The sequence below is a fragment of the Oryx dammah genome, unplaced genomic scaffold, assembly GCF_014754425.2.
Source record: "Oryx dammah isolate SB20612 unplaced genomic scaffold, SCBI_Odam_1.1 HiC_scaffold_28, whole genome shotgun sequence".
Lineage (NCBI taxonomy): Eukaryota > Metazoa > Chordata > Mammalia > Artiodactyla > Bovidae > Oryx > Oryx dammah.
In genome coordinates this window covers 103,669,794-103,813,972 of record NW_024070212.1, presented here as the reverse complement: position 1 = coordinate 103,813,972, position 144,179 = coordinate 103,669,794, and the positions used below count along the sequence as shown (strand labels likewise).

The following is a 144,179-nucleotide window of genomic DNA, read 5'->3' as shown; positions in this document are numbered from 1 at the left end:
GCAAATACAGTCCATCCCACAAAGCTCAACCTCTCGTCTGTCTCTTCCACTGATCTCTTCAGTTTATTCCCTGCCCAAGCAGTTTTTAATCAAATAGTTCAAAGTAATCCGTGTAGAGAAGTACCAGCAGAGTTCTTACTTCCTTTGGATTTGGTTTTAAGAGGAACCATTTAGTATGAGACAAAGTTCTTTCAATTTAAGTCAATTCCAGATTGTTATTCTAATAAGTAGCTTCTGATGCTTATTAATATTATAATAGGAAGTGAGAGCTTGCAAAGAATACTGAAAGTTAATAAGATACATATACATTCCCTGATTAGGCAGGGAACAATGAAAACTTGGAGAAGTATCTGAACACTCATAAGTTTCAGTTCTCTTTTTTTGCAGATGAGAAATGAAGACACTTTTTATAGATTGTTAAAATTTGGTAAAGTTGCTTGCTACTAAAAAACATGATTATTGATGACCAAGATCTAGACACCCACTGATTTTTCAATAAAATTAACAGAGACTTCAAGTGACCACATATTATAATTCTATAAGTAATAGTTGTAGAACCAAGTAATGTGATTAGATCCTTAGTAATAGAAATATATCCATATATCATCAAAACTTTGTAGCTCAAACGGAAGCCTTCCATGTATCAGGATCTTATGGATCTTTAATTTTTTTTTCCCAAGCCTTTTCACTTTGTCTAGTCTTATACTCTATCTTTTTTTATCTGATGTTGTATAGTCTTTGTTAGATTCGATTTTCATTTTGCGGAAGTGTATCTATGAGTATTTTTTCACATAGAGTATATGATGTTACACATTTTGCATTCTACTTGTTTCTTATTTTGCCCTCACATTCAGCTGGCAGTTTGACTATGCACAGAATTCTGACAAAGACTCCTTGACCAAATTTTAGACAGGCTACTCTGAGTCCTCTTTTTGACTTTTCTTCATCCTTGGGCTCTTGCCTAGCCCAGTTTTAGCAAGAATCCTGCCGAGTTAGTTTAGCAAGACTTGCCCCATTCTTAGTATCTCATCACCATTGATACCTCGTGACGTTACTGATTCCCTACCCTTAATATCTAAGTCCTTGGCCTGCTCTTAGCAAAAAACCTGTTGTGGGATTTCCCTGGTGGTCCAGTGGCTAGGACTCCGAGTTCCCTTTGCAGGAGGCCTGGGTTCAATCCCTAGTCAGGGAACTAGATCCCACATGTTGTAACTAAGATCCAGCACAGCCAAATAAGTAAAACAAACAAACAAAAATTCTGTTGCATGCTATGGATGCTATGTCGCTTCAGTCATGTCCAACTCTTTGCAACCATATGGACTGTAGCCCGCCAGGCTCCTCTGTCCATGGGATTCTCCAGGCAAGAATACTGGAGCAGGTTGCCATGTCCTTCTCCAGGGGATCTCCTGATCCAGAGATTGAACTCACATCTCTTACATTACCTGCATTGGCAGGTGGGTTCTTTACCCACTGAGCCATAGAATCCTGTTACATACGTTTATCAAGAATCCTTCTACCTTTCAGGTCTCTTCCCTTAGTAACTTCCATTCACTGACCCCCTCACTCTGCTCTTCCAGCTGTCTTTGTTGTATTCAAAAATGAGTTTTAGTGAAATTTAGTTTCACTGCCATATTGAAATGGTACTAAATAAAATCTGTCTTTATACAGCCTTTAACTAGTATCTGGAGAAAGCAATGGCACCCCCCTCCAGTACTCTAGCCTGGAAAATCCCATGGATGGAGGAGCCTGGTAGGCTGCAGTCCATGGGGTCGCTAAGAGTTGGACACGACTGAGCGTCTTCACTTTCACTTTCATGCACTGGAGAAGGAAATGGCAACCCACTCCAGTGTTCTTGCCTGGAGAATCCCAGGGACAGAGGAGCCTGGTGGGCTGCCGTCTATGTGGCCGCACAGAGTCGGACATGACTGAAGCGACTTAGCAGTAGCAGTAACTAGTATGTGGCTCAATTTCTTCTTAACAATTCTAGGTTCAAACAATTATTCCCTCATAATGACATTCATTGCTAATGATGACAAGTCTCATTTGTTTATACAAGAACTTGTTTTGTTTGTTTGCTTCTATGCCTCTTTAGACACTTGGTTGCCCATGCACATTCTTATATAGGGAGCTAGCTTGAATTTCCTCTGCATGTGTGTTTTCCCAGGAGACCTATCCCTTAACTTTGGGCTCTAAGTGAACAAGAAGTGAAGATCAATCATCATGCAGTCTTCTTCGCAGGTGCCTGGGATGTAGGTGATCTCTGACTCCTCCTTCAGATCAGATCCTTGTGGTGGAGAAGGGGCTTGCATAACTCAATGAAGCTATGAACCACACCGTGCAGGGCCACTCAAGATGGGTGGGTCATAGGGAAGAGTTCTAACAAAACATGGTCCACTAGGGGAGCCAATAGCAACCACTCCAGTAATCTTGCTGCAAGAACACCATGCTCAGCATGAAAAGTCCAAAAGATATGACACCAGAAGATGAGCTCCCCCAGGTCAGAAGGTGTCCAATATGCTACTGGGGAAGAGCAGAGGGCAATTACGAATAACTCCAGAAAGAATGAAGTGGCTGCGCCAAAGTGGACATGACCTCAGTTGTGGATGTGTGTGGTGGTGACAGCCAGATGCTATAAAGAACATTATTGCACAGGAACCTGGAAAGTTAGGTGCATGAATGAAGGTAAATTGGACAAGAATTTGAGCAAACTCTGGAGACAGACAGTGAAGGACAGAGGAGCCTGGTGTGCTGCAGTCCTCGAGGTCACAAATAGTCAGACACGACCTAGAGACTGAACAGCAACAAAATAACAAAAATTACTGAATTGTTTCCAACTGAAGTTGCTTTCCCACTCCCCATCCCTTGGTTCCTTTTATACAAGATCTACGTTTTGTTGGGTAAACTATTCTCTCTAGGAGCCTGCTCCGGTCAAATCCCCACTGCCTTCAAAGAGCAGGTATACTGTGATTAGCAGACAAATCCTTGAAAGAAAGTGGTTAGGTTCTTCCTTTGATGAATGGCTGTGTCGGACTGTCTGTTGGAAATTCACCAGTGGAGTTCAGGTTACTGCCAACCAATGAGTCATTCAGATGAGATTTGGAAAGCAAACTAGAAGCGGAAGCTATATATTGTTGTTTCTTGACCAGCAGCAGGAAGACAAGAGGTTTTGCAGTAGTCTCCAAGTAGTTCCCCACGCCTCCATGCCTCTTGCAGGAGTAATCATTGCAGTTCCTAAAACTTCCGACTCATTGAAAGCTAGTGACAGGTCTGAGAACAAAGGACGACTTACTCTGAGCTTCAACCCTCCAGCTCTTCTAATGGTTTGAGAAAAAAACTATTTCCCCGAAATAAGTTCCTTCCTGCTTGAAATATCTAAAATAGTTTCTGTTTCCCTGACTGACTTCCAACTGAAACAGTGACATGACAAGGAGGGCAGAGAAGACAAATATTCTTTAAGACAAAGTTGGTTAGAGAAGGTCCCATGTGGTGAAGGCAGGAGGTGTCAGCTCTGAGAAGAGAGAAGCAAGGATTGGATGTCAGGGGCTCACAGCAAAGAACAAAGGGCCCAACAATCTTCCAGAAGAAAGCGCCTGGGGGCTTGCTTTTAAATTGTGAAGACACATTCTTGTTTACCTCTGTCTCCCTGGTGCATAGCACATGCTTGACACAGAACTAGTCTATGATAAGCATGTCTAATAAATGTATAACCTAGTAGAGAACAGTGCCTTTCGTTGTGCTTCAGTTACGATGATTTGACTGCAAATAATAGAAATCCCAACACAAACTGGCTTAACCAATAAAGTGAAGTCGCTCAGTTGTGTCCAACTCTTTGTGACCCCATAGACTGTAGCCTACCAGGCTCCTCCGTGCATGGAATTTTCCAGACAAGAACACTGGAGTGGGTTGGCATTTCCTTCTCCAAGGGATCTTCCTGACCCAGGGATCAAACCCGGGTCTCCCGCATTGCCGGCAGGCGCTTTAGGGAGGCCCTAAAGGGAATATATTCCCTTTAAGCAATATTCCTATAAGCAATAAAGGGAAATATATTATTCTACATAATTGAAAAATTTTCAGAACTGTGCTAAAACTTGGTATCAGAACTTCAGGTAATACACTAATCCAACAGCTCAACAAGGATGTAATATATTTCCATCCCTTATCTCTGCCTTCTGAAATGTTGGCATAAAAGTCAGTCGCAAAACTGACTTCTTTTTTTATGAGTTATATGTTTATTGAGTGACACAAGGAATTCATTATTCTCTTTTATAATATCATTCCAGGTGTAATAATGAGGATACAGCAAACATAAACACTTTCTTACCTTGACGTTCATTTTACTGGTGAAATATATCATTCAATGTATCTGGCTGGCATGATTATCCAGTTGCATTAAAAAATTTTTTACTGGAGTATAGTTACTTTACAATGCTGTGTTAGTTTCTGGTGTGCAGCAAAGTGAATCAGCTAAATGTATTCATATAGCCCCTCTTTTTTGGATTTCCTTCCCGTTTAGGTCACCACAGAGCACTGAGTTAAGTTCCCTGTGCCATAGAGTAGGTTCTCATTAGTTATCTATTTTATACATAATAGTGTACATATGTCAGTCCCAATCTCCCATTTCATCCCACGCTCGTTCCCCTCTTGACGCCCATGCATTTTTTTCCCTACATCTGTAATATTGACTGCTTTTGTTAACTGATCGATTCCGAAAGCTCCAGGGTTTGGCATCAGGAATCTTTAGGCTAGGGTTTCTAAAAAAGGTACGATTGGATTGAATTAGATCGTAAGTCCACCCCTGGACCTCTGACTGTGGTCACATGTGACTCTAATGAGTCAGCTTCTCCAGACAAAATGAATAATATGAAAGGAGATTTTTTTTAAAGCTTTCTATTCTTAATATCGGATCTACTCAATTTTATTGCTATTTATTGGAGGGAGTGATTCATATCTCTGTATAACTGGGACTGGGCTTGCTGTGGGAATCACTAGATCCATGGAGATTTGACAATGAGTAAGACACAACCAAATGATTCCACTTAGGGAGAGAGGATCCCATCTATCTTGATGACAAGCCCAGTCATTCTTTGGACAAGGATGCTCATTCTCCAGAACTAGTGCTGATAAAGAAGGGTCTCTACCCTAAGACCTGACCTACAAGAGGCAAGACCTGGGTCTTCAGAATTTCCTGTAGCTACTGAAATGAGTGATCTAAAACCCTAAATCCCACTTCCTCTGGCCTACTCCAGGAATTAGCTCATGAATTTATTCTGTCTCACTTTACATCATCAGAATTTCCCTGTCTACTTTATTGCTTTCATGAGCCTACCAACATGCTGTCATTTCTCCTCTCTTTCAAAGATGCCTCCCTTGAGCCTCACACCACCCTCTGGTATGACTCCATTTCCCACCTTCTCTTTACGGGAAAAAATAGATCCCTTTTAAAAGCTTTGTGTACTAGAAGTCTCTATTGCCTCTCCTCTCATTTTCTCTTAAATCCATTTTAATCAAGCTCTTGTGCTAACCTGCTCTCATCGAGGTCGCCGGTGATCACAACTTCCTTAAATGCGAGGGGTTTTTTTCAGTCCTCATCTTTCTCAGCTTCTCAGCAGCATTCAGCACAATTGATCCTTCCCTCCTCCTCCTCCTTTTTTTCCCCCTAGTATTTTAATTCATGAATTAATTGTTTTGGCTCTACGGGGTCTTCATCGCTTTCTGTGGGCTTTGGCTGTGGCGAGCGAGGGCTACTCGTTACGGTGCACAGGCTTCTCGTTGAAGTGGCGTCTCTTGTCGTGGAGCGTGGGCTCTGGAGGGGGTCTTCAGTAATTGCGGAGCATGGCGTTAGTTGCTCCACAGCATGTGGGATCTTCCTGGACCAGGGACTGAACCCGTGTCCCCTGCATTGGCAGGCGGATTCTTACCCACTGGACCCTCAAAGAAGTCCAAATCCTCCCTCCTTCTTGAAACCCATTTTTCACATTGCTTTCAAGATCCCAAATTCCCTACCCTTTCCCTCACTTGTTCCTTCTCAGCCCCCTCAAGTGGTTCCTAATCCTAATCTCTAAGGCAGAGTCGTAGATCAATTCTCTGACCTCGTCTCTATTTAGACACACTCTGTGGGTAATGTCATTTGTTTAAAAACAATCCATTATATACTGAAATATTTATGGGGAAAGCAATAAATATCCAGAATTTGTTTGAAAATGCTCCAGCCCCGGGAGGAGCAGGGGAAGATGGGACAAGACTAGCAAAATATTAGTAACTGATGAAACTAGGTGATGGGTATGTACATGATAGTTATGTTATTCTCTCTACTTTTGTATATGTTTAGAAGTTGTTTCATAATACAAATAAATAAATAACATCTATATACTGAACTCTTCTGTATTTATGCTTCTAGCTCTGACATTTTCCCCCTGGAACTTCAGATAAGTATTTTCAATTGCCTAGTCAGCATTTTTACTTGATTGTTTAACAGTCAACTTGCCTAAAATTAACTCTGGGCTACCCTTCTTCTTTACTGCAACCCTCCTTCTTTACTGCAACCCTCCCTCCACACCACCCCACCAAACCCTAATTCTCTTCCATGGTTTCCTGTCTCTGTAAGTGACACTATATTCACCCAGTTGCTCAGATCAAAACCTCTGGAGTCACCCTTCACATTTCTCTTTCTCTTATAACCCCACCCAATCCTATCAGCAAAACACATTCGGGATCTGGCAACATCTCACTACCTCTACGGCTACCATCCTTGCCTGTTATTTCTCCCCTGAGCTCCTGCAAAGGCCTTGAAACAAGTTTCCTTGCTTCCACTTTGGCCCCTACAATTTGTTCTCCACAAGCAACCAGACTGATTCTTTGAAAATGTGAATCAGATGATGCTACTCCTCAACTTTCCAGTAAGGTCCAGTCGCACTTAGAATAAAACCCAATATCCTTACGATGCCTGCAAGACCCTACGTGACCTGTCCCTAGCCTCCAGCCTCACGTCCCTGGCTGCATCTCTTTCCGCATCATCGTCATCCCTGAGCTCTAGCGCACGGGCCTTCAGCTACTCCATGAGCCCACCGAGCAGACTCTCACCTTAAGATGCCTGCTATTCCTTCTGCCTGAAATGCTCTTCCCCCAAGTATTTGCATGGCTGACAACCTCACTTCGTCCTCATCTCCATTCAGTGGTCACCTATGTAGAGAGGCAGCGGTGCTAAGTTACTTCAGTTGTGTCTGTGCAACCCTATGGACTGTAGTCTGTGAGGCTCCTCTGTCCCTGGGATTTTCCACGCAAGAATACTGGAGTGGGTTGCCATTTCCTCCTCCATGGGATCTTCCCAGGAGGGAAGGGAACCAAACCCATTTCTTTTATATCTAACTGCATCGCCAGGAAGGTTCTTTACCACTAGAGCTTTCTGGGAGTTTTCAGCAAATAATATATGTTAAATATACATATATAATTATTTCTTTCTTTCTTCCTGTTTATTTTTCCACCTGTTTTATATCCATTATTTTATGACTTGCTTTGTAATCTGCCTGAGAGCAAGAAGTTTGTCTTGTTTACTACTATATTCTTAACACACAAAATAGTTCATAGTCTACAGAGTATAAGTCGATAACCAACACTGAGTGAATGAACGATTAAATGAGTGGGTCTTAGATAAGGGTTAAAGACAGCTCTGTTTTTGAACACTCTAGAATGAGAGGTAACTCTCCCTTCCTCACTCCCAGCTTCTCCCATGCTCACTTGAACTGATAAAACTGTGTCCCTTGAACATCCAAAGGTTTGTTCTTCGAGTAGAGTCAACTAAGTCTGTTTAAGTCAGATGGAGCCTGACTCCAGAGTCTAAGCCTTCATAAAGGAGTTGTGAAAATTCTGCTTGTGATGGTCATGCCCTGAGAAATGAGGAAAGGAGTACATGGGTTAGTCTGTTCACATAGGAAAGTGGGAGAAAGTGCAGCGGCAGAGAGGATTGGAAATGCTCTAAGAGGACTGAGTGTTCAGGGAATAGGCCTCCTGCTGGGTACAACCTGCTCACTCAGATGATACCCTGGGACCACAGATAACTCAGTGGATTTCTCTTTCTGAATATATACCTTATCCTTACTTAGCACAGGAATGGTCTTGGTTTAGGAGGGCCCATGAGCAGCCCTTCCAGATACCTCTGTCTCCAGAGAGAACATGGTTGGCAGAAAGAAGAGCAATTAGGGAGAATGAGGCTGTTGGTGCCATGCTTTCTTTTCTCTCTGTTTGTACCCGATAAACAAGTACCTTTCTCCTTTCTATTAATTTGTCATTGTTGTTGAGTTGTATCTGACACTCTACGTGAGCCCCATGGATTGCAGCACACCAGGTTCCTCTGTCCTTCACAATCTCCCAGAGTATTCTCAAATTCATGTCCATTAAATTGGTGATGCTATCTAACCATTTCATCTTTTGCTGCTTCATTTTGCCTTCCATCTTTCCCAGTATCAGGGTCTTTTCCAATGAGTCAGCCTTTCACATCAGGTGGCCAAAGTATTGGATCTTCAGCTTCAGCATCAGTCTGTCCAGTGAATATTCAGGACTGATTTCCTTTAGGATTGACTGGCTTGATCTCTTTGCTGTCCAAGGGACTCTCAAGAGTCTTCTCCAGCAACAGAGTTAAAAGCATCACTTCTTTGGCATTCAGCCTTCTTTTTGGTCTAATTCTCACATCCATACATGACTACTGGAAAAGAACAAGAGGCTTTTAATCTCATGACTGCAGTCACCATACACAGTGATTTTGGAGCCCAAGGTCCACTTTCATTTTTTCCCCTTCTATTTGCCATGAAGTAATGGGACCCTATGCCATGATCTTCATTTTTTGAACGTTGAGTTTCAAGCCAGCTTTTTCACTCTCCTCTTTCACCCTTATCAAGAGGCTCTTTAGTTCCTCTTTACTTTCTCCCATTAGAGTGGTATCATTTGCATATCTGAGGTTGTTGGTATTTCTCCCAGCAATCTTGATTCCAGCTTGTGATTCATCTAGGCTGGCATTCCATAAGATGTACTCTGCATATAAGTTAAATAAGTGGTGTGACAATATACAGCTTTGTCGTACTCCTTTCCCAATTCAGAACCAGTCAGTTGTTCCCTGTGTGGATCTAAGTGTTGCTTCTTGACTTGCATACAGGCTTCTCAGGAGACAGATAAGGTGGTCTGGTATTCCCTTCTCTTTAAGAATTTTCCACAGTTTGCTGTGGCCCACACAATCAAAGGCTTTTGCATAGTCAATGAAGTAGTAGATATTTTTCTGGAATTCCTTTGCTTTTTCTATGATCCAATGAATGTTGGCAATTTGATCTCTGGTTCCTCTGTCTTTCCTAAACCCCCTTTGAACATCTGGAAATTCTTGGTTCACATACTGCTGAAGAATTTTGAGCATTACCTTGCTAGCATATGAAATGAGAGCAATTGCAAAGTACTTTGAACATTCTTTGTCATTGCCCTTCTTTGGGATTGGAATGAAAACTGACCCAAAAATGTCAGTCCTGTGGCCAGTCCTGTGCAAAACTGCTGAGTTTTCCAAATTTGCTGACATATTGAGTATAACACTTTAACAGCATCATCTTTTAGGATTTGAAATAGCTTAGCTGGAATTCCATCACCTCCACTAGCTTTGTTGGTAGTAATGCTTCCTAAGTAATGGTTTGTTGGTAAGTAATGCTTCCTAACTCCAGGATGTCTAACTCTAGATGAGTGACCCTACCATTGTGGTTATCTAGGTCATAAGACCTTTCTCGTACAGTTCTTCTCCGTGTTCTTGCCACCTCTTCTTAGTCTCGTCTACTTCTGTTAGGTCGTTTCTGTCCTTTACTGTTCCCATTTTTACATGAAATGTTCCCTTGATATCTCCAATTTTCTTGAAGAGATCTCTAGCCTTTCCCATTCTATTGTTTTCCTCTATTTCTTTGCATTGATCATTTAAGAAGGCCTTCTTATCTCTCCTTGCTATTCGTTGAAACTGTTCATTTGGGTATATCTCTGCCTTTCTATTTTTATTCATACCCTCCTATTAAGAGAGGTCCTTTCAATTGCCCCTTGTGGAGGAAGAATTGGAATTTCTTCTACTCTCAACTCTCCTAGCTCACTTGAGAACCATTCAGAACAAAAGAGAGGCCCATTTATTCATATTTTCTTTGAGGAGGTGCTCTTTTCTGCTGAGAAACAAAATAAAAGGCAGCAGTTTAGCCCTGGAAAGCACTGGGATGCTTGAAACTCAGCTTTAATGGATATTAGCCAGAAACACTAAGCCAACAGGGTAGACAGGGTCTATTCAAGCGGACATGGTCATTTATTTGCTTAAAACAAAGAAAAATTCTTTTTTTTTTTTTTTTTGACAGAATATACCTTTACTTCTGCACATGTAAGTCCTTCCCCCTCCTTTCTGGGAGAAACACATTTTCAGGGCGTGGACTGTGGAACGGCATACAATGCAAAGACAGAAAACAAAGAAGTTTGCAAATTCTTTATATTTCCAGCTGTTGAAACAATATTTCTGAGAGCTGAGGTTACCTCTAGCGGCGAAACCAGAGCCAGCTATTAAGCAGCCAAAATGCTACAGTAATGGAATACATGACCATTTCTCTTTTAGCCCGTTCTTTGTTCTCCTCTTCCAGAAGGTGTAGACGTCTATTTAGTTTGATTATCTGTCGTCTTAATGAAGCTGCATCTACAACTGTCCTGTCTTCTGCAGTTCCTTCAATCATTGCATCTATATTTGAAATGCCATACCTGACGTTGTCATGATGAGGATTAGAAGTGGCGGCAGCAGACCCACCAGGCAACACAGGTATGGAGTCAGTTTTGACCAGCTGTCCATTTTGGCGAACAGCATTTTCACTCATAGAGCGTTCTCTTTTTAGCCTGCCAACTGCACGGATTTCTTCATTTTGAGGGGTTGGAGCAGGTCTTTCTAAATCCAGAAAATCTAGCGGTCTTTCTTTCACTCAGCGTAAGCACACGAGGTGGTGTTTTTAGAGCCAGAGGCTTAAAGGGAGTTGACTGTATAAGGTCAAGATCTGCTGGTCTTGAAAATGGAATGTCTTCATTATTTCCTGCTACCACAATTCTCTCTGGAACTTGCATAATCACACTAGCGTTTGAAACTCCTTCTTGAAATCCTTGTTCCAGGTCAGCGTTTGGTGGTGCTACCTTTAATTTTTCTGGGACCCTCATTCGCTGACTAATACCTTCGGTGTATTCCATTTCATACTGAATTCGACTAATTTCCGCCATCTCAGCAGCAGTGGGAGGAGGAAAGGCCGCCCCACTCACTAAATGTGTACCAATTACTGCTTGCTCTTTGGCATTATCTGCTTCTGTGCTTCATATTAAATCCATTAACTTGCCTCAGTGTGCACGTGCTGGACTTAGAGCCACTTTTGTCCCCCTGCGCCCGCTGGAGGGTCCCCGGCGAGGGCCGCCGCCCGCCGGCTCCCCTGGTGCTCGGGTGGGCGGTCTCAGAGGCTGTTGGCGGAGCGCACGGAGGCGCCCGGGCAAATCACCGGCCGGAGACGCCCGCAGCGGGCGGGGAGAGAAAGAGAGACGCGAGAACGCCCGGCGAAAAATTCTTATCAAAGTGAAATTTTAAATGCACATATGATTATTTCATCATAAGAGCAATTACCAAAACTTGCAGACTATACAACGTTAATTGAGCTATGCAGAGATCAGCAATCCCTGACTGCTGGTTAGCCTCAGAGCTTTTTGATACCATCTATCAAAATGTGATAACTCAACTGTTAGTAATAGTTGAATGGAAACTTATAATAAATAGATAAACTGAGTTACAATGATCAATGGGCCTTAATAGAATAATATGATTGTGGCCATTAGGAAAAAATCTACAGATAAGAACGAATTGGATGAGTGCAATGAGTTTTTAATCTGGCTAGTAGAAACAGTGGCTGCCTTTATTTTTCTGGGCTCCAAAATCACTGCAGATGGTGACTGCAGCCATGAAATTAAAAGACGCTTACTCCTTGGAAGAAAAGTTATGATCAACCTAGACAGCATATTAAAAAGCAGAGACGTTAGTTTGCCAACAAAGGTCCGTCGAGTCAAGGCTACGGTTTTTTCAGTGGTCATGTATGGATGTGAGAGTTGGACTAGAAAGAAAGCTGCTGCTGCTACTGCTGCCAAGTCACTTCAGTCGTGTCCGACTCTGTGCGACCGCATAGACGGCAGCTCACCAGGCTCCCCTGTCCCTGGGATTCTCCAGGCAAGAACACTGGAGTGGGTTGCCATTTCCTTCACCAATGCAGGAAAGTGAAAAGTCAAAGTGAAGTCGCTCAGTCATGTCTGACTCTTCGCAACCCCACGGACTGCAGCCAACCAGGCTCCTCCATCCATGGGATTTTTCAGGCAAGAGTACTGGAGTGGGGTGCTATTGCCTTCTCCAAAAGAAAGCTGAGCATCAAGGAATTGATGCTTGTGAACTGTGGTGTTGGAGAAGACTCTTGAGAGTCCCTTGGACTGCAAGGAGATCCAACCAGTCCATCTTAAAGGAGATCAGTTCTGGGTGTTCATTGGAAGGACTGATGTTGAAGATGAAACTCCAATACTTTGGCCACCTGATGCGAAGAGCTGACTCATTGGAAAAGTCCCTGATGCTGGGAGGGATTGGGGGCAGGAGGAGAAGGGGACGACAGAGGATGAGATGGCTGGATGGCATCACAGACTCAATGGACTTTGATTTGGGTGGACTCCGGGAGTTGGTAATGGACAGGAGGGCCTGGCGTGCTGCGATTCATGGGGTCGGAAAGAGTCGGACATGACTGAGCGACTGAACTGAACTGAACTGATGCAGAAACACCACAGTACAGAACCTTTGGCTAATGTAGCTTGTCTTATATAGATCTTCTATTTGGAACTTGTTTTAAGGGCACCTCTGCCAGAGAATCAGCATGCCTGGATTTTACCAGAGAGCACAAGGTTCAGTTCTATGCTACCAACACCCTTTAAAGGCTATTGTAGGGACCTCTCTGGTGGTCCAGTGATGGACTCCAAACTCCCACTGTAGGGAGCCCAGGTTCGATTCCTGGTTGGAGAGCTAGATCCCACTTGCTCCAACTAAAAATCTCAAAAATGCCAATGAAAATTGAAAATTCCATGTCGTGCAACTGAGACACAGTGCAGCCAAATAAATAAATAAAAATGGATCTTTTTTCCAGAAGTCTATTATAATAAGTGCAAAAAGTATTTTTCAACTACAAAATTAACTTAAAAATTAAATTCTAACAAAAAGAACTTAAATGTATGGATGATAACATGAGGGACACACATTCATAAAATGTGTTTTTTGAATGCCTGCTGTATTCCAGGCACTAAGTTGGGTCCTGGGGAAACAGATGAGCAAAAAGGAGTAGGCCTTGCCGTCATGGGACCTGTAGTTTGGTGGGGAGGCAGATACAAATGGAATACCTGTGAAAAAATTATGACATTACACTTCTGATTAGTTCTATCAGTTCTAGAAAGGGGACTTGACCTAGACTGGGAGGTCAGTGAAAGTTTTCTTTTGGAAGTCACTCTTGGCCTGAAATATGAAAGATATGTTTACTTTTCAGAATTGGAGTTGACAATGAACAGAACATTTCAGGCAGAAGAAGGAGGCCCTGCAGTAGGAATAAGTACAGAATCTGTCCCTCATGTAGGTGCTCTTAACGCCACCTAAGGGTTGGATTAAAACCACCTGAAAGCTATGTATTTGCTTGTTAGTGTTTGTTGGTAGCCGTAACTTCCCTGGAGGCCCAGAGTAAGGACAAAGACAGATCACTATCACTGTGAAAATTAATAAATGGAAATCTCACTGAAGTGGAGTCAATAGGCCAGGAAGGGGCGCTCTCACTGCAGGAGCACTCCATGTGGCTTACACGAAGAGCTGTCAATTACAGATCTCAATGGAAGAATCCACAGGAAACAACCATCAGTTACAGGCTCCAACAGGAAAAATAGATGGGGAACAATGGAACAGTGACAGATTTTATTTTCTTGGGCTCCAAAATCACTGCAGATGGTGACTGCAGCCATGAAATTAAAAGACGCTTGCTCCTTGGAAGAAAGGTTATGACCAACATAGACAGCATGTTAAAAAGCAGAGACATTACTTTGCTGACAAAGGTCCATCTAGTCAAAGCTATGGTTTTTCCAATAGTCATATACGGATGTGAGAGTTGGACTATAAAGAAAGCTGAGCACAGAAGAACTGATGCTTTTGAACTGTGGTGTTGAAGACTCTTGAGAGTCCCTTGGACTGCAAGATCAAACCAGTCAATCCTGAAGGAAATCAGTCCTGAATATTCATTGGAAAGACTGATGCTGAAGCTGAAACTCCAATACTTTGACTACCTGATGTGAAGAACTGACTCTTTGGAAAAGACCCTGATGCTGGGAAAGATTGAAGGTGGGAGGAGAAGGGAATGAAAGAGGATGAGATGGCTGGATGGCATCACCGACTCAATGGGCTTGAGTCAGACAAGCTCCAGGAGTTGGTGATGGATGGGGAAGAATGGCATGCTGCAGTCCATGGGGTGGCAAAGAGTCAGACACGACTGAGCGACTGAACCCAACAGGGAAAGATGTGCACTGCATCTCCTACAAGAAATTGACTACACCAGCAGCTCAGTCAATGGGAAATCTTCGTCACCCTGAACTCTCACTTTTCTCCAATAGATTTTCACTGAAAACAATCCCTTCCAACTTCCTCCTTTTTCTCTATAAAGCAACATTGCTCTCATTTTGTTATTGGGTTTGCCTATAGCTTTTGCTATAGCTTGTTTGTCCAAATTGCAATTCCCCTGCTATTCCTGAATAAACCCGTTTTTGCTGGTGAAATAACTATTTTATTTTTAAGGTCAACATCACTGATATTTATTGAGCACTTACTATGAGCCATCAATTTTTTGTTTGGTTTTTCGCCTGTGCTGGGTCTTCCTTGCTGTGTGCAGATGTTCTCTAGTTGCAGAGAGCAGGTACTATTCTTCGTTGCTATGTGAGGGCTTCTCATTGTAGTGGCTTCTTTTGTTGCAGAGCCCAGGTTCTAGGGCTTGGGCTTCAGTAGTTGTGGCACACAGGCTTAGCTGGCTGTGGCTTCACGGCATGCGGAATCTTTCCGGATCAGGGATCAAACCTGTGTTCCTTGCATTGGCAGGTGGATTCTCAACCGTTGGACCAGTAGGGAAGTCCCAGGAGCTGTGAATTTTGTTAGAAGTCATAAAGAAAAATCTACACTCCTCCTGTATCTTTCTTTTTTACTCTCGCACTACTTTAACACTGCTTCTGACACCAGATGTGTGGGTTTTCCACACATCAAGTGATTCCATGACATCACCTGGATGACGTCAAGGAGTTTAAACCATCATCCTATGGTTTAAACTCAATTCTGACGCTATCTTGTCAGATCCCCAAAGTAAAGGGGCTCAGTCTCACGTGACTGGCTGCCCCCTTCAGATGCTAATCGTAAGTCCTAGGTTGTTATCTGTATTTCTGACCAACCGGGTGTAAATCTGAGTTCCCAGGACTCCCTCCTTGGGTTCAATAGCTTGCTAGAATGGCTCACAGAACACAGGGAAACACTTTTGTTTACTGGTTTATTATAAAATTTATTGTAAAGATTATAATAAAGGATATGCATGAATAGAGAGATGAAAAAATATATACGGTCAGGTCCATGGAGCTGGACTGTGCCACAATCCTGGTATGTAAATGTGTTCACTAACCCAGAAGGTCTCCAAACCCTCCACATTTGGGGTTTTTAAGGAAGCTTCATTGCATAGGCATGATTGATCTTAACTCAGTTTACAGTTCCCTTCCCAAAGGATGGAGGTAGGTGGGGTTGAAATTTCTAAGCATCTAATCATGGCTTGGTCTTTCTGGTGACCAGCCCTCCACAGGAAACCCCCAAGAGTTGTCTCGTTAAAACAAAAACACTCCTGTTGCCCTCAAAATTTCAAGGGATTTAGGAGTTCTGTGTCAGGAACCAGAGACAAAGACCAAATATTAGAGCAAAAGATGTTCCTAGTGCTCTTGTCACTTGAGAAATTACAAAGGTTTTAGGAGTTCTGGACCAGGAACTGGGGGCAGAGAACATGCATTTTTTTCTGTTTCACAGAAGTTTATGAAGATTATGTAACGAAGCCAACAACAGCCCTATGAAGTGAGCCCAATCAGCCTCAATTTTCAGATGAAGAATCCAGGACAATGAAGTTGTCAAGGTGAAGGGCAGGTAGGAAACAGAATTTGAAGCCAACAGTCTTTACTCCAGAGAACCAAGTAGCTAATCTCACTGCTACCTATGACCTGCAAATTCTTATGAGACTTCTGAACTCACAAGACACAAAGGCATCCTGGAGCCACAATTCTGAGGAGTCAACTTTTATAAAGGATTTTACGTGGTATGAGCCTGCGTGTGCTAAAAAAAAAAAAAAAAATGTTGGGTGCCTAGCTTTTTCAACTGATATGGTCCTACATTTCAATTTATAGTTTATGTGCTCTGGCTGTGAGTTGCTTCAAATATTTTTTATATAAGCTTGAACATAAATAAATCTAATAAGCCATATATTGTTGGTACAGAAACTTATCTTTTACTTATGAGAGGTGGATGTGGTATAAAGAGATCAAGAGAAGGAGTCAGATCATGCTACAACGTCTCTTACCAGAGTTTTTTCACTGATAAAACTGGGAGTGGCAACGTTATGTGCCAGCCTGGATGGGGGAGAATGGTTATATGTCTATGTATGGCTGAGTCCCTTTGCTGTTCACCTGAAACTACCACAACATTGTTAATTGGCTATACCACAATACAAAATAAAAAGTTTAAAGTTTGAAAAAAAAAACAATTGGAAGTGGGGTACAACAAGCTAAGTTATTGTTCAATCCTTTTGGTTCCAAGATTCTGGGCTTCTATGGTGTCAGATTTATCAGTAGACCTTAATAGTTTCCTACTTTTTTTTTTTTGTAAAGAGGAGAGCAAGGAATAATTATACCATATTTCAGAATGTAAAGTGGTAGGCAACAACTGCATATTTAGATACTGAAAACAAAATACTCTTAGAGCTCAAGACAATACAAATGTACCATGCTAGTTTATTAACTATGAACCATGTACTGAGCAGAGCATAGAATATAGTAACGTTAAAATATATTAAAATACTCACACTAGAGATCAATATTTAATACATCTTCTTGATTTTTGAACCCCTTTCAGGGTAACTTAAACTATAACAAAACCTAGTTTAGCATGTTTCTAAACATATTATTACTATAAAGTTCATTGTTAACTTTGTTTAAATTATATTTATGATACACAGAGATAAATTTAAACTTTTTCCAATTTAACAATTTACACACACTACTTATTTCGTCTTAATTAAGAAGATTCATAATTTATCAACATATGAATTTTAAAATTATATATTTGTTGACCAGATATATTACAAAGTGAAAAACAAGCAAAAGTTGTCTTCCTGACTAATTTTTAAGTTACTGTGGGTGAAAATGAAGAATTATTTGACTCTATGTGGTGGGGTTGTTGACTGCCAAATAAAAGCTGCCTGACTCATGGAAATAATTTGGGAGTTTTCCAAATCTTTATGAGCAAAAGTAAACTATTGCTTTTAAGGATAATTTTTCCTGTAATTTGTGTGCACATGTGTGTATGTTTATACTATAGAGTCCATGGAATTCTCCAGGCCCAAATACTAGAGTGGGTAGCTGTTCCCTTTTCCAAGGGATCTTCCCAACCCAGGTCTCCCACGTTGCAGGCAGATTCTTTACCAGCTGAGCCACCCGGGAAGCCCTTATGTTTTTACAGGGAAAGTGTTTTCTCTATTTGCAGTTATTTGGAAAATCTATGGGCAAAAAAAATGAACAGTGATTGACTTAATTTTGTTAATATGTAAATGCAGTGTATTTTCAAAATACAATGAACAGAGCTAGGGTAAACAGGCCAGTGCTTTATGAGAATGCAATTTTATCTTGAATATTCAATATGGAAGCAATGAGATTCTGGGAACCCAGTTGGTGTTTAACTGGCTACACAATTTATTTCCTGGAGACCAGCACAGATAGTTTGATAGTTTCCTAATTCAGTCCTTAGACTCTCAAAGAGAAAATCTTGTTTGCAGGTGAGAATGTATTGTTAGGTATAATTTATAATATGTAAAGTGGATTTTTAAAAAATTCTTGATTTTTAAAAGTCTTTTGGAATTTTGAAATTGGTAGTGAATAGAGAAGATGTATGTGCTTTTTCAAAAATCTATTGAAGTATAATTGATTTATAATGTGTTAATTTCCATTGTACAGCAAAATGATTTAGTTATACATACATATACATATATGTATATAAATATATATACAACATACTTTTTATTATTCTTTTTCATTATGGTTTATCACAAGATGTTGAATTCCCTGTGCTATACACAGTAGGACCTTGTTGTTTATCCATTCTATATATAATGGTTTGCATCTACTAATCTCAAACTTCCAATCCATCCCTCCCTGGCCCCTCCCCCTTGTCAACAACAAGTTTGTTCTCCATGTCTGAAATTTGTTTCTCTTTCATAGATAGGTTCATTTATGTCATATTTTAGATTCCACATATAAGTGATATCATATGGTATTTGTCTCTCTGTGACTTACTTGACTTAGTACGATAATCTCTAGGTCCATCCATCTTGCTGAAAATACCTAAATACTTTAAAAAGCTTTGGAAATTGTCAAGGTCATCCATTTAACTCATGCAATTAATATTTATTGACAGTTACTAGTGGGCTTCCCTAATGACTCAGCAGGTAAAGAATCCACCTGCAATGCCGGAGGCACAGGAGATGCGAGTTCAATCGCTGGGCTGGGAAGATCCCCTGGAGAAGGAAAGGGCAACCCACCAGTATTCTTCCCGGGAAATCCCGTGCACATTGGAGTGTGGTGGGCTACAGTCCTTAGGATCGTAAAGATATGCCAGGCAGTGTTCCTTGGACATCCCTTGTGGTTCAGCTGGTAAAGAATCAGCCTGCAATGCGGGAGACCTGGATTTAATCCCTGGGTTGGGAAGATCCCCTGGAGAAGGGAAAGGCTACCCACTCCAGTATTCTGGCCTGGAGAATTCCATGGAATGTATAGTTCATGGAGTTGCAAAGAGTTGGACATGGCTGAGCAGCTTTCACTTCACTTCAGGAAGTATTCCAGGCACTAGGGGTAGGTCAGTGAGCAAACTGCACAAAATTTCTTGTGGTGCTTATCACAGGGATAAGAGACAACAGCAATAAATACAATAAATAAGCAAAGTAAAAAAATGTTAGTAAGGGATAAGTAAAATAGAATTTTAAAAAAAAATAGAACTGAGCAAGGATTGCTAGTGCCTGTGTAGGTATTGTAATTTTATGTAACATGGTCAACATAGATCTCATTGAGAAGGGACATTTATTCCAAAACTTGTAGAAAGAGTGGGGATTGAGCTGTGTGGTTATTGGGGGAAGAGGCGCCTAACTAAAGGAACCAACATATGCAAAGCCCCCAAGGCAGAAATGTGCCAGGTGAGTCTGAGAAAGAATAGATCAGTGAGATTGATGGAGAGTGGGAGGAGCTGACAATAGAGGCAGACAGCACCAGATCAGGTGGAGCTGTATCAGCCTTGGTAAGGACCTTGCTTTTTACTCTAGATCAAGATGGCTCAGCCATGGCACTGCAGAGATTTGGGGCTGAATATTTCTCTCGTGTGGAGGACTGCCCAGTGTATTTTAGGATGCTATGCAGCATCCTTGGCTTCTCCCCACTAGGTGCCACTAGCATCCTGCAAGTGAGACAAGTCAAAATGTCCCCAACCAATGTCAAATGTCCCTTGAAACAAATCCTCTTCCCTTCTGACCCTGGTCAGGAAATTCGACTTTTCAGCGTCTTCCCCACTTTTACCTCCAGAACTTCTGTCTTCTTTATTTTTACATGATTAAGATGGGAAATGTTTACATCCAATCTTCTGTGCTGTGCTTTGTCTATAGATTGATTCTTAAAGTGGAAATCAACAGCATAGAACTTCTGTTGTTCTATGTAATTATTATTCAAAGCAAAGAGAAATAATAACTGCTAATTTATATAAATTTCTTGCGGTTTTTATACAGAAGGCAGGAGGAATAAAGCAGAGTTAAAGCTGTGCTTGGTAAAGCAGCAGCTGTTCTTGCTGTTATTCAGTCATTAAGTTGTGTCTGACTCTTTGTGTGTGTTGGACCATAAATAAGGTTGAGCGCCAAAGAACTGATGCTTTCGCATGGACTGCAGCACACCAGTCTCCTCTGTCCTTCACTGTCTCCTGGAGTTTGATCCAATTCAGGTGACTGAGTCGGTGATGCTACTAACCATCTCATTCTCTGCCACTTCCTCCTTTTGCCTTCAATCTTTCTCAGCTTCAGGGTCTTTTCCAGTGAGTTGGCTCTTCACATCATTTGGCTAAAGTTCTAGGGCTTCAGCTTCAGCATCAGTCCTTCCAATGAGTATTCAGGGTTGATTTCCTTTAGGATTGACTGGTTGGATCTCCCTGCAGTCCAAGGGACTCTCAAGAGTTTTCTCTAGCACCACAATTCAAAAGCATCAGTTCTTTGGTGCTCAATCTTCTTTATGGTCCAACACTCACATCTACACATGACTATTGGAAAACCCATAGCTTTGACTACACAGACCTTTGTCAGCAAAGTGATGTCTCTGGTTTTTAAAACACTTGTCATAGCTTTTCTCCCAAGGAGCAAATGTCTTTTAATTTCATGCCTGCAGTCACCATCCATTGTGATTTTGGAGCCCAAGAAGAGAAAATCTGTCACTGCTTCCACTTTTTCCCCTTCTATTTGCCATGAAGTGATGAGACTAGATGCCCTTACCTTAGTTTTTTAATGTTGATCTTTTTTTTTTTTTTTGGACATCCCGCTGGGGTATGAACTTAATGTTGAGTTTTAAGCCAACTTTTTCAACTCTCCTCTTTCAGCAGTGGTCACTCATATTACCCAGGGAAAGGGAATGTATTATTGTGGTTTAGACAAGCTTCTTGTTTTTGTCTGCTCAGACATGATTATGGAGTGGTCTTGTTTTGTCTGCCTCTCTCATAATCAGAATGCCCTTATCTGATGTTTGTGTCCTGTAAAATTGTTTATGTTCAACAGGGGAACTCCATGGCTGAATGGTGAGCCCCAGGCTAGCTCAGGCCCAGAAGTGAGTGCGAGGATAGTTCCAGAAAACAGTCAAGGACTGCTTTCAATTTTTAATGATATTAAGAATGTGGGACTTTCCTGGTGGCACATTGGATAAGAATTCGCCTGTCAATGTAGGGGACACTGGTTCGATCCCTGGTCTGGGAAGATTCCACATGCCACGAGACAACTAAGCCTGTGCATCACAACTACTGAGCCCGTTTGCTGCAACTACCGAAGCCCAAATGCCCTAGAGCTGCACTTCGTAACGAGAGAAGTCTCCACAATGAGAAGCCTGGGCACCACAGCGAAGAACAGCCTCAGCCTGCCACAACTAGAGAAAGCTCGTGCAAACAGCAAAGACCCAGCACAGCCAAAAACAAAAAATAACATTAAAACATTAAAAAGAGAGAGAGAGATCAGGAATGTTGGAGAGGGAGAATTGCACTGCTAAATAATTAGAATTAAAATTTCTATTTAGAATTATTATTCACATTAGAGTAAAATAAAAGTAAGGAGATTAGTGTTGAATTGAGCTCATGACTCTGAAAGGCTTCCATTCAGCCAGTGAAATGATTAATGTTTATTCTTGGCCAGTTGACACCCAACAGTCACTGAGAATGATTCAAATGTAGCTCTAATACTTAAATCCTTCAGGTTTATCCCTCACTAAAAGGAACCCAGGCTTCTTGGAAGAGAGCCAGTGCCAATTCTCCAGGCAGAGAAATGCCTAGTACATATTGTTACTGATGGGAAGCACCAGTTCTTTGGGGAGTTCATGTATACTGTTGGAGGAGGCAAACAGGACAGTTTGAGAAGAAAGTTTTCACACACAGGGACAAACTAAATATTGAAAATCAATGACTGTAATTAACTGAAACAAGCTGAATCTAGAAAATGTCTTGAATTCAGGATGATATGGGGGAAAAAGAGATATAAACATGAAGTATGGTTAAAATAAAATGGCATGTAGAGGTAAATTATTAACATATCTTTATAAACATTTGGAAATGTTATTGATTAAGCAAAATTATGAGAAGTCCAGCTTAAAGCTGTGGTCATAACTTTAAACAATCACAAATTGTTATGCTATGATGTAGCACTGTCCAGTTGAAATAATATGTGAACCACATATGTAACTATTTTTATTAAAAAAATTTTAGTGAACTTTATTTTTCAGAGCAGTTTTAAGGTCGTCTAGTCAAGGCTATAGTTTTTCCAGTAGTCATGTATGGATGTGAGAGTTGGACTGTGAAGAAAGCTGAGTGCCAAAGAACTGATGCTTTTGAACTGTGGTGTTGGAGAAGACTCTTGAGAGTCCCTTGGACTGCAAGGAGATCCAACCAGTCCATTCTGAAGGAGATCAACCCTGGGATTTCTTTGGAAGGAATGATGTTAAAGCTGAGGCTCCAGTACTTTGGCCACCTCATGCGAAGAGTTGACTCATTGGAAAAGACTCTGATGCTGGAAGGGATTGGGGGCAGGAGGAGAAGGGGATGACAGAGGCTGAGGTGGCTGAATGGCATCACCGACTTGATGGATGTGAGTTTGAGTGAACTCCGGGAGTTGGTGATGGACAGGGACCTGGCGTGCTGCGATTCATGGGGTCACAAAGAGCCGAATACGACTGAGCGACTGAACTGAACTGAAGGTCACAGCAAATTTGAGGGAAGTTACAGTGATTGCCCATATACATCTGCACAGCCTCCTCCATTATCAACATACCCCACCAGCATGAAACATTTATTACAATTGATGAATATACACTGACACATTATTATCACCTAAAATCCATAGTTTACATTAAGTTTCACTCTAGGTTTTGTTCAGTCTAATGGTTTTGATAAGTGTGTAATGACATATATTCACCATTATCAGTTCCATTCAGTCACTCAGTTGTGTCTGACTCCTTGCGACCCCAGAACCACAGCATGCCAGGGCCCCTGTCCATCATCAACTCCCGGAGTCCACCCAAACCCATGTCCATTGAGTCAGTGATGCCATCCAACCATCTCATCTTCTGTCGAACCCTTCTCCTCTTGCCTTCAATCTTTCCCATCATCAAGGTCTTTTCTAATGAGTCAGTTCATCAAATGAGGTGGCCAAAGTATTGAAGTTTCAGCTTTAACATCAGTCCTTCCAATGAATATTCAGGACTGATTTCCTTTAAGATGGACTGGCTGGATCCCCTTGCAGTCCAAGGGACTCTCAAGAGTCTTCTCCAACACCACAGTTTAAAAGCATCAATTCTTCAGTGCTCAGCTTTCTTTATAGTACAACTCTCATATCCATACATGACTACTGGAAAAACCATAGCCTTGACTAGACAGACTTTATTGACAAAGTAATGTCTCTGCTTTTTAATACACTGTCTAGGTTGGTCACAACTTTTCTTCCAAGGAGTAAGCGTCTTTCAATTTCATGGCTGCAGTCACCATCTGCAGTGATTTTGGAGCCCCCCAAAAGTAAGCCTGTCACTGTTTCCATTGTTTCCCCATCTATTTGCCATGAAGTGATGGGACCAGATGCTATGATCTTAGTTTTCTGAATGTTGAGTTTAAACCAACTTTTTCACTCTCTTCTTTCACTTTCATCAGGAGGCTCTTTCTCTTTTTCACTTTCTGCCATAAGGGTGGTGTCATCTGCATATCTGAGGTTATTGATATTTCTCCCAGAAATCTTGATTCCAGCTTGTGCTTCATCCAGCCCAGCATTTCTCATGATGTACTCTGTATATAAGTTAAATAAGTAGGGTGACAATGTACAGCGTTGACATACTCCTTGCCTGATTTGGAACGTGTCTGTGGTTCCATGTTCAGTTTTAACTGTTGCTTCTTGACCTGCATACAGATTTCTCAGGAGGCAGGTCAGGTGGTCTGGTATTCCCATCTCTTGAAGAATTGTCCACAGTTTGTTGTGATCCACACAATCAAAGGCTTTGGCATAGTCAATAAAGCAGAAATAGATGTTTTTCTGGAACTCTCTCTCTTTTTCAATGGTCCAACAGATGTTGGCAGCTTGATCTCCAGTTCCTCTTCCTTTTCTAAAACCAGCTTGAACATGTGGAAGTTCACAGTTCACATACTTTTGAAGCCTGGCTTGGAGAATTTTGAGCACTACTTTGCTAGTGAGAGGAATGCAATTGTATGGTGGTTTGAACATTCTTTGGCATTGCCTTTCTTTGGGATTGGAATGAAAACTGACCTTTTCCAGTCATATGGCTACGGCTGAGTTTTCCAAATTTGCTGACATATTGAGTGCAGCACTTTCACAGCATCACCTTTTAGGATTTTAAATAGCTCAACTGGAATTCCATCACCTCTACTAGCTTTGTTCGTAGTGATGCTTCCTAAGGCCCACTTGACTTCACATTCCAGGATGTCCGGCCCTAGGTGAGTGATCCCACCATTGTGATTATCTGGGTCATAAAGATCTCTTTTGTGCAGTTCTTATGTGTATTTTTGCCACCTCTTCTTAATATCTTCTGCTTCTGTTAGGTCCATACCATTTCTGTCCTTTATTGAGCTCATTTTTGCAAGAAATGTTCCCTTGGTATCTCTAATTTTCTTGAAGAGATCGCTAGTCTTTTCCCATTCTATTGTTTTCCTTTATTTCTTTGCACTGATTACTGAGGAAGGCTTTCTTATCTCTCTTTGTTATTCTTTGGAACTCTGCGTTCACATGGGTATATCTTTCCTTTTCTCCTTTGCCTTTTGCTTCTCTTCTTTTCACAGCTATTTGTAAGGCCTCCTCAGACAGCCATTTTGCCTTTTTTGCGTTTCTTTTTCTTGGGGATGATCTTGATCATTGCCTTCTGTACAATGTCATGAACCTCCATCCATAATTCTTCAGGCACTCTATCAGCTCTAATTCCTTGAATCTATTTGTCACTTCCACTGTATAATAGTAAGGGATTTAATTTAGGTCATACCTGATTGGTCTAGCGGTTTTCCCTGCTTTCTTCAATTTGAGTCTAAATTTGGCAATAAAGAGTCACTTCATGGCAAATAGATAGGGGTAAAGTGGAAACAGTGACAGATTTTATTTTCTTGGGCTCCAAAATCACTGCAGACGGTGATTGCAGGCATGAAATTAAAAGATGCTTGCTTCTTGGAAGAAAAGCTGACAAACCTAGAAAGCATATTGAAAAGCAGAGACATTACTTTGCTGACAAAAGGCCCTGATAGCCAAAGGTATGGTTTTTCCAGTAATCCTGTATGGATGTGAGAGTTGGAACATAAAGAAGTCTGAGTGTTGAAGAATTGATGCTTTTGATCTGTGATGCTGCAGAAGACTCTTTTGAGTCCCTTGGATACCAAGGAGATCAAACCAGTCCATCCTAAAGGAAATCAGTCCTGAATATTCATTGGAAGGACTGATCCTGAAGCTGAAGGTCCAATATTTTGGCCACCTGCTGCAAAGAGCTGACTCACTGGAGAAGACCTTGATGCTGAGAATGACTGTAGGCAAGAGAAGAAGCGGGCAACAGAGGATGAAATGGTTAGATGGCATCACTGACTCAATGGACATGAGTTTGAGCAAATTCAGGGAGATAGTGAAGGACAGGGAAGCCTGGTGTGCTGCAGTCCATGGAGTCGCAAAGAGTCGGATAGGACTTAGTGACTGAACAACAGCAATAACATACAGTCACAACATCTTTAATGACACAGTATCACCCAGAAGTATAAAATGATCTGTGATTTATTTCTTCAAACAATACATTTGAAAGCAAATCTTCAACATGACCCTCCCGTAAGACCAGAAAAAATAATAAGTAATGCATATTTTTAAAATAAGCATACAAATTGTGGATCTGCACTTACTAAATTTCTTTGTGTCTCAGATTTTTAAAAAAGGAATAATGAAAGAAATAGCATCATACGGTTGCCTGAGGATCAAATGCATTAATATATATAAACCTTGAAGAACACTTTTATATAATTGCCAATAATTATTATTACATTACTGGGTATTGGCAGATTAAAATTAATGAAATAACTCTGAAACTGAGCAGGGCTCTATGGGGCTCCCAGCATGGAGGCTTTTCTGTCCCCATTTTTGTAGGCAAGACTCCAACCTCCCTGACCTTCCTTGGGTTCCAAAGGGCAGATCAGAATAGTTGCCAAAGGCAGATTAGAATAATCAAAGGAGAAATAGGCAAGGAATCACCTGAGGCAGGGTTAAAGGGATCAGAGACTAGCAGACTCATCAAGACTAGGAGACTGATCACCTGAGATAAGTTTAAGGACAAACAAACCCTCATTTCAGTTCAGTCGCTCAGTCATGTCCGAAGCTTTGCAACTCTATGGACCACAGCACGCCAGGCCTCCCTGTCTATCACCAACTCCTGGAGTTTACTCAAACTCATGTCCATTGAATCGGTAATGCCATCCAACCATCTCATCCTCTGTCGCCCCCTTCTCCTCCTGCCCCCAATCCCTCCCTGAATCAGGGTCTTTTCCAATGAGTCAACACTTCACATGAGGTGGCCAAAGTACTGGAGTTTCAGCTTCAGCATCAGTCCTTCCAATGAACACCCAGGACTGATCTACTTTAGAATGGACTGGTTGGATCTCCTTGCAGTCCAAGGGACTCTCAAGAGTCTTCTCCAACACTACATTCAAAAGCATCAATTCTTCAGTGCTCAGCCCTCTTTATAGTCCAACTCTCACATCCATACATGACTACTGGAAAAACCATAGCCTTGACTAGACGGACCTTTGTTGACAAAGTAACGTCTCTGCTTTTGAATAGGCTATCTAGATTGGTCATAACTTTCCTTCCGAGGAGTAAGCGTCTTTTAATTTCATGGCTGCAATCACCATCTGCAGTGATTTTGGAGCCCAGAAAGATAAAGTCAGCCACTGTTTCCTCATCTATTTCCCATGAAGTATTGGAACTAGATGCCGTGATATTAGTTTTCTGAATGTTGAGATTTAAGCCAACTTTTTCACTCTCCTCTTTCACTTTCATCAAGAGGTTTTTAGTTCCTGTTTACTTTCTGCCGTAAGAGTGGTGTCATCTGCATATCTGAGGTTATTGATATTTCTCCCAGCAATCTTGATTCCAGCTTGTGCTTCATCCAGCCAAGCGTTTCTCATGATGTACTCTGCATGTAAGTTAAATAAGCAGGGTGACAATATACAGCCTTGACGTACTCCTTTTCCTATTTGGAACCAGTCTGTTGCTCCATGTCCAGTTCTAACTGTTGCTTCCTGACCTGCATATAGGTTTCCAAGAGGCAGGTCAGGTGGTCTGGTATTCCCATCTCTTGAAGAATTGTCCACAGTTTCTTGTGATCCACACAGTCAAAGGCTTTGGCATAGACAATAAAGCAGAAATAGATAGTAGCAGAAACAAGCCCTGCTCACACCCTAATATTATCAGAGACTGAATCTTTGACCCAGTGTCATAAAAATTCTCATCTAGTTCTCTGGGGCTGAGACATAGTTTTTCAAGGCAGAAATCTGGTGTGTCTCCTCCCTTTGACTGGCAAAGCAACAAAAGTATCCTTTCCTACTTCACACATAACTCTGTCTCTGGGATTTGATTTGGCACTGGTGTACAGAGAAGCCAACTTTTTGGTAATAACCCTGTGAAGCTCATTACACAGTGCCTGACACCTAGAAAGTGCTCAATAAGTGTTGGCTAGCATTATAAATAGAGATTTCTGTGATTTCCTATGAAGCTCACCCCTTTAGTTGGACATATGAAGAATAAGTTATCATAATAAGCATTGATTTTTTTTTGACATTTACCCTTCAACCAAGCAACTCATTTTTGAGGCCTTATGTCTGCATTTCCAACATGGTAGCCTATTGTCACTTAAAGGTTATTGAGCACTTGAAATGTGGGTTGTACAAAATAAAATGAGCTATAATTGTAAAATACACACAAATTTCCTAAGTCTTAGTATGAAAAAAAATGAAAATTTCATTAATAATTTTGTATTGATTACATGTTCAAATCATTATATTTTCAATGTATTGGATTAAACAAATATATCATTAAAGTTAATTTTAATTGCATCTTTTTTTTAATGTGACTACTAGAAAACACCTTAACAGACCAAAGAAAAAGAAATGTAAAAAAAGCAAAATGGCTGTCTGAGGAGGCCTTACAAACAGCTGTGAGAAGAAGAGAAGTGAAAAGCAAAGGAGAAAAGGAAAGATATACCCATTTGAATGCAGAGTTCCAAAGAACAGCAAGGAGAGATAAGAAAGCCTTCCTCAGTGATCAATGCAAAGAAATAGAGGAAAACAATAGAATGGGAAAGACGAGATCTCTTCAAGAAAATTAGAGATACCAAGGGAATATTTCATGGAAAGATAACCTCAATAAAGGACAGAAATGGTATGGACCTAACAGAAGTAGAAGATATTAAGAAGAGGTGGCAAGAATACACAGAAGAACTATACAAAAAAGATCTTCATAACCCAGATAATCATGATGGTGTGATCACTCACTTAGAGCCAGACATCCTGGAATACGAAGTCAAGTGTCCTTAGGAAGCATCACCACGAACAAAGCTAGTGGAGGTGATGGAATTCCAGTTGAGCTATTTCAAATCCTGAAAGATGATGCTGTAAAAGTGCTGCACTCAATATGTCAGCAAATTTGGAAAACTCAGCAGTGGCCACAGGATTGGAAAAAGGTCAGTTTTCATTTCAACCCCAAAGAAAGGCAACACCAAAGAATGCTCAAACTACTGCACAATTGCACTCATCTCACATGCTATTAAAGTAATGCTCAAAATTCTCCAAGCCAGGCTTCAGCAATATGTGAACCGCCAACTTCCAGATGTTCAAGCTGGATTTAGAAAAGGCAGAGGAACCAGAGATCAAATTGCCAACATCTGCTGGATTATCGAAAAAGCAAGAAAGTTCTAGAAAAACATCTATTTCTGCTTTATTGACTATGCCAAAGCCTTTGACTGTGTGGATCACAATAAACTGTAGAGAATTCTTCAAGAGATGGGAATACCAGACCACTTGACCTGCCTCTTGAGAAACCTATATAGGTCAGGAAGCAACAGTTAGAACTGGACATGGAGCAACAGACTGGTTCCAAATAGGAAAAGGAGTATGTCAAGGCTGTATATTGTCACCCTGTTTATTTAACTGCTTTGCAGAGTACATCATGAGAAACACTTGGCTGGATGAAGTACAAGCTGGAATCAAGATTGCTGGGAGAAATATCAATAACCTCAGATATGTAGATGACACCACTCTTATGGCAGAAAGTGAAAAACTAAAGAGCCTCTTGTAGAAAATGAAAGAGGAGAGTGAAAAAGTTGACTTAAAGCTCAACATCCAGAAAAAAGATCATGGCATCCAGTCCCATCACTTCATGGGAAATAGATGGGGAAACAGAGGAAACAGTGGCTGACTTTATTTTTCTAGGCTCCAAAATCACTGCAGATGGTGACTGCAGCCATGAAATTAAAAGACGCTTACTCCTTGGAAGGAAAGTTATGACCAACCTAGATAGCATATTCAAAAGTAGGGACATTACTAGGTCAACAAAGGTCCATCTAGTCAAGGCTATGATTTTTCCAGTGGTCATGTATGGATGTGAGAGTTGGACTGTGAAGAAAGGTGAGCGTCGAAGAATTGATGCTTTTGAACTGTGGTGTTGGAGAAGACTCTTGAGAGTCCCTTGGACTGCAAGGAGATCCAACCAGTCCATCCTAAATGAGATTAGTCCTGGGTGTTCATTGGAAGGACTGATGTTGAAGCTGAATTCCAATACTTTGGCCACCTGATGTGAAGAGCTGACTCATTTGAAAAGTCTCTGATGCTGGGAAAGATTGAGGGCAAGAGGATGGTTGGATAGCATCACCAACTCAATGGATATGAGTTTGATCAGGCTCCAGGAGATTGTAAAGGACAGGGAAGCCTGGCGTGCTGCAGTCCATGGGGTGACAAAGACTCAGACAAGACTGAGCAACTGAACAACAACCACTCTGCATATAAGTTAAATAAGCAGGGTGACAATATAGTTTTAAAGTACTCCTTTTCCAATTTTGAACCAGTCCGTTGTCCCTCGTCTGGGGTTCTAACTGTTGCTTGTCGTTCATATGAGTTTCTCAGAGACAGGTAAGGTGGTCTGGTATTCCCATCACTTTAAGAATTTTCCTCAGTTTGTATGGTATTTGTTGAATTTTTTTCTCCATGAATAAGGTAAAGCAATCCTATCAAAAATGTTAAACTCCACATAACTCTTAAAAAGTCTTTGGAACAAATAAGCCAAGGTCAGATAAACTCTCTTTTCTGATGCAATAACTTTGGGAAAAGAGGACCAGGAGGGTTATGGAGTCTGATCTCTTATGGGTAGAAACAAGGACTGGAGATATCATAAAATACTGTCTTAGGAGTTTTGATTCCTCTGTACAGACATTAAGGCATGTCTCCAAAGGTTCCCTAATTTCATCTCCGTGGCTAGTCACAAGCTTTCTAAGGAGAATCTTGAATTTTAAAAAAGTGTACCAAGGATTTCTCTGGAAGTTTGGTGGTTAGGACTCAGTGTGTTTACTGCTGTGGCCTGAATTCTATTTCTGGCTAGGGAACTAAGATCCCGCAAACTGTGTGGTTTGGAGGAGAAAAAAAAAAAAGTATACCATTTCTTTCCATAGAAAAATATTTCTAAAAGTTTGTATTTTTATAGAAAAAAAATCAGCCTGAAATTCATATAGTATCTCAAGGGATCTCTAACAGCAAAAATAATATTGAAAAAGGACAAAGCTGTAGTTCTCACAGTCAGTTCCTGATTTCAAGTCAGCTTAGCAACTAAATAACAGTAATGGATTAGCTACAACAGAGTACAAGTTGTGAACTATTCCCTTAATTGCCCTTGTGTGTGTGCTCAGTAGCTCAGCTGTGTTCGACTCTTTGCAACCCTATGGACTGTAGCTTGCCAGGCTCCTCTGTCCATGGGATTCTCCAGGCAAGAATACTGGATTAGGTTGCTCTCCTCCCAGGGATCTTCCTGACTCAGAGTGTGAACATGAGTCTCTTAAGTCTCCTGCATTGGCAGGCAGGTTATTTACAGCTACCTCCATCTGGGAAGCTCCTCCTGGTTTCAAAGCTTAATCCAAACATACAATAATCAAAACAGTGTGGTATTGGTGTAAAGACAGACATATAATTCAATGGGAAAGAATAGAAAGCCCAGAAAAAATAACCTTGTATCTATCTATCTATATATATGGTCAAATGATTTTTGACGAGAATGGCAAGTCCACTGGACAGGGAGAGATCAGGCTGGAGGCTCTAGGGGAGAATCTTTTATTTGTCTCTTCCAGCTTCTGGTGGCTGCTGATATTCTTGCCTTGTCGTTATACCACTCCAATCTGTCCCTCCTGCTCTGTCATCTTCCTCCATGCTCTTCTTCAGACCTTTCTTAAAAGGACAATTGTGACTGTATTTAGAGTTGACCTGGATAACCCAAGATAATTTCCCTGCCTCAAGATCCTTAATTAACTTCATCACATCTGCAAAGACCCTTTTTCATGTAGAGTAACATTTATGGGTCCCAGGATTAGAACCTGATACGGATGAGGGTCAGTATTTAGCTTACTACCTCCTCATTCTTTGACCAATTCTTTTAGTAAGGAACAAAAAACATATTTTACCACCCCAGTCATGGGATCAGCTATTTCTCCACGTATGTTTGTTCTTTTTTTAATGAAGAATGGTATTTGGAAGTCAAAATGTAGATGCTAGGTGGGCTTATGTCTATTAGAGTGTCATTCTTGTACATTCTTTCTCTAGGACTAGGAAATAGGACACCCATTGGAAAATAATGTATGATTACACACACACACACATCCACATCCACACACACACACACAAAGATACATATTATGTGCACTCTGAAGGGTTGATCTGGAATCAACTTCCAAGGGTTTGCAAAAGCCTACAATTAAATATTCTGGAATACTGTTAAACTAACGGCAGTTTGAAATCAGCTATGGTGGGAATACTTACACCATGGAAATCAGCAAACATTATAAAGCAGTTTTTGTTTTAAATAAGAAAGCCCTTTTACTAGCATATAATTACATATAACACACACATACCTTCTCTCTCTCTCTACTTATAATGGTTAATATTATACACACACACGTACACCAAGTAGGCTCACATCTCTACTTCTAATTCTAGCCCAGCATCATATAGTTTGTTCTAGTCTTTCCTGCTTCCTATATTTCTATCTTCTTCAATAGTCAGAAACCTGGCTCACATTATTCTCAATATATTGACTTATTTACTCATTTTCTTGGCTATAGGAACCATCTCATTGGCCCTGTCCTTAGTGACCCCAACCAAAAGAACTGCCTCCTAGTCCTGAACATGAAGGCTTTTTTCTGTCCTGACCTTTTGAGTTAGGCCTAAGCCACAGCTCTGCCAGCCCAGACCATCAGAGTTGTCTCCTTGGCCTGGGACCCCTAGGCCTAAACTCAACAACCAAATCTTGCCTTCAGTTCAGTTCAGTTCAGTCACTCAGTTGTGTCCAACTCTTTGTGACTCCATGAACTCCAGCATGCCAGCCCTCCCTGTCCATCACCAACTTCCAGAGTCCACCCAAACCCATGTCCATTGAATCGGTGATGCCATCCAACCATCTCATCCTCTGTCGTTCCCTTCTCCTCTGCCCTCAATCTTTCCCAGCATCAGGGTCTTTTCAAATGAGTCAGCTCTTCGCATCAGGTGGTCAAAGTATTGGAGTTTCAGCTTCAAAATCAGTCCTACCAATGAACACTCAGGACTGATGTCATTTAGGATGGACTGGTTGGATCTCCTTGCAGTCCAAGGGACTCTCAAGAGTCTTCTCCAACACCACAGTTCAAAAGCATTAATTCTTCGACACTCAGCTTTCTTCACAGTCCAACTCTCACATCCATACATGACTACTGGAAAAACCATAGCCTTGACTAGACAGAACTTTGTTGACAAAGTAATGTCTCTGCTTTTGAATATGCTATCTAGGTTGGTCATAACTTTCCTTCCAAGGAGTAAGTGTCTTTTAATTTCATGGCGGTAATCACCATCTGCACTGATTTTGGAGCCCAAAATAATAAAGTCAGCCACTGTTCCCACTGTTTCCCTATTTATTTTTGCCATGAAGTGATGGGACCAGATGCCATGATCTTAGTTTTCTGAACATTGAGCTTTAAGCCAACTTTTTCACTCTCCTCTTTCATTTTCATCAAGAGGCTCTTTAGTTCTTCTTTACTTTCTGCCATAAGCTCCTTAAGGATCATAAGCTCCTTAAGGATATTGCCTTAGCTCCCTATATTTCCTTCTTTGTATACTCTTCCCATTAATAATGCTTATTTCCCTATTTTCTTGTTTAAGTGCGTGGTGATAAATGGTCAGCTTGACTCATTTATGTAGTTTGTCATATAAAATACTGTTAAGTTTGGATCTGGGACATACTTATACTAAAACATTGTTTATCTCAACTGGAAATCTAACTGGATGCTCTGCATTTTTCTTTGCTAAATCTGGTGATCCTAGTTAGAACTACAGACAAGCTTCTTTTAATCCTAAACACCATCTACAGCTCTAGACTTCCCTGCACCTCTGGGCTTCTAGCTCTTAGGTGTGCCTCTCTCTAGGCTTACTTTCTATACCACACCATTTCTCTACCTTTGACCTTCACATACTGTTCTTGTTCCCTCCAAGCAGCTATCAGAGTTTGGGACAGTGTCACACAGTTGCACACAGTCTACCACTAGAGAGTTTATTTTACTAATCAGTTCAAGTGTTTTTATCTTGGAATACGAATAAAGAAGATGAAGCAGCCTCATCAATCCTCCAGAAACCTTTACCTAGTTAGCCAGTAATTTGTACACCCATGGAATTCTTCTCATTCCTCTACCATTATTTTTATCTTCTGTTAACCAGAATTTGAGAAACAAAGAACTGATTGAAATGAAAGGGTGTTTATTTGTGGTTTGTTAGGATTGCAGCCCAGGAAACACACATTCAAGAAGCACTTGAAGTGTGTTCCAACGGACTACAAAATGAGGGTGGCTTATAAAGGCAAAAGCTGCAAGGTTACAGTTAGTTACATGAATTGTTTATCAAGAGTTGTAATTGGAGCTGGCAAAAAGTAAGGGTGCATGCTAAGTAAGGATTTCTTGGGGTTGAAATGATTGTACAGTTACAAGGACAGAACTTGAGATCATAAAGTGGCAGGTGGCAGGTGTTCTGAATACAGCTGGTGGTGTCCTTGGGCCTGCTACAGTTCAAAGAAAGTTCCAGTTCTCAGTGGTGCAGAGAGGTGTCTGAGACCAGATCCTCCATGGCCATCTCACTCTATTTTGGTATGCCTGAACTGTGATTACCCCCATTATAATTTCAATTTGCCATCACTTCTTGTATTGAAAACTACCTATTTGATTTGTTGTGGAATTATCTCCAGAGTAGACTGTTCTGTTAAAAAACCAACAACAAGGAGAAGAACTAGAATAAAGAGAAAGTAAAGCTAATATATATAAAGCTATCATATCTATACTATATACAAACGTGTGTGTATATGAATAGAGTAATCTCTGTTTCGTGATAGTTGCTTTCAAGGAGGAGAATTATGAGACTGAGAGACAGGGAAGGGAGGGACACTTTTATTATCTATCAATAGACACTTGGTAGATAGTACAAAGGTTTAGTACAAACATTCAGTACAAATGTTTAAAAACTAAATGCATATTTTAATTATCAAAAATATTTAATTTTTTTAAAGGTGAAATTATCTTTCTCTGTGGATGTGCCCCTCCTTAGACAGTAAGCTACTGCTTGAGATCAGGGACCATGTCTATCTCGATTTATACCCCAAGAGCCCAGCACTGTGTCTAAGTTAGAGTCATAATTTTGGTTCTTTATATGTGTATAAAAATAGCATGTCCCCTACCATTTCATTTCAGTTGCTATTACTGATATTATCTAAGTTAAACTAAACTGTATTAAATTATTTAATATCAAACATAAAAATTAACAAATAATAAAAATAAATGCCAAATTCAGTTATTAAATTAATTTAAAGGGGATAACTATTAAAATAATAAGGCCTATAAAAACACTGGAATTAAAAAAAAATAGCTCTACTGAGGTACAGTATACAAACAATAAAACACCCATTTAGATTGGTTTGATGAATTTTGACACACGTATATACACATGCAATGACTGCAATCAAAAGACAATCAATTTCTGTTACTCTAAAAAGTTCTGGATGTCCCTTCTCAATCAATTTCTACCTCTACCTCTCACCCCTGGCCACTGGCAACCACAGAATAATCACACTGCCACCTATTAATGAATTTTAAATAAATTTAACTACACACATTTATTAACAGAAAGTTTATATTTTGCTATTAAATCAAAAACCAAAGACTGCCCAGTTCAGTTCAGTCCAGTCGTTCAGTCGTGTCCGACTCTTTGTGATCCCATGAATCACAGCACGCCAGGCCTCCCTGTCCATCACCATCTCCCGGAGTTCACTCAGACTCGCGTCCATCGAGTCCGTGATGCCATCCAGCCATCTCATCCTGTGTCGTCCCCATCTCCTCCTGCCCCCAATCCCTCCCAGCATCAGATTCTTTTCCGATGAGTCAACTCTTCACATGAGGTGGCCAAAGTACTAGAGCTTCAGCTTTAGCATCATTCCTTCCAAAGAAATCCCAGGGTTGATCTCTTTCAGAATGGACTGATTGGGTCTCCTTGCAGTCCAAGGGACTCTCAAGAGTCTTCTCCAACACCACAGTTCAAAAGCATCAATTCTTCGGCGCTCAGCCTTCTTCACAGTCTGACTCTCACATCCATATGTGACCACAGGAAAAACCATAGCCTTGACTAGACGGATCTTAGTCAGCAAAGTAATGTCTCTGCTTTTGAATATACTATCTAGGTTGGTCATAACTTTTCTTCCAAGGAGTAAGCGTCTTTTAATTTCATGGCTGCAGTCACCATCTGCAGTGATTTTGGAGCCCCCAAAAATGAAGTCTGACACTGTTTATACTGTTTCCCCATCTATTTCCCATGAAGTGATGGGACCGGATGCCATGATCTTCATTTTCTGAATGTTGAGCTTTAAGCCAACTTTTTCACTCTCCTCTTTCACTTTCATCAAGAGGCATTTTAGCTCCTCTTCACTTTCTGCCATAAGGGTGGTGCCATCTGCATATCTGAGGTTATTGATATTTCTCCTGGCAATCTTGATTCCAGCTTGTGTTTCTTCCAGTCCAGCGTTTCTCATGATGTACTCTGCATATAAGTTAAATAAGCAGGGTGACAATATACAGCCTTGACGTACTCCTTTTCCTATTTGGAACCAGTCTGTTGTTCCATGTCCAGTTCTAACTGTTGCTTCCTGACCTGCATACAGATTTCTCAAGAGGCAGGTTAGGTGGTCTGGTATTCTCATCTCTTTCAGAATTTTCCACAGTTTCTTGTGATCCACACAGTCAAAGGCTTTGGCATAGTCAATAAAGCAGAAAAAGAGTCCGAAATGCAGTACTTGGATGCAATCTCAAAAACGACAGAATGATCTCTGTTCGTCTCCAAGGCAAACCATTCAATATCACAGTTATCCAAGTCTATGCCCCAACCAGTAATACTGAAGAAACTGAAGTTGAACGGTTTTATGAAGACCTACAAGACCTTTTAAAACTAACACCCAAAGAAGATGTCCTTTTCACTATAGGGGACTGGAATGCAAAAGTAGGAAGTCAAGAAACACCTGGAGTAACAGGCAAATTTGGCCTTGGAATGCGGAATGAAGCAGGGCAAAGACTAATAGACTTTTGCCAAGAAAATGTACTGGTCATAGCAAACACCCTCTTCCAACAACACAAGAGAAGACTCTACACATGGACATCACCAGATGGTCAACACCGAAATCAGATTGATTCTATTCTTTGCAGCCAAAGATAGAGAAGCTCCATACAGTCAGCAAAAACAAGACCAGGAGCTGACTGTGGCTCAGATCATGAGCTCCTTATTGCCAAATTCAGATTCAAATTGAAGAAAGTAGGGAAAACCACTAGACCATTCAGGTATGACCTAAATCAAATCCCTTATGATTATACAGTGGAAGTGAGAAATAGATTTAAGGGCCTAGATCTGATAGATAGAGTGCCTGATGAACTATGGACTGAGGTTCATGACGTTGTACAGGAGACAGGGATCAAGACCATCCCCATGGAAAAGAAATGCAAAAAAGCAAAATGGCTGTCTGGGGAGGCCTTACAAATAGCTGTGAAAGGAAGAGAGGTGAAAAGCAAAGGAGAAAAGGAAAGATATAAACATCTGAATGCAGAGTTCCAAAGAATAGCAAGAAGAGATAAGAAAGCCTTCTTTAGCGATCAATGCAAAGAAATAGAGGAAAAGAACAGAATGGGAAAGACTAGAGATCTCTTCAAGAAAATCAGAGATACCAAGGGAACATTTCATGCAAAGATTGCCCCCACACCCAAAAATGCATAGTTTGATCATTTTCTTATTTCAAGTCATTAAAAAAAATTCTTTATTAGAGTAAATTTGTCAAGTAGCATAAGAAGGAAAAGTAGAAAGCTTGCCTTCTTTTCAAGAGTAGTAATAGCAGTTGCCATTTTTGAACATCTAATATCTATCTGGCACCATATTTGCACTTTACATGAATCTCTTTTCTCATTAGATTCTCACATCTACCCTGACAGCTGAAATATTCATTATTATCTTCCTTTTGCATATGGCTTAGAAGTACCCCTGACCTCAACTAACTACGGTTAACACAAATGGATCACGCATTTTAAAATACCCCACATTCCAAGCTCTAGACAACCCATGGCTACCTTCAGTTTCAGTTCAGTTGTTCAGTCATGTCTGACTCTTTGCAACCCCATGGACTGCAGCACGCCAGGCCTCCCTGTCCATCACCAACTCCTGGAGTTTACTCAAGTGAAGTGAAGTGAAGTCTCTTAGTTGTGTCCGACTCTTTGGGACCCCGTGGACTGTAGTCCACCAGGCTCCTCCGTCCATGGGATTCTCCAGGCAAGAGTACTAGAGTGGGTTGCCATTTCCTTCTCCAGGGGATCTTCCCGACCCAGGGATCGAACCCAGGTCTCTCGAATCGTAGGCAGACACTTTAACCTCTGAGCCACCAGTGAAGCTCCTTCTATTGAGTTGGTGATGCCATCCAGCCATCTCATCCTCTGTCATCCCCTTTTCCTCCTGTCTTCAATCTTTCCCATCGTCAGGGTCTTTCTAATGAGTCGGTTCTTTGCATCAGGTGGCCAAAGTAGTAGAGTTTCAGCTTCAGCATCACTCCTTCCAATGAATATTGAGGACTGATTTCCTATAGGATGGACTGGTTGGATAGTAAATCCAGTCATTCAACCAGGTCCCCTCTCTAGTTCTCAAAAACTCTGTGGCTCAGGATCGCTGATCTTATCCAAGTCTGTGCTTGGATAGAAGCAAAAGGCAAAGGAGAAAAGGAAAGATCCATTTGAATATCCATTTGAATGCAGAGTTCCAAAGAATAGCAAGCAGAGATAAGAAAGCTGTCCTCACTGATCAATGCAAAGAAATACAGGAAAACAATAGAATGGGAAAGACTAGCAATCTCTTCAAGAAACTTAGAGATACCAAGGGAATATTTCATGCAAAGATGGGCTCAATAAAGGACAGAAATGGTATGGACCTAACAGAAGCAGAAGATATTAAGAAGAGGTGGCAAGAATACAGAGAAGAACTATACAAAAAAGATCTTCACGACCCAGATAATCATGATGGTGTGATCACTCACCTAGAGCCAGACATCCTGGAATGTGAAGGCAAATGGGCCTCAGGAAGCATCACTATGAACAAAGCTAGTGGAGGTGATGGAATTCCAGTTGAGCTCTTTCAAATCCTAAAAGATGACGCTGTGAAAGTGCTGCACTCAATATGCCAGCAAATTTGGAAAACTCAGCAGCTGCCACAAGACTGGAAAAGGTCAGTTTTCATTCCAGTCCCAAAGAAAGGCAATGCCAAAGAATGCTCAAACTACAGCTGTACTCATCTCACACGCTAGCAAAGTAATGCTCAAAATTCTCCAAGCCAGTCTTCAGCAATATGTGAACTGTGAACTTCCAGATGTTCAAGCTGGATTTAGAAAAGGCAGAGGAACCAGAGATCGAATTGCCAACATTCATTGGATCATGGAGAAAGCAAGGGAATTTCAGAAAAACAGTAACTTCTGCTTCATTGACTACGCTAAAACCTTTGTGTGGATCACAACAAGCTATGGAGAATTCTTAGAGACGGGAGTGGCAGACCACCTTGGACTTCTTAAGTGGTGCTAGTGGTAGAGACCTGCCTGACAATGCAGGAGATGTAGGAGACCAGGGTTTGATCCGCGAGTCAGGAAAATCCCTTAGAGGAGGACATGGCTACCCACTCCAGTATTCTTGTCTGGAGAGTTCCATGGACAGAGAAGCCTGCAGGCTACAGTCTATTGGGTCGCAAAGCATCAGACATGACTGAAGCAACTTAGCACACACACACTAGACCACCTTACCTGTCTCCTGAGAAACCTGTATGCAGGTCACGAAGCAACAGTTAGAATCTGACATGAAACAACTGACTTGTTCCAAATTGGGAAAGGAGTGCCAAATACACAAGGCTGTATATTGTCACCCTGCTTAGCTACTATGCAGAGTAGACCATGCAAAACACCAGGTTTGATGAATGACAAGCTGGAATCAAGATCAGATATGCAGATGATACTACACCAATGGCAAAGTGTGAAGAAGAACTAAAGAACCTCTTGATGGGAGTGAAAGAGGAGCGTGGAAAAGCTAACTTGAAATGCAACATTTAAAAAACTGAGATCGTGGCATCTGGTCCCACAACTTCATGGCAAAGAGAAGGGGAAAATGTGGAAGCAGTGACAGATTTTCTTTTCTTGGACTCCAAAACCACTGCGGACAGTGACTGCAGCCATGAAATTGAAGGATGCTTGCTCGTTGGAAGGAAAGCTATGACAAATCTAAACATTAAAAAGCAGGGGTATCACTTTGCTGAGAAAGGTCTGTGTAGTCAAAGCACTCCAGGCTTCCCTGTCCTTTACTAGCTCCCAGAGTTTGCTCAAATTCATGTCCATTGAGTTGGTGATGCTATCTAACCATTTCATCCCTGACGCCTCCTACTCCTTTTGCTTTCAATCTTTCCCAGCATCCAGGTCTTTTCCAATGAGTGGTGTGGCTCTTTGCATCAGGTGGCCAAAGTATTGGAGCTGTGGCTTCAGCATCAGTCCTTCCAATGAATATTCAGCCCTTCCTTTATGACTGACTGGTTTGATCTCCTTGCAGTCCAAGGGACTCTCAAGAGTCTTTTCTAGCACCACAAATCAAAAGCGTCAATTATTTGGCGCTCAGCCTTCTTTACAGTCCAATTCTCACATTCATATGTGACTACTGGAAAAACCATAGCTTTGACTATATGAACCTTTGTTGGCAAAGTGATGTCTCTGCTTTTTAATACACTGTCTAGGTCTGTCATAGCTTTCCTTCCAAGGAGCAAGCATATTTTAATTTCATGCCTGCAGTCACCGTCTGCAGTGATTTGGGAACCCAAGGAAGTAAAATCTAGATGATACTATATCTCAATTCTATTTAGTCCAAGTGGGATGGAGTTTCAGGAAGAGGTGACAGATTGAGCAAAGGCATAGGCAGGAAAACTAATGTGTGATGGAGTGGGGACATGATTGGGGAACTACCAAACAACTGTGTTTTTAGAAGTAGCAAGCAGTTGAACTTAAAAGGCAGGTTGAGTATTTTTATTCTATTTGAAGCAAGAAAGGGCAATCATGTTTAAGCAATGGAGGTAGATTTAGAAGATACATCAGGGGGTAAGTGGTAGGATCTGGAAATAGCAATATCCCTTGAAGAGCTCCTGCAATAGCCTAAGCAAAAGAAAAGTAAGACTTGTCTATGAGTGGTTGTGCAATGAAGGAACTGATCCTTCCTTAACCCCAACAGATAAAATTCCCCAAAAGGAAGAGCAAAGAAGAGTTGTCTGTGGGGTATCTCTGGCAAAAGGGAAAAGGCTGAAGCAGTCTGTGAGGTTTTCAGAGTTTTCGCCTCCTTTGGGGGTTCTCTACCTTTGAGGCCCCTGACTCTTCATCAAGACACGACAAAAAAGCCTCCTAGCAAGGAACACCTGAGTTCCCAGGGTTTCAGGGAGCTGACCATCCCAAGTCCAAAGGTGAGGGTTTAGGAGGGAGTGGTGACAGTCATGGTGGATAATCACTCAAAAGGAGATTCTAGGGTATAAACACTGCTCCCACCCACCAAGCTCTTCTTGGACCTTTAGAGGAGATGTTGTCATGCCCCTGGGCAAGGCTAAGTGGAACTAGGTTAGAGAAGAGTTGTGTGGAAGGTGATAGGATTTGGCATCTCACCTGATTAGATTTTGAGGAAAGGAAAGAGAGAGAATGGAAAATAATTCTGAGAAGCCTGGGTGTTGGCACCAGGGTGACTTAAGACCTTCTAGCTGCCTTTCCACTGATTCTTACCCTCCCTAAGCAAACTTCTGGTGCTAATTTTGTTTGTTTCCCAAGCCATCTTTTCTATAGGGATTCCATTATATTTCTTACAATAAATTAGTAAATTGGGCTCTTGTGATTTAATTACCACCTGAGTGATATCATAGAACCAAGTTCTTGAATTTGCAAGTCAGAAATTCTAGCCTGATCAATTCCTTTAATAATCCACAGTATAGGTCTATTCTCTGATCATTTTATTACCCACAGGGTAATCATGAAAATAAACCTTTTCTACAGTCAGTATATGTGTGTGGGTCCGGAAGGTCTACAATAAGAGAAGCTAAAGCTGTTCTCTGAGACTGAACCTCATAGAAGTAATGGTAATATTTACTTAGAAATTTCTCTATGTCTGTCCTAAAGATAAACTTTGGCTACATTTTATTAGATCTTATGGCATTCCTATGAGATACAGGCTACAGTTATGCCCATCTTAAGAAACTGAGGTTCAAAGAAATTAAATGATCTAAAGGTACACTACTAACAAGCAATGGAACTGGGGTTCAAAGCCAGCAATTTGCATTTTTACATATATTTATATGAAATTATCACTACGATAGTAGGCATCCACAATGCTTTTTGAATTGGAATAGATGAATCTGCAAAAAGAAACAACCCTACTTCATCACTTGTAAATGTGTGGCTGATGGTGTATTGAAAAATACCCAGCTTTAATCAATGGGAACTGCAAGTACCCATGAAACTGGAATGTAAATTTAAAAAGTTGCAAATAAATTGTTGCTGTTGTTGTTCAGCCGCTCCATCCTGTCTGACTCTTTGTGACCCCATGGACTGCAGCACGCTAGCCTTCTCTGAACTTCATCATCTCCCGGAGCTTGCTTAAACTCATGTCCACTGAGCCGGTGATGCCATCCAACCATCTCATCCTCTATTGTCCTCTTTTCCTCCTGCCTTCAGTCTTTCCCAGCATCAGGATCTTTGCATCAGGTGGCCAAAGTATTAGAGTTTCAGCTTCCGCATTAGTCCTTCCAATGAATATTCAGGATTGATTTTCTTTAGAATTGACTGGTTTGATTTTCTTGCAGTCCAAGGGACTCTCAAGAGTCTTCCCCAACACCACAGTTCAAAAACATCAATTCTTCAACAGTCAGCCTTCTTTATGGTCCATACATGACTACTGGAAAAACCATAGCTTTGATTAGATGGATTTTGTTGGCAAAGTAATATCTCTGCTTTTGAATATGCTGTCTAGGTTTGTCATAGCTTTTCTTCCAAGGAGCAAGTGTCTTTTAATTTTATGGCTGCAGTCACCATCTGCAGTGATTTTGGAGCCCAAGAAAATAAAGTCTGTCACTGTTTCCATTGTTTCCCCATTTATTTGCCATGAAGTGATGGGACCAGATGCCATGATCTTAGTTTTTCGAATGTTGAGTTTTAAGCCAGCTTTTCCACTCTCCTGATTCACTTTCATAAAGAGGCTCTTTAGTTCCTCTTCACTTGCTGCCATAAGGGTGATGTCATCAGCATATCTGAGGTTATTGATATTTCTCCTGGCAATCTTGATTCCAGTTTGTGATTCATCCATCTCAGTGTTTCTCATGATGTGCTCTGCATATAAGTTAAATAAGCAGGGTGACAATATACAGCCTTGATGTACTCCTTTTCCTATTTGGAACCAGTCTATTGTTCCATGTCCAGTTCTAACTGTTGCTTCCTGACCCGAACACAGATCTCAGGTGGCAGGTCAGGTGGTCTGGTATTGTTGTGATCCACACAAATGCTTTGGCATATTCAATAAAGCAGAAATAGATGTTTCTCTGGAATTCTCTTGCTTTTTTGATGATCCAGCAAATGTTGGCAATTTGATCTCTGGTTCCGCTGCCCTTTCTAAAACCAGCTTGAACATCTGGAATTTCACGGTTCATGTATTGCTGAAGCCTGGCTTGGAGAATTTTGAGCATTACTTTACTAGTGTGTGAGATGAGTGCAATTATGCAGTAGTTTGAGCATTCTTTGGCATTGCCTTTCTTTGGGACTGGAATGAAAACTGACCTTTTCCAGTCTTGTGGTGGCTGCTGAGTTTTCCAAATTTGCTGACATCTTGAGTGCAGCACTTTCACAGCATCATCTTTTAGGATTTGAAATAGCTCAATGGGAATTTCATCACCTCCACTAGCTTTGTTCGTAGTGATACTTCCTAAGGCCCACTTGACTTCACATTCCAGGATGTCTGGCTCTAGGTGAGTGATCACACCATCGTGATTATCTGGGTCATGAAGATCTTTTTTGTACAGTTCTTCTGTGTATTCTTGCCACCTCTTCTTAATGTCTTCTGCTTCTGTTAGGTCTAGACCATTTCTGTCCTTTATTGAGCCCATCTTTGCATGTAATGTCCCCTTAGTATCCCTAATTTTCTTGAAGAGATCTCTAGTCTTCCCGTTTTATTGTTTTCCTCCATTTCTTTGCACTGATCACTGAGGAAGGGTTTCTTATCTCTCCTTGCTATACTTTGCAATTCTGCATTCAGATGGGTATAACTTTCCTTTTCTCCTTTTCTTTTTGCTTCTCTTCTTTTCACAGCTATTTGTAAGGCCTCCTTGGACAGCCATTTTGCTTTCATCAGGCACTCTGTCTATCAGATCTAGTCCCTTAAATCTATTTCTCACTTCCACTGTATAATTGTTAGGGATTTGATTTAGGTCATACCTGAATGGTCTAGTGGTTTTCCCTACTTTCTTCAATTTAAGTCTGAATTTGGCAATAATGAGTTCATGATCTGAGCCACAGTCAGCTCCTGGTCTTGTTTTTGCTGACTGTATACAGCTTCTCCATCTTTGGCTGCAAAAAATATAATCAATCTGATTTCGGTGCTGACCATTTGGTGATGTCCATCTGTAGAGTCTTCTCTTGTGTTGTTGGAAAAGGGTGTTTGCTATGACCAGTGTTTTCTCTTGGAAAAACTCTGTTAGCCTTTGTCCTTCTTCATTCTGTACTCCAAGACCAAATTTGCCTGTTACTCCAGGCGTTTCTTGACTTCTTACTTTTGCATTCCAGTGAAACGGACATCTTTTTTGAGAGTTAGTTTAAGGTCTTGTAAGTCTACAAAGAAGCATTCAACTTCAGCTTCTTCACAATAACTGGTTGGGGCATAGACTTGGATTGCCATAATATTGAATAGTTTGCCTTGGAAATGAACAGAAAATTACTTAGCACATATTAAATTTAGAAAATTACCTAGTACATATCAAATCTCAGTGAATATCAATGATTATTATTATTATTATTATTATTAGGAATTGCTGGCTTACAGGACATGTGCATCTTTCATTATTACACATTCTTCTTCTAATGATGTATCAATTTATACTTCTATCAGCAGCATGTAAGTTCCATTTTCCTAATTCCTAACACATGGTACTAATTTAAAACTTATGCCAATCTGATGGGTATGGAATTATGTCTCATTGCTGTTTTAATTTGTACTTTGATAGTTACAGTAAAGTGAGGTATCTTGTCATGGGTTTAATCGCCATCAGTTCCTTTTTTTTGGGGGGGGTGACCTACCTCTTAATATCTTTTCTCTACTTTTTTATTAGATTGTTTGCTTTTTTCCTTGATTTTGGTGACTTCTTGGGATATTAATCCTTTGATGGTTATATATGTAATTAATATTGTCTAGTTTTGGGTTGTCATCATGCACAACCTTTTAAAACTTGTTGCTGCAGAATTAACAGTTTTAATCTAATAATATTTTCCCTTATGGTTTGTGCTTTTTGGATCTTAAGAAATTGTTCTCTATTTTGATACCATATTTATATTTCCTTTACTCCATCCAGCGTTTATTTTTAGATATGATTTGAGGTAAAAATCCAGTTTTTTTCCTTTTGGAAAAATATGTTCCAGCGCCATTTATTGAAAAGTTCATCTTTTAGCTGCTGCTGCTGCTGCTAAGTCGCATCAGTTGTGTCCGAGTCTGTCCGACCCCATAGACGGCAGCCCACCAGGCTCCCCCGTCCCTGGGATTCTCCAGGCAAGAACACTGGAGTGGGTTGCCATTTCCTTCTTCAATGCATGAAAGTGAAAGTGAAGGCGCTCAGTCGTGTCCGACTCTTAGAGACCCCATGGACTGCAGCCTACCAGGCTCCTCTGTCCATGGGATTTTCCAGGCTAGAGTACTGGAGTGGGTTGCCATTGCCTTCTTCGCATCCTTTAGCTACTGACGTGTAGTGCCCTCTGTGTTATAAACCACGTTCCCATGGGGTAGTCTTCATTTCAACCTCACAACCTCCACAACCTTGCTTGTTATTTCCTTTAAAAAGGCTCTTCTCCTGGCTACATCTGTTTCGTTCTTCAGATCGCAGCTCAAAGTCATTCTTTCATATCTAGATTATGTCTACATGTATGTCCCATCTCAGTGACCCCGTAACTCCAAAAGTAATGGAAGGACGGCAGTGGACAGGAACTCCTGGTCAGTTGTTGCCAGGGCGGCTGTTGAGGAGGCCGCGGAGGGGAGGAGCGTCCAGAGTTCCAATGACGGAATCCAGCGGGCGCCCAAGTCGCCCCGGAGTGCGTCACCACGCGCGGTCGGCCGGGGGCGGGGCCAGGTCTGAGTCACGTGGCTTGGTTGCCTACGCGCTGCTGGGCCGTGGGAAGATGGCGGACGGAAAGGGAGACGCCGCCGCCACCGCCGGGGCTGGGGCTGAGGCTCCGGTGGGAGCCGGAGCCGGAGACGGAACCGAGACTGAGTCCATGGCTCGGGGCCATAGTCCCGCATCTCCGGCGCCGGTAGCCTCCGGATTGCGACCCTGTCTGTGGCAGCTGGAGACAGAACTGAGGGAGCAGGAGGTGTCGGAGGTCTCATCTTTGAACTACTGTCGGAGCTTCTGCCAGGTAAGGGGCGGACTGGCTGGCTGAGGGCGGCGGGGCGGGGAGGCCAGGGGAAGAGGCCCCGGATCCGTTGCTGCTGCCGGGGCTGGACTGAAAGGCGCCACCTCCGTGTCTTGCCGCGCCCCCGGGCCCGGGAAGGCCCAGTTCGAAAGCCCAACCGCTGGCCCCCCTCCGCCAAGTGCCCGACTTTGGCCACCGCCAGGGAGGGTTGCGCTGGGTCAGACTGAGAGCTGGGAGGGCGCCGGCGGCTCCCTGGAAGGGCCGTGCCCTGTCGTCGTTGCCTGTCCCCCAGCCGGGTGGTTGGAGCGCCATTGCCTCTTGAAAGATTGATTGCTCGTTTCTGCTAGGAGATCCTTTTTTGAGTGCAGATCTCCAAATTGGAATGCCTGCATTTTCCTGAATAATTCGGAGGTATTTGTTGGGGCCAGAGACTTATCTTTGGAGTCAGCGTCTTTTGGGCCCCTGAAAGGTATGACAGTTGGCTTTGAAAGGCGTCTAGGGCTTTCTGTTTAGGGATGGTGGAGCTGGTTGGTTGGTTGGTTTTGGCTGCCTTTTGGAGAGGGGGGGAGGGGGTATTAAAGCGGTTCTTTCCCTTTTTCTATGTTCTTTGGAGAATTGTGCTGCCAGAAATGAGGCTCTTAATCCTTGCAATGGTTATTCGGGTCTTTGAGTAGAAGAGGATTGGGAAAGATGTGGAGTGTGGTCTGTTTTGGCAGTTCTATGACCATTTCTGTGCCATAGTGGGTCCTAACCTATGATTATATATTTCTTGGTATGCTGAGTTTTCTTTCCATGATCACGTCGCGATTTTTCTTTGTAAATTTGAAGATGTACCATGATTATTTCTTCGTCTGCTTGTTCTAATCAGCTTTTGGAACCGCCCCTCTGCTTCTCACCTGGTGCACCTTAAAGAATGCAAAATAATCGTAGTGTGTTGGCACTTGGGCTCTTAATGAGTAGTTGAGCGTGCAGAATAAATTGCGGTGTTCCAAAGTTGTTATTTTGAGGGACAATTTGCTCTGTTGGTCCGGAGGAGGATCAAAAATTGACTTGATTGATTGCTTTTCTCCCTCCTCTCTGCTGAGCCAGAAGCGCTTCCTCTTGAATGGATTTTGTCCTTGCTAATGAATCTTTTCCATACATTGTATCACTCTAGTTTGTCGACAACCTGCAGCCTTTACCCTGAACTGTGAAGTACTAAGGTGTCCTCTGCATTTTCACTCTCAGTGAACATTCTTACTATACAAATTTACAAACTTTTACTGACTCCATAGGATGGTGCCAGACATTTTGCCAAGTGCTGAGGAAACATGAATCAGACAGCATTTACCCTTGATGAGTTTACCATTTGGAGGAGGTAGCAGAAATAACAGTATTGCCGATGCAGTTTTGGTGATGATGGAAGAGGATACCTTGTACAAAGGGGGGCGGGGCTCATGGGACATCTTATGGGAAGACAGTCAACTAGTAAAAATAAATGTAAAAGTTAACTGCAGACTGTAATACATATCAATACTTAGAAGTATCTGGGAGAGGCCAATTTAGATGGAGTGGCCTGAGAAGGCCCTGTGCCTGAAGGGTTGAAAATGAGTCTTGTTAAGTATTGGGAAAGGAGGTGGCATTGTAGTGTTAATGGTGGAGATGAGAAGGAAAACAGTGCTTTGGGAGAAGAGGGAACTAATTGGACCAGGATTAGTGAGGAGGAGAGCAGAAGAATTGTTGGTTTGGGATAAGCCTTCTAAGCTTTCGTAGTCTTCTTGGAAGGATAGCAGGAATGGATATAACCAATCAAATTGAAGCTTGTCAGAGAATAACACACACACACACACACACACACACACACACACAGAGCTTTAAGCCTAGTACTGGCGGCTTCGATTTTGACTGATTTTTAATGTATTGTCTTTGCAACACTTAAATGTGAGGGCACAGAAGAATTTTTAAAAGAAAATATTTTTGTAATTTTTTTTTTAGTGAATTATTTTTTTTTAGTCTGAAAATTTCCCAAAACAGTTTTTTACACTAATAAAATAAAAGTATCATGACAATATGTAGTAATAAAAAGCACATTGGATTGGGAGTTATTTGGGTCTTAATTGTGACTCTACCACTTACTAGCTAATAACCTTGGGCAGAATGTGACTCTGAGATTATGTTTTGTTTTCTGACCTTTATCTGCTTGTAATGCTTTATACAAATAGAGCAGAAAGTTTATCTTCAACTCTTCACAATATTTGTCACACTATTTTGGCACATTTTTCCCCATAGCCCAGTCATTAGGGTGTCCTTTCTTATCAGATACAGATTTTTTTTTTTTAATTTTATGATGAAGTAGGAATAATTTCACCATCCAAATTTGGTTGAATAGCGTTTGGTTTCACATTGGAAAGGCAGAGTCAGATTTTTTCACCTACTGACTGTGTGTGTGCCTGACATTGCACTCAGTGCAGGAAATACGGACCTGTCCTACAGGGAGTACCTGACGAATGTGTAAAGAGAAGTAGTGATGTTATATTATCATAAAGGCCTCATCTATGCTCTCGGGGATGCTTAACTGCCACAAAAGATATTTTTATCATGGGTTTAAGTTAGAGATACTGTCTTAGGGACTTAGAAATGTGCAAAGTAGAACCTCCTGCAACAGGCTGGGACCATATTCCCTCTAGCTTTTGCAGCACTTAAAAGAAATGGCTCTGTCTTTGGAATTGCACCAAGTCAAGAAATAAACTAGCATATGAAAGGATAAAGAAGCTTGTTTCATTCTGGGCATGTTTTCAATTTTCAGAAGTTTGTAAAGATGATCAAAATGAAACTTCATAAGTAATAGTTACTAAGAAAATGATCTTTAGATGAAGTCGTAGTCAGTGAAAATTTGTATTCAGTGACTATTGGATGTGGATTTTTCTTTCCCCCTTTCCCTCCATTCCTTTTCTAAAAACATTGTCTGCCAGACATTGTGGATAAAATTAACTCCAGAAAACAGTCTTTCTTTGTTCTGCTGAAAAATTGATGATATCCTCTCAGGTTCTTACTATGTTTCGGGAACCCAGATTCCTGAAGTTTTCCAACTGGTTGGTGTATTTGTAACACAGATTTTGAAGACTTTACAGTAGACTTCATTACAAAATTGACATTATTGAGTGAATGATTATACTTTGAGAGTATTGGCACAATAGCTTTATGAGTAATCCTTGTTTATGAAACACTTCCAGTTTTGGACTAAAAGTGGCTTTGTAGATTTTTACATGTTAACTCTGTGAGTATTGAATATATTTCAGTTTTCCCTAGATTAGTGATTGGGTCCAAAGGCCTAAGTCAGATTGTCATTCTATACCATCTTTATCATTTAAACTAGCTGTGTGACCTTGGGTCATGTTAATTTTCTTTAAACCGAAGTTTCTCATTTGTAAATGTGATAATAGTACTTATTGTTCTCTATGTAAATACATTGTTGTGTGGACTAGATAAAACAATCTCTGTAAAAAGCCAGTGGCTTTGAAACTGAGTTATCTGGATTTCTTGGGATGAAAAGTCATAACAGCCTTGCTCCCACCTTACTTTTTAGCTCTTAAGTAGCCAGTCCCACCACCCCAGTTCTAGTCTTATTCAGAATTACTGTACTTGGATACCATGGACCAAGTATGGGATCTTAGTTACTCTGTGGCTAAAATTGTGCCTACAAGTTTTTAGGTGCATTATTTTGGAAAGATGATCTTAATTGTCATTGGATTCATCAAGATGCAAAACACATATTAGGCTTTTAGTAAATATTTCCCAGGTGACTGATCTACAAAGGATGGCATTACTACTTTAACAAGAACACAGTTCATCAAGCATTTTTAGGTCATTCCCTTTCATTGTGCTGTGAAAAATGAAAGTAAAAGTCCCTTGATCCTTTCCAGCTCTTTGGGACCCTATGGACTATACAGTCCATGGAATTCTTCAGGCCAGAATACTGGAGTGGTTAGCCTTTCCCTTTACCAGCTGAATCACAGGGGAAGCCTAAAAATACTGGAATGGGTAGCCTATCCCTTCCCATTGGATCTTCCCAACCCAGGAATCAAACCAGTGTTTCCTGCATTGCAGGCGGTTCTTTACCAACTGAGCTATCAGGGAAGCCCCTTCATTGTGCTGTTCTATCCTTTCTCACATTTTCTGCATGGCTGACTTTCCTTCTTTAGGGCCCTGTGCAAATGTCACCTTATCTGTGACGTTTTCTTTGATTTTAATAGATTTCCTTTTAGTTGTTTGCTTTCTTTTGACACTTTGCATATACCTGTTGTTCAGTCGCTCAGTTGTGTCCAACTTTTTGCAACCCCGCAGACTGCAGCACACCAGGCTTCCCTGTCCTTCACCATCTCCTGGAGTTTGCTCAGACTCAGGTCCATTAAGTCAGTGATGCCATCCAACCATCTTGTCCTCTGTCGTTCCCTTCTCCTCCTCCCTTCTATCTTTCCCAGCATCCAGGTCTTTTCTAATGAGTTGGCTCTTTGCATCAGGTGGCCAAAGTATTGGAGCTGCAGCTTCAGCATCAGTCCTTCCAATGAATATTCACGGTTGATTTCCTTTAGAATTGACTGGTTTGACCTCCTTGCAGTCCAAGGGACTCTCAGGAGTCTTCCCCAACACCACAGTTTGAAAGCATCAGTTCTGTGCTGAGCCTTCTTTATGGTCTAGCTCTCACATCCATATATGACTACTGGAAAAACCATAGCTTTGACTAGACAGATTTTTGTCAGCAAAGTAATGTCTCTGCTTTTTAATGTGCTATCTAGGTTTGTCATAGCTTTTCTTCCAAGGAGCAAGTGTCTTTATTTCGTGGCTGCAGTTACCATCTGCAGTGATTTTGGAGCCCAAGAAAATAAAGTCTGTCACTGTTTCCTTTGTTTCCCCATCTACTTCCCATGAAGTGATGGGACCAGATGCCATATTCTTAGTTTTTTGAATGTTGAGTTTTAAGCCAGCTTTTCCACTCTCTTCTTTTACCTTCATCAATAAGCTCTTTAATTCCTCTTCACTTTCTACCATAAGGGTGGTGTCGTCAGCATATCTGAGGTTATTGATATTTCTCCCAGCAATCTTGATTCTGGCTTGCATATACCTATTTGGTTTTAACTCTTTTTCTTGCATATACCTATTTGGTTTTAACTCTTTTTCAGGCTTCATAATGTCCTTTTGCAGCTCTTCACTAATCTTCCTTGCCTTCCAAGTGACCTTATCTACAGTCCATTTTGGTGTTCCTTCTAAATTATAAACATGATCTTGTTGGTCACTTTATTCACTAAAATTCTTCCTTTTTTTTTTTTTGCCCCAAAGGGAAGATAAAATTCACACTTATTAACCTGGCAAGGAAAGCTTTTTAGGATCTGGACTGTTCCACCCCTTACACCCAACTCTCTCTCTTTTTTTTTGTCTATCATCACCCCAGTGTTCATCTCTCCGTCTGCTTGATTAATCCCAGGGTTCTCCCTTAACTCATCTGCTTATCTGTCCTTGAATACCTGGCTTGAGTAAGAAGCTTTTTCAAACAGTTTCTGATTTCATTAGATAGAATGAGGTGACTCTTCCACGTAGAATATGTACTCCAGTAGCATCTTGTACATCAGCATGGTACCTGAATTTTTTTTTTCCATGTTTATTTCTTGTATTGACTAGTAAGCCAACAAGTCTTTGTTTTATTCTTAGTACCTAGAAATTAATACAGTGCTTGGCCCACAGAACTAATATGTTGAACAAATTTTGTAGGAACACCTAATGTAAAATTTGGTATGTTAAAAGGCAGTTTTACCACAGGAAATTACTGTGAAGAAACAGGATAGGCGATTTTGGTCATTTCTTAGAGACATTACTTGTCAATTTGGCTTACATTCATATTAAGGTACACATTTACATGTGTGAAATGAGGGCTAGAGTTGATGGAGAGGGGCAAATAGGAGACGTTATGTAGTACTGAGAAAGATGCTACGGCTTCCCAGATGGCTCAGTGGTAAAGTATCTGCCCACCAATGCAGAAGACTCAGGAGACTCGGGAGACTCGGGTTCGATCCCTGGGTTAGGAAGATCCCTTGAATTATGAAACGGCAACACATTCTGGTATTCTTGCCTGGAAAATCCCATGGACAGAGGAGCTTGGCGGGCTGCAGTCCATGGGGTCGCAGAGAGTCAGACAGGACTGAGCGTACATGACTTGGAGATGCCGAGATAGCAAGGATCAGTCTTCCAAACTCCTTGGGGTTGGTGGCCATGAAGACTCGTGAGCAATATCTTTTTATTTTTTTTAAATGCATTAGCTTTCCTTCTTGTGCTGCCTTCTCTTGGGAGAAATCTATATAGGAACTAGAGAACAGTTAATTATAATCACAAAAGCTAGTTTTTCAGTGCATATAACCAAAACATTATTGTAAATGTGATCTGTGAAGCAGTGGGAGCTTTGGGTGCTGTCATTTACTGTAGCCTCTAGTGACTTCTGTGCCTACCAGTGGATCATGCTCTTCTGAACCACGTTGGTAAAAAATCTAAATAGAAAACGTCACTTATTTCAAGACCGCAGAGGCATTCGCAGACCAAAAAAAATACTTGTTTTCATTCTGTTCTAGACACCTGACACGTGTCCCCGAGGTCTCCCTTGACTGTCTTATCTGAAGCAGCTCATCCCCATCTTTTTTTGACTCCTTAACACTCTTTTATAGTTCTTTTAATCACTGACTACTGTTTGATATGTCTCTTTGTCTGTATGCCCACCTGGAATGTAAGCAGTATGAGGGTGTTGATTGTTTTGTTTACCCCTACCTATATTAGTCCCTGGCTTTTAATAGCTACTCAGTCAGTATTTGTTGATCCTTTGTCTCCTTCCTTCCATAAATCCTTGACTAGACGTCTTGAGAATAACAAGTGAGTTTTAACCTATCTTAATCAAGAAATAAGAACTTTATTTGTCAAGAAGGTCATGCTGCTTCCAGTAGGGACCAGGTCTTACTGTTCTTGTATTTTGATTAACTAAAAGTAGATTCTCGTTTTAATTTTATTTACATTTTCTAAGAACTTCCCCTGGTGTCTTATATTCCACAAACATTTAAAGTAATGAATTTTTCAGCAAGGTTTATTTAGATTGAAGTATTTATTTTGGATATGATTGACACCATATTAGAAAACCCGAACATAGATTGCAAATTGATATAAAAAAATAGATTCCTGAAACTTTCATTGCTGACATAAGCCAACATGGAAACCATGTGAAAAAATAGATATTTAATTTATTGAGCATCTTTTTGTGTGCCAGGCACTTGGGTAAGTGGTGGTATTTTCCTTTTACAGATAGAAAACTGAGACTCAGGGAAATTATGTAACTTTCCCAAGATCACACAGCTGTGGTGAAGTCTGGCTCCAGAGCCTATGCTGTTTTTTTTTTTTAATCAGCATTTCCTAAATTATGTTTGCTCCATGAAATACATGTATTCATAAACACTTCTTGAAATAAGGATTCTGTATTCATGTAAGTTGGGATGATGTTTGGAGAAATGCTTTTTTTAAAAAAATATAAGACACATTGTGACTCCTAGAAAGACATTTAAGTTTTGTATAACATTTGCTAAGATAAGAGTGTCTATAAAACATTTTGCCATGTTCTAAACCTTGTATCAGCCCCCAAATCCCATGTTTTGCTTTCATTATAGTAAAGCAAATCACTGTGGTGAATAGTTGATTGCTTTATGTTTCTGCACACCACTGAGTTTTGATTTCTTGGGTTCAGCCTAAACGACTGTGAGCTTTTTATAAAAAAATTTCCCTCCAAAGTTTTTGCAGTTTTTAGATTATACTTATTGTCCCAAATGAACAATATTTTAATGTATTATAACTTTTTGGAAATTGAGAATGAATTGCATTTCAGACATATTTTGACTTCAGGTTTATTCATCTAGGTTTTCCTGTATTTCTGCAACACAGCTAGCTTGGAAACTATTAATACTGATGTATTTATCTGTTTCTCCTCACTTTTGTGCTATACTGATTTCTCAATGTGTTTTTTGAGGCCTTTTCTTGTCCTTTTGAGGGGGGATCTAGTAGCTGATTGTGCTGACATTTATTTGGTTTTAAAGTATTTTTACTCCCAAAGAGATAACCTGAGTGTGCCACATTAGCCAGAACAGTAATGCCTTTTAATATGGACACTTATAAGAATTATTACCAGGTATGATAGAATAAGTGACTTAGCTTGGGAATTGTATTTTTATGATAAAGGATTGTATAAAATAGGTGTATTTTAATTTGTGATTTCATTTTCTTTTCTCATGTATATATATATTTATATATATATATATGTTTAAGGTATATGAAATATCTTAAGGTAATAAAACTGAACACTTATTTTTTGTTTTTTGTGACTCCAGACTGATGCATACTCTTTCTAGAAGTTTAAGACAAGACATATAAATGCATAAAGGAAAAAGTGAAAGTACCATGCAATCTCACTGTTTAACTCATAAACACATTCTAATTGTAAAAAATTAGAATAAAAGAAGAGAAAGTAAAAATGAAAGCTATCACATACCCTCTATATTTCAGTGATACATTTTCTTTAGATAACAATTTGGAAATTAAAAGTTATAATACATTAAAATATTTTTCATTTTCATCATTCATTCATATACTTACATAATTTTTCTGTATGATACATACTGTCTTTAAAAAATAGTGTCAAGTTTATATACTAAAACTTGCTTATTTCATTTAATGTAGATATCTTTTCAAATTGTGCAGGTAGCAAAACCATCAACACTAAAAAAAATTTATTTATTTATTTGACTGTGCTGAGTCTTAGTTGTGACACTTGATATCTTTAGTTGTAGCATGTGGGATCTAGTTCCCGGTCCAGGGATCGAACCCAGGCCCCCTGCATTGGAACGTGGAGTCTTAGCCACTGGACCACCAGGGAAGTCCCAACAGTCTTAACTGAAAACTTTTTTTTAACTATGAAAGCAATGTTCATGGCAGAGTATATAAAGTTACAGAAAAGTTTTAAGGGAAAAGTAAAAGCCCTCTTCTGCCTTCAGTTCCTCCAGTCACTTGGCAGAGAAGTTAACAGTGTCTCGTGTATTTTAAAAAATCAAAATATACACTCTTCTGAAATTTGCATTTTAATTTACTATATTGAGGACAATTTTCTGTATCAGTACACCACAGTTAAGTCATTTGTGTTCTTTTTTGTTGTAATCACAAATACTGAAGTGAATAACCTTAAACACTAAGCACCAGTTATTTAAATCCATATCATGAATTTCTGGAATTGAAATCACAATACTGGACTAAAGAGAGTGGTTTTTAAAATTTTGATAGATACTGGCCTTGCCATTTCTGATATTACTGAACTTATTAATATTTGCCCATCTGGTTGTGGCAGATAATTGCTATTACACTACTAAATTAACAACATTTGTGTATTTTTTCATGTGTATTAGGTATTTACTTTTTCCCCCTGTGAGATTTGTCTTTACTTTTTAAACTTACCTCTATTTGAAAATGTTATTAGTTAAAAGTCACTAAAATTTGATTGTGTCTGGTCATTCAGTGTGACCTTGAGGTTCTCAAGAAGCAGAACACACTGTAGAATTAGTTGTGGCCTCACCTGAGGCCGTTGGAATGTATGATACAAGTTAGTGATTTTTGTGAGAGATTTGTCAGTGTACTCATTTCCAACAGACATTTATTGATCGTTCCTATTTTGGGGAGATTTGGGAATCTTTAGAAAGACTAATTCATAGCTGAATAAATGGAAAAACCCTCGTGCTTTTCATTAGCTTTTTTTCTGTGTTGTTATGTTTGTACATTTTTAAATAAAGTTTCACTGAATGGATGTGTTACCTTGAGCCAAATCAGTTTGTTATGGGGCTTCAAATTGCTACTTAAATGAGATGAACTTTTAGATGTGATTCTCCTTCAAAAGTAAATAATTCTATTGGGAAACATTTGCTAAGGATTATTTTGTAAGTCATCTCCAAACATTTGCCTTGTGCATCCTTATTGAAATAAATGAATATTAAAATTTTTAATGCAATACCAATATATAAAGAACAAGCAAACACAGAAGTATAAAAAGTGTGAGGTTTTAAAGACTAATTTAAATAAAAGTTTCAATTTTGGATTTCCCTGATGGTGCTTGTATAAGAATGCACCTGCCAGTGCAGGGGACACAGGTTTGATCCCTGATCTGGGAAGATTTCACATGCCGAGGAGCAAGTAACCCCATGGACCACAACTATTGAACCTAGACTCTAGAGCTTTCGAGCCACAACTGCTGAGGCTGTGTGCCACAGCTGCCAAAGCCTGCACACCTAGAGCCTGTACTCTGAAGCAGGAGAAGCCACCCCAGTGAAAAGTCCACGTACCACAACAGAGAACAGCCCCTTGCTCGCTGCAACTAGAGAAACCTCACATGCAGCAACAAAGACATAGTGCAACGAAAAAAAAGTTTTAGTATTATATTTCTGCCCCTTGATGAGTTATCATTTATCCCTCTAGGGTAAATGGCCATCCCAGTGGAAGCTACTCTACTAATTTGAGCTGAAATTGTTTACATTCGTTGTTATGCTCACTATCCTTATTTGGCTCTTCCTTCATAGTGAAATCTTGATTTTGATGTTTAAAGGACTTGGTAAATGAGAATGTTAAACCTAAGACAGATTATCCCATGAAGTTCTAACAGTAAGTATGGGTAAAACATCATGTTTGGTCAGTCATGTTTTATCGTCTAATGAAATGGAGAACATACACAGGAACGTACATTTGAAGTTAAGGGGTTTTATTTTAAATCCTCATTCCGATCCTTTCGTGACCTTTGCTTTGCCTCTGTATTCCTGTCTATAAAATAGGGAGTAATTAAAAAGTTCCTGATGCTGGGAAAGATTGAGGGCAGTCATATCCCTACATAATTACTGGAAAAACCATAGCTTTGATTAGACCTTTGTCTGCAAAGTGATGCCTCTGCTTTTGAATACACTGTCTAGGTTTGTCATAGCTTTTCTTCCAAGGAGCAGGTGTCTTTTAATTTCATGGCTGAAGTCACCATCCACAGTGATTTTGGAGCCAAGAAAATAAAATCTGACACGGTTTCCACTTTTTCCTCATCTATTTGCCATGAAGTGATGCAGTGAGAATTTGAAATTAAATCTCCTTAGTTTGAATTTGTTTTGGTATATAGGCATATTAATCAAAGATATGTATCTGAGAAACTATCTTAATCAAACTTCAAAAATAAGTTGTAAGTTATATTTAAAATGAGTAACCAACAAGGACCTGCTGTACAGCACAGGGAATTCTGCTCAGTGTTAAGTGGCAGCCTGGATAGGAGGGGAGTTTGAGGGAGAATGGCTACATCTCTATGTATGACTGAGTCTCTTTGGTGTCCACCTGAAACTATCACAACATTGCTAATCTGTGATACTCCAATATAAAATAAAATATTTTTTAAAAAATTGTAAAAAAATAATATCTTTAATAACTTAGCAAAGAATCAAAAAGCAAATAATTGTAAAATATGCTACGTACTACTCAGGGTTCTGGTCTACACTGAGCTTATTGTCTAGTGGAGAAGATAAATATTAAACATTTTTTCCTATTGCATTTGCTTATTGTTAGAGTAGAGCAGTAGTCAGTGTTTGGTGGTCATATGTATTTATCCACCTTCCAACTAGTTGTCCTTAGGTAACAGGAATGTAAGTAAAACAGTTCCCTTGCCTAACTGTTATGTAGTAATTTAAAACAAATGTTTTTGAGTAAACAACATTATCTCTCCTTCCAGTTGGTGTAGACCATAAAGAGATGAATTTCCATGCCACTTTTCTATAATCAGCTTCATTGCCAAACTAAAAATTTGAAGCAAGTGTATGATTAAGAAGAGAAAAAACCCCACTAATTTAAGGGAAAGCAGGAATGCCAGAAATCCATCTTGAAATGGATGAGGGCTTTTTTGTTTTGGGTTTGAAAATGCCAAAAAAACAAGTACCCCTTGAACATCCCAGAGCCATAAAATGTTTGAGCTCAGGAGATTATTACAAAGAATCAGAAAGCTTTTGTTTATGTATATAAGGTGTACGTACCAAGACATACCAAATTGTATTTATCAGAGTTACTTGGCCGTAGAGAGTAGGAATAGAGTTAGATGGAACACAAGCATGATCTTTTACTTCTTGATTGCATACAGAACTTTAAAGTAGTAGGATTATGTGTGAATTTTCCTTTTTGGTGTATTTCAGTATCTTTTTTTTTCAAATTTAAACAGGCAATAAGGGGTACTGTTTCTACCCCCTTCTGATGTCTATGTCAGAAGCTTTCTCTATCTCCTTTATACTTTAATAAAACTTAAAAAAAAAAACAGGCAAAAAGATAGTGCTGTATGTATTGATATGAAAGATTATCCAGGATCTGTTGTTTTTTATAAAAAATGTTAGAAAACTATAATATACTATTTTATAAAGCAGTGATATATGGAAAAAGTTTGAAACATAGTTACTAAAGTGTTATCATTTGTTGCATTTCAGTGAAGAATAAGTGGAACATTCTCTTTGTATTTCTTGTGTTTTTGTATGGTTTGTACTTATATTACCCTTTTAAATTAATTTTCATTTTATCATCTGTTGTTTCAGTACTTGTCTTTGCTTTTTTCCCTTGTTAGATCCTGTTTTCTGACCCTCGTGCCTTTGACTTGCTTTACTCCCCTATCTGGGGTGTGAGTTACTCTTCAGTAGTTCCTGAGGAGGTTTCCCCTCTCTTTTGGGTTAGTTAGGCTGGGTATAGGAATCTAGGTTGAAAATTAGTTTTGCTCAAAACTTTGAAGGATATGCTACTTTCCAAAACAAATGTTTCCAACATACAAGTAGTAAAGTGCATAATGCTAAAATGAACACAACCTCAGAAATAATTGAAGCTACCTGTGTATGCTGTCAGAGATTGCCTGCCTCCCACCATCATCCTGGTTTTGCTGTTTAATCTTTCTCTGGCGTCTCTTTACTTTGTATTTGTGAATTTTAATATAATGTATAGTATTATTTCTTATGTTTTCCAACTTTACTTAAATGATGTACTATATAACACTAGTGGTAAAGAACTCACCTGCCATTGCAGGAGATGTAAGAGATGTGGGTTTGGTCCCTGGATTGGGAAGATCCCCTAGAGCAGGACATGGCAACCAGCTAGTATTCTTGGCCTGGAGAATCCCATGGACAGAGGAACCTAGCAGGCTACAGTCCATAGGGTCACAAAGAGTCATACTGAAGTGACTTAGCACGAAGGCACACACATGCATTCTTCTGAAGCTTTTTGAATACTGTTTCTAAGAGTTATCTGGTTACATGTATACTTTTTGATATATATAGTTTTGATAACATCCATTTTTTGAGACATTCATGATATGTAGTATTTCATTATGTAAACACATCACAGTTCATTCTTTTATTAATGGATTTGGAGGCATTTACATTACATTAACTCCTGGGGTAGACATCTTGTCTTTGTATATTTATATGTGGATGCAAGGATTTCTTTCAGGGTATATGCTTTGAGTGGAATTCCTGGATTCATACAGAGGCCTATCTTCAACTATAATAAACACTGCCAAGTTACTCTCCACAGTATGTGTAGCAGCTTATGCAGTTATGAGTGTTTGAAAGTTACTAGTGCCCTGTGTTCTTGCCAATGCTTGGTGGTGTCAGTTTAATTTTAGCCATTCTGGTGGGTGGACTGTGCTATCTTATTGTGGGTTTTTGTTTTTGTTTTTCTGATGTGAAGAGTGGCTTATCTTTTTTGTTACAGTTATTGCTTTTCAGATTTCCTCTTTTGCGAGTTATCTTTTCCCATTTTCTGCTCATTTTTCATTTGGATTGTCTTTTTCTTAACAGGTTTGAATTCTTTGTTGGTCATTACTTCAGAATTATATATTTTTTTCAGTTTATCTTTTCACTTTTTGTATTATCTTTATGTGCAGAATTTTTACATTTTATTGCAGTGAAATAAGTAAATCTGACAATTAAAATGTAAAATTTATTAAAATTTTTTTAATGGTTTTATACATTTTGTGGACCATTGTCTTTTCTTAAAAATAGCTTTATTGAGGTATAATTGACATACAGTAAACCTCTCATATTTAAAACTTGATAAGCTTTGGCATATTTTTATACCCATGAAACCATAATCAAAATAATGAATATACCCATCACTCCTAGAACTTTCTTTCTACTCCCATTGTATTTCCTCTTTCTTACTTTCCTTCAATAATAACTTTTTATCCTCACTCAGTTATGCTGCTTTCTATATAGATTAGATTATAGGTTACATTGCATTTTTAGAATTTTACATAAAAAACCTATACAGTCTCTTTTTGGTTTTTTTTTCAGCCAGTATAATTATTTTGAAATTCTTTTATGTTGTATATATTAATAATTAATTCCTTTTATTGCTGAGTATTCTTTGTATGGCTTTATCATGATTTGTTTGTCCATTCACCTGTTGGCCGTTCAGCTTGTTTCCAGTTTTTGACTAATACAAACAAAGCTGTTAAGAACATTCATGTATAAGTCTTTGTGTGAACAAATACTTTCTCTTTCTCTTGGGTAAATGAATGGCTGGGTCACATGTCAGGTTTTTCAGAGTAGTATCGTTTTACATTCCTAACAATAATGTATGAGAGTTCGTTTTCCACTTCCGGATCAACACATGGTGTAACCAGTCTTTTTATTATAGTTTTAGACATCCTAAAATTAGTGGCAGCTCATTGTGGTTCTTATTTGTATTTCCCTAGTGACTTTTGTTGAGTATCTTTTCACCTGCTTATTTACCAACCATATATCTTCTTTGGAAATGTATCTTTTCAACTCCTTTACTGACTTGAAAAAATTGGATTGTTTTCATATTGTTGAGTTTCGAGAGGAGTGTGTGTGTTTCTGGACCCAAGCCCTTTATTTAATATATTCTTTTTTTTGCTTTTTTAAATGTTGTGGCTTAGATGGCAAAGGGTAGACAGATTGGAGGTGGTGATTTGTATCACCTTTAAGTTACATACATTCTGTCACTGGTTCACTTGGTATCTCTGGAGGGAACACCCTTGACTGTGATACAAATTCCATTGTGCTGAGGGTGGGCATGAAGAGATCTGCTTAGGGAGAGCAGATCATGACAAGGATGAACTGAGGCAGGACAACATAGTGTCAGCCACACATTGTGGACAGAACTGTTGGTAAACTCACACAAGACACTATCAAGAACTTAAAGGAAAAACTAGGTGAGACATTAACAGGAAAGAGAAGGCCTACATTACTAGATGGCCCCAGAAGCAGCCAAGCCATGGCTTATTGGCATGTATTTTCCTAGGCTGTGGCTTGTCTTTTTACTCTGTTAACAGTGTCTTTTGGAGAAGGCCATGGCAACCCACTCCAGTACTCTTGCCTGGAAAACCCGTGGGCGGAGGAGCCTGGTAGGCTGCAATCCATGGGGTCGTGAAGAGTCGGACACGACTGAGCGACTTCACTTTCACTTTTCACTTTCATGCATTGAAGAAGGAAATGGCAAACCACTTCAGCGTTTTTGCCTGGAGAATCCCAGGGACCGCGGAGCCTGGTGGGCTGCTGTCTATGGGGTCGCAGAGTCAGACATGACTGAAGCGACTTAGCAGCAGCACCAGCACCAGTGTCTTTTGAAGAACACATGTTCTTAATTTTGACAAAGTTCAATTTATCAACTTGTTCTTTTATTGATGATAGTTTTCATGTTATATCTGAGAAATCTACCTAACCTAAGAGCACAAAGATGTTCTATGTTCTCTTCTGTAAATGTTACTGTTTTAGGTTTTACATTTAGATCTATGATCCATTTGGAGTTACTTTTTGTGTGTTGTGTGAGTGATGGATGGAAGTTCTTTTTTAAAAAAATATAAGCATCTAAATGTCCCAGCAGCATTTGTTGAAAAGACTGCTTTCCCACTGAATTGAGAAATCTCCTTTGCACTTGGCTGAAAATCAATTAGCCATATGTATGTAGGTCTATTTCAGGACTTTATTCTGTTCCATTGTTCTATTTGTATACCTTGATGCCATTACCACACTCTGTGTTGCTTTTTTCAAACAGAAAATACAATATTATGGAAGTATATTGCATACATACAAGAAGTAGAATGGTGGTTGCCAGGGGGTGAAGGGAAGGGGGGATGGGGAGTTACTGTTTAATGGGCTCAATTTCAGTTTTGTAAGATGAAACAAGTTGTGTGGATGGACGTTGGTGGTGGTAGCACAGCAGTGTAAATATACTTAATATCAGAACTGTTCGCTTAAAAATGATTAAGATGGTAAATTTTGTTACATGTGTTTTGCCACAGGTTTTTTGTTTGTTTGGTTGGTTTTTAAGCTACATTGCACAATGTCTGGTTCAAAATGAGTACTCAGTCATTTCAGTTGAATGTTTTTAAAAAAATCAAGACCCACTGTTAGCTGGCAAATTGACTCCCCAACTGAAAGGCATTTTTATTTAACTATTTTACATAAATGCCTCAGAATTTTAATCCTCCCCAGTGATAAAGCTCAGATTTTAAATTTTTCGTATTGAAGAAGTATCCTAGATCTCTTTAGTAGTAGTGACTTACTAAAACAGAAATGGGAAATATTTGAATTTATCCTCCTCTCTTTCCCCACTCTTCCTGTTCATGCTCACCCACTTCTGTTTCTTGAACATTGCACTTCTTAAATCTCAAGACATAGAGTTAACTTTTTGGGGTATTTTTTTACATTGTGGTAAACTATGCATAATATAAAATTTGCCATTTTAGCTATTGTTAAGCATACACTTCTGTGGCATTAAGTATATTATGTTGTTATGCATCCATCACCACTGTTCATCTCCAGAACATTTTCATCTTCTCAAACTGAACCCCTGAACTGATCAGATGCTAATTTCCCATTCCTCCCTGATTTTTGCCTCTGGTAACCACCATTCTATACTTTTTGTCTATGAATTTGACATAAGTGGAAACATATGTCACTTTGTGGCTTGCTTATTTCGCTTAGCATAATGACTTTAAGATTTATTGACTTGTAGCATGTGTCAAGTCTCCCTTTTAAGGCTGAATAATATTCCATTGTGTTTATATGCTACAATTTGTTCGTCTATCCCTTGATGTATTCTTGGATTGCTTCCACCTATTGTAAATAATGCTGCTATGAACATGGGTACAAATAACTCTCCAAATCCATACTTTCAGTTCTTTTGGGTATATATTCAGAAGGGAAATTACTGGATCATATGGTAATTCAGTTTAATTTCTGGAGAAACAACCATACATTTTGCACAGTGGCTGCACCATTTTCCATTCCTATCAACAATGCACAGGGGTTCCAAATTTTCCACATCTTTACAAACAGTTGTTATTCTGTTTGATCTTTTCAGGAGCTTATTGGCCACTTCTGTATCTTCTCTGAAGAAGTCTAAGTCCTTTGCCTATTATCGTTGGGTTGTTTTTTTGATGTTGTGTTTTAAAACTTCTTTATATATACTGGATATTAATCCTTTAACAGGTATATGATTTGGCATATATTTTCACCTGTTCTGCAGGTTTTCTTCTTACCACAAGGATAGTGTCCAGCTTTCAGGATAGACAAGTTTTTATTTTGATATAGTTCAGTTTATATATTTTTACCTTTGTTACGTAATGCTGTGGTATCATATCTAAGAAATAATTTCCAAATCCAATATCATGAAGCTTTTTCCCATTGTTTTCTTCCAAGAGTTTTATGATTTTTAGCTCTTAGATCTATTTTTTTTCCTTTTTTCTTTTTTTAATTTGAAGTATAGTTGATTTACAGTATGTGTTAGTTTCAGGTGCACAGCAAAATTATTCAGTTACTTTTTTTTTTCAGATTGTTTTCCATTATAGGTTACTGCAAGATATTGCATATAGGTCTCTGTGTAATACAGTAAATCCTTCTTGCTTATCTGTTTTATGTGAAGCAATTTGTATCTATTAATCCCATAGTACTCCTAATTTATCGCCCACCTCCCCCTTTAGTAACCATAAATTTATTTTCTGTGTGAGTTTGTTTTTTGTATATAGATTCATTTGTAGTATTTTTTAGATTCCACATATAAGTGATATCATAAGGTATTTGTGTTTTTCTATCTGATTGACTTCATTTAGTATGATATTCTCTAGGTCCCATCCGTGTTGCTGCAAATGGCAACATTTCATTCTTTTTTATGACTGGGTAATATTTCATTTTGTGTGTTTGTGTGTGTACATGTCCACACATACTTGTACCACATCTTCTTAAGTCAGTTGTCTGTTGATGGGCACTTGCATTTTCTCCATCTTGCTGCTGCTGCTGCTGCTAAGTCGCGTCAGTCGTGTCCGACTCTGTGCAACCCCATAGACAGCAGCCTACCAGGCTGCCCCATCCCTGGGATTCTCCAGGCAAGAACACTGGAGTGGGCTGCCATTTCCTTCTCCAGTGCATGGAAGTGAAAAGTGAAAGTGAAGTCTCTCAGTCCATCTTGGGTATTATAAATAGTGCTGCTGTGAACATCGGGGTACATGTATCTTTTTAAATTAGAATTTTTGTCTTTTCAGTATTTATACCCAGGAGTAGAATCACTAGATCACATGTAACTCTAGTTTTAGTTTTTGAAGTAACCATACTGTTTCCCGTAGTGTCTGCACCAGTTTACATTCCCAACAAGAGTGTAGGAGGGTTCCCTTTTCTCCACACCCTCTCCAGCATTTGTTATTTTCATACTTTCTGATGATAGCCATTCTGACTGATGTAAAGTGATACCTCATTGTGGTTTTAATTTGTGTTTCTCTAATAATTAGTGATGTTGAATATCTTTTCATGTGCCTGTTGGTCATCTGTATGTTTTGTTTTTGGAGAGATACCTGTTTAGGTCTTCTGCCCATTTTTTGGTTGTGTTGTTTGGTTTTCTGATATTGAGTTGTAGAAGTTATTGGTATATTTTGGATATTAATCCCTTGTCAATCATATCATTTGCAAATGTTTTCCCCCATTCCCTGTTTCAAAAAAAGACATTTCATTTTGTTGATAGTTTCCTTTGCTGTGTAACAGTTTTTAAGTTTGATTAAGGGTTTTGATTTAGGGTTTATTTTTGCTTTTATTTCTTTTCCTTGGGAGTCTGATCTTAGATCTATTTTGAGTTAATTTATGTATATGGTATAAGGTAAGAGACAAATTCTTTTCCATATGAATATTCAGTTTTTCCAGTAGCACTTGTTGAAAAGACTGTCTGTTCCTCTGCTGAATGGTCTTGGCACCTTGGAAAATCATTTGACCATATATATGAGGGTTTATGGCCCTAGTGGTAAAGAACTCGCCTGCCAGTACAGGAGACATAAGAGACGCCAGTTTGATCCCTGGATCTGGAAGGTCTTGTGAAGGAGGGCCTGGCAACCCACTTGCCTGGAGAATCCCATGGGCAGTGGAGCCTAGCGGGCTACAGTCCATAGGGTAACAAACAGTCAGACATGACTGAACCAGTTTAGCACACACACAATGCATGCACACGACGATTTATTTCTGGACTCTCTAGTCTGTTTTGTTGGTCTGTGTGTGTTTATGCCAGTACACACTGCTTTGATTACTGTAGCTTTGTAGTAAATTTTGAAATAAGAAAGTGTGACATAGGGGGGAAAAAAGTTTGTTTTGGCAATTTAGGGTCCCTTGAGATGCACCCCCCCAAAAAAAATTGAGATTTTGATAGGGATTTCATGAATCTGTGCATTGCTTTGTGTAGAATTGACATCTTACACTGTTGTCTTCCATTCCATGAACATTTTTGTGTCATGTCTTGCCATTTATTTGTGTCTTCTTTAGCATCTTTGATTAAGTTTTAATATTATAGTTTTCAGTGTGTAAGTCTTTCACTTCCTTGGTTAAGTTTATGCCTCTGGTTTTAAAGTTTGCTAATTCTTGGCTGCACTGGGTCTTTGTTGTAACCCGTGGGCTGTTCAGTGTTGCAGATGGGCTTTCTCTCGTTGTGGCGCGAGGAGCTACTCTTGGTTGCAATACACGGGTTCTCACTTTGGTGGCTTCCCTTGTTGAGCACGGACTGTAGGTCGGGTGGGCTTCAGTAATTGGAGCACATGGGCTTAGTTGTCCAATGGCGTGTGGGCAGACCTGAGATTAAACCCATGTCACTTGCGTTGGCAGGCATATTCCTAACCTCTGGACCAACAGGGAAGTCACTAGTCCTGTATTTTTGATGCAGTTATAAATGGAATGGTTGACTTCTTTTTCAGATTGCTCATTGTTGTATAAAAACACAACTGAGGGAATTCCCTGGTGGTCCAGTAGTTAGGACTCTGTGTTCTCATACCTGGCTGGGGAACTAAGATCCTGCAAGCTGTGTGTTGCACCCAAAAACAAAAAAACAACACAGCTGATTTTTGTGTGTTGATTTCATATTGTGCAACTTTTCTGAACTTGTTTATTTGGTTAGTTTTTTTGATGTGGAATTTTCGATATTTTCTACATATAAAATCATGTCATCTGCAAACAGTGATACTACTTTTCTTTCCAGTTTGGATGCCGTTTATTTCTTTTTCTTGCCTAATTGCTCTCACTAGGACTTCAAGTATTGTATCAAATAGAAGTGGGGAATGTGGACATGTTTCTTCCTGACCTTTGAGGAAAAGCTTTAAGTCTTTCACCATTGAGTATAATATTAGGATTTTTCATTCATGGTCTATATTATTTTGAGGTACTTTTCTTCTCCTAGTTGGTTGAGTGTTTATCATGAAAGGTTATTGAATTTTTCAAATATTCTTTCTACATCAGTTGAGGTGACGTGAGGTTTGTTTTGCTTCATGCTCTTAATGTGATTTTCATATGCTGAACCATCCTTGCATTCCAGGGATAAATCCCACTTGGTCATAGTGTATAGTTTATTTTAATATGCCATTGAATTCAGCTTGCTAATATTTTGATGATTTTTGTATCATAAGGGATATTGGTCTGTAGTTTTCTTTACTTGGAGTCTTTGGTTTTGATATCAAAGTCATGCTGGCCTCATAGAATGAGTTAGAATTTGTTCCTCTTCAATTTTGGGGGGAAGTTTAACTGTTGATACTGTTCTCATTCAAGCTCTCTTCCTTACTATTATTGATAACTGAGATGAAGATACCATATAGATGCTGTAGTGATTAATATCATAAACATGAAAACTTTTATTCAATTACAGTAGTAATGGAAGGATTGTAAATTGAATAAACAAAACTGTATTTGCCCTATCCATGTGACCCTGAAAAGATATTTAGATTGTAATGTACAATAATTGTGATAATTTCTCAATCTGTCGATATCTTACATAAATAATAGGAATATAAATTGGAACAAATTTTCTGGTGCAGAATTTAGCACTATGTAAATTCTTAAAAATTATGCATCCTTTGACCCAGCAATTCTATTTATAGAACATTGTGCTAAATATTATAATAATTATATAAATATTGCATATAGAAATTTCTAACTCTACATAGTAATGAAAAGTTAGAAACCATCATGTCCAGAAACGGGGACTTGAGTAATAAATTGTAGTATACACATGAGGTATAAAAATATTGGTGTTGAAAGTTTTACAAAATAATATAGCTTGAGTCCATTAATATGCTACTATTTAGGCATAAAAACCCCTGAAACTTAATTTTATCTGTTAACAGTGGTCTGTTTTGGGAGTAGTGGTAGTGTTTATTAATGACTTTATTTTTACTTCTCCACTTATCTATATATTTTCAAACAATAAAGGATATTTTATTACAAAATTTATTACTTTATTAAAGCAAAAGATGTATTTATAAAATGTTTACATATTTATTTTTGGCCTTACTGGGTCTTCGTTGCCCCAGGGGCTTTTCTCTAGTTGCAGAGAGCTGACGCTGCTCTCCAGTTGCAGTGCGCGGGCTTTCACGGTGGTGGTTTCTCTTATTGCAGGCTTTAGTGGTTGCGGCTCCTGGCCTCTGGAGTACAGGCTCAGTAGTTGCGGTGCACAGGCTTAGTAGCTGCATAGTATGTGGCATCTTCCTGGATCAGGGGTTGAACCTGTGTCTCTTGCATTGGCAGGCAAATTCTTTACTACTGAGCCACCAGGAAAGCCCAGCAAAAGATATTTTTTAAAAATTGAAAATGAAGTTAGAAAGCATAAATACCATGACAGAATCAGTATCTAAAAATAATCTTGGTCAGCTAGGATGATGGATTGCATCCAGTGAAAAGTTAATCAGAATAGATAAATAGGAGGTAGATAAAGTAACGAGTCATATTTCTGGGTTTAAAAAGCCAACTATAACCAATATAAAAAGTGTGAGGTGCAGTCTGATAGCCATGTGTGTTGTAAGACTTAAAAGTTGTAATTTAGCCACTTTCTGAATGTAAGCAGCCAGCTGTGCATTTCCTGTTCCATTTCATCTCACACCCAGCTTAGTCTCTTCGAGAGAAATCTCCCATGCTTCCTCACCAAGTGATGTTAAGTCTTGTCACTGTTTTGCCCCATCTGTTCTATTGATTTTTTCTGATTTTGTTCAAGTTGCTGTCTACCTGAATTTCTTTTCCCCTCACTTTCGCATTTTCAAACTTGACCCATCCTCAGAAATCCAGCTGAAGTGCTACCCCTGCTGGAAGTCTGTCTGTCATAGTACAGTCACATTTTACTCAAATTTATTTAATTCTGGGAATTTTACATGTTGAGAAATTAAAATCAATAGGATTTCTCACTTAATGGCCAAAATTTGAAATAATGCAAATCCTCTTCTATTAAAAGTCACATATAGACAGATTTAACAATAAGGACCAAGTACCAGATACCATTGGTCATTTCTGGGTGAACCACCAACATTCTAAAGTGTGGAGCGTTAATCTCACTATTGCTGAAAAACTTTCCCCAGAAGCAGTCATTTTAAATGGGAATTAAATGTTGTCAGCTCTTGGGAAGAAGATCAAGTGATGCCCATGATACTACTTGTTGTGAAAGATTAAACCTAATGCTTGGGGGCAGGAGGGGCAGAATTTAAAATACAAGTAAAATAGTTGTAGAATTGTGCGTTCTTGAAAGTCTTGTAGCGAAGTGGTTAAGTGTGGGCTCTGGAGTCAGATGACCACAGTTCAAATCCTAAATCCAGCATTTACTACAGTGGTGACTTTCAGAAAATAATCTCTCTGTGCTTTTGTTTCCTCTTTTTAAAAATCGACTGATGATAAATCACTTACGTCTTTGGGTTATTGTATTAAATGTTAGTACCATGTGATGCTCTTAGGAAAATACCTAGTGCATAGTATGTGCTCAAAAATATTAACTATGATTATTCTACTGGAAAAGTTAGTCTCAAACCATTTGAGTCTTAAATTGGAATGCATCCCTGCATAAAAAATGACCATTATGAAAAAAATTTCTCCTTCCAAGGTAGTTTTCAGAGAATAGTCCAAAAGCTAACCAACCTGTTTGAAACCATATAGTGAGGAATGTAGATAGAATTGGGATAAGGGGAGATAATCTTTCCTTCTTCCTGTAAATATAATAATGCTTAATAAAGAAAATTTGGAAAGAATTTCAGAAAAACATAAAAATGATACAAAATTGTTTATAATCCTACTACTGTTGTTCAGTTGCCCAGTTGTGTCTGACTCTTTGCGACCCCATGAACTGCAGCACTCCAGGCCTCCCTGTCCCTCACAATCTCCCAGAGTTTGCCCAAGTTCATATTCATTGCATCGGTGATGCCATCCAGCCACCTCTGACACTTGCTTCTCCTTCTGCCCTCAATGTTTCTCAGCACCAGGGACTTTTCCACTGAGTCGTCTGTTCACATCAAATGACCAAAATACTGAAGCTTCAGCGTCAGTCCTTCCAGTAGTTCTTCCTAACACTAATATGGCTGAATTCCTTCTAATTTTTCCCCCGTGCATCAATTTTTTATGTACAAGTAAGTTATGATTATAACACATACACAGAACTGAAGAGTATTTAACCTAGAGAAGTAAACTGTTATGGCGTTCCAGATGAAGGATGTTCAGAGCCTGGTCTAGGTCACTGGCTATGGAAATAAAGCATAAGATCATTGACAAAGGTATTAACGTTTTTGCCATTGAGTCAATAAACTTTGGAGTGGTGATTTCAGAGATAGTTTTTTTTAGCTCTGGCTCCTGAAAAGAGACAGATGGAACATAGGAGGAAGAGCATATTTGCTGGGGAAGATGTTTGTTTTCACCATGTTGAATTTTAGATTTGAATAGGACATCCAGATGGAAATGTCTAACAGGCATTTGAGGTATATAGCAAGGACTTGAGAGATAATCTGCCTGAGATACGAATGAGAACCTCCTGTGAGAATGTTTATTTATTTATTTTTTTTTTGTGAGAATGTTTAAAATAAAGATGGTACCTGATCAGGCTAAGTGTACTTAGTTCTTTAAGGGCAGGAATGGAGTCTTCATCTCTGTTACCCTCCACATTATTGCTACATAGTAAACTTTAGTAGAATAAATAAGTTTACTGAAACAAAGAGAAGAGGCCATTAATTTGGTCATTAATTTGGTTTCTGAAGAATGCCAGTGAACTTGAGAGAGTCATAATTATCATTTACTGCCCCTTTCTTAGTTTTGTTGGTGTCTAAAATTTAAATTTCTAAAGAGAAATAAAAGACTCCCATTTTTCTTTTCTGCTTTTGATGGAATTTTGTTTACATGAGTTACTTAAAAATGTTATTTCAGTTCAGTTCAGTCACTCAGTCATGTCCAACTCTTTGTGACCCCATGAATCGCAACACACCAGGCCTCCCTGTCCATCACCAACTCCCGGAGTCCACCCAAACTCATGTGCATCGAGTCGGTGGTGCCATCCAGCCATCTCATCCTCTGTCGTCCCCTTCTCCTCCTGCCCCCAATTCCTCCCAGCATCAGGGACTTTTCCAATGAGTCAGTTCTTCGCATCAGGTGGCCAAAGTATTGGAGTTTCAGTTTTAGCATCAGTCCTTCCAGTGAACACCCAGGGCTGATCTCCTTTAGAATGGACTGGTTGGATCTCCTTGCAGTCCAAGGCACTCTTAAGAGTCTTCTCCAACACCACAGTTCAAAAGCATCAATTCTTTGACGCTCAGCTTTCTTCACAGTCCAACTTTCACATCCATACATGACCACTGGAAAAACCATAGCCTTGACTAGACAGACCTTTGTTGGCAAAGTAATGTTATTTGGATGGCTATAATTCATTCAGTTTAATCTTGGCGTTCTTAAAAACGATGATAGTGAAGAAGATTGTTCCAGTGGTTCTTTCAGTGTCCAGAGTACTCACATAGTGGATATGTTAAGAACACTTCCCTTGTAAAAAAAGTTTTTTAACCATTTTAACTTTTTGTTTTATATTGAAATATAGCCAATTAACAATGTTGTAACAGTTTCAAGTGAACAGCAAAGGGACTCAGCCATTCTCCCGCAAACTCTGCTTTCACCCAGCCTGCCACATAACAATGATCAGAGTTCCCTGTGCTGTATACTGTAGGACCTTACTGGTTATCCATTTTAAATATAGCACTGAAGGACACTTCTTTAATGTGATTAACATATAAGGGGGAATAGATTTAGGAAGATAAAAAATATATAAATAAGTATAGGGGAAACTGTAAACATAAGTACTCCCAGGGTATTGAATCTTGTGTGATTTGGGAGGCTTAATTGGACGTCTGTGTCAGAAGATATTAGATTGGTGGCGGGAGCTTCTGAGTGGGAAGGCGGGGGGACTGTGGAAAGAACAGCCTCATCTCTGTTCCCTCCACGCTGCTCTTTGCATACATGAGCCAGCAGTGGGTTAATTTGCAAATGTGGTTTCAACTGTCAGGTTGTGTTGACTCATTCTGAAAGCTCCAGACTAGGCCCCTGTGTCTTTCCCCCTAGTACCTAGCTCCTTACTGGAGTAGGCTATGAAAAAATATATGGCAAATGAATAGAATGATGAATTTATTCAGTAAAATGGTAAATTTATTCAGTAAACATTTAATGAGACTTTTTTAAAATATATAATAACAAGAGCCACTAATATTTATTGAATATTTGCTGCATGGCAGGTTCGATATATAACTGCTTTCTATGTATTCTCATTTAGTATTCATAGCATCCTATAAGACAGACCTTATTATAACCATTTGACTTATAGGAAAAGGGAGGCACAGAGACCTCAAGTAAGTTTCCTGAGGTTAAATGTTGGGTTGAGTCATGAGGTTACATTCTGGTTGAGGCAATAAGATATACAATTTGGATATACAATTTCACACATGCCTTCTGAGAGCACAGCAACCATGGATTATTTTTAACCATACAGTAGAAGTTATACAAACGAATGAGGATTGTCTTGTTAAATCTTAGGGAGCTATACATGTATTACAATGCTGCAAACATTTCCAAAACTCTTTTTAGTGACTGTGTTCAAACCTGAAACATCCTATTCACTAGTGGAGACCTTCTATCCTTGGGGTGAAGTTTAAATATTGTAAACGTCTAAAAAAAAATAAGTTGGAACAAAGTCTGTCAAATGAAGTATGCTTTCAAGCTACATAATTTCATTTGGGATCAAGAACATAATGTGACATGAATAAATGAGATGGAATTTTTCTCTGAAAGTATTCCCCCCAAATTCTGGAGCAGTGGCAGCACCTCTAAAATCAGCAATAACTTCCTAAAAGAAAACCTATCTATATAAATGCTGGTTCTAGTATGTGCATTCATATTAAAGTGCTAATATTTATATTAAAATTAAAAGGTTATACACTTTACATCACATGTTTTATGAAAGACCATTGCTGCTGCTGCTAAGTTTCTTCAGTCGTGTCCGACTCTGTGCGACCCCATAGACGGTAGCCTACCAGGCTTCTCCGTCCCTGGAATTCTCTGGGCAAGAACACTAGAGTGGGTTGTCATTTCCTTCTCCAATGCACAAAATTGAAAAGTGAAAGTGAAGTCACTCAGTTGTGTCTGACTCACAGCGACCCCATGAACTGCAGCCTACCAGGCTCCTCCATCCATGGGATTCTCCAGGCAAGAGTACTGGAGTGGGTTGCCATTGCCTTCTCCAATGAAAGACCATTAGAGAATAATAATTCCTACATATGAGCTATCCAAGCACAAATACATTATAAATACTATGTGAATTCAAATGATGTAGAGATCAGCATGGACTAGATTAGTTGACAAGGGCTTTATGGAAGGATGCTGCTGCTGCTGCTGCTAAGTCGCTTCAGTCGTGTCTGACTCTGCAATCACATAGACGGCAGCCCACCAGGCTCCCCCGTCCCTGGGATTCTCCAGGCAAGAACACTGGAGTGGGTTGCCATTTCCTTCTCCTTAATGAGACTTGAATGTCCTGTGGAGATGGAAGTGAGTGGAGGAGTGTTTGGCCTACTAAGGTTGATAAGATATTATCTGACCTTAACATAAATTCTGATACTGAATATAAATTTGTAAAGCCTTCTGGTTTTCAGATTAACCAGTGGAGAAAATAAGTAATTTGCTGACCTAAAACAGTTTCTTTCTGATATAGATTTTAAGAGAATTGTTAAGAGATATTATGTGAAATAATCCAAAATCACTGTGGATGGTGACTGCAGTCATGAAACTAAAAGATGCTTGTTCCTTGGAAGAAAAGCAATGACAAACCTAGACAGAGTATTAAAAAACAGAGACATCACTTTAAAAAGCAGAGACATCACTTTGCTTACAAAGGTCTGTATGCTGCTGCTGCCGCTGCTAAGTCGCTTCAGTCGTGTCCGACTCTGTGCGACCCCATAGACAGCAGCCCACCAGGCTCCCCGATCCCTGGGATTCTCCAGGCAAGAATACTGGAGTGGGTTGCCATTTCCTTCTCCAGTGCACTGCAGCCTTCCAGGCTCCTCCATCCATGGAATTTTCCAGGCAAGAGTACTGGAGTGGGGTGCCATTGCCTTCTCTGTCAAAGTTTTGATTTTTTTCTAGTAGTCATGTATGGATGTGAGAGTTGAACCATAAAGAAGGCTGAGTGCCAAAGAATTGATGCTTTCGAACTGTGGTGTTGGAGAAGACTCTCTTGAGAGTCTCTTGGACAGCAAGGAGATCAAACCTGTCAGTCCTAAAGGAAGTCAACCCTGAATATTCACTGGAAGGACTGATGCTGAAGCTGAAGCTCCAGTACTTTGGCCCCCTGATGTAAAGAGCTGATTCATTCGAAAAGACCCCAATGCTGGGAAGGATTGAGGGCAGGAAAAGAAGGAGGCGACAGAGGATGAGATAGTTGGATATCATCACCAATTCAATGAACATGAGCTTGAGCAAATTCCAAGAGATAGTGAAGGACAGGGAAGCCTGCAGTTATGGGTTTGCAAAGAGTCAGACATGACTTAGCGACTGAACAGCAAGTGTGAAATCTTATTTATGTAACTAATAAGCACACAATTCTGCATTCCTTCTCTTCACTCATTTAGCTAGAAAGGATTATTATGGGATCAGTTTTTATGATCCTCTGTTATCATTCAGTTTTTTTCTTATTAAAGTCTGGGATTTGATTAGATGGGGACATAATGCTCTTCTGAAAATGTAGAAGGAGTCCACTTCTCTAAAGTAACTGTGGTAAAGCAGCAAGATACTTAATTGAATGGATGTACTGAAATATTAGGTTGGTGCAAAAGTAATTGTGGTTTTGCATTGTTGAACTTTGCTGTTTGAAATTGTAATATATTCTTAATGTGGTTATGTTATACATCATTTTCATGTACTTTTCTCACTTTATGGGTTTTGCTAATGACTTCTTGCTTGCTATATATTTTAGATTTGTTTTAGACTGTGGAAATGATATTAGACAAAAAGCAAATTAGAGCAATTTTCTTGTTCGAGTTCAAAATGGGTCGTAAAGCAGCAGAGACAACTCAACATCAACAACACATTTGGCCCAGGAACCCCTCATGTACACACAGTGCAGTGGTGGTTCAAGAAGTCTTGCAGAGGAGACGAGAGCCTTGAAGATGAGGGGCATAGTGGCCGACCATCAGAAACTGTTCAGTCGCTCAGTCGTGTCTGACTCTTTTGCAACCCCATGGACTGCACCATGCCTGGATTCCCTGTCCTTCACTTTCTCTTGAAGTTGACAGTGCCCATTGGAGAGGATCATTGAAGCCGATCTTCTTGCAACTAACTCAACTCTACCATTCTACAGTTGTTTGGCATTTGAAGCAAATTGGAAAAAGCTCAGTTAGTGGGTGTTTGACTGCAAAAAAAAAAAAAAAATCGTCTTTTTGAAGTGTTGTCTTCTATTATTCTGCGCAACAACAATGAACGTTTCTTTTAAAAAAAAAAATTATTTCATTTGTTTATTTGGCTGTGCCTGGTCTTAGTTGCAGAACATGGGATCTTCGATGTGGCCTAGCTTCGATGTGGGTTCTAGCTCCCTGACCAGGGCTTGAACCAAAACCTTCTGCTTTGAGAGCACGGAGTCTTAGCCACCAGGGAAGTCCCCAGTGAACCATTTCTTGATTGGACTGAGATGTGCAACAAAAGGTGAATTTTATATTACAGCTGGTGATGACCAGCTCAGTGGTTGGACTGAGAAGAAGCTCCAAAACTCTTCAAGCCAAACTTGCACCAAAAAAGGTCATGGTCTCTGATGGCCTGATCCACTACAGCTTTCTGAATCCCAGCAAAACCATTATATGTGGGAAGTGTGCTCAGCAAATCTAGGAGATTCACCCAAAACTGCAGTGCCTGCAGGCGGCATTGGTCAATAGAATGGGCCCAATTCTTCTCCAGGACAATGCTCGACCACACATCGCACAACAAATGCTTCAAAAGTTCAATGAATTGGTCTGTGAAGTTTTGCCTTTTCCACCTGACCTCTCGCCAACCGACTACCACTTGTTCAAGCATTTCAACAACTTTTTGCAGGGAAAATGCTTCCACAATCAGCAGGAGGCAGAAAATGTTTTCCAAGAGTCTGTAAAATCCCCAGGCACGGATTTTTATGCTACAGAAATAAACAGACTTAACTTCTTGTTGGCAAAAATGCATTGATTGTAATGGTTCCTATTTTGATTAATGAAGATGTGTTTGAGCCTAGCTATAATGATTTAAAATTCACAGTTCGAAACCACAATTACTTTTCTTACCAACTTAAGTGCTTAAGTATCTTGATCATTCAAGTATGCAATAATCGGAACATTCAGTGTGTAAGTTAGTTCAGTTCAGTCGCTCAGTCATGTCTGACTGTTCGCGACCCCATGAATCGCAGCACGCCAGGCCTCCCGGTCCATCACCAACTCCCGGAGTTCACTCAGACTCACGTCCGTCGAGTCCGTGATGCCGTCCAGCCATCTCATCCTCTGTCTTCCCCTTCTCCTCCTGCCCCCAATCCCTCCCAGCATGAGAGTCTTTTCCGATGAGTCAGCTCTTCGCATGAGGTGGCCAAAGTACTAGAGCTTCAGCTTTAGCATCATTCCTTCCAAAGAAATCCCAGGGTTGATCTCCTTCAGAATGGACTGGTTGGATCTCCTTGCAGTCCAAGGGACTCTCAAGAGTCTTCTCCAACACCACAGTTCAAAAGCGTCAGTTCTTCGGCATTCAGCCTTCTTCACAGTCCAACTCTCACATCCATACATGACCACAGGAAAAATCATAGCCTTGACTAGACGGACCTTAGTCAGCAAAGTAATGTCTCTGCTTTTGAATATACTATCTAGGTTGGTCATAACTTTTCTTCCAAGGAGTAAGCGTCTTTTAGTTTCATGGCTGCAGTCACCATCTGCAGTGATTTTGGAGCTCAAAAAAATAAAGTCTGACACTGTTTCCACTGTTTCCCCATCTATTTCCCGTGAAGTGATGGGACCGGATGCCATGATCTTCATTTTCTGAATGTTGAGCTTTAAGCCAACTTTTTCACTCTCCACTTTCACTTTCATCAAGGGGCTTTGAGTTCCTCTTCACTTTCTGCCATAAGGGTGGTGTCATCTGCATATCTGAGGTTATTGATATTTCTCCCGGCAGTCTTGATTCCAGCTTGTGTTTCTTCCAGTCCAGCGTTTCTCATGATGTACCCTGCGTATAAGTTAAATAAGCAGGGTGACAATATACAGCTTTGACGTACTCCTTTTCCTCTTTGGAACCAGTCTGTTGTTCCATGTCCAGTTCTAACTGTTGCTTCCTGACCTGCATACAGATTTCTCAAGAGGCAGGTCAGGTGGTCTGGTATTCCCATCTCTTTCAGAATTTTCCACAGTTTCTTGTGATCCACACAGTCAAAGGCTTTGGCATAGTCAATAAAGCAGAAATAGATGTTTTTCTGGAACTCTCTTGCTTTTTCCATGATCCAGCGGATGTTGGCAATTTGATCTCTGGTTCTTCTGCCCTTTCTAAAACCAGCTTGAACATCTGGAAGTTCACAGTTCACATATTGCTGAAGCCTGGCTTGGAGAATTTTGAGCATTACTTTACTAGTGTGTGAGATGAGTGCAACTGTACGGTAGTTTGAACATTCTTTGGTATTGCCTTTCTTTAAGATTGGAATGAAAACTGACCTTTTCCAGTCCTGTGGCCACTGCTGAGTTTTCCAAATTTGCTGGCATATTGAGTGCAGCACTTTCACACCATCATCTTCCAGGATTTGAAATAGCTCAATTGGAATTCCATCACCTCCACTAGCTTTGTTCGTAGTGATGCTTTCTAAGGCCCACTTGACTTCACATTCCAGGATGTCTGGCTCTAGATGGGTGATCACACCATCATGATTATCTGGGTCGTGAAGATCTTTTTTGTACAGTTCTTCTGTGTATTCTTGCCACCTCTTAATGTCTTCTGCTTCTGTTAGGTCCATACCATTTCTGTCCTTTATCGAGCCCATCTTTTCATGAAATGTTCTCTTGGTATCTTTAATTTTCTTGAAGAGATCTCTAGTCTTTCCCATTCTATTGTTTTCCTCTATTTCTTTGCATTGATCTCTGAAGAAGGCTTTCTTATCTCTTCTTGCTGTTCTTTGGAACTCTGCATTCAGATGCTTATATCTTTCCTTTTCTCCTTTGTTTTTTGCTTCTCTTCTTTTCACAGCTATTTGTAAGGCCTCTCCAGACAGCCATTTTGCTTTTTTGCCTTTCTTTTTCTTGGGGATGGTCTTGATGCCTGTCTCCTGTACAATGTCATGAACCTCATTCCATAGTTCATCAGGCACTTTATCTATCAGATCTAGGCCCTTAAATCTATTTCTCACTTCCACTGTATAATCATAAGGGATTTGATTTAGGTCATACCTGAATGGTCTAGTGGTTTTCCCTACTTTCTTCAATTTGAGTCTGAATTTGGTAATAAGGAGTTCATGATCCGAGCCACAGTCAGCTCCTGGTCTTGTTTTTGTTGACTGTATAGAGCTTCTCCATCTTTGGCTGCAAAGAATATAATCAGTCTGATTTTGGTGTTGACCATCTGGTGATGTCCATGTGTAGAGTCTTCTCTTGTGTTGTTGGAAGAGGGTGTTTGCTATGACCAGTGCATTTTCTTGGCAAAACTCTATTAGTCTTTGCCCTGCTTCATTCTGTACTCCATTGCCAAATTTGCCTGTTACTCCAGGTGTTTCTTGACTTCTACTTTTGCATCCCAGTCCCCTATAACGAAGAGGACATCTCTTTTGGATGTTAATTCTACAAGGTCTTGTAGGTCTATACAGAACCGTTCAACTTCAGCTTCTTCAGCATTACTGGTTGGGGCATAGACTTGGATTACTGTGATATTGAATGGTTTGCCTTGGAAATGAACAGAGATCATTCTTTCATTTTTGAGATTGCATCCAAGTACTGCATTTCAGACTCTTTTGTTGATCATGATGGCTACTCCATTTCTTCTGAGGGATTCCCGCCCGCAGTAGTAGATATAATGGTCATCTGAGTTAAATTCTCCCATTCCAGTCCATTTTAGTTCGCTGATTCCTAGAATGTCGATGTTCACCCTTGCCATCTCTTGTTTGACCACTTCCAATTTGCCTTGATTCATGGATGTGCCATTCCAGGTTCCTATGTAATATTGCTGTTTACAGCATCAGACCTTGCTTCTATCACCAGTCACATCCACACCTGGGTATTATTTTTGCTTTGGTTCCATCCCTTCATTCTTTCTGGAGTTATTTCTCCACTGATCTCCAGTAGCGTGTTGGGCACCTACTGACCTGGGGAGTTCCTCTTTCAGTATCCTGTCATTTTGCCTTTTCATACTGTTCATGGGGTTTTCAAGGCAAGAATACTGAAGTGGTTTGCTATTTCGTTCTCCAGTGGACCACATTCTGTCAGACCTCTCCACCATGACCCGCCTGTCTTGGGTTGCCCCACAGGCATGGCTTGGTTTCCTTGAGTTAGACAAGGCTGTGGTCCTAGTGTGATTAGATTGACTAGTTTTCTGTGAGTATGGTTTCAGTGTGTCTGCTCTCTGATGCCCTCTTGCAACACCTACCATCTTACTTGGGTTTCTCTTACCTTGGGCTTGGGGTATCTCTTCACGGCTGCTCCAGCAAAGCGCAGCCACTGCTCCTTACCTTGGATGAAGGGTGTCTCCTCACTGCCGCCCTTCCTGACCTTCAACGTGGAATGGCTCCTCTAGGCCCTCTGCGCCCGTGCAGCCACCACTCCTTGGACGTGGGGTTGCTCCTCCCGGCCACTGCTCCTGACCTCTGATGCAGGGTAGCTCCTCCTGGCCATTCCTGCGCCGTCGCAGCCTGGCACTCTCGGCCGCTGCCCCTGACCTCGGACATGGGGTAACTCCTCTTGGCTGCTGCCCTTTGGGCATGGGGTCCTCCCGGCTTCTGCCCTTGACCTCAGATGTGGGGTAGCTCCTTTCGGCCGCAGACTTTTATTAAAGTATATGATATAACAGTTTATCATTCATTCCCCCCCCCTTTTTTTTTTAGTAATCAAGACAGTTCTTAATTATCAGAACTGATACAAGGACTGTTATTGTCAAAACTACAGAAAAAAACTACAGAAAATCAGTGGAATCCTGCAATACCACCAAACTATTTGTAGTTTGCTAGGCAGAAGGATCAGAATATAGGAAGTTAGGAATCCTTGAAGAGATTATTACTGAAGTAGCCTTAACTGCCTAGCTACCCAGTCAGAATGTGTGTTCTAGGGGGTGAGAAACTTGCATAATTCAAGTCTTAACCTGTTAATTAAGCATGTATCAGTTAAGCATAAGCAAAACCTATTCAGTTGTTAGAGGAAAGAAGTATATTACTAGAAGGGAGAGCAACTTTGTGGAACCTAGAGAGACTCCATACAGGAACTTAGCCTATTTTCCACACTGTCCAAAGAGAACAGAAGCCAGCTTTCCATTGTGATTTGAACATGTAATTTTTCAGGCCTTATTGTAGTTCTGGTTTTCCTTTGTTTTAGATTTTTAATTCACCAGAAAACCTATTATAGCAAAATATGGGGAATGAGGTACTCTAGGTGTTAATATGACTGTCCCCTTTGTAAACAAATAAACTGGCATCTGGCATTGTTGTTTGGTCACTAAGTCGTGTCTAGCTTTTTGTGACTGCAAGACCTGCAGCACGCCAGGCTTCCCTGTCTTTCACTATCTAGATTGCTCAAACTCCTCTCCATTGAATCAGTGATGCCAACCATCTCATCCTCTGTTACCCCCTGCTCCTCCTGCCCTCAGTCTTTCCCAGCATCAGGGTCTTTTCTAATGAGTCGGCTCTTTGCATCAGGGGGCCAAAGTACTGGAGCTTCAGCTTCAGCATCAGTCCTTCCAATGAATATTCAGGGTTGATTTCCTTTAGGATTGAATGGTTTAACTTCCTTACTGTCCAGAGGACTCTCAAGGGTCTTCTCCAGCATGACAGTTTGAAAGCATTATTTCTTTGGCGCTCAGGCTTCTTTGTGGTCCAGCTCTCATATCCCTACATGACTCTTGGAAAAACCATAGCTTTGACTATAGGAACTTTGTAGGCAAAGTGATGTCTCTGCTTTTCAATATGCTGTCTAGGTTTGTCGTAACCCTTCTTTTGAGGAGGAAGCGTCTTTTAATTTTGTGGCTACTGTCACTGTCCGCAGTGATTTTGGAGCATCCGGCATGTATGTTAGTTTTTGAAATAACTTCATTAAATATAACCACACTAAGTCATTCCAGTCGTGTCTGACTCTGTGCAACCCCAGAGATGGCAGCCCACCAGGCTCCCCTGTCCCTGGGACTCTCCAGGCAAGAGCACTGGAGTGGGTTGCCATTTCCTTCTCCAGTGCATGAAAGTGAAAAGTGAAAGTGAAGTCGCTCAGTCATGTCTGACTCAGCGACCCCATGGACTGCAGCCCACCAAGCTCCTCCGTCCATGGGATTCTCTAGGCAAGAGTACTGGAGTGGGGTGCCATTGCCTTCTCCGAAATATAACCATAAGCTTTTATAAATTGGTAAGTGTAAATTAAGCCTAATCAGTTCTATGTGGGAAAAAAGAGTAAAGAGCTAAGGGCCACACACAGCAGTGTCTTTTGTATAAGGCAGGAATCATAATCTTGTATAACTAGTGTCTTGGTACATGGTTGGTGCTCAATTTAGTGTTGTATTAATGAAACTAATTACTAAATTTCAGAGATGATAACTCCAGACCTCTATTGAGAACACTATCGGCATTTTATGGCTCTATTCGTAGATTTATTCTCATGTCAAAAGAGCAGTTCTGCCTATTCTTTAATTCAACAGAAATAGTTCATTAAGTGATGAAAATAGAATTCTCTCAACAAACTAGTGCCAAATAAAAGGTGTATGCATCTGTTAGAAAAAAGGGAAGGGGCAGTGCATTTGAGAACAAAGATAGTCTTGTTTGTTTCATTGTCTTTATTTTTTAAATAATTAAAACTTTATTTTTTAGACCTTGTTGCAGTATGCAAGCAACAAGAATGCATCAGAACATATTGTGTATCTTCTGGAGGTATATCGACTTGCCATCCAAAGCTTTGCCAGTGCTCGCCCATACTTAACTACTGAGTGTGAAGATGTCCTCTTAGTGCTTGGCAGATTAGTACTGTAAGTTTGAGAACTTAAATCACTTTTAAAATTGAGTATTTTTGGTTGTAATGTTTGCCTGACTTCTCTTTACTATGGCCTCACATTGTTAAAGAGTCATACCTTTGAATGACATTTCCTTTGCTCTGACCCCTTTATATTCCCATTTTCAGGAGACAAGTATAAGTGAAACTGCAGCCAAGCAGCACAATATTTAATTGCCCCTAGAGTCTCTTTTTCTACTCAGGCTTAGATTGATAACAGTCCTTTTCTTTCTGTCCTTAGGTATAGATCAACTGAAGCGACAGAGTACCTGGAAGGTGTAGTGGTCTTTTAGGGAATTACTGTGAAATTCTGCAACTCAGTTGTATTATTTGAATTTTACTAGCAGAAAGTCTCAGGGCACAGTATAAAATTACCACTCTGAGAGCCCATAATGATTTAGCTGATATTTTAATACTTGACTGCCTAAAGCAGACAGAATTACACCTTTAATGTATTTTATTTGCAGAGTGGAAAAATATAACAGCTGTTAGTTTTTAGTTCTGGAATCATCTTGATTCAGTTCACAGACTGTTGGTAGGATAAATTTTAGTCTGGGTGATCAATTTTACTTTTCTGTGGTCTTAACTTTTCTTTCCTATTTTCCAAAATCCCAGACCTCTAACATCATACTTTTTTTTGGAACAGAAACATTCCTTGTTTTACAATCCTGTTATTCCTTCTCTAAAGCTTCATAGTTTTTCTTTTTTCTCTTTTTTAAAGTTGTAAGTTAATATAACAATGTTGAATAAAGTTTTGAAGAGTAAAAAACAAATTTGAAATAGTCTAAATAAATCTAAAATGTATATTGAGTCACTGTCATACTGTACTTGATTATGACTATAACCAGTGTTATATACTGACTTAGTTTTTCATATTCTAGGAGTTGTTTTGAATTACTGCTTTCAGTGTCTGAAAGTGAACTGCCATGTGAAGCCTGGGTACTCTTCCTTCAGTCTTTACAGGTGGGTTGATTTGGCCTCAAAAAAGGTCTCTGTTTGGATATCCAAGACACCTAGTTAATTTCTCCCAGCAAACTGAATTTGGAAACTTACAACAAAAATAAGTCATTATATATTGTATTAAGTTCATGGAACGAGAAAGAGGCCTTCCAGATGAAGAGGGTATCCTAAAAATTATTGGATTTTTTCCTTTCATTTGGTTTTGTTAGTCTTTACATAGCTTAAAAGGCAACAAAAAATTTTTCATTCTTCAGAAACAAAATTTTAGAATAAATCTATTAAAATGTAAAATTATATATGTTTATTATGTAACTATTTGGTTCATTCATGGTACATTTATCTAATAATTTCCCCTAAAATTTCAGGGATTTATAATGCTAACAATTAAAAGTAGTCATCAGGGATTCTGTTCATGCATCTTACTTACAGGAGAGCTATGTTAGTTCATCTGTTGGCTTGATAATAAGCATTCTCAGATGAGCAGATCAGAAAATAGCAAGTTGGGCAGAGGAGAGTAAGGTAGAAAAAAAGCAAGTGTACTGCCAGCCATAGAAAGCAAATTTGCCTGTTAGCAGTAGAGATAGAAAAACTGTTTAAAGAAAACAGACTTAATAATAAGTAAAAAAGCTATTATTCAGTTATTATCATTAATTATGTGGCAATCAGTGCTCTACATTGTTTTTACATTTTGTATGTTTTAATCAAATTGCAAACCTTATATAACATAGAGATCATTTGAACCACAATTTATAAATAGGGAGGCAGGCATAGAGAGGTGAATTAACTTGCCTAAAGTTAACACCTAGATTTATACCTAGAACTTACTTTGTTTAACTGTTTTCTCAAGGACACAAACTCCATAGTAGCCTGGACCTGTTTCATGCAGGCATAAGCCAAGGTTTGTGTGTTAACAGACACACCTCATTATTTGAAAATTTCTTTCTTCTTGACTGTATAATCCGAAATGAAATGATATAATGTTCAGTTCAGTTCAGTCGTGTCTGACTCTTTGCGCCCCTGTGGACTGCAGCACGCCAGGCCTCCCTGTCCATTGCCAACTCCTGCATAGTTGTTACTCTTTAGATTTTCTGTTTAAGAAGAATTCTTTGTCATGTTCTTGGCATGTTCTAATCCCTATAATGGCCTTCCTGCCTGCCTGTACAACTTTGTTAAAATATTTATCAAACAATTTAGGATATATATTCACATTTCTGAATATGTGTTCAATAAAATAAATACAGTAGAGGTACAGATAAATATGACACAATCCCTGTAGAAATATAAAGCATGAAAAATGGAAGTTTTCTTATTTTAGGTAAAAATGGATAAGGCATCAGGATATGTTTTGAGGATACCTTTGGTAAGAGAATAGTTTTACCAGGCAAGCCACAGAGAGCATTCTCAACCACTGTTTACAGCTTGTGTAACCCTTCCAGACCTTTTCTTTATGGATATAAAAATACATTCTGAAATGGAGTTTTAAATAAACAAAAATGAGATCCTATGTTTTGTAACCTTTTTAACTTAATGATCTTATCATGGACATATGTCTAGGATTGCCTATGTCTAGGATTGCATCTTCCTTGGTGACTGCCTGGGATTCTGTTATGTGGCTGCACCATAAATTATTTGGCCAGATCTCTTTGCTGTTTATTGTAAATAATGCTAGAGTGAACATCTTGCACTTGTATTTCTATATTGTAGATTTCAAGATGTAGACTTTGGATAGTTTTACCTTAAACAAGAAATTATTTTTAAAATTCCACCATAGTTTTTGAAGACTCTATTTGAGGTTATTTAAAAATTTTTTGTCTTTATTTGTTTATTTGGTCATGCTGCTCAGCTTGTGGAATCTTAGTTTCCCAACCAGAGATTGAACCTGTGGTCCCTGCATTGAAAAGTCTCTGGAGCCATCTGTCATTTAAAAAGTCTTTTGATAGAAGAATTTAAACAATTAAAAAGATACATAACAATAGATATCATTGTCATGCTTATGTTAGAAGGAATAGGTTGCCTATGTGAATACTGCAGAAGAAAGAAAGAAAAGAAAGCTGTGCCAGTGACCTTAAAATAATTTAGTAATTCAAGGATGTAAATTGAATTGTGGTGATAATTTTACATAGAATTCAGAAAAACATTTTAAAGGTACTCTTTAACTTAGTGAAAATGCCCTAGTTTCATTGCTTAAACGCAGCAACAGAATTTCATAAAACTTTGAGGATAGCTATTTTTTTTCCTCTTGCTTATTTATTTTTAGGAAATCCAAGATACAGGGCTTTTCATAGACTTTCAGATATATTGAAAAGGCAAAAAGACTTTATATTGCCTGTTTTCTGGATATGCCTTTTTTTTTTTTTTAGGAGTCACATGATGCATTATTGGAATTTGGGAACAATAACCTACAAATACTGGTTCATGTTACCAAGGAAGGGGTGTGGAAAAATCCTGTTCTTCTTAAAATTTTGTCTCAACAGCCAGTAGAAACAGAAGAAGGTAAGCTTAAAACTATACTGACTACTGAAGGAGGACTTAGTTCTAAGAGAATTAAAAATTTTATAGGTTAAAATTTTGTGAATGTCACCTGTGTGAAATAACCAGTCATTCTGGTCTCCTTTGAATAGTAAAAACTAACCATTAGCACTTAATGTTTTGTTTAAAGATTCTTGAATTTTAACCTAGAGTTTTAAAAGTATCCCTTTGTACTTGTTTTTAAATATTGCTTTGAATAACAATGTTTATACAGAGCTCCTGTGATAGAAATTAATAATCTGCTTCTAGTCCTTGGTATATATAGTAGAGCTTTGCTTATATTTTGTTTACTGGTTACTAGAGCTGAGGACTATGACAGAAAATTACTCTTTATTTTAGATTTATGAAACATTGGAATTTAGCATTTTATAGAGATACACAAAGAAGAAAATTTTTATTTAAAAATTGTCAGTTGAAGACCAACAGATTTATGGATTTGGGTTGATGTTTCCATTTAGACGCACAAAATATCTCATTTTACATGTCCAACATTTATGATTTTATTTGCTTTAAGTTAGTAGAAAATTAACAAGGATCACATCTTTGTTAGGTATGTTTCTGGAATACGAATGAGTTTCAAAACAGTTTTTATTTACACTTTTGATATATCTTTAGTTCAAGTCTCAGGCCTTTTGTATGTTGACGTCTTAAAATATGGCCCTGCCTGGTGGCACTAATGATAAAGAACCTGCCAACGTAAGAGACAAGGGTTTGATCCTGGGTCAGGAAGATCCCCCATGGCAACCAACTCCAATATTCCTTGCTAGAGAATCCCATGGTCACAGAAGCCTGGTGGGCTACAGTCCATAAGGTTGCAAAGAAATGGGCACAACAGTGGAAAATTTTGAGAGAGATGGGAATCCCAGACCACCTGACCTGCCTCCTGAGAAATCTGTATGCAGGTCAGGAAGCAGCAGTTAGAACTGGACATGGAACAACAGACTGGTTCCAAATAGGAAAAGGAGTACATCAAGGCTGTATATTGTCCCCGTGCTTATTTAACTTATATGTAGAGTACATCAGGAGAATTGCTGGAGGAAGCACAAGCTGGAATCAAGATTGCCGGGAGAAATATCAATAACCTCAGATATGCAGATGACACCACCCTTATGGGAGAAAGTGAAGAGGAGCTAAAAAGCCTCTTGATGAAAGTGAAAGAGGAGAGTGAAAAAGTTGGCTTAAAGCTCAACATTCAGAAAACAAAGATCATGGCATCCAGTCCCATCACTTAATGGGAAATAGATGGGGAAACAGTGGAAACAGTGTCAGACTTTTATTTTTTTGGGCTCCAAAATCACTGCAGATGGTGACTGCAGCCATGAAATTAAAAGACGCTTACTCCTTGGAAGAAAAGTTGTGACCAACCTAGATAGCATATTCAAAAGCAGAGACATTACTTTGCCGACTAAGGTCCGTCTAGTCAAGGCTATGGTTTTTCCTGTGGTCATGTATGGATGTGAGAGTTGGACTGTGAAGAAAGCTGAGCGCTGAAGAACTGATGCTTTTGAACTGTAGTGTTGGAGAAGACTCTTGAGAGTCCCTTGGACTGCAAGGAGATCCAACCAGTCCATTCCGAAGGAGATCAGCCCTGGGATTTCTTTGGAAGGAATGATGCTAAAGCTGAAGCTCCAGTACTTTGGCCACCTCATGCGAAGAGTTGACTCATTGGAAAAGACTCTGATGCTGGGAGGGATTGGGGGCCGGAGGAGAAGGGGATGACCCAGGATGAGATGGCTGGATGGCATCAACTACTCGATGGATGTGAGTCTGAGTGAACTCCTGGAGATGGTGATGGACAGGGAGGCCTGGCATGCTGTGATTCATGGAGTCGCAAAGAGTCGGACATGACTGAATGACTGGACTGAACTGAACTGAAGCTACTTAGCATGGAGACATGTCTTAAAATATTTCAGTTAGCTTATTCATTCCCCAAGTTTGATAACCTATTGTATACATGTTATTTGGGTTTTTCTTTATAGTGAGATGATTGATAATAAGAACGCTTAGATTTTCTCTTGGTTCCTTATCTCTGATAATTCTACTGCTTATCAGTTATACTGATAAGAAAAAAAAAGACCTATTAAATAGAAAATAGATTTGTATATATGTTTTATGTTGAGATTCTTGATAAATGGCATCCTTTTGTAAATACAGGCAGGTAGACGCTCAGTGATTGCCTTTATGATTTTTAAAAATTGCATTGGCAGGAGAGATGTTTACCACTACTGCCACCGGAGAAGTTAAAAAAAAAAAATTAGAGGACAACACCAAATAGTTGCAAAAGTATCCTAGAATTAGCAGATTCCCAGATAAGGATCCAGGAGTGAAGGGTGCATGACCTTTGTAGACAGGCTCAAGCCCCAGAGGGAAGAGATGGAATTGCATTAAATGTCCCTCATTTATTTTTCCTGATGTAACTAATCAAATATTTCACCCTCCTACCTCTGGAATTAATAGTACTCAGTTTTTTTTTTTTTTTTTTTTTACATTGGAAAAAAAAAGAAATGGAGAGAAGCACTGTTTGCCTAATATCCTATGGTATCCTGTATATTCAATAAAGATTAAGTACCTAACATCTATAAAATTCTGAATGGGTATGGGATACCTACATATGTAAGGAATTTTTCTGAGAACCACAATGTAAGTGGTGAGCAGCCTGTGACCTGCTTGCTTTTGCAACTAGCCCTTACTAATTTTCAGATCAACAGATTTAGAAAGCCTCCTGTGTAGCTTCATTGCCCTTGCAGCCCAGATATTAACACATTCGATGCTTGAGAGCAGTGACTATCATTTCATTAATTGCTGTTTTTCAAGTGTACTAATCAGAAACATTAAAAATAAATTTTTTAACTTCCAAGTAACTGAGTAAATGCCTTTTGGTTTAGTTTTTTGAATTAAAAAAAAGGTGCATTAGATTTTTATTTTTCCTGCCATGAAGTCTCAAATTTACTACTGCTGCCTCTCCCGCCCCTCAAAAAAAAGGGTTTCCCTTGTGGCTCAGCTGGTAAAGAATCTGCCTGCAATGTACGAGACCTGGCTTTGATCCCTGGATTGGGAAGATCCCCTGGAAAAGGGAAAGGCTACCCACTCCAGTATTCTGTCCTAGAGAATTCCATGGACTGTATAGTCCATGGGGTCACTAAGAGTCTGACACGACTGAGTGGCTTTCACTTTCACACCCCCGCACGGCCCCCCCCCCCGCAAAAAAGACGTTTTTTTCTGAAGCATGTAATATGTTCCAGTTGTTAACACTTTTGCCTGGCCTGATGGGCAGGGAAATGAACAAGTCCTCCCACCCAGGTATGGCCTGGGGTAGAGATGGCAAGACCAAGCCCAGCCAAGGTCCCCCTGGTGGTTCCTGGCCTAAGCCTCAGTGCCCACAAACTACCCATATTTCCAGTGGTGATGGCAGCAACCCACAGCTCCAAAGTCCTCAGGCCCATCAACCTTGGAGACCCCCTTTCACTGTGCTAGAGGAAACCCAGAGCTGCCATCTGGTATCTATCAGTTTTTCCAACTGACTTGTGCCTTCCCCAGCATCCTCCTCCCCTCTTAATTCATGACATCAAAACATTGGCTTTTCCTTATTTTTCTTGAGACTCAGGAGGGCCAAATCAATAGGCTTTTGCTCTTTTATTTCTCTCCCTACTAAGGGTTGAGGGAAGAGAGCCATCCTAATTGTTCAGAGGCAGTAACCTTCTCCCCTCAATCTAGTAGAGAAGGAACCCGCCAGCTCTTACTTCTTCCTGGTTGTTTTTCTTCCCACCCCAGTCTGTTGTTTCCCTTCTACCACATACCTCTAAAGCCATTGTATGACTTGTCATGCGTCACCTGAGCCTTCTGTAAAATAAGCAAACAAACAGCACTCTTCTGTTAAAAAAGACAAATATAATTTTTCACTGGACCTTAAATGTTAACAGTTTATTACATGTTGAAGTATATAGGAAGTAAACCGTCATGATGTTTGCAACTTACTTTTAAGTGGCTCAGAAAAAGAAAAACTAGACAAGAAATATGGCAAAATGGTTCAATTGTTGAATCTAGCTGGAGGAGAGGCTATATGGTTAAACATTTTTTGTATTAAAATGTTTGAAAAATGAACACAGAAGGGAACACAACTGGGAGTGAGACTTCTTAGTGTACACTTTATTGTGTCGTTTTAAATATTGAAGTGTATGGATGGATTCCTTTTTAAAAGTACAGTTAAGGATTGATTTTAACATAACAAAGTGTTTTTAAAATGCAGCTTTGATCTCTGTTAAAAATTGATACAGTGGTTTAACTGTGACTGTAATGTATTGAGTAAAGTAGTTTTACCTCATGGAAGTAATAGCTGTGATTTATAGTGTGCCTGTCATGTGATGGGCACTGTGTTTTCCGTCTCATTTAATCCGTTTAACAGGCAAGAGATTACACATGGGCAAGGCCATATAGTTAAAATTGTGGAGACAGAATTTGAGCCCAGGTGAGGAAATATTTAAAGGTTTTTGATTGATTAAAAGTGATAACCATTTGGTTTCTAAATACGTGGTTTTATCCAAAAGTTAACAAGACACAGTATTTGTCCTCAAATTGCTGATAGTATAGTGTAGATATCAGAGTCAAAGAAAAGCAAGTAGTATTGAGCATTCATTCTGCTTGGCCCCTGTGTTCCGTGTCTTACTTGCATTCTGGTATTTCATTTATGATCCTTTCATCTCTGTGAGGCAGTCTTTTCATAGTTAAACTTGAGACTCAGGAAGGTCTAATTTGTCCAAGGGCCTCACAACTAGTATGTATGAGAGTCATGATTTGGCCTCAGTTAATTGATTCCAAAATCTAAGATCTTAACCTTTATATACTCTGATCATTTATTACTATATGTAAAGAGAAAAATAAGTGTGGTAAAAGAAGTAAAATGTTACAGGAATTTAGAAGGAGTTGAATGGTATAGCTAACATACCTGTTTTCAGGTGTGAGATTTGTGAAAATGCATATACTTGATAAAGTAGATAAATGGAGCATAATCTGATGTTAGGGAGTTTAGGATGGAGGGGACAGATGTGGCAAGAAATAACATGAAGTAATTAGGTTGGAGACAATTTTTAAAAGAATTGCTAGGACACGGTAACTAAGTTGATTTTCTTAGGAAAGGAGTTGGCAAGGAAGGGTAATGCCAGAATTTCACTTTTTTAAAAAATTGAGAGAATACCATTACTGCAAATAGAAGTAAGGAATGAGGAGCTCTTTGAGATATGATTGTGAGTTCATTTTGTGGAATTTAGTGCTTGCGGGACTAAAAGAAAGAAGTCCAAATGCAAGTGATCTATTTTCTGTCCGTGCCTTTTGACCTTGACTGTGTATTAAAGTATCTGTGGAATTTAAAGCCAGAACACACAGACACATATCCCAGGTCCAGGCTCCATCTACTAAATCAGAATCTCCAGAGTTGAAGCTCTGAATACTGAACTTTCTGAAGTGCCACAGGAAACAAGCCCCTTCCACCTATGTATGCTGGGAGTATAAATTGGTACAATCTCTGCACATCCACCTGGCAACAGTTTCACTTCTAGGAATTTTTTCTGTAGATACAGCCTTGCATTGTGAAATGATCTCTGTACAGGGATGTAAATTGTAGCATTATTGACAGTTGCCAAAGATTGGAAACAACTTGCAAGTTTATCAGGAGGGGATTGGTTAAATTAGTTATATTTGACTGTATAGTGGAATAAACACACTTGTTAAAAGTATTGAGCTCTCAGTGTACAGTGATGTGATAGAATGACCTGTATGATATATTAAATAGGAAAAGAAATCAGTCTTCTGTACTCAGAAGGATAAACAAACTGTACTGGCTGCTGCTGCTAAGTCGCTTCAGTTGTGTTCGACTCTGTGCGACCCCATAGACGGCAGCCCACAGGCTCCCCTGTCCCTGGGACTCTCCAGGCAAGAACACTGGAGTGGGTTGCCATTTCCTTCTCCAATGCGTGAAAGTGAAAAGTGAAAGTGAAGACACACAGTCGTGTCTGACTCTTAGCCACCCCGTGGACTGCAGCCTACCAGGCTCCTCCGTCCATGGGATTTTCCAGGCAAGAGTACTGGAGTGGGGTGCCATTGCCTTCTCCGAACTGTACTGGAAGGATAAACAAAAATGATTATTGTTTCTTGAGGAAAGAGACTAAGAGACTGGAGTCAGAGTAGAAGGGAGACAGCTTTTAACTATACATCTTTTTGTGTGCCTTTTGACTTTTGTGTCATTTGCATGTATAATGTTGCCTATTTTTTTTAAAAGAGAAAATTTTAAAATCTCTACAGTTGATTCTCATACATAGTTAAGATTGGGCCAATGGTTCCCCCAACCCTGGTGGTTTATCATTAATTTTAACGATTTCTGTTCGACATGTGGCCTGTAGGCCTAGTAGCATGGATATTATCTGTGAGGCTTATTAGAAAAGCACAATCTCGGATCCCATTCCAGACCTGCTGAGTTAGAATCTGCATTTTAATAGGGTTTCCCTGGTGATTCAGATGCACTTTCAAGCTGCAGAAACACTGTGTTAGGTGAACCGTCTCGCTGGCCACTCACCTTAACACGCACATTCCCACCTCTGTTCTTGAAATAATAGTATGTAACAGTGCCACACACTTGTTGAATGTTTACTATTTATAAATCCAGGGCTCGTTCACAACACTGTACAAATCAATGGGAGTACTGCTCCGAGCAGCATTTTCCAAAGTGTGTACTGAACCAGGAACATGGACTTTATGTCGTGTTAATGACATGTGTAAAAGGGTTCTCTGGTCAAATCAGATTGGGTAACATTGGGTTTAAATAAGAGTGAACAGTTTTCTTCATTGCAGGACTGTTCAGAGATTTGACCAAGGAATCCCTTTTTTTTCTAGGACTATCTCTCAGGTCTTTTGCTCGGTGGAACACACTTTGAGAAATGCCTGGTTTAGAGGAAAGACCACCACTGGCTTTGGAATCCTTGGCAAGTTACCTAATTTCTCTGAGTATTGATTTTCCTAACCTTAAACTGGGGATAACAATACTTGCCTTGGTGGTGGTGTGAAGAATAAATGAGAGGTGTGTAAAAACACTCAAAGCTTGGTACCTCATGAGTGTTTAAGTGGTAGTTGTTAATATTACACAGGATACTTCATTTTTCCGTGTTCTTATGTTTATAGTTCATTTCACTGTTCCTTACTATCCTTATCAGGATGTGAGGGAGGAGAAAGTGAAAGAATGAATTTTGGTGAAATGTTAGTAGTAGCTTTATTGAAAGGTTTGGTGTTTGTGGGATTTCCCTGGTGGTCCAGTGTTTGGGGCTCTATGCTTCCAATGCAGGGGGACACGGGTTCAATCCTTGGCCAGGGAACTAGGATCCCACATGCCGTTTGGTATGGCTAAAAAATAGAGTTAAAAAAAATTTGTTTTAATGGTTTGATGTTCAAAATAAAACTTCTAAGTAATATGGGAATAATTAGCAACGTTATTTTGCTCTTTGCTCTGTTAAATGAGTACAGAGATCAGAATAAACTTCCAGTAATGTCAACTGACCTTTTATCTGCTGAAAACAAACAACAACAAAAGATATCAAACTTTCATCTTCACAACCTTGATATGTTATGTGGTGTGTTATCAAACTTTTATTTTTCCTTTTTTCTAGTCAATAAATTGATTGCACAAGAAGGACCTTTCTTTCTGCAAATGCGAATAAAACATTTGTTGAAATCTAACTGCATCCCCCAGGCTACTGCTTTATCAAAACTGTGTGCAGAATCTAAAGAAATTTCAAATGTGTCATCTTTTCAGCAAGCCTATATCACATGCTTATGTTCCATTCTTCCTAATGAAGATGCTATTAAGGAGGTAGGTAAAGCAAGTAACTGCTGTTGTCATTCATACAATGAATTTATTAGATTTTAATAATTGTTGCATGACAAGATGAAAACCAAGACTTTTTTTCGGTCAGGCTACTGATAAGTACCATTTTAATTATATATTTAACTGTTCAGCACATTGAATATAAAATTGTGTCTTTTAGGTGTATTTGAAAAGTAGATAATTAAAAATATGCAGATAAATGCTTATGAATTTGGCTGATGGTTTGTTTTGAAATGTTTAAATGTGAAAGTCACTTTTTCTTCTTAAATTTCTCTGGGAAATGTAGACATTATCAATAGTGGTGTCAAGAGATAAACTAAAGATAATGGCAGTTAGCTTAAGTTACTTTATATATTTAACTCTGTAAGCAGAAAAGTATAGGACTTTAGAACCTATGGGTACACTTTGAACAATAATTAAGCAGACAAACAGGGTTTTTTTTTGTTGTTGCTTTTGGCCTAAATTATTGTTTTCCTTAGAAAAGTTGGAATTAGTCTTTTGATAAATTATACAGAGAAAAATAATAGATATTTCATCATCTGCCTTTAATTCTCTTACCTGCCATTCAGGTCTTAATATGGATTCTCATTTTACCTCTACACCGAACTTGTTAAATGAAGGAATCATGAGGATCTGGTTCTATACTGTAGTGATTCTTAAACTTTTATGACAATTTCAGCTATAAATATCTTATTTTCCAAGTGAAACTGTCTTTCCAGTTTAATAGTTTTGTTTATTTGTTTATTTCTGGCTGTGCTGGGTCTTCGTTGCTATATGGGCTTTTCTCTAGTTGCTGAGAGTGGGGGCTACTCTAGTTGCAGTCCTCGGGTCTCTCGTTGCGGTGGCCTCTCGTTGCAGAGCTGGGGCTAAAGGGCGCGCAGGTTCCAGCAGTTGCGGCTCCCAGCCTCTAGAACACGGGCTCAAGAGTGAGGCTTAGCTGTTCCTTGGCACGTGAGACCCTCCCAGGTCAGGGGTGGAACCCATGTCTCTTGCACTGACAGGCGAATTCTTTACCATTGAGCTACAAAGGAAGCCCCTATCTTTAGACTTTAATATACAGACTCCACCAGGACCAACAAATCTATTGGTCCTATCTGCTTTTCACTCTCCTTCACCCTTCTCATGTAGTCACTTCCCTCCTTACCCTGCTTTTCCATAGTCAATCACTATCATCACTCCTTTGCGTATACCCTCAACTGCTCTGCTGGTCTCTTCCTTAAGTATACTTATTTGACTAACCTGTATCCTCATTATCCCTACAGCTCCACCTCCTTTATATCTTTACCTGCATTAGTGGTTTGGGTGGGGAAAAACCTGCCAACTGATTTACTTTAATTGAGTCACACTATGTTTCTTTAGTCTATTCACTCTCCCACTCTCTGAGGTTACTATTTCATACTCTTAACTTTTTCTTTTAACCTATACTACAGTACCTTCTGTCCCATCTCTGTCCCCACTGATGAGCTTTCTTCCTCTTTCCCTGAGGAAATTGGGAATGTTGGAAGAGAATTTCCATGGCATCTATTGACCTACCTGCATTTATGTATTTACACCTTCTCTTCTGTTCTGAGGATAAACTATATCTGCTTTCCCCCCACAAAGGCCAGCAGTCTCCTAGACTTCTGTGTCAGATCCCGTCTGCTCTCGTCCCCTAAGGCTGATGCTGCAGCAGCTCTCTTTTTCTCTACTGCGTTATCAATTCCCCTCTGCTTGTAACCATCTTAGCAGCACTTATGCTGTTATTTCTTCCATTTTTTAAGAAGAAATGCTTCTTTCAGGTATCACCTCGTTTCTCTCCTCCCACCTTTGAGTATAATTTCTCAAATGAATTTTCTGAATTTGCTATTTAATGTTTTTCTCCTTGAACATATTCTGCTGTGGTTGGTGCCTTGTGCCTGCCTACCACATCACTAAAGCCAACTACAAAAGCACTTCTAAGAGGGAGTTTTATAGCAATACAAGCCTACCTCAGGAAACAAGAAAAATATCAAATAAACAACCTAACTTTACACCTAAAGGAACTTAGCAAACAAAACCCAAAGTGTAGAAGGTAAGAAATCATAAGGAATCAGAGCAGGAATAAATGAAAGAGAAATTTAAAAAAAAATAGAAAAGATCATTGAAACTTCAACAAGCTGGTTCTTTGAAAAGATAAACAAAATTTGATGTCTTTTAGCCAGACTCACCAAGAAAAAATGGGGGCCCAAATCATTTCAGAAATGAAGAGAGCTCACAGCTGGCACCAGGGAAATACAAAAGATCATAAGAAATTACTACAGACAGCTATATGCCAATAAACGGATAACCTGGAAGAAATGGACAAATTCCTAGAAATTTACCTCTCCCTACACTGAACCAGGAAGAAATAGAAAATAGGAACAGACCAATTACCAGTAATTAAATTGTCAGTAGTTTTTAAAACTTTTGAAAAACAAAACTCCAGGTCAAGATGGCTTCACAGGTGAACGTTCCAAACGTTAAGAGAAGACTTAATAACTGTCCTCAAAATATTCTAAAATCTTGTAGAGGAAGGGATACTTCAGGACTTCCCTGGTGGTTCAGTGGTTAGAATCCACCTGGCAATGCAGAAGACACTGGTTTGATCCCTGGTCTGGGAAGATTTCTCACACCTTGGGGCAGCTAAACCTGCATACATCAACTGCTGAAGCCCAGTCCCCTTTAGCCTGTGCTCTGCAACAAGAGAAGCCACCACAATGAGAAGCCCATGTGTAGCAACAAAACCCAGGCACAGCCAAAAATAATAAATAAATACAATTAAGAAGAAAAAATACTTCAAATTCATTACACAAGGCCAGCATCACCCTGATACTAAAACCAGACAAAGACACCATGAAAAAAGAAAATTATGGGTTAATATTACTGATGAACATAGATGTAAAACTTACCAGTGAAATATTAGCAAAGTGAATTCAATAATAAAGGATCATGTACTATGATCAAGTGGGATTTATCCCAGGGATGTGATTATGGTTTGATATCTGGGCTTCCCTGTTAGCTCAGCTGGTAAAGAATCCACCTGCAATGCAGGAGACCCCGGGGTTGATCCCTGGGTTGAGAAGATCTCCTGGAGGAGGGCATGGCAACCTACTCCAGTATTCTGCCTGGAGAATTCCATGGACAGAGAGTCAGGCATAACTGAGCCACTAAGCACGCACACATCTGCAAATTGGTCAGTGTAACTCAGCACATTAAATTGAATAAGAATTATGTTAATCTCAATAGATGCAAAAAAGGCTTTGACAAAATTCAAAATCTGTTTGTGATTAAAAAAAAATAAAAAACTCAAAAAGTGTGAATAGAGGGTACATGCCTCAACATAACAAAGGCCATATCTGACAAGCCCACAGCTAACATCATACTCAGTGGTGAAAAACTGAAAACGTTTCTTCTAAGATCAGGAATAGAATGAGGATGTTCACTTTTACCACTTTGATTCAACATAGTATTGGAAGTTCTAGCCAGAGTGGAAGTGAAAGTCACTCAGACGTGTCCGACTCTTTGTGGCCCCATGGACTGTAGAGTTCATGGAATTCTCCAGGCCAGAATACTGGAGTGGGTAGCTTTTCCCTTCTCCAGGGGATCTTCCCAACCCAGGGATCGAACCCAAGTCTCCCACATTGCAGAGTAGTCAGACAAAAAAAAGAATCCAAATTGAAAAGGAAGAAGTAAAATTGTCACCGTCTGCAGATGACATGATGTTTCACATAGAAAGTTCCAAAGACACCACCAAAAAACTACTAGAGCTCATCAATGAGTTCAGTAAAGTTCATCATGAGTTTAGGATACAAAATAAATATACAGAAATCTCTTGGACTTTCTATATAGTAACAGTGAACTGTCAGAGAAATTGGAACAATCTCATTTATAGTCACATGAAAAAGAATAAAGTACCTTGGAATGAGTTTAAGTATGGAGGAAAATACCTGTATTCAGAAAACTATAAGACCCCCCTGGAGTAGGCAATGTCAACCCACTCCAGTATTCTTGCCTGAAGAATCCCAGGAACAGAGGAGCCTGGTGGGCTACAGTTCATGGGGTTGCAAAGAGTTGGACACGACTGAGCGACTAAGCACACAGGTGAATGGATAATTAAACTGTGGTACATCCAGACAATAGAATATTATTCAGTGTTAAAAATACATGAGCTCTTGAGCCATAAAAACACTTGGAAGAAGTTTAAGTGCATATTACCAATTGAAGAACCCAGTCTGAAAAGGAAGGGAGGGAAGATTAGGTGGAGCAAGTGGGAATTTTAGGGCATTAAACTACTCTGTGTGATAATATAATGTATCATAATTATACTGTAATATATGTATAATACCATAATACTATAACATAATGTATAAAACATGTCACTGTGTCTTTGTGCAAACCCATAGAATGTGCAACACCAAGAGTGAACTGTAATGTAAACCATGGACTCTGGGTGCTTGTGATTGGTCAAGTAGTCTCATCAGTTGTAACAAATGTCATGCTCCAGTGGGGGAATGCTGATAATCGGGGAGGCAGTGATAGGGGCTACATGGAAAATCTCTGTACCTTTCTCTCAATTTTGCTGTGAATCTAAAACGGACCTAAAGAAATAAAGTGTTTTATTCTAAAAAAAAAAAAAACTATAAGACACTCAGGAAAGAAATGGAAGGTGACACAGATGGAAAGATACACTGTGTTCCTGGATTGGAAGAATTACTACTGTTAAAAAAACCATACTCATGGCAGTCTACAGATTTCAGTGCAAACCCTGTCAAGAGCCAGTGGCACTTTTCATAGAATTAGAACAAATAATTCTAAAATTGTATGGAAACGTGAAAAATCTCAAGTAGCAAAAAGTCTTGAGAAAGAACAACAAAGCTGGAGGTATCATGTTCCCTGACTTCAGACTGTACTACAAAGCCACTGAAATGTTGGGAAGGGTAAGGAGATGGAAGATTGCTTGCTTCTAATAACAGCTGCAATATTATCTGTTGGGAAGCTTAATCAGAGTAAGGTGGAGTAATGGTTAGTCTCAGCACCTGATACATGCCAAAAGAACTCAGAAGAAGCAAAATTGCTAGACCTTGGATTTTATTCTTCTTCTATAATAACAACTTTTCCTTTAATCTCTCAGACTTTGTTTATTTGAAACCTCTTTTGTTTTTAGCATTGTATTAGGCATTGGCAAATACAAAAGTGTGTGTATGGCCTTGTTTGGTTTCCAGAAACAGTAGTAAGATACTTAGCTATATGATAGTTCCTTGAGATTATGTAGAAATGGAGAGCATATCTTTGTAGAGAGGTGTAGAGCCTTTTATAAGGCTTTATAAAAATTGGTCCTTGAGTTGGACCTTGAAATAATGGTGGGGTTTATGTAGGTAAAAAGAATGGTTTAGGGATAACTGTGATAGTGAAGGTACAGAAATGAATGTGCACTTTGTAGGGAACCACTAGAGAACACCTTGCCTGGGGAGAAGCATGGATGTTGAGGTCTTATGAGAAGTAATAGGACCTGTTGGATAGGGAAAAGTGAGGCCTTGGAAACGGCAGTGCATTCGAACTTTTGATGCGGTAGAAATTAGGACGGTTTTGAACATAGGAAGTAAAATGACTGAAACAGTGTTTTAGGAAACATAGACAGAAATAGATTTAGAAGAAGAGATTGGAGTTAGCAAGAGAAAAAAGAATGGGACTTGCTGACAGGTCCAAAATAGAGGATAACGTACAGAGATCCCTTCAAGAGACTCATGAGACCTTGAGAGTTTGGAAGAAAGGGAGTGTTCTGCTGCTGACAAAAATGGCAAAGAAGGGAGAATATGGGACACTTTGTGCCGAATCTTTCCTGGTTTATTAATAACAAGGAAAGAAAATAGGATTTCTTCCTGAGGTTATACAAATATCAAATTTGTTGAGAATATGAGGAACTGGGTTATTGGAAGTATGAATTGGTTTTTCTACAACAGGGACTGGCAAACTATGGCCTGTGGACCAGATCTACCCTGCTGTTTGTTTTTGTAAATAAAGTTTTACTGGAACACAGTCACACCCATTGGTTTATTATCTGTGACTGGCTTTGCTCCACAGAAGCAGAGCTGAATAGCTGTTACCAAGACCATTTGACCAGCAGCATTGAAAATATTTTCTCTCACCCTTTACAAAAAATGTTTGCTGACCTTTGTTATGCAAGATTCAGATTTCCTAGTGTATTACAACCATTAAATATCATTTAGTTAACCTTCCATGTTTTATCAGTGGTGAGACTGAGGCCAAGAGGTAGTGTTTCCAAGGCCCTACCTTCATTAAGCTAATTATTAAGTCCAAGCCCAGGCTAGAATTCAGATCTCTTGACTCTCTGGCCAGCTCTTTTTACACTGTACAACTTATTACTAGTTGGTAAACACTGATGAGTCATGTTCTCATAGGAAACATTTTGGTGGTATTTCATTTCATTCATGTTTATACATTTATGTATAGGTGCAACTTAAAATATTTTTATAATGATTGGGGTTAATTTGTTAAGTATGTTGATGTGAAAACATTTGGCACGCTTCATAAAATTATTTTTAAAGGAACACTGGTACCATCATAATTAGTCTTTTACCCAGTGTTGCTATTTTTTGCAAGTGAGAGCACAATTAAAGAAATCTTTAAAATTTGCTTTGGAAAAAGACCAGTGAATCACTTGATGTTCATTAATTGGAGTTTAAAGTCAGCATATGTTCTAAGGCAACAAAGTTACATACACGTTTGCCATCTTCTTCTGATTCAGGAGGAGAGTCAAATTAACTTCAGCAACCGCTGGGAATAAAAGTACTTATGTGTTGGCACCTGTGGGTATCACAATAATGGGTGTGTGTAATGGGAAACCTCTGCTGGGGAAGATTTAGCCAGGCACAATTAAGATTAATTGATGGAGTCAGCTTCAAAGCCAGAATTTGTATATTTTTATTACTGAGAAAGACAATCTTTGCAAAGATCAAGTTTTCCACATATAGTATAAAGGATAAAGCTGTTTTAAACATGAAGCACTTCTGTTACTATGAAGAGCAAGAAATCTGTCTGCAGAGTTGTTGGCACAGATAAGGTAGGGCTTCAGTCTTGATCCTTGAATGAACTACATCTTCAGTGTCTGATGTGGTTACGAGGCTTGTTTCTTCTCTTGATGCAAAAAGGAAAAGGCAAAGACAAACAGGACCTGATTTACTCACTGGTCTAGCACTGTTGGGAATTAACATAGTCACTAGGTATATAAATGATAAACAGAGCAAATACATTTAAACAGGACTCACTGGGAATTCAGTTTGGGAATAGAAGAAACAGTAAACAAGAGCATAGAAATTCCAGGTGTAGCTTAAATAAGATTAAGATGGATCCTGAATGAGGAATAATAATGTGTATAATTAAAATCTGGATAATTTACTTCATGTAACCTTATGGTCATATGGTGAATAAGATGTACACTCAGAAAATACACTAAAGGTAGATTGTATGAAGAAGTGGAAGGTTTGCCAATTTAAATATTTATCCCCTAAAGAAGAGTTCTTTTATTAATTTATTTTTTAAATATTTTATTTACTTGGCTGCAGTGGGTCTTAGTTGTGACATGCAGGATCTTTCGTTGTTCTGCAGCGTGTGAAATCTTAGCTTCCCCATCAGAGATCGAACCCACATCCCCTATGTTTCAGGGTGGATTCTTAGCACTGATCACCAGGGAAGTCCCCCAGAGTTCTTTTGAATAACTTTGAAGAAACTTCTTCCTAGAACTCAGTACGTACGTATTTGGATCTCACTTTTACTGTCACTTTCATGGTTGTGCTCAGTTGCTTCAGTCGTGTCTGACTCCTTATGACTCTATGGACTGTAGCCTGCCAGGCTCCTCTGTCCACGGGGTTCTCCAGGCAAAAGTATTGGCGTGGCGTGCCATTTCTTTCTCCAAGGGATCTTCCCAACCCAGGAATTGAACCCACATCTCCTGCATTGCAGGCAGATTCTTTACCAACTCAGCCACTTGGGAAGCTACTTTTATGGGGTGCATGTGGGTATTTTGGTTGATACTTGATTATAGTGTAGGGATCATTATGGAGAGTTAGTCAGACACAGTCATTTTTACGAATTCAGTAGGACAGTTCAGATGTCTCTCAGATACTCATAGGATTAAGCCATAGGATTTAATCAGAAGCATCACTGACCATTTATTTCTTCAAGAAACATACAAGTGACCAACTCAATAGCATAGTGTTGGTCTGTGGTATTGCTGCAGTTTAAAAGAAACCTGGTTTTTAGAAGCACAGCCTTTTTTTCAGGTGATGTCTATGAACCTGATGAATAATTTTCCCAAAGTAGACTCAGGGTTATTAGACATGAAGACTTGCTGAGAGTAACTCCTCCCTTTTCCCTACTCAGGGATGCAAGTGAGAGAGATCTCATTATATGGATAACCTTAAATCCACTTTGTCTCTGTTTTGAAAGAAATATTTACCAGCTTGTTTTTTAAGATCTCCTATTAGGAACAATGGAGAAGGAAATGGCAACCCACTCCAATACTCTTGCTTGAAAAATTCCATGGACTGTGGAGCCTGGTAGGCTACAGTCCATGGGGTCTCGAAAAGTTGGACACGACTGAGTGACTTCACTTCGCTTCACTTCATTAGGAACAAATTACTTCCCTTATACCCCAGAACTGATCAGGAGAATACTAGATTGAAAACCATTATTCTTGAGGAAGGTAAATGTTAAAATATTATAGTAATGTCACTGGCCAGAATACTGTTTGCCTTGGTAGCCTAAACATGATGATAACTAAACAAGACAAATAAGTCATCTAAATGCCCATTCTTTATGCCAGTGACTACCTCTTGTACCATTGGTGTTTAATTCACTGATTATCATGAAAGCCTTCTAATAACATCTGTTCTTGCCCCAGAATTTATTTTCTACAACAACCGAAGTGATCTTTTTTTTTCTTTTTTAAATTAAAACATTTTATTTTGAGATAATAGTACATTCTCTTTGTTACTATAAGAAATAATACAGGCATGCCTTCCAGTCATTTAATATATATTCATTGGGGACTGTGCTAGGCACTGGGAATACAGAGATGAACAAGACACAAGGGAGAACCAACAGCAGACAGTGTTCACACAGTGTGAGATTTGGGGAAAGGCTGGTGCTGGAAATTGAGTTCCAAATTATCAGTATTTGAAACCAGAGAGTGGAGGGCATTCACTTTTTTAGACCTCCGGAAATTAAAGGCTTACTATAATCCTAGAAAGTTTTATTCAAGAAAAACACATGAATGTCAGAACAGTGAGCTTGGTGGCATTTGAACCTTGAACCAGTAAGCTTCCTAGCAGCCACCTGAGGAAGCAGAATGGTTGGTCAGTTCAGTTGCTCAGTCGTGTCCGACTCTTTGCGACCCCATGAATTGCAGCATGCCAGGCCTCCCTGTCCGTCACCAACTCCCGGAGTTCGCTCAGACTCACATCCATCGAGTAGTTGATGCCATCCAGCCATCTCATCCTCTGTCGTCCCCTTCTCCTCCTGCCCCCAGTCCCTCCCAGCATCAGAGTCTTTTCCAATGAGTCAACTCTTCGCATGAGGTGGCATGGAACTCGGCAAAAGCCAGTCTCCACAGGATTGTCACTCTTTGACCTATTTGGCAACATTCTGAAAACCTCTGCTCTCAGCATTTGTTTTTATTTGATTCAGAGCCCACTCTGCTAAGAGGTCTGTTCCAGGGCACTTATCAGAAATATTCATTGGGAATTGTTTAACATGACATTTGTCTGAGGAGGAATTACCAGTTCAGGTAACAAAAGGCTGACAAATTTAAAAAGAAAAGCTGAGATAAAGGATATCCATAGAGGACTTTGAAAACCTCTGATGTATTCCTAGTACTCTGGAAGGTAACACAAATGTATAGTGCTATGTGTCTGCCAAGGAATGACTTGAGAAGGCTATAATCCCTCACTCTTGTTTACCGAGAGGCTGCATACAAGTAGGAGATGAAGGGCAAGGCAGAGCTATTAACTTCCTACTGTAATATTGAAAGGATGCCCCAACACACACACAGAGCTATTTGGCAAAAACAGAAAGACTACTGGTAGTCCAGTAGTAGAGAATCCACCTGCCAGTGTAGGGGGACACTTGTTCATTCCTTGGTCTGGGAAGATTCCACATACCTTGGGGCAGCTAAGCCCAGACACCACAACAACTGAAGCCTTCATGCTCTAGAGAGCATGTTCCGCAACAAGAAAAGCCACTGCAGTAAGAAGCCCATGCACTGCACCTAGAGAAAATAGCTTGCCACAGTTAGAGAAAGCCTGCACGCAGCAGAGACCCAGTGCAACAAAAAACAGATTTTTTTAGAAGAAGTAGACTTACCTTTTCACAGCATTTAGGCAACATATTTAGCTTGTTGAATTAAGCTAATGAAGCAGAGACCACATATGACAGAATATAGGCTTTACAGAATTCCAAGAAAATCACTAAGCAAATAGTAAACCCTAAAGAGGTGGAAGATTCTGATTTCTCGAGTTGCCACAATATTTTTAAAATATTCACTTATTAAAAAAAAAAGTAGCCCATACACAGGGAAACAGTATGAAAAGGCAAAAAAGATATGAAACTGAAAGATGAACTCCCCAGGTCGGTGGTAAAGTCGTGTCTGCCTCTTGTGATCCCATGGACTGTAGCCTGCCAGGCTCCTTTGTCCATGGGATTCTCCAGGCAAGAATACTGGAGTGAGTTGCCATTTCCTTCTCCAGAGGATATTCCTGATCCAGGAATCGAACTTGGGTCTCCTGCATTGCAGGCAGATTTGACCGAGCTATGAGGGAAAGCCCTGTGAGGGTACCCAGTATCCTGCTGGAGAAGAGTGGAGAAATAACTCCAGAAAGAATGAAGAGACAGCCAAAGCAAAAACAACTCCCAATTGTTGATGTGACTGGTGATGGAAGTAAAGTCTGATGCTGTAAAGAACAGTATTGTATAGGAGCCTGGAATGTTAGCTGCATGAATGAAGGTAAATTGGAAGTGGTCAAATAGGAGATGGCAAGAGTGAACATAGACATTTTAGGAATCAGTGAACTAAAATGGACTGGAATGGGTGAATTTAACTCAGATAACCATTGTATCTACTACGGTGGGCAGGAATCCTTTAGAAGAAATGGAGTGGCCCTCATAGTCAACGAGAGAGTCTGAAATGCAGTTCTTAGGTGCAGTCTCAAAAACAACAGAATGATCTCTCTTCGTTTCCAAGGCAAACCATTCAGTATCACAGTAATCCAAGGCTATGCCCCAACCAAATAATACTGAAGAAGCTCAAGTTGAACAGTTCTATGAAGACCTATAAGATCTTGTAGAACTAACATCCAAAAAAGATGTCCTTTTCCCAACCCAGGGATCGAACCCAGGTCTCCCACATTGCAGGCAGATTCTTTACTGTCTGAACCACTGGGGAAGCCCATGAGGAACAAAAGAGCCCCAAAATACATGAATTAGCAGAGTCGAAGGGTGAAATAGAAAATTTAAATACAAAGGTTGGAGACTTTAATACCCCACTTTGAGTAGTGGATAAACCAACTAAACACAGATAATGGAAGGCTTGAGCACTACTGTAAACCAACTAGACCAAGCAGACATCTGTGGAATACTGTATCCAAGAGCAGCAAATATACATTTTTCTCAATTGCTCATGGAACATTCTCTAGGATAGAAATATGTTAGGCCATAAAACAAACGTTGGTAAATTTAAAAGGATTGAAGTCATACAGTGTGTTTTCTGGCTACAATAGAATGAAATTAGAAATCAGTAACAGAAGGAAATTTGGGAAATTCACAAATAATGTGAAAATTAAACACCACCTCAAAATAAGCGGTTGATCGAAGGGAAAAAATGGTAAATCAGAAAACACTTTGGGATGAATGATAAAAACACACTGAAATTTATGGGATGCAGCTTGAACAGCACTTAGGGGAAATTTATGGTTGTAAAATGTCAGTCTTAAAAAAGAAGAAAGATCCTGGGAGTTCCCTGATGGCCTAGTGGTTGAGATTCTGGGCTTTCACTGCTGTGGCCCAGGTTCACTCCCTGGTTGAGGAACTGAGATCCTGCAAGCCACATAGTGTGGCCAAAAAAAAAAAAAAAGAGACCTCAAATTAATAACTTAACCATCTGCCCTAAAAGACAGGAAAGAAGAGCAGACTAAACCCAAAGCAAGCAGAAGGAAGGAGGATGGTAATGATTGCTGCTGCTGCTGCTAAGTCATTTCAGTCGTGTTCGACTCTGTGCGACCCCATAGGCGGCAGCCCGCTAGGCTTCCCCGTCCCTGGGATTCTCCAGGCAAGAACACTGGAGTGGGTTGCCATTTCCTTCTCCAATGCATGAAGGTGAAAAGTGAAAGTGAGTCGCCCAGTCGTGTCCGACTCTTCGAGACCCCATGGACTACAGCCTACCAGGCTACTCCGCCCATGAGATTTTCCAGGCAAGAGTACTGGACAATGATTAGAATGTAAATAAATGAAATAAAATCAATCGAAAAAGCAATAAAAGTTGCTTTTGTTTTTAAAGATCAACAAAATTGATAAAGTTTTAGTTAGACTGAACATGAAAAAAGAATACTCAAACTACGAAAGTCAGGAACAAATGAGAGGACATGATGACTGACATTGCAGGAATAAAGATTATAAGAGTAGTCCTTGAATGACTATATGCCAAAACGTTGGATCTGCTAAGATGAAATGGACAGATCTTAGAATGAAACAAGCTCCTAAAACTAACAACAAAAAAGAAAAACTGAATATACATATCTATGACTAGTAAAGAGATTGAATAGGTAATTTTAAAACTTCCCATAAAGCAAAACCCATGCCTTCACTGGTGAGTTGTACAAAACACATACAGAAGAATTCACACCAGTCCTTCACAAAGTCTTCTAGAAAATAAAAGAGGAGGGGGTGCTTCCAAACTCATACACTGAGGCCATTATTATCCTGACAACTAAAACCAGATGAAGACATCAAAAGAAAGATATAGATCAATATCTGTAATGAGTATGGATGCAAAAATCCTCAACAAAACCCAGCAATATAAAATAAAGGACTGCTGTCTGCCCTCTGTATCCTTAGGTTCTGCCTCCAACTATGGATTAAAAATATTCAGGGGGATATTTTCCAGAAAGTTCCAAAAAGCAAAACTTGAATCTAGGCACTCCAACAACTGTTCACATAACCTTTACATTGTGTTGGGCTTCCGCGATGGCTCAAGGGTAAAGAATTCACCTGCAATTCAGGAGATACTGGTTCGATCCCTGGGTGGGGAAGATCCCCTGGAGGAGGAAATGGCAAACCACTCCAGTATTCTTGGCCTGGAGAATCCCCTGGACAGAGGAGCCTGGTGGGCTACAGTCCATAGGGTCACAGAGAGACAGACATGATGGTATTATGAACAATCTAGGGGTGATTTAAAGTATATGGAAGGTTATATGTCCGTAGGTTATATGTAAATACTGTGCCATAGAATAAAGGACAAGAGGTATGTTTGTCTCTGTCATCAGAGACAGAAAAAGCATTTAACAAGATCCTGCACACTTTTGTGTTAAAAACATTCAGCAATCTAGGAATACACTGAAAACTTCCTCGCCCCAATAAAGAGCATTTGTGGAAACCCATGGCCGACTTTATACTTAATGATGAAAGATTGAGTGGTTTTCCGTAAGATCAGGCACAAAACAAGAATGTCTGCTTTTGCTACTTCTATTCAATATTGTATGGGAAGTTTTAGCTGGAGCAGTTAGTCAGGGAAATAGCTAAAAGGCATCTCGATTGAAAAGGAAGGTGTATAAGTATTTCTGATTGCATGTATCATGATCCTATATATAAATAATTCTGAGATCAATATACAAAAATGATTTTTATTTATATACATCTAACAATGAAAAACAAAAATATAATTAGGAAAATAATTCCATGTACAATAGCATCAAAAAAAATAAAAATCTAGGAATAAATCTTTTAGAAAGTGCAAGACTCATTTGTATACTAAAGACTTCAAAAATTTGTTGAAAGAGGTAAATGGAGCAACATCCCATGTTCATGGACCAGGAAAGAATAGTTTGAAGATGGCAGTACTCCCCAGATTGATCCTTAGATTCCCTGCTGCCTCTGTCAAAATTCTGTTTTTCTCTTTTGCAGAAATTGACAAGATGATCCTAAAATTCATGTGGAAATTCAAGGGGCCCTGGATAGCCCAAACAGTCTTATAAAAGAACAGAATTGGAGGGCTCATTCTTCTTTATTTCAAAGGTCACTAAAAATGTCAGTAATCAAGACAGTGTTTTCCTGGCAAAAGTGTAGGGGGAAAAAAAAATCAATAGACTGAAATTGAAAGTCCAGAAATAAGCCTTCACACTTAATGGCCAGTTGATTTTCTACATGGCTGCCAAGATAATTCAGTGGGGGAAAGAATAGTCTTCAATAGTTGGTTCTTTAACAAATGGATATCTATTTGGCAGCAGAATGAAGTTTGACCCTTAATACCATGTGCAGAATTTAACTCAGAATGAATCACAGACTTAAATGTACTAGCTGAAACTGTATCATCTTCAAAGAAAATACAAGAATTAATCTTTAAGACCCTTGATCATGCTGTTGTTTCTTATATCTGACACCAATAACACAGGTAACAAAAGGAAAAACAAGTAGGACTTTATCCAACTTTGTATGTCCAAATCAACAATATGAAAAGTTGATCTGCAGAATGGGAGAAAATATTTGCTAACCATATTTTTTTTTCACCAGCCCCAGAATATATATAGGATTGAATATATGTAGAATTGAACTGAATTCTTGAATCCTGAATATATATAGAACTCTTGAAGATCAATACTAAAAAGACAAATAATTATTAAAATGATCAAATTGTTTTTAATCATTAGATTTTTTTGAGCAGTTTTAGATTTACAGATGAATTAAGTGGAAAGTAGAGTTCCCATATGTACTCCCTCACCCCTAGAGTCACCTGTTGACATCTTGCCATTGATGTCTTAAATTTGTTAACAGTAGGTGAGCCAATACATTATTATTTACTAAAACCCATAGTTTATATTAGGTCCCACTCTTGGTGTTGTACATTCTCTGGGTTTTGAGAACCCTATAATGACTTGTATCTACCATTGCAGCGTCATACAGCATAGTGTCACGGCCCTGAAGTACTGTACCTATTCATCCCTCACTTGCCTCTCACGCCCATGACAGTCACTGATTGTTTTACTGCCTCCGTAGTTTCACCTTTTCTGGAATATCATGTAGTTGGAATCATACATTATGTAGCCTTTTCAGATTGACTTCCTTCACTTAACAGTGTGCATTTAAGGTTCCTACATGTTTTTGTCTCTGTCTCTTTTCCCCAAATTATTATCAAACTCATATTGCCCTTATTTAATTTTTAAAATTATTTTTTTTTGAAGGATAATTGCTTTGTAGAATTTTGCTGTTTTCTGTCAAACCTCAACATGAGTCAGCCATAGGTATACATGTATCCTTTCCCGTTTGAAACTCTGTCATCTCCATCCCACACCTCTAGATTGATACAGAGCCCCTGTTTGAGTTTCCTGAGATATATAGCAAATTCCCCTTGGCTATCTATTTTACATATGGTAATGTAAGCTTCCATGTTATTCTTTCCATACATCTCACCCTACTCCTCCCCTGTTCCCCTGTCCTGTAAATAAATTCTTCAGTCCCATTTTTCTAGATTCTGTATATATGTGTTAGAATACAGCATTTATCCTTCTCTTTCTGATTCACTTCACTCTGTATAATAGCTTCTAGCTTCATCTACGTCATTAGAACTGACTCAGATGTGTTCCTTTTTATGGCTGAGTAATATTCCATTGTATATATATACAACTTTATCCATTCATCTGTCAGTGGACATCTAGGTTGCTTCCGTGTTCTAGCTATTGTAAATAGTGCTGCAGTGAACAATGGGATACGTGTGTGTCTTCCAGTTTTGATTTCCTCAGGGTATATGCCTAGGAGTGGGATTGCTGGGTTATATGGTGGTTTTATTCGTAGTTCCTTATTTCACTTTTTAAGCCAACCAAAGTCCATGTTAGGTTTCAGTCTTTGTGCTGTGTATTCTGTTATCTGAGATTCTCAGGAGTCTAAATCTGCCATTTATTGTGTGTGGTGACATTTCTGGAGTGGTTTGTTTATTTGTGCTTTTTATAGTTTGGGATTGTGAGCATCAGTTTTGGTGGGATGAATAGGGGGTAGGGAATGCTTTATGTCTGAAAATTTTCATAGGCCCTGTTTAGCATGTATCTCTTAAATCATTTTTACATTTGCTTCTACCAGGTGATTCAAAGATATTACCAGCCAGAATCTTCTTTTTGTTTTGTTTTTCTCAGTTTGGATTTTTTTAGACAAACAGAATAGTATTGTATCAGACTTCTAGTTTGAATGAGGACAGATTAAAATTCCCAAAAACTTTTCGGTCCTACAAGAACCAGGGTGAGATGGACAAACATATTTTCCTGTTATATCCCTGTTTCTCCCCTTTTTTTAGTCTGTACTTTCTCTGAGTTTTTAGTTCTTCAGGGATTCCAACCATATGTTGAAGGGCTCAATGCCAACTTCCTGTCCTCAGGTTCAAGCTTTATCATCTAAACACAACTTGTAAAACCCAAGCCTCTTAGTGAAATTATCAACAACCCAGCAAGTTAAGGCAATTGTCCATTCACACTTCTTTCTTGAGTTCAACTGTGTATTTAAGAAACATATTAGTTGTGTTTTATCCAGGATTTCTAAGTGCTTTGCCACAGGAGAATTTTCAGACATTATTGTTGTCAAGTCCAACTCTCTGTTTTTATTCCTTATTCAGCACCAGGGCTGGCAGGAAAGTATATAACCATTATATATAAAATGCATACAGTAAAGTCTTATTATTATTATTATTTTTTTTTGTCTTTGACACCTGAGATTCCAACATTAGCCTTTATCCACAAAATTTTGATTCTGGTATATTTAAATGTCATTAATAATGTTTCTGCATGATTTATATTTTTGTATATTAAGTTTATCAGACTTTATGACATAAATCTTGATAAGGAAAAATCTGAGGAGACTATTCAGGGTTTGGAAGAAGCTTAAGGTGAAAACATGGTGTATAATGAATGAGCCTGAGTAGTCTTTCAGATGCTTCTAAGTTCTTAGCTGGTTTTGCTCACTGTCAGTTCATTTCAATTCAGTAAATGTCTAGACATAAAACAGTCACCATATTCCTTGCCTTCAAAGAGCAAACAGTTGGGAATATAGTTTCCTTCCTATTTAGTGATAGTGTATTGTCAGTTCTACCCTTAAAGCCTCTCAATAGAGCATAAGTGGCCAAGAGTATGGACTTTAGAGCCAGATCATCTAGGGTAGATCTAGGGATGTGTACTACCTATGAAACTTTTGTCAAGTTACTTAATCTCTCTGTGCTTTAAGTTTTGTAATCTATAAATAGGGATAACAGTAGTTTATCTACATTGTAGGACTGTTGTGTAGATGTAATAATTTAGTTTATATAAATTGTAGAACAGAACGTGACATACGTAATGCTGTATAAGGTTTAGAAATATTATCATTATTATTACTTTTACAATGCTTTTTTTTCTTCACATCTTACTTCTGTCTCTGCCTCGACTATCTTTTTACATTCTCCTGTCTCATGGACTGGTTTTAAAAAACTCTTAAGTCACAACAGAACATTAGGATAAAAGAACAAATATACAATCAGCATAATCCAACCTTTCTCTAGAATAGGTACATATTTGCAGTAGTCATCTATTGAACCCATGCTTTGTAGTTAGTGATATAGACAGAATACTCGATTAAAATTCACTGTATTTTTATATTATTATTTAGTTGTAAGGTCTAAGGCTAATTTTTATGTTTTTCAGGTTTTCTAATATAAGTATTTTTATAATCAGGAGAAATCTAATAAATATAAGTTAATCAAACTAAAAACTATGCTGAATTCCAGTCATCCCTTTCAGGTATATATCCAGAAGAAACAGTAACAGCAAAACCTCTGATTCCTCATAAAACACAAAGAATAAATTCCATGTCCTAGAGTCTCCACTAGCATTAGCCTACAGGTACTTCTGTGGAAATCAGCAAGATATACCATGCTCCACTGTCCCCCCGTCTCACGTGATTGCCTTTCAGAGTTCTCGCTTCTAAGAGGAAGTGCCCCATGTTGGAACTTAGGGCTTGGCAAGCTGACTAAATTTTAGCCCCTGTTAACCTCCTTAGCTAGTTACCTCCGTGTAATGTGAAACTGCACAACTCTATGGCATGGCCTCATTCATGACACCTTCTGGTGTGCAGTTGAGCTCTGCCCTAAGTCTCTGTGTGCTGTGTGCTCAACTGTGTCCCGCTCTCTGCAACCCTATGGACTTGTAGACTGCCAGGGGATAGTCTGTGGGGATTTTCCAGGGCAAGAATACTGGAGTGGGTAGTACTGGGTTCGATTCCCAACCCAGGAATCAAACCAGGGTCTCCTCTTTGCAGGCAGATTCTTTACCAGCTGAGCTACCAGGGAAGCCCATCCTAAGTCTCTAATCTTACTTATTAATTCAGCCTTTGTTTCACTGAGTGCCAGCTAAATGTAAATATCACTCTTTACAGTTTTATCAGATAATCCTCCTCCCCTCATATGCCATTGACTACTCTCACATTTGTTTGTCTGCTCATTCTGGCAACATTTGAGGAGTCATTTACACCTTTGTTCATCTAGACACTGGTATCCCCTGAAGAGCAATTTTTCTTAAACCCTTCTTTGCTTACTCCAGTGTACATTATACTTCTTGTTTTCAGTCTTTCTCACTTACCCTGCCATTTTGTGGTCACTTACTTGTTTATCTTGCAGTTCTCGTTCATTCCAACAAGTATTTATTGATATTCCTTCATGTGCCTGGCACTGCTGTACACGGAAGATACAGTAGTGAATGAAGTAAAGTGTTGCCCTCCTGAAGCGTGTATTCTATGGATGAGACATAGTAAACAAAGATTCAATTATTATTTGATGCATGTGTTAGACTTGTCTTAATAGCTGTAAAATGTAAACCCAGAAATAAGATTCATATTTAAGAATAAAAAAGTTGTTTCAGTACCTGTCCAGGTACAAAGTATTTCTAGATACTGATTGAAATTCTCAAAATCTTGTCAGTGACCTTTGTTTTAATTTACTTTAGCTGATAAGTATTTTGTGGCATGTATTTTGTTTTTAGTGTGCTTTTAAGCTTTTTATTGCAGTAGCTGGGACAAGTAATATAATTATATTACTAATGAGGTGTTAAAAAGTGTGTCATCTTAATTTTTGTGTCATATTTCCACATTTCCTCTACATTCAAAAAAATGCAGGTATTTGGGGCAAAATACTAATAAGATTCTCTTTACCTCCACCCCAAGAAAAAAAGTTAACTGGTGTTTATTTGTTAAACAGTGATGCTGAAGCAGGCATTTAGGGGGGTGGTGGGTAAAAGTACAAAATGAGGGTATGGTATTACTTTTGGGGGATTTAGAGCCTGTAAGGAGGGACAGGTAACAGACACAATCAGATTTGTTTATTACTTAGTAAAATGAAAGTGAAAAGTAAGACTAGAGGAATGTTCCAGTGTTAATAACCTAGATAGGTGTGTGTGAGGCAAATGAGTTCTTAATCAGAAGGTTAAAATAATTGTACTGTTAAATAGGCCCACCATAAAATAGTGCTACTTTCTCAATAAAAACCTTAATGGAAGTAAAACTATCAAGTTAATAAATAATTTTTTAAAAAAAGTGTTAAAATTATGTGCTTGGCTTCCCAGGTGGCGCTAGTGGTAAAGAACTTAACCTGCCAATGTAGGAAACCTAAGAGATGCAAGTTCGATCCCTGGTTGGGAAGGTCCCCAGAGGAGGAAATGGCAACCCACTCCAGTATTCTTGCCTGGAGAATCCCATGGACAGAGAAGCCTGGCAGGCTACAGTCCATAGGGTCACAAAGAGTCGGACACAACTGAAGCAGCTTAACAGGCTTGGGTGTGCTTGGGTGTTATGGACCTTGTGTTAGAAACGTCATTATCAGGCTATCATTATTCTAAAATGTAAGGTAAATGGCAATATTGAACACAATCGAAAAGAATGTTAGTATTTAAAATTTACTAGAAATGTCGGACACAGCTGAGCGACTGAAGAAATGTATAGCTTTTGGAGAAAAGTTGGAAGTCAGTTTGAGAGATTGCTAGAGGTCAGTGCAGTGTCAGGGGCATGGCTGCCGCAGTAGCCTGTGGCAGCCTCAGAAGGCACTGCAGTGCTGGGAGACAGAAGTGCCTCTCTTCCTGGGAGTCGCTCCTTTGATGTCCAGCAGTGCTGCTCTGTTACTCTGCTGTGCTGAAATATTTCTGTTCCTTCAGCACCATGCTCAATTTGAGGCCCTTGCATGTCTTTTTCTTCCTGTCTCGAGCAATTTTCTTATTTCTCTCTACTCTTTCTCATGGCTTATTCCTATTCATTCTTTTAATTCACATATCAGTTGTGACTTCATCCAAGAAGTTGTTTTCAAATCCCTCCCCCCAAATTTCAGTTAGATTTTTCTGACAAAAGGTATTTGAAAAATATGCTGTACACCTCCAGTGTAGTCTTTAACATAAATTATAATCTTGTGTATTTATTATCCCTGACTGTGAGTTACATGAGGGCAAAAATGACTTGTATCCCCAATGTCTAGCACAGTACATAAGTACTTAGTAAATAGCAGTACTTTGACTGAAGGATACATACGTTTTCCTTCTGACCAGATTTAGTGCACAGAGGATTTTAGATATCATTTATAAGACTGCTCTTCTCCTCAAAGTGTTCATCATCTAGTTGGAGGGCCAAAGTAAAATCATGCGAAAAGGTAAAATAACAAATGATGAAGGCCAACGTGAATCACTAGTTTACTGGTTGACTCAAAGTAGAATTAAAAATAGCCTGATTAAAAGTGTTGACAACATGCTATGAATTCAGGGCAAGGCAACAGATCACTGGATGCTAGAGTAATCTATCAATGGAGACTTGGTCATGGAAAAAGAGTTTCAATTGGGTGTTGGAGGAGGAGAAGGATTGGTTAGGTGAGAGGAGGGACTGTTCTGGCCTATTAGACACTGTTACTGTTCTAAACACTTTGGTTCCAAAGGATGAAAGCCTGTACATCTCTGAAATGTACCTTTTCAAAATCTAAGGATTTCCCTTTAGGAGTAAAATGACATGAGATTAGTTTTTCACTTTGTTTACCGCAGTTGACTTGAGACAAGAAACAGTCTGTCTTAGGCTCATTTTTTGTGTGAAGTAAGAATACCACCGCCTTGCCAATCTTACAGATCTTACCATGTTGATAAAATGAGATATTACAGTAAAATTATTTGAAATGAATAAAAATATTCTAGAAATGCAGCTTGTGTTTATTTCCATTCTAATGTATATGCCTGGCAATAGAGAGCTTGAGCTATTTTTCAGCTTGGAGATGTTACACTGCTACAGAAATTGAATGTTAGAGTTCTTGGTTTTCAACATGAGCTTTAACATGGTGTGGAGGGTAGGTGGTGGTGGTGGCTCTGGAGCAACTCTTGTTACTTGCTGTGGAATCCTTATTTTGATCCTTCAGCCAGTGCAATTTTAAGGGGCTCTGTTCTGGGCATTTCGTCTCTGGATGACCCTTCTGATTGATGTAGAGGACATGGAATTCCATTTTCATAATGTATGATTTTATTTTTTTCCTTGAAACCTGAATTTAATTATGTTTAGTCTTTAACAACTTTTCCTTCCAACACTCATTATATATAAATTTGCATCAAGTGATTTTTGCATCTGAGAATGATCTTTTTAATTACTTTCTAGTATCCCAAGGTTCCCTTTGTTTTTTCTTTTTAAAATTTCTGTGTTTTATGAAAACAGTTTTTTATTATTTACTTTTAATGAAAAGCTTTAACTCTGACTTTAATAGGCACATGAACCATATCTTTAAAAACTGAGATATAATTGACATATACTCTTAGCAAATTTCGTATAAGCAGTATGGTATTATTAACTGTAGTCACTATGCTGTACTGAAACATACAATTCTTGCAATAACTATGAGAGAGGTTCTATTATTCCCATTTGATAGATGAGGAAAGAGGCAGTAAGTTACTCAGCGGTTATATAACTTATCTAGGATCACACAGCTAGTAGCTGTGAGCTGGGAAGAGAATGCATACAGTCTGGCTCTACAGTAATTGCTTTTAACCACTGTACTACATTGCTTATTGTCTCATTGGATTGTCCTTGAAAAGATTAAAAAACACAGAAATAAGATTCACTTTGTAAACATAGACTGTTTACCCTGGTTAGACCGGATTTCATTTATTCCATTTAGCACATATTTACTAGGTGTCTTTATGTTTTGGACACTGATAAATTGTCCAATGTTTTGGACGCTGAATTTTGAACAAGATGTACATAATCCTGAACTCATGAAATAAGAGACTTAGAAACCCCAGAGATGAGCTAAACTATATGCTTCATTTGCCTTGATAATACACCTCATTTGTCCTGAAAGTATCATTGTTTTGTGTGGTTGGTGCCTAGTATAACTGACATTTGTAGTGCTGACACAGTCATGAAATAGATTATGTTCTTCATATCCTGTTTGTTAAGACAGGAAGAGGATAAAATAGACTGAGAAAGCTTCTTTAGAAGTCTTAATCTCCTGTTTTACCACTATACAAAAAGATCCCCAGAAAATTCTACTTATTTGCTCCGAGATTGGTTTTTTGTTTTAAGATTCCTATAAATAGTATGAATATAAAAGGTGTGTTTCTGAAAGTGTTTTAGTTGTGTGAAAAACTTAAATATTTTTTCCTTGATTATATGAGAAAACTGTATGTTACCATAGCATTAATATTTAAAATAGTTTCTCAGCAGGCCTCCTTTAGCCCTACTGGGAGTAAGGGTAAGCATGGTATTTTTCTTTCTGTAACTTAAGTGACTTGAATAAAATTGAACAAGAAAGAAACAAAAAACAAGGGGAAAAAAAGGATGATGGTACTTCAGGTGAAAATAACCTGAAGTTTTGCATAATTTGATTCTTTTATATAGTAACAGTGTTCATGAGTAATTTTTTTTTTTAACTCTACAAAAATGTTTTTATCTGTGTTGGGACTGCAGTGGAACTTCCTCATAGTGTCTGTTTTCTTCTGTTTAATAATTTCTTGTATGAAATATTCCAGCAGACTCAGCCATTAGTAGAAGAAACTGATACGCCTCTAATTCTTGCCTCATGAATTATCAAAGATAGAAAACGTTACATAAAGAAGCTTCATGTTATATAACAAAGTTTATAGAAAAGTCACCATTTTCTTTTTGACTTAGTCATCTCATTTTTGATAGATTGCAAAGGTCGACTGCAAGGAAATACTAGACATCATATGTAATCTGGAATCTGAGGGTCAGGATAACACAGCATTTGTTCTTTGTACGACTTACCTTACCCAGCAGCTCCAAACTGCAAGTGTATATTGTTCTTGGTAAGTATATTTAGTTTTTATTCCCTTTATTTGTTAGTACATAGTATAGCATTTAGGGTTTATGTAAAACATTGGTTTGTTTCAAACTTAAAGTCTTAAGTGGATTAAATGATGACATGACAATTAAATCTCACTTACAAGCTAAACCATTTAATTAAAAATATTGAGTCCAAAAATAAAGAAAGAGTGAAAAGTCTGAGCTCCTCTTGATTATTTCATGGAGGGTTGTCTGTTAACTTCAATATAAATCTTCTTCTTTGGAGATAAAATTATGGCAGTGTGAACCAAATAGGTGTGAGTTTGTTATCCTTTACATTTATTTCACATCTTCTGGTAGTCACTTTCCCCCTCATACTTGGAAACGCACTAATTATCTAGGTTTCTAGGTCAAACTTGTACTAGAGAGGGAAATCGTTTTGAATAGTAATCTTTTTTGCAACTTTAGTACTGTTCAGCAAAATTGCATTATTTGGTTTTAATTCAGTTTATGTCTTGTTTGCATACAGAGTACTTAGTTGCTAAAAAGGAAACAATAAATGTAATCCATGGTTCTTTCATCCTAATTGTACTGAAGCTATTTAGGACAGCAGGACAAACCTCTTAAAATGTAACACTCTGTCTGTATCAGATTAGTGGTATGGATAACACTATAAGGTATTAGAGAAAGGTGCTCACTGTATACCAGAATTTAAGCAGGGTGTTAAGAGAGGAGGTAGTATTCAACGAATGGATTGGTTGAATTTGCATCATCTTGATTAGAAGAGCTTTTAAGGATGGCTTGAAGTTGGAAATAAGCATTTTGTTTATAGGAAAACCTAGTAAAGCCTTTCATATATACTTCAGCCCTTATAGAGAAGGCAATGGCACCCCACTCCAGTACTCTTGCCTGGAAAATCCCATGGACAGAGGAGCCTGGTAGGCTTCAGTCCATGGGGTCGCTAAGAGTCGGGCACTACTGAGCGACTTCACTTTGACTTTTCACTTTCATGCAATGGAGAAGGAAATGGCAACCCACTCCAGTATTCTTGCCTGGAGAATCCCAGGGACAGAGGAGCCTGGTGGGCTGCCGTCTATGGGGTCGCACAGAGTTGGACACAACTGAAGCGACTCAGCAGCAGCAGCAGCAGCAGCAGCAGCAGCAGCCCTTATTGATCTCCCTCTGGAGCATCTGTATATATTTCTAAAGTTTTATAGCTGTTAGCATTTTTTAATGTTACTGTACTTCTTTTTATTTACTAATTTGTATAGAAATATTATTTGTGTTCCATAGATTATCTCACATGAGATAATCATTGTACAGATAAGGGAGTGGAGGTTTAAAGGAATTCTAGAAGTCTTCCTCTGCACACGGTCTCAGGGCTAAAGTCATAGAGTGGAGCACAGGGTTTTGGCTCCTCACAGAGTTGTTTTCTTGACACAGGGCCAGAATTCAAATGGCAGTCTTCTGCTGCCGCTTCCTCTATGCTAGACTAGCATCTCCCATGAGGGAGGAGATAGTGGGGCAGGACTTAACTATATTTTGTAATAATCATTGTGGACATTTTATTAGCCAACCAAAAGAAATGATGTAACTAAAAAGAAATTTTAGCAGAGCCGTGAGATTTTTGATCACTATCAAGTAGAAGAATTTGTTTGCTTTTCATGCATAAGAAATTGGAGAGTTAACCTCAGTAAAGCAGATGTATTTATTTACTGCTGGTGGAGCAACCCTCATTTTTTCTTGTTATAGTTATTTTCTTTGCCTATAATGAATATAGGCATTTTTTTCTTTTATAGTTACTTTCTTTGCCTATAGGGAGTAATATCAGCTAGCTGCAGCTAGGTTTTTAGTGCAAAGAAATCACATTAAATCACATAGGGGATGTGTTACAGATTATAAAGAGTTTTTAAAACTGTAGTCACATGGTTCTTGTAATATTCTTGATACAGCTTCCCTTGTTTCCCTAATGGGTCTAGGATTAATGTTCTTCTCCTGCAGCAGGAAGGGATTAACAGGGATTTCCCACTTGTTGGCCTCCTAAGGAGCTGTAATGAGTAAAGGAAAGGAAAGAAAATCTTAAATCACTTCACACTTTGTTAAAAGTAAGCTTCTTCCTAGCATTTCAGAAGGAAATAGAATATAAAATTTTAGAATTTTGAAGTATTCTTTCACCCTTCTATTTGGAGAGAGGGGAGTGGGTGGTAAGGTAGTAGATATTAGAATTAGAATAGCCATGACATAAAAACTGAATTTTACTAAGGAAAATAAATCCCAGGAATTCTGTTCACATAGATTAGATTCTTCTGTTGTGATCGAGATGTTCCTGTGTTGAAGATAGTAGGCTATATGGGAGTGTTTGTCTAGAAAAGAAAAAAAAAATTAATTGGCATTTTATTGCAACAATAAAGTTGGAATATGATAATAAAAACAGTCATTTTAAATACATATACTAGAATTTATAAAATGTCATTCTTGAACTTGGTTACCACTGAAGATAGTTGAAAGGTAAACTATGTAACTGTCACCCAAACTTTTTATTCTTTTAGAAATTTCCTTCAGAGAGGCTTAACAAATTGCAGTAGATCTTACTACTTTATAGCGGTTACCATATTATTGATCTCAAAAGGTATATCACTTAGCTTATTCATTAAGCTTGGCCACAAAAGATTTTTGGCTGTCTACAAAAGTCAAGGAAGGGCTGAAGGAGTGAGTTCCCTATAGATGTTTGGCAGTGGTAATGTAATTAGAGTAGCCATGCAAGTGAGAAAGGGAACCATTTTGAATGGGACAGTGTACATACAGATGTGTAATTACCACTGCTACTTTGAAAATAAAATCATACAGTTGAACTTTAATCTCCATTCTGACCTTTCAGTCAGTGCTTGATACATTGACCTTTGGTTTCTGTAGCATCTCTGAGCTTAAATCTTGTGTGTTATGTATTTATGTTTCTTCAGATGTAATTTCATGTCTATTCTCTCTCAACTAGACTGTGATGGATATACCAGGGTCTTTATGTAGATTGTCCAATTTACAAGTCAGTCCCTAGCACCTGGCAAAGATGAGATCCAGGATATCCATATGTTTTATTAATATTTAACTGAAATTTTAATGAAAAAAGGTCATGAGAATCAGCCTTTCCAGGAGCCCTTTTTAGGGGGTGGTCATTCCTTAATTCCACAAAGTTATCTTTGCCTTGCTTCTAAAATGTCTAAATTCTGGATCACAGTGTGACATCATGGGCCTCCTGCTTTGCAGAAACATAGTTTAAAGTTCTTGGTAGATAGATGTCTGCCAGTTTTTCCTTTAAATTTCCTTTCCTTTTTATAAATTTGTATGTAATTTGTTATCTTGAGGTAGGCAGTGACCTAATTTGAAGGTGAAGTAAATCATCTGAACATTGGAAGTATCCATACAGTAGAATCATTTTCAGTATATTCTTTAATGATTGTCTATTTTAAAAGATCACATCATTATAGTGGTTAAAGAAGTATTATCCTAGTACATGTATGATCCGGGAGACTATAATTTGCTGGTAGTAGTTAATTATTCTGGTATGTAGATTTGAATGGATGGTTAAAGTGACATCGTGACTTTCTCACTAGTATGTAATCCACTAGTTGTCATGGTTTCAGGCATGGTTTTATGTTTGGGAGGGCAATAGTAGTTTTAAATTGTTGAATTGAAACTGTGAAAATATGTATACAGATATAAAATGCATTATAGAAATTCTCTTTTTTGATCATGGTTATTTGGAGTTAAGATAACCAGAGTTTGAAATACTTAATTTGGAATAAATCAGACCCCACACATTCTTACTTATTAAAAAAATATTTTGAGACTTTTTAATTCTCAATGTGCCTTTTATCACTTTATCAAATTTGCCTAACTTTAAACTTCTAGCTAGTTGATGAATTTTAGATAGTAGATATTCTTTACCCTTTTATCTTTATAATCAGATTTCACTAGCTTTGAAGATTTTTTCTTTTCAAATAGCATAGATTTCATGTACATATATTTCAGTAGGTACTCCTTTTTATCTCTGAGCATATGTAATTCTCCATTTTCTAAAGTTTTGTTAGTAAGATAAACATATGTGTAAGTCTTGTAAGTTTAAAAATGAACAGTCATCCCAATTACTTGCCTGGTAGCTATTTTCATAGCTGGCCTATCTTATATCTATGTAAGAATTTTACCATATCCAAATGCCAGTTACCTCCTTAAAAATATGGGAAAATGATAACATTTCTCTTCTGTTTTGCTAAGTAACTTTCCTTGCACTCACATTACATATTCACGTTATAACTCATTTCTGTACTGGATGATTTTGAGTTTCTAGTGCTTTTTCTTGCGAGTTTTCTCTGAACCCATTCAGTGCTTTTATGTAACTTATTCTTTTCAAGCTTTTCTTCGTATATTTGTGGGATTCTTCTATTGTAGCCATTTCTAGGAGTGTCATTTTACTAATTTTATTAGTAATATTTAAGCATTCCAAGATACAGGCCTAAATAGCATTATGACATTTTAGAGATGGAAAAGGATTTCTCATGAGATTAATGTGGAGAAGTATACCATGAGACCATGTCATAGCTGTATGCACTTTGTTAGCAGCATAGTGTTGTCTCATGATCCCTGCCCACTAGAACAGGGCTTGATTCAGTCAGTATAATTACCAGTGTAAGGAGTAAAACCTTTTAGGATAAGGTGGGATCTAAAGAAGTCTTTGAAAATGTCAGCATAAAGGAAGTAGTCTTCTGTTGTTTTTATTTTTCCCCAGGCACAAAGAAGAAAGTGGGGAAATTTTCAAGGAGGATTCTTTTTAACCATTTAACCAGTTTGAGAGGAAGCAATAGGGAATACAGAAAGGGAGGTGGCAACCCATTCTAGTGTTCTTGCCTGGAAGATCCCATGGACGGGGCCGCTTGGCAATCTACAGTTCATGGGGTCACAAGGGAGTCGGACATAACTTGGCCACTAAACAGCAAAAATAGGGAATATAGATAGTTTGTTCTTCTAGATTTTGTTACATTACTATCAGCTTACTTTCACAAACTGAAAAACTGGGGTAGCAATACAGTTCCTTTAAATGTTTTATCATAATCTCTCTCTTTTTTTTTAAATAGGGAATTGACTCTCTTTTGGAGTAAACTGCAAAGAAGAATCGACCCTTCTGTAGATACTTTTTTGGAGCGCTGTCGTCAGTTTGGCGTCATAGCTAAAACACAGCAGCATTTATTTTGCCTGATTAGAGTTATACAAACTGAAGTGAGTAATTTATGCTTTTTGTGCTGATTGTTTATGGAGGGAAGAAATAAGTGGGGAGACAACTTCTCAGGCAACTCTTGTTAAATAAGGGAAAATGAGAAATAATGGGGTTTAATAAGATTATGGAACTGGACATAGCTAGCTGTTTCTGCAGATTTATTTCCTGGGAATCTATAATTTTTCTTCGTGGAAAATAGTGATTGACATTATAGACCACTGGAGGAAGGAAAGATTGTTTCTTGATTGTCCCCTCAGTCACCCTAACCTAGGTCTGGTTTTCCTAGAATAGTGTTCTGTATTATATACAGACATGTTTGTTGGCAAATTAGGATAGTAATTATTAGTGAAGAAAGTATAATTGTATTTTCCAGCTCCTTGATAATAGAACGACTAATTCCTTGATGATGGAGTGATAGATTCTCTACGTTTTAGAGGAATGGACTGTACACAGATTGCAAGCTTCTGTGCAAATTAGGAAGCAAGTTAGTTTTGTCTTGTTTTTTAAGAAATAAATATTTCCTAAACTGAAGTGCTATGTATAAAACCTTGTTTTTTGAATTCGGCCCCATAAATTAATGCTAAGACTGGAGATTTAGATGAGCCTTATGCTATGCTTGGTTTCTGTTTTTAGTGTCTACTCAAAGACAGAGATCCCTGTATACCCCTATCTATGATGGTTTATGGGTATGTTTTATGGGTTGCTTCTTTGACAACATCCAAGGATTGTTTATACTAAAGTCAAGGCACAGTTATATCACTGATACGTTCTATCTCCTTTAATGTACCCTATTTTAGTACTATCCGTATCCTGTTTTAATACTGTGTATCTAGTCTTCTCCAGTGAAGACAGGAAAATGTAAGACAGTTATCAGAAGCAAATTCATACTTAGACAAGCTAGGCGATTATTATTTCTCATCACGACAAATGAAGTTGTGTCCCTATCATCGGAGCATGTTCACGTAATTACAGAACTTGCCTATTTAAAATAATCAGTGGTACAACTGGCCTTTTATAAGTTTTGGCTTTAGGGTTTGTTTGTTTTTTTTTAATCTTTAAGGAAGGGCTGATTTTTTCCCTTGCTGCATAAGAGATTATCACAGCTTAGCCCTAAAGTCAACACCCATTTATTAGCTCACAGTTTTGTAGGGCAGAAGTCCAGCACAGTGTGGCATGGCTCACGGCTCAGTATCACAAGGCCAAAATTGAGGTGTTGGCCAAGCTGAGTTTTTATCTGGAGGCTCTGTAGACAATCCACTTCTAAGCTCATTCGTATTGTTAATAGAATTCAGTTCCTTGCAGTTGTGGGGCCAAAATCTTCATTCTCTTGCTGGCTGTCAGCCACAGCCTGCTTTCAGCCCCTGGAAGCCACTGTCATTTTCATGCTTTCATTTTGAAGCCAGCAAAGGCACAAGGAACTCTTCAAATGTGACCTCCTTCACCTCTGACTTCCAGACTTAGATTTAAAGAGCTTGAGTGATTGGGTCAGGTAATCCACTTGTCTTAAGATCAGTGGGTTTGGGGCTTTAATTACATCTGCTGCAGGGTCTCTTTTGCCATATAACATAGTGTAATCATAAGAATAATTCCGTATTTATAGGTTCTGCTTATACTCAAAGTGAGGAGATTATACAAAAGTGAAGGTCAGGGGGTCATTTTAGATTTCTTTTTACCTCGGGGAACCACAAAAATGGGAAAATGTTAGAGGATTAGAGAAGGTGGGTTTCTGACACATGCCAAGGAACTTGCTGTGCATTTGTGTAACCAGAACCCGTTTGTTTTCATCCTGTTCTAGGATATTTTCCCCCTGTAGTCTTTACTTACGATATTTGTCCTAAAGGGTAGAAAAGCTATGGCCTGGTAGGTGAAACGGGAGTGAGATGGAATTCCTTTCAAATTGAGTGAGACACCTTTAGGTTTTTAAAAGTGAGAGGTGATCTGACCTCTATCATTTGGGATCTGGTTCTACTGTGAATGGAGATATCCCAGATGATAGTGATGTAAAAAAGAAAAAAGTTTTTCCCTCTCTTATACAGATCGATAACCCAGCTAGACAGGCCAAGGATCCTCTTATAGCTCCACATATCAGAAACCCAGGTTCCTTTTATCTGCTGTTAACACATAGCTTCCATCTCATGTTCCAAGATCCAGCTATTCCAGTCCCAGCTATAGTGTCTTCATTCCAGATAGCGAGGAGAGCGGGGAGCAGACCACACTGTGACACAGCTTTTCCCCCGTTCCTTCTAACACATTCACAAACACGGTCACCTAGCTGCAAGGGGAGCTTGGAGATACAACTGATGATTCTGGGTGACTTTGTAACCAGATAAAATCAGGTATTTGGTTTTTGTGAAAGATGTGAAATGATCTTAGTGCATAGAAACCAGTTACATAGCCCTTGGGAAGGAAAAGATTAATGATGCTGAAAGGCTTTTATGGGCATTGGGTCTCTTGCAGAAGGCAGGCCTTGTATAGTACCTCCTTATTTTCTGTGTTTTAGTTTTCTCTAAATAAAGAGCTTAAAGCAGATAATCAACTAAAGGTGCTCAAGAGTTGTTAAACTTTGATTCTGTGACTTGAGAAACTCATATTGAAAGGGATGACTTTAGAGAATCTAGAGTCTCTCTCAAGGCTTAAGTAGTATGACAGAAGAATGGATATAGATGTTGGTTATATTTGAAATGGAAGGTATAAGAAGAGGGATAATCTTGAAGCCAGTTTATTTGACCATTGAGCTCTTTTTGGTGGAACATACAAGTTAGAATAATTTTGCAAAATTTTGCCTAGTTTTATTCCCTTCTCTTTAGTAATGAAGAAGCTGAAGGTTAGAAATGTGTGACTTGTAAGGATCTAGACCCTGGGTATCTTGACAAATGGCATAATGGTTATCATTTGTAAGTCAGAAGCACAGAGGACTTGGAGAAAGTCCATTAAGTTTTAAAATCTTTCATAGGTTCTTAACAGGTTACTCAACCCCTTTTGCAAGACTCTCTGAGGTAAACAGCAAAGAATCCAGATCTGTTCTTTCTTAAACAGCCCAATCTAGTTGAAATGGTAAAATTTGTGAAATCACTAAGAATACTTTTCCAAAAGAAACCCCACAAAACTACCATTATACATTCTGAACAGATAGTTACTTGTTAAAGGAGTGGTGGATAAATTAGAATTAGGGTGTGGAATGTGGAACTGAATTTTGAAGAAACTGATGGATATGAATAATTTGATAGGTTTTAAACAGGAAGGTGAAGAAGTGACTTGGCGTATTGTATCAAGGGCACGTGGGATATAGCGAAGTCAAATGAGGATAATCTATGCAAAAAGTTTATTCAGAATAATGTCCAAGATTAATAAGGGTTCTGTATATTGATGGCAGTTATTTCGTTGTGTTCTCAGCATTTAGAATGGTACCCAACACAGAATAATTAGCAAATTGATGTTTGAACAGTGGGATTTATCCTCAAGTATTTTGTATGGGATTCTGTTGAATATGTACTATGTGCCAACATTGTATTAATCACTTTATGTTACCTTACTTCATTTTTATAACAACATTAGGAGAAAATCTAATACTGCCGCTACAGTTGTCATTTTACAGATAAGGGGACTGAGGCTTAGAGGAGTTAAGAACTTGCCACTGTTGTGAAGCTGGGGTTCAAAGGCAGTCAGAGTCTGGCTCAAAATTCTGTGCTTTTCAGTACTGTGTTTTAAGCTACTCTGCCATAAGATCCTGCTTTACTTTGTTCATATTATTTTCACATATCCTTTCAGCCTCTCACATGAAAGAATCATCTTAAATACACTTGCCTTTTATCATATACAACCAGGTCTTTTTCATGATTTTTGACTAATTTCTGAGAACCTGCTGCTATAGAGAAATTTTCTTTTGTTTTTTTGTGGGAAACAGATTCAGTACACCTGTAACTATAAAGTACTGATTTTGGGGGGAGGAAATGGAAAAATCATTTATTTTACCCTTGAGGTTTTGAAAATACCCAGTTGTTCATGATACATGAATTTTTAAAATTGAATTCAGTCTTAAACTCCCTTTTACACATGTATTTCCTCTTAAACCCATTTATTTAAGCCCTATCCTTCCTACCCAGCTTGAGACAATTCTTTTTTGAACTTTCAGTGACCTTATTTATTCTGAGATCCTCTGAATTTATGTGCCTTTTTAATTTACACATTTGGCACATAGGTAGATTCCTTGAGGGTTAAGGACTGCTTTAATATGCAGTGCTTTGGGACTTCCCTGGCGGTCCATTGGTTAAGACTCCACATTTCAACTGCAGGGAACATGGGTTCTGTAGCTGGTTGGGGAACTAAGATCCTGCATGCTGCACAGTGTGGCCAAATAATAATAATATACAGTGCTTTATAAAGTTGGATACTCTATAAACATACATTGTTGTCGTTTATAAGTTTTAAGAAGAGTGTACATGTGTATCTTATCAGTGAAATTTATGTAGTGTTTCCAAATTTATGTAGTTTTCCAAATGGAAAAAAAAACCTTTTCTTCCCTGTTTTTCTTAACAGGCACAAGATGCTGGTCTTGGGGTGTCGATTTTACTGTGTGTCAGAGCTCTTCAACTCAGAACAAGTGAGGATGAAGAAATGAAGGCATCAGTTTGTAAAACAATTGCTTGTCTTTTGCCAGAAGATTTAGAAGTTAGACGAGCCTGTCAACTTACAGAATTTTTAATTGAACCCAGTTTGGATGGATTTAACATGTTGGAAGAACTGTATTCCCAACCAGATCAAAAATTTGATGAAGAAAATGCACCAGTTCCAAATTCTCTCCGATGTGAGCTTTTACTAGCTTTAAAAGCCCACTGGCCTTTTGATCCTGAATTTTGGGACTGGAAAACTTTAAAACGACACTGCCACCAACTTCTAGGACAAGAAGCCTCAGATTCTGATGATGATCTAAGTGGCTATGAAATGTCTATTAACGACACAGATGTTTTAGAGTCATTTCTCAGTGACTATGAGGAAGGTAAAGAAGATAAACAATATAGAAGAAGAGATATGACAGATCAACAAAAGGAGAAAAGAGACAAGAAACCCATTGGTTCTTCTGAAAGATACCAGAGGTGGCTTCAATATAAATTTTTCTGTTTGTTATGTAAGCGAGAATGTATAGAGGCCAGGATTCTTCATCATTCTAAGATGCATATGGAAGATGGAATTTACACCTGTCCGGTTTGTATTAAAAAATTCAAGAGAAAAGAAATATTTGTTCCTCATGTGATGGAACATGTTAAAATGCCACCAAGCAGAAGGGACCGCTCTAGAAAGAAATTACTGTTGAAAGGCTCTCAAAAGGGAATTTGTCCCAAGAGCCCCTCTGCAGCCCTGGAGCAAGGTCAATCACTGAATGAACAAGCCAAAGGAGAGTCACATGAATATGTCACATTCAGCAAATTAGAAGATTGCCACCTGCAAGACAGAGATTTGTACCCATGTCCTGGCACAGACTGTTCCCGTGTGTTTAAGCAGTTCAAATACTTAAGTGTGCATCTTAAAGCTGAACACCAAAATAATGATGAAAATGCCAAGCACTACTTAGATATGAAAAACAGAAGAGAGAAGTGTACTTACTGCCGACGACATTTCATGTCTGCTTTTCACCTGCGAGAGCATGAACAAGTGCATTGTGGTCCTCAGCCTTATATGTGTGTATCTATAGATTGCTATGCTAGGTTTGGATCAGTGAACGAACTGCTTAACCATAAACAAAAACATGATGATCTGCGTTATAAATGTGAATTAAATGGCTGTAATATTGTTTTCAGTGACTTGGGACAGCTTTACCACCATGAGGCACAACACTTTAGGGATGCATCTTACACGTGCAGCTTCGTTGGCTGTAAAAAGTTCTATTATTCCAAAATTGAATACCAGAATCACCTCTCAATGCATAATGTTGAAAGTTCAAATGGAGATGTGAAGAAAACAGTGAAACTTGAGCCGGCAGCAGGTGAAAAGCAGGATTGTATTGATCAGCCCCATCTGCTTGACCAAACTGATAAGTCACGTTTACCAGAGGATCTTCTCTTCTGTGCAGGATCAGCTAGTTCTCAGATAGAAACTACAGAAAATCTGAAGGAAAACAGTGACAGTAATTCTAGTGATCAGTTAAGTCATAGCTCTTCAGCTTCCATGAATGAAGAGTTAATTGACACACTGGATCACTCTGAAACCATGCAGGATATATTATTATCTCATGAAAAAGTTTTTGTGCCCTCCAGTTTAAAGGAGAAATGTTCCAGTGTAGCAGTTTGTTTTGATGGGACTAAGTTTACCTGTGGTTTTGATGGCTGTGGGTCCACATACAAAAACGCAAGAGGCATGCAGAAGCACCTAAGGAAGGTCCATCCATACCATTTCAAACCCAAAAAGGTAAAGACAAAGGATCTCTTTCCCTGCTTGGGTAATGAACACAATCCAACGACTGAAAAGTTTGATACAGAACCTAAACCCAGCTCAGATACAAACAGTGACTCCCCGGATGAAGGTCTGGATCACAATATCCATACTAAATGTAAACGAGAACATCAAGGCTATTCCTCAGAAGCCTCCATCTGTGCATCTAAAAGGCCCTGTACAGAGGATACCATGTTGGAACTTCTGTTACGCTTGAAACATTTAAGCTTGAAAAACTCAATAACCCATGGATCTTTCTCAGGGTCATTGCAGGGGTACCCATCCAGTGGTGCCAAGTCTCTTCAGGCAGTTTCAGCTACAATCTCAGATCTTAATTTTCAGAATCAAGATGAAAATATGCCAAGTCAGTACCTGGCGCAGTTGGCAGCCAAGCCTTTTTTCTGCGAGCTTCAAGGATGCAAATATGAATTTGTGACTAGAGAGGCTTTGTTAATGCATTATCTTAAAAAGCATAATTATTCAAAAGAAAAAGTCCTTCAGTTAACCATGTTTCAACATCGGTATTCACCGTTCCAGTGTCATATTTGCCAAAGGTCATTTACGAGAAAAACACACCTTAGGATTCATTATAAAAATAAACATCAAATTGGCAGCGACAGAGTAACTCAAAAACTATTAGATAATGAAAAATGTGATCATGAAGGCCCATGCTCAGTAGAGAGGTTGAAAGTTGATTGTCCTGCAGAACTTGGAGGTGATCCCAGTGGTAACTCTGAGAAGCCACACTGTCATTCTAAAAAGGATGAGTGCAGTTCGGAAACAGATTTGGAGTCATCCTGTGAAGAAACAGAAAGTAAAATATCTGATCTCTCATCACCAATAGGCAGCCATAGAGAAGAAGGAGAAGGAAGAGAGGGCAGAGGTAGCAGGAGAACTGTTGCTAAAGGAAATCTCTGCTACATTTTGAATAAATACCACAAACCATTCCATTGTATTCATAAAACTTGCAACTCCTCCTTCACCAATCTCAAAGGCTTGATTCGCCATTACAGGACTGTACATCAGTACAACAAAGAGCAGTTATGTTTAGAGAAGGACAAAGCGAGAACCAAAAGGGAACTTGTCAAATGTAAAAAGATATTTGCCTGCAAATATAAGGAATGTAACAAACGCTTCCTGTGTTCCAAAGCTCTTGCGAAGCACTGTAGTGACTCTCATAACCTAGACCACATTGAAGAGCCGAAAGTGCTTTCTGAAGCTGAGTCAGCAGCCAGATTTTCCTGTAACCAGCCTCAGTGCCCTGCTGTTTTTTATACATTCAGCAAGTTGAAGCACCACTTGATGGAACAGCATAACATTGAAGGAGAAATTCATTCAGACTATGAAATTCATTGTGATCTTAATGGCTGTGGCCAGATTTTCACCCATCGCAGTAATTATTCTCAACATGTATATTACCGACATAAGGACTATTACGATGATCTGTTTAGAAGCCAGAAAGTGGCAAATGAAAGGCTACTACGGAGTGAAAAGGTGTGTCAAACAGCTCATCCTCAGGGGCATGAACATCAGACGACCAGGAGATCGTTTAATGCCAAGGCTAAAAAGTGTGGCTTAATCAAAGACAAGAAAGCTCCGATTAGTTTTAAAACGAGAGCTGAAGCCCTCCATATGTGTGTGGAGCATTCTGAGCACACACAGTACCCGTGCATGGTTCAAGGATGCTTGTCCGTGGTGAAGCTGGAGAGCAGCATAGTGAGGCATTACAAGCGCACCCATCAGATGAGCAGTGCCTACCTAGAGCAGCAGATGGGAAACCTCGTCATGTGTGTGAAGTACGGGGCCAAAATTAAGGAGGAGCCCGCTTCTGAAGCAGAGCCCCATATAAAGAAGGAAGAGGAGAGAAGCTGTGAGTCCGAGCTCACACAGCACAGCCACTCCCCAGGTGACACTAGCGTGCCTGTCCAGACCGCTGACCCCCTTCATCCAGGCGAAAGGGATGGAGGCCAGAAAGGATGTACAGAGAGCAGCCCAGTTTTTGATGCAGATTCTCTGCTCTACAGAGGAACTCTGAAATGTAACCATAGTTCAGAAACCACTTCTTTGCAACAATGTAATATAGTTCAGCCTCCTCCTTGTAAAATAGAAAATTCTATACCTAATCCTGATGGGACTGAGAGTGGGACTTATTTCACGAGTTTCCAGCTGCCTTTACCAAGGATCAAAGACTCAGAAACTGGGCAGCAATGTTCAGGGCAAGAAAACACTGTAAAAAATTCAACCCATGTTCCAAAAGAGAATTTCAGGAAGCATCCACAGCCCAGGTCATTTGATTTGAAGACTTATAAACCTATGGGATTTGAATCTTCATTTCTGAAATTTATTCAGGAAAGTGAAGAGAAAGAAGATGATTTTGATGATTGGGAGCCTTCAGAGCACTTAACATTAAGTAATTCACAACCCTGTAATGACTTAACAGGGAGTGTTATGGCAAATAATATGGTGAATGACAATGACCCTGAAGTTGACATACCTCATTCTTCCAGTGACTCTTCAATTCATGAGAACCTGACTGCAATCCCACCTTTAATAGTAGCTGAGACGACAGCAGTTCCCTCCTTGGAAAACCTGAGGGTCGTATTGGACAAAGCATTAACAGACTGTGGAGAACTTGCCTTAAAACAGCTTCATTATCTTCGGCCAGTGGTTGTCCTTGAAAGATCTAAGTTTTCCACACCAATTTTAGACTTATTTCCAACAAAAAAGACAGATGAGCTTTGTGTAGGAAGTTCCTAAATAGCAGTTTTGTTTTAGAAACAGACTGGCTCCGGCACTGCAACCTGGGGACAGTCGCCAACTTGAACAAAGGCTGAGAAGCAGCCACACCGTCGTCGAGGGTAGACTAGGCTGTGTATTTACATGAATGTATAATATGTATGTCAGCAGTATTGGCTGAGTCCATTAGCTCTCCAGTTGGTTTATTGATTGGGTTTTTTGTTTTGTTTATTAAAAAATGGAACTGTATTCTTGTTTGGTGCTAATTAATACATCAAAATATATCGGGGCTTCCTTTTCCAAATTAAGTGTGCATGATTGTGTATGGAACAGATACTAAGACCCCAGGGTGGGAGGGCTGGGGAAAGGGGTATGGAGTTCTTACTTGACTTGAATGTGCGCCTGAGGGTGCTTTGTGTAATATATTGTACACTACAGCATCTTATATTTTTTGAGTTGAGTTTCAATAAATTACAATTTTTCACCCATTTTTTTTGTTTACTCATAATGAGTTTTCATGCCACACATGACTTGGAATTGCACATGTATTTTCTGAAATGTGCAGTTACATTTTACCCCGGTTATTAAGCAAACCATTCAGATCAAGCTTCCTTTTGAATGACTGTTGTCTTAAAAATTTTGTGGAAGGAAAAATCTGAGATAGAGTAATAGAGTAATTAACTCTTGGGAGTCAAGGTAGCTCCTGGAAGAGAATGTTCAGGAGTTTTTCAGGTAGAAAGGAGAGGGTATGCCAGGCATAATGTGAAGGGCTCAACGCATTCAGAGATAATAAAGCCATGTTTCCAGGCAGCTACAAACAATGTGATAGGCTGGCAGTAAAAGGGGAGTGCTGGAGCAGATGAGCTGCTTGTAGAGATAGGAACCAGGCCACGAACACTGAGGACTGTGGACCTGAGTCCATAGGCAGCCGAGAGCCTTTACACAATTTTAAACAACATTCATATTAATCTATAGATTGCTTGAAATGAGTGTGATTTAAGGGACTGAGAATGGAAACAGATCTAAGACTGTTAAAGTAATTGAGGCGAACTTGGTGAGAGGCAAACAACGGCAGCAGAGGGACAGATGAAATTGAGAAATTTAAGAGGATTATTAGGCACTGGAGGGTAGAGAAAATGTTTTGAGGAAAACTTAAGGTTCTGTAGTGATGGATGCAAGCAATTGAGGCAAGACTAAAAAGGAGTTTGGGGGAAGAGAATAGAAACAGAAGATGAGTTTGGTCTCTGTGTTAAAGTTTCAGTGGACTGTGGGACATCCATGTATAATAACAAGAAAAGCAGTGTTTTCTTATGTAGCACCTTCTCTGTTCTTTGTGAAGTCACTTCATCATTATTTAAAAATGAAATGATACAGATACTCCTAAAATCCCCTTCTTATGCCTCTGGTTAAAATTTTAAGATCTTTTCTCTGGCCCTTAAATCTTGTTTTGTCAGCTCTTAAAGAATTTTATTCTACCACCTCCTCACCCTAAGCGTCTAAAGCACCCCACCACTACCACCACCACCACCAAGCTGAAGTCATTTCTTGGTTCAGATCTTAGTAGGATACAAGATTCTCAAACAAGATTCTATTGAAAGCAAAAGTGGCAGAAACAGTGGAACTTCTTAGAGGCTGAGGTCACTACTGACTGAGTTCTTTGGGATCTTGAGCTCATTTCCCCTCTGGGCTTCAGTTTCCTGCCTTATGAAGTGTTGAGGTGTAAGTGACCATTTCAAAAGGTCCTTTACCTGTGGTCTGAGCATGAGAAATAACCAGTGGCCCCATCTTAAAAATTCCTCATTCTAGAGATTTTTAGACCAGACCAAGAGAAAGCTGCTAATCTTAAGACTCAACTGTATCCATCCAAAAAGGGGAAGTCCCCGGTGGTCCAGTGGTTTAATTAGGGCTCTGCACTCCCACTGCAAGGGGCACAGATTTGATCCCTGGTTGGGGAACCAAGATCCCACATGCTGTGTGGTTTGGCCAAAAGAAAGAAAAAGACTCTGTATTCATTCAGCCGCTCCTAACTCCTACACCCTGGAAGGACCAAGTGAGTCCACTGACAGTAGTACCAAACCCTAGTTTTTAGAACCCAGTTGAAAGTTTGCTTGAATATGATCCTAGAAGCATTTTCTATTCTAGTTGGAGTGGTTTGCTCCTTTTGATATTTTTTTTTTTTAAGATGTTTCAATATGGACCATTTTTAAAGTCTTTATTGAATTTGTTACGGTATTGCTTTTCTTTTGATGTTTTGGTTTTTTGGCTCAGAAGCAGGTGGGATCTTGGCTCCTGGACTAGGAACTGAACCTGCACTCCCTGAACTAGAAAGCAAAATCTTGACCACTGGGTCGCCAGGGAAGCATTTGATCTTTATTAAAGATGATGTTCTGTTAAAACCAGCATATGTGGTTATATGATAATACAGAAGGTCAGAGGGTTATTTTTGAAGCTTTTAGTACTATCATTTTTACTTGATATCTCTTTGGGGATTGTCCTCCAAATCCTCCAGACCTGGAAGCACTGAGTTTGTGCCCCCTAAAATTAATAGGTAGAAATCGAGAATGCCAGACACTTTGATTCCTGGACTTTACCCAGAATTCTCCTGCTTCTGTGTTTCTCCATGTTTGTGAGCACATATGTGAAAGAGAGCAAGTGGGGCAATGATGGAGAAGAAAGGTTTTGATGAGCCTTCCTAGGGATTTCAGCCCCAACCTATCCCCTCCGTTCCAGGTTGCCTGCTTCTGAGCTGCACTGCCAAGGACAGTCATTGAAGGACAGAGTTAGTCATTAACCAAACACTGAAGTACGCACATACTTAAAGATAATTACAGGTATTTGGGGGAGATAAAAACAACTAATTTGTTAAGTCTGCCATCATGGAGCTTCAATATGAGGGCTGGGGTAGGCTTTCCAGGTGGCGCTAGTGGTAAAAAACCCGTCTGCCAATGCGAGAGACTTAAGCGACACTGGTTCGATCCTTGGGTCAGGAAGATCTGGAGAAAGACATGGCAATGGAATGGGCCAGTATTCTTGCCTGGAAGAGCCTATGGATAGAGGAGCCTGGTGAGCTGCAGTCCACGGGGTTGCAAAGAATCAAAGTATAACTGTGGGCCGGCAGCATGGATGTCATCTAGGAACTTGTTCAAAATGTAGAATGTCAAGTCCAGACCTTCTTGACCAAAATCTGCATTTCAGTAACATCTCCAGATGATTCATAGGCACAGAAAAGTTCTAGAAACAGAGGCCTAGAATACAAAGTGGAAAGTGCTGTGAGATTGCAGGATAATTATACTTTTTTTGACTTCACATAAAATAGTTGAATTTTCATAACTCCATGATGTCAGTACTGTTAGTATTCTTATTTGACAGCTTAAAAAGATGGGGATGCAGTGTCTAGCTGATAAAAGTTAGGAAGAAGTGGAGCTAAGTTTCTTTCCCATCTCATCTGCCTGGGAAAATAACAGGAAGGGGAACTTAATGTGAAGGATGAAAGATGGAAAGTCGCAGGTGGCATTTAAAGTACCAGAAATTCCAGTTTTGTAATTAAGCTGTACTTTCTGTGAAAGTGAGTAGTGGGAAATAAAGTTGGAAGCATAGGTAAAAACCAGGTCATGCAGATCCAACTCCGAGTCACGCAGGTTCAACTCCAGTTATGCATCCAGTGTTGACAGTTCCTCATTTGAGAAAGAGATAGAAAACAGAAATTACTGTTTCTGTGAATAACATGTGACCTTTGAAAAGGATTTTCTTTTTTTTGCCACACCACAGGCTACTTGCAGTTTCCCCAACTAGGGATTGAAGCACAGCAGTGCTTCCACTCAGCAGTGGAAGCACAGAGTCCTAACCACTGGACTGCCAGGGGATCCTCTCAATTTTTCTTTCTGAAAGAAACTTCTAAAAGAGAAGTTGCTCTGTTCTCTCTTTATACCCATTGTAGCCTCTGAGACCGTGTGGCTTTATACTCGTGACTTGGGACATGGCCTCCTAGTATGTAAAACAGCCTACAAAGAGTGGTCCACTGTGCTAACAGGCCTGCTTGGTCTACACTTGCAGAAATATACTCTGTAACGGCCTGTATTTGGGGGCCTGAACCTCTTCAAGGAAGGTAACCTGTTCAACAAACAGTAAACCAAACTGCAAATAATTAAAAGTGCTACGAAAGATGGCCAGACTGAGGGAACCAAAAAGGACAGAAAAAGTTTCCGTAAAGAAAGCAATGTTTAAACCTGGAGAAACGAGAAGTTGGGATGATCCAATTCTGTGCCAAATCTTTGTGGTGTAACAGCTGGGTGTGTTAGCGACAATGACAAGTCTAGTAGAGCCAGAGTTAAGGGAAAGAGAAAGGGTTAAAAGATGAGATAGGTCAGCAGAAAGCCAATATTTCAGTGTCTATAACCATGTTCCAGATTTTGGGTACTGTTTGAGAGAAAATGAAGAGCCTAGTGAAGGTTTGAAAGTGTGTACCAAATAAATCACAGGTTGCCGCGTGTTTTAAGTCAGAGTCTTAATAGGGCACTACTGTGGAAATGACTGAAAGATGGATGGATGGATGGATGATACTAAAGCGGGGCTGAGATATATCTTCCATTGTGATCAATTCTTCCTCAGCGTTCAGAAGTCCCAAGAGGAGTCAAACAATAAATGGGTTTTTCAGACTAGATTCTCTTTGAGGAGCTTTATATGGTTTTTCCAGTGGTCATGTATGGATGTGAGAGTTGGACTGTGATGAAGGCTGAGTGCTGAAGAATTGATGCTTTTGAACTATGGTGTTGGAGAAGACTCTTGGGAGTCCCTTGGACTGCAAGGAGATCCAATCAGTCCATCCTAAAGGAGACCAGTCCTGGGTGTTCATTGGAAGGACTAATGCTGAGGCTGAAACTCCAATACTTTGGCCACCTCATGCAAAGAGTTGACTCATTGGAAAAGACTCTGATGCTGGGAGGGATTGGGGGCAGGAGGAGAAGGGGATGACAGAGGATGAGATGGCTGGATGGCATCACCGACTTGATGCACATGAGTTTGGGTGAACTCTGGGAGTTGGTGATGGACAGGGAGGCCTGGCATGCTGTGATTAATGGGGTCGCAAAGAGTCAGACACAACTGAGTGACTGAACTGAACTGATACTATTGAAGTCTGCAATACCTAGCATTTGATCATAAACATCACTATAAATGATAGTTGCCTTTACCTTCTACACAAATTACTGAATTCTCATTACAGGAGTCCTATAAGGTGGGAATTACTCTTGCTTTACCAGTGAAGATACTGAGCCTCAAGTAACCTGCCCAAAGTGACAAAGTTTGTGAATAGTACAGCCAAAATTTGAAGCCAGATCCATTAGACTCCCAAACGCCTATCCTCTTTTAACAGCTACTCTCTAAAACTTCTATAGAAACAAGTACACCAATGGAATAGGCACTTGATGATTAAACAGTTTAGGCTATAAAGATATTTGGAATTCTTCTAGGGGACTTTGTATTTACTTAAAAATACTCGAATGCCTACTATGTGCCAAGCAGTGAATACAATGAACATGTCCAACTCTTTGCGACCCCACGGACTACAGCCTACCAGGATCCTTAGTCCATGGGATTCTCCATGCAAGAGTACTGGAGTGGGTTGCCATTTCCTGCTCCAGGGGATCTTCCCGACCCAGGGATTGAACCTAGGTCTCCCACATTGCAGGCAGACGCTTGACCTTCTGAGCTGCCCGGGAAGCCCACAATGAACGTGCAGTAGTGAATAAAATGAGCGTGTCCCTATCTTCCTTCCGTTCACAGTAGTCACGGAAGACACATCAAACCCCAAACTGCACAGATAACCTTAATCATGTCAAGTGTTTTGAAAGTAAAATACGAGGTGCCGTGTAACAGGGGGACCTAGTGTAGGGTGTCTTGAGTAATGATTCTGTTGTCACAACCATATTTTTCTCCAAAAAATTTCTGGTTACCATTCTTTAGTGGTTTCTGGCCTATGTTTAACTTGTTATGGTAAAACAATTACCTGAGTAATTTTTATTCCTTTCTAGAAAAGATTCTCATTGTGATCAATCACAAGCAGACTATAGGTTTAACATCATTACCAGTCACGCCTAAATCAGTATGTCATTTTGACCTGACATGGTTTTAATACTATATATCCAACAGCATTCTAGACTCCATGTTCTAGATGTATAAGAGTCTGCCTGCAATGCAGGAGACTCAGGTTCGATTCCTGGGTCGGGAAGATGCCCTGGAGCAGGAAATGGCAACCCACTCCAGTATTCTTGCCTGGAGAATCCCATGGACAGAAAAGCCTGGCAGGCTACAGTCTGTGGGGTCGCAAGAGCCGGACACGACTGAGCAACTAAGCACACGGCACACATTGACACCTGAGCAACTTGCCATACCTCCCCTTCCTGCAAGAACAAGACAGTTAGGACTTCCCTGATGGTCTAGTGGTTAAGAATCTGCCTGTCAATGCAAGGGACACAGGTTCGATCCCTGGTCGAGGAAGATCCCACATGCCATGGGGCAACTAAGCCCATGCACCCCAACTGCTGAGCACAGGGCCGCAGCTAGCGAGTCCGCACACCTAGAGCCTGTGCTCCACAGCAAGAGAAGCCACCAAGTGAGAAGCCCACACGCCCAACAGAGTAGTCCCCGCTCACCAGAACTAGAGGAAAGCCCAAGAAGCAACGAAGACCTAGCACAGCCAGAACTCAACAACTTTTTAAAAAGAACAAAATAGTTATATTTTCCAGGCATCCCTATCCATGTTCTTTCTTTCAGTCAACCAGATGAATAAACCAGAAGAGCATCAGACAATATTTTTCTAAAAGTTTTCATAATTCCCCCTTTCTCTCCTTACCATGCCCCTCCTCTCCTCTTGGTACAAGCCCTCTGTTGGATTCTTGCTGTCTTCATAATTTGATCTTGATCTCACAATTTATATGATTCACTTGTGTGTGAACTACGTTTTTTCATGCAAGACTTTGGGGAACAGACCTTGTATTTTATCTTTTCATACCTCTTTGTCAAGTACATAGGTACTAGTCAGTAAATAATAGATTTGATAACATGGCATATAGGTTATGGGACAGCATGCTACTCTTTACAAAGTGCTTAGGCAATTATACCATTTGTTCCTATATAAATCTTAGGAAGGAGATGTAAATAGGTGAGCACAATGAGGCTCAAATATGTCAAAAGCTTTCCCAAAGATACAATTTCTAAGCAATAGTGACATCCAAAAAGGAAATGCTACAAAATGATCCAGTAATAACATCTCTGTACATTTACCAAGTACACTGTTAGCTTGGATGTGTGTGTGTGGGTGTGTGTAGTCGTGTTGGACTCTTAGCGACCCTGTAGTCTGTAACCTGTCAGGCTCCTCCGTCCATGGGATCTTCCCAGGCAAGAATACTGGAGTGGGTTGCCATTTCCTGCTCCAGGGGATCTTTCCAGCCCAGAGATCAAACCCGTGTCTCCTGTACTGGCAGGCAGATTCTTTTCCACTGAGCCACCAGGGAAGCCCAGCTCTTTAGAAAGTCCCTCTTCAAATCCTGTCTCCTCAAATCTCCACTTAACCTCACTTTTCTTATTTGAAATGTGAAAATAACTGCTCTCCATCCCGTGGATTGTTGGAAATGCACTATGCACGAAGAGAGTAACCACATGTGTCTACTTAAATTTAATTAAAAATAAATGTAAAATTCACTCCCTCGGCCACACTCTCCACATTTCAAGTGACCAGTGGCTTCCACGTTGGAAAGAGCCGATACATCATTGCCGAAAGTTCTATTGAACAGTGCCATGTCATCGCTAGGACTGGTCAAAGATCAGAGAAAGTGATATGATTGAACTGAATACTCAGGCCATTGCCTGGTTGGTTTTGAGTGAGAAGGTTCAGTGGGTGGGTGGGAAGCAAGCTGACCTCCAGAACAGTGACATCACAAAGAACAGCTCACAGTGGCTCCAGAACACCTGGACCCCCAGACCACTCTTCCTAACTCATATCCAGGTTCCTGAAGCCTCTGCACATGTAGTTCCTGGAGCTGCTGGTATATTAAAATGTCATCTTCATCTTCTATCTGGGACGTCATCATAGATTATCTCTCTCTGAGCTCGATATGGAATTATCTACAAGCAACTGTTCTGGGAGAGACTAGTGTGCCTCAGGAAACAAATTGGGGGCCACTAGATAACCTTGCTCCGGCTGTGCAAGTTATCCTGGGAATTTCCTTTTTGATTTTGTTGGGAGTGGGAATGTATGCCTTATGGAAACGAAGTGTTCAGTCAATTCAGGTTATACTCTTTTGTTATGGAGAAATTTAAGTAGTTACGCATTGTGAAATTTGGTCGGTTCTCTCCCATATTGCTGCCACCCAGTTTTAAGACCATGCAGATGAGCGAGAGTGCACCTTTTGTCTCTGTAGTTGGTTGAAATTAGGTTATTCTTAACATTTTTCCTTCAGTTAGCTTTTTGACATAAAAATGCTTTCTCACAATGATCTTTGGCTTGCTTATAATAAAACAGATTAAAGAAGCTTATAACATGAGAAGGCAGCCATATCTCCGGATTTCTTTGATCATGTACTTGTATTCATCTTTGAGTGTCTAAGCATGTGCCCGACACCATGTAGAGTACTTCTTATAGAATAGCACCACAAGAATAACTGGCATCTTGGGTTTTGCCTCTCTGTTCTTACTGTGCCTTTGCTCTGTAACTGATGAGGAAGCATGTACATGTTTATTTAGTCATTGCAATGAATGTACAGGTGCTCTTTTGGGGATTAGGAGTATAACTGGCTGGAATTACAAGAAACATTTAGGATTTTATATGCTTCTGTTTAATTACCAATAATAACAGCTATATTTATAATATAATTAAAATCTTTTGAGAATTTCAACAATTCCATGAAATGGATAGAGTTTCTTTCCATGTGACAAACAAGGAAACAGGTGCATTGACGTTCAGCCTAAATTTAAGAAGATGGGGTTTAAAGAGGGCTTTGTTAAGGAGTGACTGGTTTACTTGGCGAATGCTGAAAGAAGTTATTATTGGATTATTTTGTAGCATTCACTTATTTTTGTGTCACTCCTCTTGAGAAATCACTCACCTGCATTTCTCCCAACCTTTGAAAACTTGCCCTGCCATGGTAGGCAGGGCAGGGATTATTGACTCCATTTTGTAGGTGAGGGAATTTGCTTATCACCTACCCAAGGTGACATAGATTGTAAATGCTGGCCAAGCTGAGATTCGAACTCAGTTTTTAGCATTCCAAATTACATTCTCCAAAATCTCATTTCATATAGTCCAACTGATCGAAATCCCTAACAGGGATTTGTGTGTCTACATATTCATAGTCTGCATTTCAGCTAGCTAATAGAAGAGAAGGCAAAACACCAAACTCTTATCTGTGCTACTCAGTTCTGCTCTTGTTTGATTTTTGCTTAGTTTAATCAGATGAATTTGCAGCCCTCCAGGCACTTCATCCAAGGAAAGGAGGTGTACAACAGAGTGGTACAGGGGTTTCTTGGTTTCGCCACTTCCTGAGTGAGCTGAGAGCAATCCCTTAGGCTCTAAACCCATTTCCTTATCTGTGAAATGGGTTTGATAACAGTGCCCCCTTGGGGTTTTTTGTGAGAATGGACAGGGAGGCCTGGCATGCTGCGATTCATGGGGTCGCAAAGAATCGGACACGACTGAGCGACTGAACTGAACTGATTGTATGTATAAAACAGCACGTAACAGTGCTCAATAAGCAAGGCTAGTTATTATAAGGGGAAAAGGTGATTTTTTTTTTCTTTTCGTAGTTAGACTTTGACCTAGCATCTTTTAAAAAAAATTTCCATTACCAAGAAATCCAGTGTTTCAGACTGCCGTGTCCTAAGAGAATATACATGGGAATCAGAATTCCTAGATTCCAGCTGTGGCTCTACCATTTCCAAGTATATGACCTTGGACAATGACAGGGTCCCAACTGGAAGGTATCTAAATGATTATCTGGTTCTTTCTTTTCCCTACATAACTAGGTCCTGCACAGGCAAGGAAACTTCTAGCACTGAGCCTTGCATGAAGCAAACTTTCAGCAAACATTATCTACTATTATAATCTTTATTAATTAGATGCAAATAATAATCCCTGACCTGCCTACCTCTCCACTTTGTGGTAAGTAAAGATCAAAAGACAAAATAGGTGTGAGGATGTTTTGTTAGGAATGAGGGATTATTATTACTATGAGAGTTTTCTTTTTGCATCTACAGTAGACTGTGCCATTTCATGTGAATAAACAAGTAACGTTTAACTTCTGTTGTTTTATTTTAGAAAATACTGTTGTTTGCAATCACACTCTACAAACTTTACAAGAAAGGCTCAGATTTTTTTCAGGCTTTGCTGGTCAACCCAGAAGGGAGTGATCTCACACTTCAAGACAATAATCTTTTCCTGTCTTTGGGTCTGCAAGAGAAGATTCTGAAAAAGCTTCAGACAGTGGAAAACAAAGTGAAGGACTTGGAAGGGATGATCATTTCCCAAAAACCTACCACAAAGAGGGATTACTCCTCTGAGCACTACTGCAGCTGCTCCGACTGCCAGAGTCCCTTGCTTACGTCAGGGTTTACATCCACATCTGAAATGTGATGGACTCCAACCTTTTCTAGAAAAGCGCTGTTTTCCTCATGTGTGTGGTGGTGTATCAGTAAAGACAGAGAACTATATTGAATTTACCTGGCCAGGACTGGTTCTCTATTCAGCAGGGCCGTTTCCACTTGTGTGTGTGAGGTGGGATCACATGGGGGATCATGGTGGTTAAAAATGTCTGAGTTTGTGGGGCCTGCTTGGCAGGCTAGAGACCATAAGCAGCCATATAGAAAAGGAACCATGGCGGAGGGAATAGAAGGGAGAATGGTCAGGGATGTGACCTTGAGTTCTATGCTGAAGAGGTTAGATTAGATACAATAAAAACAGGGGAGTACTGTTACGGGCGATGCTGTGGACTGTCCTGTAGAGAGGGAGGCTGACCTTTTTGCTTGCTTTTGGTCTAAAATATGTGGCCTGGAATCTCCTTGCATTAATTGTTCAGAGGTGGGCAAAGATGGGGCTGGACATAAAGGAGATTGTTTGAATTTATCCAACTTTTACTAATTCTTACTCTGTGCTAAGAGTAAGAGCATTATGGTAATTCTTGGGAATCTGTCCTGAATGCTTCTGGGGCACTCAGTTTTGGTAGCTGGATGGGTAATTTCAGAACAAGGAATTACAAAAACAATACAGGGAATTCCCTGGAGGCCCAGTGGTTAGGAGCCTACACTTTCACTGCCAAGGGCATGGATTCAATCTGATACTGTGCAGGGCCCTGTGGAGCTCCTAGGCACAACGTCTTTCTGCGTGCCCCATTTCTTTGATTATAGGAGATGGCCTTCGTTCAGCCTCCGTGACCTTCCCTGAGCTCCAGTGGGTAGATTCAATGTTGTTAATTAGGGAAGGGCGGTGCATGCATTCATGAGTGCTTGGTCTTGTCCGACGACTCATTGCAACCCCATGAACGGTAGCCTGCCAGGCTCCTCTGCCCATGGGATTTCCATGGCAATAATACCAGAGTGGATTGCCGTTTCCTACTCCAGGGTATCTTCCTGACCCAGAGATGGAACCCATGTCTCCTGCATTGGCAGGCAGGTTCTTTATCAGCCGGGCCACCAGGGAAGGCCATAATTAAGGATGGAGGAGATAGAAGACTAGGGAGAAACAGTCAAGAGCAGCCTTGGGGCAAGGTCCTATTTCCCCATCAACAGCACAAGAAGATCTTTGAGCTGTTTTGCAGATACTGAAACCCCTCCCGGTGGGACAAGTTATTGATTAATGATGGTGTGCTGCCCACAGCATGGAGACCCCACACCAGTTGGACCTGAAGGTTGTTGATGCTGACTCCAACTTACTCACCACCAACCCATCAGAAGAATGTCCAGGAATTGATCATGCCATCTTTGAACAATACTATAAAACTTCTTGCTATCTTTCCCAGTGGGACACATGATTTTGAGGGCATTAGCCCACTGTGTCCCTCTGCATCTGACCAAGCAATAAAGCTATCCTTTTCTGCTTCACCCAAAACTCTGTTTCCCAGATTCAATTAGGCAGCAGTGTACAGAGAGGCTGAGGTTTTGGCATCAGATCCCTGGTTGAGGAACTAAGATCCTGCAAGCCGT

General features: G+C 39.5%; 2 protein-coding genes and 1 pseudogene across 2 annotated transcripts in view; 2 read left to right on the top strand and 1 right to left on the bottom strand.

Moving 5' to 3' along the window:
- Positions 1 to 10,466: 10,466 nt before the first annotated feature.
- On the bottom strand, positions 10,467 to 11,478 carry LOC120856360 (annotated as a pseudogene).
- Positions 11,479 to 46,343: 34,865 nt separating this feature from the next.
- RLF (RLF zinc finger) lies at positions 46,344 to 134,924 on the top strand. The gene is made up of 8 exons (XM_040231571.1): positions 46,344 to 46,604; positions 82,485 to 82,639; positions 83,544 to 83,625; positions 85,983 to 86,115; positions 93,801 to 94,003; positions 117,449 to 117,585; positions 122,689 to 122,830; positions 127,365 to 134,924. The coding sequence occupies exons 1-8, from the start codon at positions 46,368 to 46,370 to the stop codon at positions 132,009 to 132,011; spliced, it is 5,736 nt and encodes a 1,911-aa protein (XP_040087505.1). The 5' UTR covers positions 46,344 to 46,367; the 3' UTR covers positions 132,012 to 134,924.
- Positions 134,925 to 139,960: 5,036 nt separating this feature from the next.
- TMCO2 (transmembrane and coiled-coil domains 2) overlaps positions 139,961 to 144,179 on the top strand; it is a 4,250-nt gene continuing 31 nt past the window's right edge. The window contains exons 1-2 of the mRNA XM_040231573.1: positions 139,961 to 140,276; positions 142,300 to 144,179. The exon at positions 142,300 to 144,179 is cut by the window's right edge and continues 31 nt beyond it. Coding sequence (XP_040087507.1) covers positions 140,043 to 140,276; positions 142,300 to 142,614 — 549 coding nt within the window. The 5' untranslated portion in view covers positions 139,961 to 140,042 and the 3' untranslated portion in view covers positions 142,615 to 144,179. The remainder of the gene's footprint in view (positions 140,277 to 142,299) is intronic.

What these genes read in the sequence shown, in the direction of transcription:
- RLF (XM_040231571.1), top strand. Translation starts at nt 46,368, where the DNA reads ATGGCGGACGGAAAGGGAGACGCCGCCGCCACCGCCGGGGCTGGGGCT. An exon ending in TCTTCCTTCAGTCTTTACAG is followed by an intron (nt 83,626 to 85,982) that starts GTGGGTTGATTT and finishes TTTTTTTTTTAG; the next exon opens with GAGTCACATGATGCATTATT. An exon ending in GCAAGTGTATATTGTTCTTG is followed by an intron (nt 117,586 to 122,688) that starts GTAAGTATATTT and finishes TTTTTTAAATAG; the next exon opens with GGAATTGACTCTCTTTTGGA.